Source organism: Dermacentor albipictus, chromosome 5 (genome assembly GCF_038994185.2).
Source record: "Dermacentor albipictus isolate Rhodes 1998 colony chromosome 5, USDA_Dalb.pri_finalv2, whole genome shotgun sequence".
Taxonomy (NCBI): Eukaryota; Metazoa; Arthropoda; class Arachnida; order Ixodida; family Ixodidae; genus Dermacentor; species Dermacentor albipictus.
Genome location: NC_091825.1, coordinates 94,061,965 through 94,201,636, shown reverse-complemented (window position 1 = coordinate 94,201,636; position 139,672 = coordinate 94,061,965). Strand labels below are relative to the sequence as shown.

Below are 139,672 nucleotides of genomic sequence, written 5' to 3'. Positions count from 1 at the left end.
CAGGATATTATATCAGCGAAGACTTTTCACGTCCTCTCAGGGAAATTAGAAAGAAACTATGGGACACAACTAAAATAAACCGTGACAGAAAAGAGAAGGTCTTCTTAATGCACGACAAAGTAAGCATCAATGGCCAGCTTTTCAAATGGGATGAGGAAATAAACGACTTGGTCGAAATAAAAAAAAAGTGAGAAGAAAATAGAAAAAAACGGAAATGCGAGCAATCCATCAAAAAGAACACTCAGCTGCCGATAAATCTATTAAATATAAACGCGCGCAGCCTTCTAAATAAGATTGACCACTTGGAAGCTGCCCTTCTCGCCTTTAATCCAGATATTGTTGTGATCACTGAGACTTGGCTGCACTCTGGCGTTCAAGATCATGAAATCGTTCCCCCGGGCTATGACATCATTCGCAAAGACAGGGAATCTAGGGGTAGGGGAGTGGCCTTGGTCTTAAAACGTGATCTACGCTTTACGCAAATGCCTGACATTCCTCTGATCATGATGGGCTGCCGGGAAATGACAGAGCTAATCAGCTCGCCTGCGAGACTTTGAACCAGGCACCCTGCATTCCGCGACCAGCCCAGACGAAAAGGTGGCCTCCCCTGCTTCTGCGGCCATATCAAGAGGCAAGACGCAAGTTCCCCAAGCTCAGCAAAGTGCTCACCCGTGAACAGGGTGTACTGATTCGTCAGGCCCAGACTGAAACACTCCCTACACCAGCGCGAACTGCACCTCCTCCGAGGCCTCTTACCTGAAGATCCCCCACCCTGCCGATACTGTGGCGAACACCCGAACACATCCCATATCCTGTGGTCCTGTGGACCACCCCCACCTCCCCTTCCTGCCCCCACAAATCTTTCCCCTAAACCCCATGCCGGGTGGCTGACAGAAGCAGCCAGCGCCGACGACCAACGGTACCTTGCGGCGTTTATCAGTGCTGCACTGAAGAATGCCGCAAGCGAGGCTCTGGACTGAGGGCCTTTCCACGTTACCACCGAACATGAAAATAAAGTTTTCTCTCTCTCTCTTTCTCTCTGACATTCCTGGTGTAGAAGCCGTTTGGTGCAAAGTTCACTTGAAATGTAAATCTGTTAATGTGGGCGCGGTCTACAGGCCACCAAATGCTGAAACTGTGTATTTGGATTTTCTGTTTGATTACATGTATAAATATGTCTATGGCTCTATGATCATATTAGCTGGTGACTTTAATTGTCCGCTGGTTAACTGAAATACTTTAAGCTCAACTGATGCAACAAGTAATGCCATGTATCGTATCCTATTCACTTTAGAACTTGTACAAATTGTTAGAGAGCCTACACGTGCGCAAGGATCATCCAATTCTATACTAGACTTGGTGTTTGTTAGTAACTACTTCAGAATAGATGGGTGTAAAGTTGAAGTGTCAAAAGGAATTTCTGAACATGAAACGGTACTGTGTACGCTGTTCTTGCCAAACTTGGGTCGCCAGCGCGGTCCGACGAAATGTGTGCGCGCATTTAACAGAGCGAACGACGCGGCTGTTATGACGTATCTTATTCATGATATTTAATGCTGTTTATGATTTGTATGTTCAGAGTATCATAACTGCTGACGCCTTGTGGGTACAATTTAAAGAGCACGTGATGCATTGCATCACAAGCTTTATCCCTTTGAAAAAGAAGGCAACATGCAAGCACAATCCATGGATTACTCGAGAAATAATCCACATGAAACGAAAAATTGATAGGTTAAGGCAACGAAATAGGCAACGACCAAACTTAGAACTAAAGGTAAACATAATTTCGCTAACAAAACAATTAAAGAATAAAGTACTCGAAGCTAGGAAACGATTTTGTGGCACTACACTTAACAACTTCATTAAAAATTCGCCGGCCAAGTTCTGGAGGTATTTAAACAGAAAGAATGTTACTGCTAGTTCGCCTACACGTGGAAAGCAGCAAGCTGACTCATTTAACAATTACTTCCAGTCGATATTCACCGCCGATAACGGTGTTTTAGGAACATTAGCGTGCTATAGTAATGAGTCTACACAACTTTCTGGCGCTCCGGTCATAAGTGTACCTGGGATTCTTTCTCTGTTGTTGAACCTTGATGAAAGAAGGAGTTGTGGTCCTGACGGAATTCCAAACTGCTTTCTTAGGCGCTATGCCGAACTAATCAGTGAATATCTGTGCCTCATATTTTCTAAGTCACTTCAGAACAGCTGTCTGCCCGCTGAATGGAAGGTAGCAAAAATTGTGCCCATTCACAAATCAGGCGACGTAACGTCCCCGTCCAATTACCGGCCTATATCCCTCACATGTACCTGTTGTAAAATTCTTGAGCACATCTTATTAAAATTTCTTAAAGAACATACTGAGACTAAAAACATCATTCACCAAAACCAGCATTGCTTCAGAGCAGGGTTGTCCACTGTTACCCAACTGGCAGAAATCTTTCATGACCTCGCAGAGGGAATCAATCATCAAAGTCAAACTGATATAATTTTCCTTGATTAGTCAAAGGCTTTTGATCGCGTGGCACATGCTAAACTGAATTTCAAACCAAACAAAATACTTGGCGATGGTCCCGTTACGAGGTGGATAGCCAGCTACTTATCGGAACGCCGACAATATGTGCAATACAATGACCATGCTTCTGATATCGTTCCGGTCATTTCTGGCGTGCCGCAGGGCTCTGTGCTAGGGCCATTTTTGTTCATTTTATACATAAACGACATAACATGCCACGTTGATGTGAAGGTGCGTCTGTTTGCGGATGACTTCGTGCTATACCAAAAAATAAACACTCATGCAGACCAAATAAGGTTAAACACAGCTTTGGGCAACGTCATAAAGTGGTGCAATACATGGCAAATGGCAATCAATATGGAAAAAACTGTAGTGATGTCTGTCACAAATAAGAAAACAAAACTTAATTTCCCTTACGCTACTGGCAACGGCGCTCTCAGAGCAGTAACTGAAAAGAAATACCTTGGTGTGATTATCTCTGATAATCTCAGCTCTAAATCTCAAGTACAAAACATTATCAAAAAAGCAATGAACAGTTTATACTTCCTTAAGCGCACCTTGCGCTTTGCGACTTCAGATACCAAGTTACTCGCATATAAAGTCCTTATCCGTCCAATCTTAGAATATGCAAACGTCGTCTGGTTTCCATATATGCAAAAAGATGTACACATGCTCGAATCAGTTCAACGAAAAGCTGTTCGTTTTATCTGCCATAGATACCGGCGCACTGATTCTCCCACAGAGCTGCTTTCCTACGCAAGCCTAGCCACCTTATCAAGCAGCGTCACGCTCCATAGACTCAAGTGTCTTTATCAATTAATTCATAACGCATTTAACATGGATCCTGCTACCTACATTAGTTTTAATCGTTCTAGAGAAACACGTCACAAGCATGACTTTACGATTAATGAATACTCTTGTGCTAACAACACATATTACTTTTCCTTCATCCCTCGAGCCATAAGAGAATGGAACGGCCTAGATAAATCTATAACTGCGCAGGATTCCTTGAAAAAGTTCGCTGAGCTCGCAGCCTCGTCAGTCTTGTCAACAATCCAGACCTGATGATCATGTTCAGACTGTATTGATTTTGTGTTGTTGCCCACTCGGTGTGTAACTGGCGTATTACTGTACTGTACTGTGTACTGTTTGTATTGTTGCCCGCTTGATGTGTGACTGGCGTATTACTGTATTGTACTGTATACTGTATTCCTGTATCTTGTTGATAAATCCACTCCTGTAACAGTCCCAGTGGGACTAACAGTATGTTAAATAAAAAAAAATGCTATAATATTACCCCAATACCACACCAATTTCGACAATATGGATGTAGTCGAGGAGTATAAGACCTGACTGTATTTAGTTCATTCCAGTCGTTTAGAATACGGGAAACGAAAAAAAAAGATATTAATGCAGTTTGCTGTACGAAAAATAATTATTCTGAGGTCATGTCTTTGTGTCGTGGCGTAACCAGATAAAAATTTGTGTTTTGTTGTAATGTATGCTTTGCACTTCCCTTTGACAAGTCGACAGAGAAATTTTATTCGGGACATGTGATTTCTTTGAGTTTAAGGTGGCAGTTTAGATCTGTGAAGGAGATATGTTATTGATGCACGTCCGATGCGTTTATAGGTAAATCGAATGGCTTTTTGATGTGGGTTCCTTCAAGTTTTCAATGTTTGCATTATTGTATGGGTCACATATGGATGATTCGTAGTCCACCATTGGTAAGGTAACATATGGCTGCTGCTGCCACTGCTGCTTCTTCTTCGCCTTCTTCTCTGTGTTTTCGCGGCTTAGTTCACGTTTATGCGAGAGGCAGCGCGAAGGTCAATTCGCTCGCTGCTGTTGCCGCACTTCCTCACTCCAGCGTTTTGACAGTGAGTTTCCGCGGTAATCGAGTGAGATATGTTCATGTTGCTTGTGCGCGCGTGACACGCTAGTTAATTTAGTTAGTATGCCTATGTTTACAAGTTTATACGGCCGATGAAACTACTACCCTTACTTGGTATTGCTGTCCACTAATTTGCTACCACAATGGATGCTTCGCCTTCCGGGTAAAACTGCGAATTTTTTAAAAATCACTGGTATGCCTAAGGAATATAGCAGCAAGAACGAGAGAAGTGTTTCCCTTCAATGCCTACAGCGCTAACACTGTCAACATTTCCTTCGATTTCAATGTCGTTTATATTGGCTGTAAATTATAATAAAAGGTACCTGACCGCAGTCTCGCTGTTTCTTCTCCAGCTGCAACGCGGATAGATAATACTTTCCCATTAATATCACCGTCCAAGTAAAGACGGAATTGTTCATTGCGAACTTTTTACGCTGATCTGCGGCAGTGCTGCGATAGGGACACTGAAAAGGTTTTTCGTAGTTGACGAGCGAAGAACGTATATTCACAAGACAAAATTTGTCACAGGGCCGAACGGGATAAGTTTAATATTGTGAATATGGGTCGTGTTCCTTACAGTATAAGAGATGATAGCTCAGGGGAGGACATGTACGGTTTGTTTTGGTTTGGCTTGGTGCCTACGGACGTGACTCAACCCACTACGGGGGATCAGCCATGAATCGGCGGCAGTAGGTAAAAAGGGAGTGAGTGAGTCAATGTAACTTTATTGAAAATAAATATAATATGGCCCGATAGTTGGTGCCCCACGCGAGGTAAAAAGGGAAGAGCACTTAAATATAATTTTGTAATTTAAGATATCATTGAATACTACTCGTTAATATCAATTTTCAGGCTATAATTATTTAACATTTGAAGTTAATATTTTTGTGTTCGTATTGAGGACAGTAAAACGATAACATTAACATGGCAGACTCTTTGTTTTACTCACAAAGTTAAACATGGCACCACATACGTTCCCATTTCAGTGCCCTAGTGCCGACGCACCACCAAGAGACAATACCACAGGAAGCGTAATGACCGATCCAAGCTGGCGAAGGAGACCTTCTAGAAGTAGTTTTCTGTGCACGTCGAACCTACGACACTCAATAAAGAAATGTTCCATAGTTTCAAGTTCGCTGCAATAAAAAACATTGAGGGGAATGTGCCAAACCAGACCTGTGGGAATAAAAATTAAGCATTGATTTTCGGCAACGAATTCTCGTGAATGAAACTTCAAATTTTCTAGTTGAACACCATCTACATTCTAGGAGAATGGTAGATGAATTTGGCACTGATAGAGTAGAACAAACGGATAAGGAGTCGGTTATGATTGCGGCTGAGTAAATAGATCAGGGAAGTTTTCGTAGAGCTAAAATGATACCCAGTAACTCTGCCTGAAATATTGATGTAAAGTAGGGCAGTTGAAGAGAGAATGACCAACTTAATGATGGCGAAAAATGCCCACTACTGCCTTCTCTTGACTGACAGAAGCATCTGAGGCTATTACTGTACTTATATGGAGGTGCTCAAGGTGGTCAGCCAAAAAAATTTACGTATCTGATAGGCAGAAACTTGGCGTTATTAGGAAATATATCATCGAATGGAACGCTTACTGTCGCGGAAGGTAAATTTGGGAAAAGCACATCACGGATTGCTACTTGTAATGGTTCTAATAGCTTCTGCACAAAAATTACCTGGGGTCTACGCAGTCGAGACCATTGATTCGCAAAGAATGCAGTCGAATGGACACATACGAGGAGTGTCTCAAGGGAGAAGCATATATATTCAGTAATGTTTGGGCTGTCAGTATCCGAAATCGAGTTTGAATAGAAGGCAGGTGAGTTTCATGATAACAGGTATTATGCGCTCCAAATTTTGGAAGGTCAAGGCATAGACGTAATAATTCGAGTTCTAAAAGAACGAGATGGCGTAATTTATAAGCAGCACCTCCAGAAAATAGCATGCAACCAAACACTAAAATGGGGCTGACATACATACAATAAATCATCAGCAGAGTCTCCCTGCGTATTCCAAAACGACTGCTGTTGACTCTTCGTAATAAACCAATGGTACGTGTTCGTTTAGATGCGATGTATTCTATGTGTGTCCGCCAATTAAGCTTTTCTGTATAAAGCATTCCCAGATACTTTAATGATTGTACCTGTGGAATTATCTACTGATCATATGTCATTGTTATTCGGATAGAATAAGTTAAGGAGAAAACAATGATTGCTCTTTTGCTGACATTTAGCGACACCTCCATTCCTTTAAGCCACATTTCAATCTGATTCAAATACGACTGCAATGCTTTATAAAGGGTATGTATATAATTCGACACCGAAATAAATACAATATTGCCAGCGTATACGTATACCTGTACATCATGGTGGGTGGGAATCGTCATCATCATCGACCTATTTTAAGTCCACTGCAGGGCGAAGGCCTCTACCTCCGATCGCTAATTACCCCTGTGCAGCACCAACCGATTCCTACTTGAGCCTGCGAATTTCTTAATTTCATCAACCCACCTCTTTTGCCGTCCTCGATTGCGTTTCCCTTCTCTTGGCACCCACTCTGTAACACTAACGGTCCACCGGTTATCTAACCTACGCATTACATGCTGCCCAGCTCCATTTCATTCCCTTAATGTCAATTACAATATCGGCTATCCCTGTTTGCTCTCTGATCCACACAGCTCTCTTACTGTCTCTTAACGTTATGCTTAACATTCTTCGTTCCATCGCTCTTTTTGCGGTCCCTAACTTGTTTTCGAGCTTTGTCAGTCGCAAAGTTTCTACCCCATACGTGAGCACCGGTAGAACGCATTGATTGTACACCTTTCTTTCCAACAATGATGGTAAGCTTCCCCTAAGGATCCGAGTATGTCTACCGTATGCGCTCCAACCCAATCTTAGTCTTCTGTAAATTTTTTCTCATTATCAGGGTCCCCTGTGAGCACACCTGCCAGCCTGAAGATTTGGAAATTCGTAATATTATCGCAGCGGGGGGAGGGGGGTGTGCGGCAGCACTTTCTTAAGGGCCACCTTAAGCGACAAGCTTACTGACGTTTTCAACCGCAAGTGAAATCCGTGTCTTGGAGAGTAAAGAGTGAAAACTCCACTGGGGTACAATTTATTTCTGCAATGATTTTGCTGTTGTCGACTTTGCCTGCTTCAGAAACTTCTCCGTGTAGGTTTGTTCAAAGCAAGTACCTCTCTGGTGCTCCTTGACCATCAGCAGACTTTCGAGTGTTTTCTCACACACAGATCAGCGAAACTCCGTTCGAGTTTTGTTCACAGTGCTGAATATTCTCTCACATTCAGCGTTGCTGTGGGGAATGGTGAGAATACCCAGAATAACCATTGAAATTTTGTGTAATCTGAGCAATCTGTCGACACTTCGAATACTTCCTATATAATTGCGGCCACTGCATGTCGCACCTTGGCTCATTCAATATGTCGGCTGTAACATGATATGCTTGCAAGTTGGCAAACTCGACTTCAAGTGCGTCGATTGCTTCTTCTTTTGATTCTCCACTCTGCTGGGATAGGACCGCAGGGAACTCTATAATAAGATGACGTACGCTGTTGAATGAAGCAGTTTCCAGAGCTTGTATTTGAGCAACTTCAGCCATCTTGAGGTTGACGTCTCCTAGCGGGATTTTGTGGCGAATGTCGCATGCTGCCGTCAAGTAGAGACGCACAGCAGAGAGGAACTGCTCTCTCTCTCAATGCAGCTCAGTGTCTCAACCACAGAGTAGGTTGTGCTGCCAATGATTATGTCTTCATCACCTTTCTGGTTCTCTGCAGCTTCATAGTCAACTTCCAGCAATTAATGACATGTCTTGGCAACACCTGGGCGCACAAATTTATTCAGGAGATCCCCGAAAAAGCGATTCGTGAGGCCCCTCAGTACACGAATCAGAGGAGCCTGTGCCTGAAGAAGGCACTTTGCCTTCTCAAAGAGCGGTATAACATTCTGAAGAAAAAGACAGCATGTTCTGTTTGGCTCCGATGACAAAAAATAAAACAGGCGCTCCTCACGGGTCACGTAACTGACTTCCTCAGAATCCTACGTTTTCAGTTTTTTTTTGCCTGAGGTACAGAATGGGCTCCTTCCCTCTTTAGCGAGAGCTCATCACCGTCGGTGCTTTTTTTTTTCCGAGGCCTGCAGAAGTTTTGTGAAGATGTGTAGCAGACTTAGGGGTCAGTGCAGGGTGCTTGGGGGTTTCTGAGGAAGTCTTCGGAATTTGGTATGGCTCGAAAAACAAGCTCTGCTTATTGCCCTGCTTTGTTTCAGACAAAAAAAAAGCTGAGTAGTGGTTTACACCGGTCAAGCAGCTTGTTCAAACACTTTCCCAATGACAGCCAACGTGTCGGCGAATGCTTCAACATCTTTCTGACCTCGGCGTCATTCATATTTTGGAACTCTTTAAGTCGATCTTTCCGTTTCGAGCTTTTCTCTAGGTAAAAAAAAATGTCAACTAAACCCTCATCAACTTTTACAGGAAAACATGAAGCTCCTTTTTGGGCGGCCAAGTTGATGAGATGGCACGGGCAACCAACCCCTGTCAAACTTGTTTGAGCCTCTCTCAACAGAGTAGAAACATTGTTTTTCTTGCCGATCATGACATTGGCATTGTCCCATCACATAGCCAACATGTTTCCAACAGGCAAATTCAGAGACTTCATCTCGTCCAGAACCATATTTGCGATATTGTGACCCGTCGCTTCCCCTTGGATTGTCCCGAGGCAAAGGAGGCTGCGTTCGTCTCCACTCGTTTCTTTAACAAAATATGTCGCAACAATAGGGTAAAGCTGCGTATCCCCATTGTTACTGCCATACACAGCGATCGAAAATACTTGCTGTTTTAGGGCATCCAGCAAAGGAGTGCCCGCGCTGGCGGCCATTTCCCGAAAAATTGACATCGTCTTTGTTCGTCCACAGGCTTAGCGTTTCGCTTCTTCGCACTTGGGGAACATCTTCCGGAAAAGCGGTCTGGCATGATCGCTGACGCTCAGCGGGATGTTGTGTTTAACTAAAAACGCCATGAAGAGGCATTCTGCACGACACAGAGGTCGTTGTCGCTGCGTGCAAAACGTGCTAGGCTTGGCTAGCTGTCCGCGGCTCGCACGTATCCCTGATGCTTTTTCGAAGCGATGTGGACCTTGATGTCAGATTTGCCGCCATGCGAGATGTTGATATCACAGGCACACGTGGTGCAGAATCCGAACTTCTCCCCTTTCTTCGGCGGCACGAAGCACGGAAATTCTGCCGTGTGGGAGTTCAAGAACAATTGAAAGTACTGTCGGGGCTTCGAGCCTGTCATTGCACTGCGAAGCCACTACAGGCCGGAGTCGCACTGCGTCCGACGCAGCAGCTAGTCACACAAAAGGCGAGGCCTACACTGCAGTGACTGAAGCTGACTGAAGTCCAAGCCGGCGCGCGCGCGCGAACGAAGTCAGGGGAAAGTATAGCAACAGGTCTGCGGAGGCGCTAGAGGCGCTATCGGCACTATCGAGCCCTGGATATGGATTCGTGACCTCCCTAGTAGACGACAGAAGTCACTACAACCTTGCAGCTGATGATGATGATACCACGCATTAGGTTAGTTTTACTACATTTTCATGTTTTTTTCGTAAATAAAACGTTTTCCGTAAAATTGTAAGCAAGATTCGTAAAATCGTTAGACTATTTGAAATTCGTACATTTTACGGAAAATTCGGAAGAATTGGCAGATATGCCTTTGAGTAGTTGTCCTAGGTAAACGTATTCCTTCGCATACTCTAGAGGCTGACTGGCGATCCTGAACTCTTGTTACTTTGCCAGGATTTTGATCATCACCTTTGTTTTCTGCATATTAATCTTGAACACCACTCTTACACTCTCTCTGTCAAAGTACTCAATCATTTGCTGTAACTCGTCCTCAGTGTTACTGAATTGGACAATGTCATCTGCAAACCAAAGGTTGCTGAGATAATCGTCGTTGATCCTTACCCCTAAGCCTTCCCAATTCAATGGCTTGAATACTTCTTCCAAGCACGCAGTGAATAACATTGGAGAGATTGTGTCTCCTTGTCTGACCTCTTTCTTTATAGGTATCTTCCTACTTGTGGAGAATTAGGCTAGCTGTGGAATCTTTGTAGATATTTTCCAAGATATTTACGTAAGCCTCCTCTACTCCTTGATTACGTAGTTTCTCTATGACTGCTGGTATCTCTGCTGAATCAAATGCATTTTCGTAATCCATGAAAGCCATGTACAGAGGTTGATTGTACTCTGCAGGTTTCTCGATTACTTGATTGATTACATTGATGTGGTCCATTCTAGAGCATCCCTTCCTGAAGCCAGCCTGTTCCATTGGTTGACTGAAGTCAAGTGTTGCCCTCATTTTATTGGAAATTATCTTCGTGACTATTTCATACAACACTGGAAGTGAGCTAATGGGCCTATAATTTTTCAATTTTTTAACGTCTCCCTTTTTGTGGATTATTATAATGTTGGCATTCTTCCAGTTCTCTGGGACCCTTGAAGTCGTGAGACATTTCGTGTAAAATGCCGCAAGTTTTTCAAGCATGGTGTCTTCGTAAAACGTTAAATAAAACGGCGGAGTGTTCTGCGCCTTAAGGAACGCCCCTTGTCTGTTTGTAAAAATGACAAGAAACACCATTTTGATAGCAATATAATGTACGTCCACTTAGGAAATTATGAATCCATGCAGGTATATACTGTGGTAAATTGACATTTTCTGGTCTGTTGTTCAAGATGGTGTGCTCGACGCTTTCATACACCTTCGCCATAGCTAACGTCACTAACGCCGCGTACTGGTTGTTACGGCGAGCGAGTTGAATTCAACTCTCCAAGTCAACATGAGCGCACCAAATTGAGCACCCAAGCCTGAATCCTATTTGAGCGTCACTTAATATTTGGTTGTCGCCTATCCACCTTTCGATATGACCGTACAATACTCTCTCGATAAACTTTACAACATTTGAAGTCAGAGAGATAGGTCCGATATTCTCTATTGTTTATCCGTCGCCCTGCTTTTTAAGCAGCGGAATTACTTCAGAAACTTTCCAATCTGCACGAATCCATGCATTCTTAATGGAAAAATTTACAGATTTAAGCACACCCTGGGGAGACAACGGTCGCAACGCAGTCCAACTTTGTCGTCCTTTTCTTCCTCCCGTTTGCACGTTTCACTTTCCCATTCGCAAACGATGCCCGCTAGGTGAATCGTCTGAGGATTGATCGTGGTAAGACTTGCGGCGCGCTGCGTGAGTCAACTGTCTTGCTTGACTGGCGACCAGTAATTGCGAAACGAGACATTACATATGCAACGTTGCTGAGGCAGTCAAGGACGAACGGATTGGAGCAGCGGGGCAAGAATTTCTAGTACAAACCGCGCTTGCGTAGCAGTGCGTGCAGCCACACAAGTTCACCTTTAGCGTGAAAAACGTGTTGATGGAGGGTGCCGTAGCATGTCTTTGAATGCTATTGGCACGCCAGAGTACGTTGGAAGGCGATACGACGGGCATCTTCTACGCGGCATAGTGATTCAGCAATCGAAGTCTTCATATCCAGCGTAAGAGCTGAATAATAGTGCCGAGATAGCTGCGAGCGGTGCTAGCGTATTGAAGATAGAATGTGGGGTAGTCGGTGGTTTCGTGCTTTGCTGTGTTCTACGCGTAAGTGATGTGAGGGAGCACTTCGTTCCATTTTTTGTGTTTAGAATCAACATAGATGGACAGCATGTTCGTGTGACTTATTCGTGCGTTCGACGAGGCCATTGGTCTGTGGGTGATATGTAGTGGCCTGGCGAAACTGGCTGGCGGACAGAGGGATGATCTCCTCGGCGACGTTAGTGACGTATTGACGTCCTCGATCGCTGATGATGACACGTGTAGGACCATGACGCAGAATTACAAAGCAAAGCATGAACTGTGATACGTGCAAGGCCGTTGCAGGAGGTATTGTCGCAGTTTCTGCGGAGTGCGTCAGATGGTCTACGCATACGACTACATTCTCAGACAAAGGTACACCCTTCTGCGTGTATATCTGCCACACAACAATAATCGTCATCTGCCTTGCTTTCGTTTCCTTTCTTGAAACGCCGCGCCCGCTACTTCCCTGTCGGGAATGCCATGTCATGCTGATAACGCGCATGCCGTTCCTTACTGGGAAGTACCGGGCTCGCAGCTTTAAAGAAAGGAAGCGCGGACAAGACAGATGATGTTTATCGTTGTGTGGCAAGATACAACCCGAAGGGTGTAATTTTGTTTTAGAGTGTACCCATAGGTTGGCGTGTGATTGTGGAAATGGGCCTAGAAGGTCGACACCAACATCCCAAAGGGTGAATGAAGGGGCGACAGAGAGTCAATAATTCCTGACAGCATAGTCGTAGGCACTTATGACGTTGGCATTGCTCGCAACCTGCAAAATATGTCTGTGCCTCGTCGAATCTTGAGCGAGTAGAACCCTTGCTGTATGTAGTTAGACGTTTTGGCGAAGCCCATGTGGCCACAGGTTGCATCATCGTGCACGACGCGAAAGGCGCGAGAGCGTAAGGTCTGTGGAACGACGAGAAGCAGGCGGGCTCCTTGGCCGGAATAATTTTTCATGTAAAGGAGATCATCGTGAACCATAAAACAGCTTTGGCTTCCACTTTCATTAGCGGAAGCAAAAAAAGGATCTCATCTACGGTCGTGCTGTGCTGTCCGGAATGTAGGAAGATCTGAAAACGGAGAGTCAATACTGGCAAGATACTGATCGAAGCTGTCAGCACCACACTCAGTCGTGGGAAGAGGAGGGCGCGATAGGCCGTCAGCACCAGCGTAGCGCTTACCGCTCTTGTAGCACACCGCAGTCAAACTCTTGTAAACGCAAGGCCCAACGCGTTAGGCGGCTAGATGTGTCTCACAGGATAACGAACCAGCAAAGACAGTGGTGGTGGTCGGTGCCGATCGAGAAGCGGTGGCCCCAGACGTGTGGACGAAACTTGTGAACAGCGAAAATGACTGCGAGACACTCTTGTTCGGTTACTCTATAGTTGCGCATTGCCTTGCTCAACGAACGGCTTGCATATGCGGCTACATGTTCTGCATTGTCGTGTCCTTCAATGAGCACTGCGCCGAGACCGATTCCATTAGCATCGTTATGGATTTACGTGGGAGAAGAGAGATCATAGTGGCGTACCATCGGTCCTGAAGTCCGCACAACCTTCAGCTGCGAAAATTCTGATTCACAATGCGGTGTCCATTAGAAATGTACGTCCTTTCGCAGCAAGTCAGTCAGTGGATATGCCTTATCAGCGAAATTAGGAACAAAGCGGCGGAAGTACGACCCAGGATACTTCGCAGCTACCGGAGAGACTGCGGCTGCTTGAAGTTGCTGACAGCGGATACTTTGTGCGAGCAAACGGACTTGCTGATCATGCTTGAAAACTCAAATTTTGTAGCGCAAACATCAGTAGAGCCTGGCGTAGTCGCATTGTTTAAGGCTTCAATGTATCCGCTGCAGTCTTTTTCAAACAGGGCAATATGCATACCTTCCGGGAGTACAGCTGACTCGCATGAACAGTTCAACACCCATAATTGAGCTCTTGCGTCGGTAAGAGAAACCACTCAGCGCGATACGAGCATATTTTTGTTCAGACAAGGCAAAGGCTCAATCACAACGTCGAATGAAATCGCGCCGCCGTTTGAAGCATTAAGTGGCACGCTGACTGCGGACCAAGCGGTAGAAGGGCATTGTGAACTACAACGAGGTTGTCTCAATAACAACTGGGTTGCCGAACAATAGCAGACAAGTGAACCTCGTTTGTACAGCAGTATACAGTCGTGCGACACTCTTGCAAAAAGTCAATCACAAGGATTGCATCGTGCGCTGAATGAGAAAGGACTGCGAATTCTGCCTTGCGCGCCTTGCCAGAAAAACAGAGACACAGTGCACACACCAACTGGGCGCAAAGACTCGCCGATCACAGCCCCAATGGTGCGCAGGGTTGTTCCAACAAAAGATCACATTGTGACCAAGTGGTTCTTTAAAAATTGCCACAGAAACCATCTCACGATGACAGTCTTTAATGCGTTAGCATTTAATCAATATAGCGACACAACGTATTGCCACCGCCGAAACGTGTTATGTATTAGGCGTGTACTGCAGCAGGACTCCTGTTTGGCGCTTCCCTAAGAACACCCGGCGTCATCTAGTGTCGCCGCAGTGAACACTGCGCGTGGCCTCCAAAATGCATGGCGCGCAGGTGCGCGCGAACGCTGAGAAACACGTCATGCGGCAACCGGACTTGTATCTCGCTTCTTTCTGGGCACGCTGCGCCATCTAGTGGTATTGCCAATAAGTCCGTGCGCGGCCTCCGAGACGGGAAGCGTGGAGTGCCGGTGCCTGCGAACGCTGAGGATTGTTCCTTCGCTTGCCGCACACTCAGTGCCACATACTCAGTGACTCAAGTTGGCGAGAAGTTCATTGAAGAGCGGCACGTACCCATTGAATTCATGGCGCAGCTCGCTGAAGCACTGGCGTGAAAGGCGTTCATTGAAAAGCGGCACATACCTAGTGCATTTGTGGCGCAACCTGCCAATGAGCCCATGGGTCGAGTTGCTGTACCACGTACGTCACAAAGGTTCGTGACATGGGTTCGATTTCACCGAACATCGAATAAATTTAAAGGATATTTGCGTCACCATCACACTTGAGCTCCTCAGGGACCAGCTTTTTTGTCTTATTTGTCTTGGCCTCAGCACTCAGTTGCCATAACTTAGTCGACGGTATCCCGCCTCGTGAGGCGGGAAAACTTTTTGGCCTCCAAGCCGTACCAGCAGCTCGCATGGCAACCGAAGGAGTTGGCAAAAAAAAAGAACCCCGTTCCTCGCAGCACTTGCTTGAGGAAGGTGGAGCGATGAATTCTTCTTGAGAACAGACGCCCGCTGCACAGTCGGCCTACAGTGACCAATTCAATCCGTGTGCGACAACGGATGCCAACCTCGAGACGAACTCTCCAAAGAGGGCAAGTATTGTCAGGATTGGGGGCTCAATCCCATCGCTCGTGGTACTTTGCCAAGATTGGAGTACGACATGAATTCGAAGGTAGCTGGCCCATGCCGTCGTCCAACTTATTTACACTGAGGACGTCGATGCAGTGAAGAACTGCTTCTCATCGAGAACGAGGTATATGGGTTTATTTACAGAAATTAAATCAGTCTAACATGACTGCTCAAGAGAAGTGTGTCGAGCATTCGCACAACAACAGTTTTTATACACTCGGTCCGCCGGCCATACGAGGCGGCGACTGTTCGTTTACTCATCGCCAACTTGCTGCCGCTCCGCAGAACAGTTTACGTACACAAAGGCACACACATTCCGATGCCCAAACGACGGCGTTGGAGGGGTGCCGTTCCGGGAAGTATCGGTGCCAATCGTGGGTAGCTCGTTGTCTTGCGTCACGCCGAGGCATGGGAAGCACCAAAATACGGCTTTCCCGCGGCCATGCGTATCAGATCAGGTCCGCGCTGGAGAACTCCGGAACCATTGTTCACACACCGAACTCGTTCCGTCACAATGTCGATGGGGCTGGTGGAAGGAGGCGGTTTTCTGCACAAAGGCCGCTTCTTCGAACGCCTCCTAGCTGCAGCGACGGTGAGGGGGAGATGCGCGTCGTGTCGCCCAGTCGTAACTTGGTGGCAATCTTGCCTTGCAGCTCGCCATTCTTAACAGTGGGGGATGCGCGTCGTGTCGCCCAGTCGTAACTGGGTGGCAATCTTGCCTTGCAGCTCGCCATTCTTAACAGCGCCTCCATGGCCCGAAAAATCTCGACTGTCTAGCGCTGACAACCGCTAGGCAGGAAGAGAACGGCTGGTGGTCAGGGGGGGGATTGATGTCTTGGCTCACAGTGACCACTTGTGTAATGATGTCACCGCTCCAAAACATGCAACAAGGACAGGCAACTGCAAAATGAACCCCACAACACAGCTCTGCGCCGAGATGATGCGCATTGGCTCTCACTTTAGACTCGCTAGGCTTCAAAAAAAAAAACAACATAAGTGCAGAAACAAAAAAATGCTACATTTCGCTATGCCAATTTCTGAAGCAAATCCCTGCTGACAAATTCAGCAATCATGGAGGGAATTCTGATAAATGAGAGGGGATCTTCTTCGCTTAAAGAAAAGTTAACACTAGTAACCCTAAAATTTAGGCGGGACCCTCAAACGCAGAATTCAAATTAGCCTGCTCAAACCATCCGCATTGCTATGCAACTTTCCCTTCTTATACCTAACGGAGAAGTTGTACTCTTGGAGAGTGAGGCTCCATCGGAGCAAGCGGCCGTTTTTGTGTGACATTTGATTGAGCCACGTCAGAGGACAGTGGTCGGTCTCGAAGATGAACTTCGCTCCGTACAAGTAACACGACAACTTCTGGGCGGCCCAAACCAAACAAGCGCATTCCTTCTCTGAAGCGCTGTAGGCTTCGTCCCTTACATTTAGTTTACGGCTGGCATACAGGATAGGATGCTCCTCGTTATCGTCGCCGACCTGACTAAATACCACGCCCATACATCTGTCGCTTGCGCCGCATTGAACTATGAATTCCTTTGTGTAGTCTGGCGCGCGAAGCACAGGGCGAGAAACCAATAGCGTTTTCAAACTTTGGAAAGCGTTCTCTTTGTCCTTATCCCAGTGTACGTTACTCGGTGCTCCCTTTCGGAGGGCGTCTGTTAATGGACTTGCCAATTGCAAGTAATTCGGAATGTACCGGTGATAGTACCCCACAAGTCCCAAAAATGAACGAAGGTCCGTTTTCGTGCGCGGCTGAGAAAAATCTCCAATCGTCGCTATTTTCAGCTCAGCCGGCCGTCTCATGCCCTGACCGACAACATGGCCCAGATAAGTAACCTGCGAACAACCAAACCTACACTTTTCCGCTTTCATCGTTAAGCCGGCTTCCCTCAACCGTGAGAACACCTGTTTGAGGTGCGATACGTGTTGTTCCCAGCTGTCCGAAAAAATGGCCACATCATCAAGATAAGGTAAGGCGAACTCCTGCAAGTCTTTTAGGACAATATCCATTAACTTAGAGAAGCTAAACGGCGCGTTCTTCAGCCCGAAGCTGAGTGCGAGAGGGCGAAAAGTACCTACAGGCGAGATGAAGGCGGCATAGCGGCTGGCACTTTCTGAAAGGGGAACTTGCCAGTACCCCCGCACGAGATCTATAGTTGAAATGTATTTAGCAGCGCTAACTCTTTCAATTCGTTCCTCAATGTTGGGTATCGGGTACAGCTGATCCCTAGTGATGGCATTTACTCTCTGTAGTCAACACACAGACAAGGGTCCTTGTTAGGGGTTTCTACGAGTATTAGCGGTGACGTGTAGTCACTCTCAGCGGGCTCAATAACTCCCAACTCTAGCATGCGCTGTATCTCTGCCTCCATAATCTCTCTCTGTCTTGGAGACACCCTGTAAGGTTTTGATCTTACTGGTTCGGTTGATGTCAGTTCAATTTCATGCGTTATCAGTTCGGTTCTACCCGGCCGATCGCTGAATCTGTCGAGATATTCCCCTAACACCCCTTTTAGCTCATCTAGCTGCTCGGGTCTTAGAGCGTGCGAGCTTACCGAGTGTTCTACTACTTCTTCTAGGCCGATTTCAGAGTTGGAGGTCGCCCTATACTCCTTAAACTTGGTACTAGTGCCATCCGGCTCTTTGACGGTATAGTTAACGACTCCGCTCCGCTCTATATACGGCTTCATCAAATTACAGTGATATATCCTCACTTACTTCCTGCGACCGGGCATCCTCAAAGCATAGTTAGTATCCGAAAGTTTGTGCAACACTTTAACCGGCCCGTCCCAGTGAACTTCAAGCTTGTTCTTTCTTGAAGGTTTGAGGATCATTACCTGGTCTCCGGCGTTAAACGTACGAAGCCTCGCATTCTTGTCGTAATAGAATTTGGCGTTCTTTTGAGCTACTGCCATGTTCTTTCCGACTAGTTCTTGCGTTACGCTTAGCCGTTCCAGTAAATTTAGCACGTATTCAACCACTGTTGGACTCTCCCCTCTTTCCTCCCACATCTCTCTTAACATTCTCAGTGGAGAACGGAGTGTCCTCCCATACACTAGTTCTGCTGGTGAGAACCCTGTCGCTTCATGTGGAACCGTTCGCAAAGCAAACAAAGTTGCCGGCAGACAGTTCTCCCAGTCCTCCTTGTGCTCGTAACAAAGCGCACGCAAAACTCGCTTAAGCACCGAATGCCACCTCTCTACACTGTTTGACTGAGGGTGATAGACAGAACTGTGTATTAACTTTACCCCGCACTTTTGCAAGAATGTGGAAGTCAGTGCGCTCGTGAATACTGACCCTTGATCTTCCTGAATTTCGGCTGGAAACCCAACTCATGCAAACACTGTCAAAAGCGCGTCTACTACTTCGGTGGAGCTGAGCTCTTTCAAAGGGATTGCTTCTGGAAACTTGGTAGCCGGACACAGCATGGTAAACAAGTACCTGTAGCCTGATTTTGTTTTTGGAAGAGGCCCTACCGTGTCTATTACAAGTCGTCTGAAAGGCTCTGTTATTAAGGGCACTACCTTAGTGAAGCTTTCCATGTTTCTCCTGGTTTACCAGAACGCTGGCAGGCGTCGCATGATCTTACGAAGTTTTCTACATCTTTGAAACAGCCAGGCCAGTAGTATTCCATAAGCAATCTTTCCTTTGATTTGTTTATGCCTAGGTGGCCGGACCACCCATTTCCATGACAAAGACTCAAAAGGTCCTCCCTATACTTAGTAGGCATGACTAACTGATCTAAAATCCTACCCTTTCGATCTCTGTAATGCCGATACAACAATCCTCCTCTCTCATGTATCGTTACGTTGCGCCTAGCAATGCCTTCTTTAGCTGTGTCATGTAATTTAGCTAAGCTCTCATCATTCTTTTGCTCAGCTGCCAGTGACTCTCTATCCACGCGTAAGAGTTGATCAACGTTCTTTGAGGCCGGTGATAATAACGACCCTGTCTCGCTTGTGAGCGCGTCTACTTGCTCTTCCTGCAGGCTAGAACTCTGACACTCTAGTGCTACGCTCTCATTGAGCTGGTTAGCTGGCAAGCTCTCCTCAACTGTTCTTTTGTCCCTCGGGCCTAGCTCGGATTCGGGTATTGAAGTTATCCCCTTTTCTGCTTCCGCTGCAGGAGCTTGAGCATTTTCAGCCGAAAGCGCCGCGATCTTACGAGCTTGGCCTCGGGTCAATGCCTGTACTATGCCCTCTCCCAGTTTGAGCCCTCTGTCACGCAGTAACTGATTCGAACGATTCGAAAAGATGTAGGGATACTGCAGTGACAAAAATTTGGAAACTGCAGCCTGTCTCTAGCTCCCCGAATGGTCCACTGATTTTGACCTTGGCCATGGGCAGACACACGCTGTTTTTTTCTGCAACCTGTTTTATCCATGCTACTTCTCCGGTGAAGTCATCTACCGTCACGTAAGACGGATGGACAATGTCCAGCGTGGCGGCACTGTCTCTTAGCACTCGGCATGGTTTTCCATTAACTTGCAGGTCGTGGAGATATGGACTTAAAAGTTCCATATTCTCATCTTTTTCCTCCACGTAGGAAAAAACTACGCTAGACTTCTCGCAGTTTACAGCTACATGTCCCAGTTTGTGGCATTTGTAACAGCGAATTGGTCTAACAGATTCGAATTTTCCTTTCTGTTCTTTTTGTGCGGTTTCTCCGTTAAGTTTCTCCTCGCTCTTTTATGCGGGCTTTTCCGCCATGTCTACAGGCTCTGATCGTCTAGTTTGCGCACCCTTTTTGAACGGAAATGGTTTCCGCGGTCCATTTCGACCGTCCCAGTTTCCCTCCTCGGCGTTGAACTTTCTTCGGGTTGCGTACTCTTCGGCTAATTCAGCCGCCCTTTCCACAGTGTTTACATTACCTCTGTCTTGCACCCACAGTTTCACAGCTTGGGGGATGGTTTTGTAAAACTGCTCTAGACACATGCATTCAATGATCATGTCTCTGCTGTCGTACGCTTTCGCGCTTTTAAGCCACTCGACTAGGTTGGCCTTTAAGCTATATGCAAACTCCGGATAGCCCTCGCTATCTTTCTTGCCTGTGCTCCTAAACCTTTGCCGAAAAGCTTCGGCTGAAAGGCGGTATTTCTTCAGGAGACTAGCCTTAACTTTTGCATAATCATATGCATCCTGCGCACTCAATCTGGCGATTACTTCCGCCGCCTCACACGGCAACATAGACAGCAACCGCTGTGGCCGTGTACTCCGACCGAAGTTCATCTTCTCGCAAGTCCTTTCAAAATTGCTTAGGAACAAGCCTATGTCGGTCCCGACCTCAAATGGCTTTAATAGCCTGTCCATGCGGTACGATTCTGCCTCACTTGATCGTCCCAGAGCGCCTTCACTTCCTTGAGACTACTCCAAACGTTTGCTTTCGAGTTCCAGTTGCATTTTTCTTAACTCGCGATCTTTATCCCGTTCCTCTCTCTCTCATTTTTCTCTGTCCAGTTCTTCCCTTTCTCTTTCCCGTTTCTCTCTCTTTTTGAGAAGTTCCATTCCCATTTCAATATCTTCCTCAATGGCCTAATTGGAAATTAGCTCCAATAATTCCGATTTGAGCATTTCCTTGCGTACATCTAGGCCCAGTTCCTCACCAACAATCAACAACTCCTCTCTCAGCAGTGTCCTTAACTCCATGACTGCTGCTTTACTGCCTTGATTCTGCTCTCTAAATCTAGCTAGGAAAACACAACCTAGCTAACACACAACAATCTAGCTTCCCTACTGTTCTGAACAGAACAACCCCAAAATGAAGCCTAGAGAGTCAAAGCAAAAACCAAGCACTCACCGCAGATACAGCACCATGTCGCAAAGTCCATCTCACCGCTGTCAGCCAGTTGTCAGGATTGGGGGCTCAATCCCATCGCTCGTGGTCCTTTGCCAAGATTGGAGTACGACATGAATTCGAAGGTAGCTGGCCCATGCCGTCGTCCAACTTATTTACGCTGAGGACGTCGATGAAGTGAAGAACTGCTTCTCATCGAGAACGAGGAATATGGGTTTATTTACAGAAATAAATCAGTCTAACATGACTGCTTGAAAAAGAAGAGTGTCAGTCCAACATGACTGCATGAGAGAAGTGTATCAGTCTAACATGACTGCTCAAGAGAAGTGTGTCGAGCATTCGCACAACAACAGTTCTTATACACTCGGTCCGCCGGCCATACGAGGCGGCGACTGTTCGTTTACTCATCGCCAACTTGCTGCCGCTCCGCAGAACAGTTTACGTACACAAAGGCACACACATTCCGATGCCCAAACGACGGCGTTGGAGGGGTGCCGTTCCGGTAAGTATCGGTGCCAATCGTGGGTAGCTCGTTGTCTTGCGTCACGCCGAGGCATGGGAAGCACCAAAATACGGCTTTCCCGCGGCAACTTGTCCATGCGTATCAGATCAGGTCCGCGCTGGAGAACTCCGGAACCATTGTTCACACACCGAACTCGTTCCGTCACAATGTCGATGGGGCTGGTGGAAGGAGGCGGTTTTCTGCACAAAGGCCGCTTCTTCGAACGCCTCCTAGCTGCAGCTACGGTGAGGGGGAGATGCGCGTCGTGTCGCCCAGTCGTAACTGGGTGGCAATCTTGCCTTGCAGCTCGCCATTCTTAACAGTGGGGGATGCACGTCGTGTCGCCCAGTCGTAACTGGGTGGCAATCTGGCCTTGCAGCTCGCCATTCTTAACAGTGGGGGATGCGCGTCGTGTAGCCCAGTCGTAACTGGGTGGCAATCTTGCCTTGCAGCTCGCCATTCTTAACAGTATATAGTGATGATCATGAGCCGTACAGCGATGCCACAGTAGTTGAAACCACCGACATGGGAACAGAAGACAGATCGTTTACCACTGTCACATACAAAAAAATTACGCCAAGCGGGAATGACAGTGTTTTTCAAGCTCATTGACCGGGAAGCGTCGTTGTGGAAAGTGTATACAAACAAGCTGGCCAACAAGATTGTCACTAGGGCAAGAAAAAAGGTACAATCACTTCATGTAACGAGGCAAGGTAACTTTGCCGTGAATGTGTTGTCCCTCCCTGCCTCTACGAGGCTGCTTAAGTTGACTCATGTTGCAGGTTCTGCAGTGGAACCGTATGTACCACCATCGTACACGAATAATCTAGGCAAAATAAGAAATGTTTCAGTTCAATACACTGAACACCAACTACTTGAGTATTTACAAGACAGCGGCATAATTTACGTCAAGAGGCAGACCAAATGGTTTCGGCGAAAAGATGGAACAGTGGAACCACATTCACTTGGGAGCGTCAAACTTCAATTCTTGCCTGATAAACGACTGCCAGCACACATTCTGCTTGGAATCATGAGCCATCCAGTAGGGGAATCTTTAGAGCTTGCAACTCGCTGCTATGATTGCCAGTGATTCGGCCACGTTGCTAAGTCCTGCCATCACTAATTACGATGCGACATCTTCGCCGGAGTGCATGGTTATAAAGCGTCAACTGCAACGGAGACTATACAGCTTCATATGCCGGATGTCTCACGCGCCAAACGGCTTCAATACTCAGGCGACAAGCAATATTACATGGTCGGACCCCGAAGCAAGGCTCGCCTCCTTCGAACTTAGATGCTGTCAATCCAGTGAAAGCAGCTCATCCATGACAATCTGAAGAGCGCAAGACAACGTATGCGATTGTGTCTAATGATTTACAGGATAAGAAAAAGCAAGCCAAGCCGAAAATACAGCCAAGGAAAAACTCCACGGAGTGTTGCTGACCACTATAGCATGAGTCCCAGCAGGCATTCATCCTTTGGAGAGCACAAGCAGCTGCTCATGTCTCACGTGAACCGGAATCATCTAAACAGCATATGGTGATGTCCATGCTCGTTGTTTCGTTAAAAACAATGCTGTGGGCTTTTCCTTTGGCGAACAACCTTCCAGAGGTGAGCGCTGTTGTTTCGCTGGAACTGCTGGTACTGAAAAAATAGCTTACAACATAACATAATGGCTTGCCACATGGATTACGATTTTCGAAACAAAACAGCATTTCAATGGAACGCAAATGACATTCGATCTAAATGTGCAGTCTTCAGGAAGCTTGAAGTTGCTACGTTTGGGTGGATGTCTTATTTTACCTTTATTAATTACTCTTCTCCACCTTGCTGGTTTCTGCAGAACTACTACGTCTTGCGCGCAATATTGGATGGTGTACAGATTATGAGACACGAGGTAGTGACCAGTACCCAATTCTCATAGCACATCTCCATATGCATCCAGCAAGGTCTCCTAAAGTCACTAAACTTACTAATTGGCAACTATTTCGAAAATATAATTCTGCGGAACTGAACCAAGTAGGCGTCTGGGGCACCTTCATATCATCAGTACTCAGCAATTACTCCAGGGCTACGCGATACACAGCTGTACGGGAAGGCCATTACAGTGTCGACATGGACTGTGAACGACTACAAGCAGTTAGACGGAGAGCAGAACGTCTGTTTCGTCGTTTCGGGTGTCTTGAAGGTTATCAAGAGAGTCAAGCTGCATACGGGCAGTCAATCCGGGATGTGCAAAAACTGGGACAGCCAAGGTGGTGTGAGCTCTGCGCGTCACTAACCCCCTTTGTTCCCTTACCCAAAATCGATAGGTTAGTAATCCCCCTTGGTCGTAAAGTATCGCGATGTAGCCCTTTCAAAAACCTTGCTACAGCGCTTGGCTCACCTGAAGGAAAAATTGCAAACGCGTTCTGTCCAGCAGCAATATATTTCGTACAGCCTGTCTCAGTTCAAGATCACTGTCTCTCTTGCCGGTGTAGGAATAGATTGAAGATGCTTGCAATTTACCTCATGCCAAGTTGGATATTCTGTACTTCTTAAAGAACTGCTTCATGTTCTTTGCAAGACGCGCCAAAGAAAAGCGACTGCTCCTGACAACCTCTCGTATTGCACAGCGAAAAACCTTAGCCCAATAGGCACGTCCACTCCTACATGTCTACAATTCATCCCTAGTGCTGGTGAACAGGACACTGTCATGTGAAAACCGAAGATTGTTGAGATATTCGCCGATGATCCTCACTCCTAAGCTTTCCAGTCTAATAGCTTGAATACTCTTTTAAGCATGTATTGAGTAGCATTGGAGAGGTTGTGTCTCCTTGCCTGGCCCTTTCTTGATAGGTAATTTTTCTACTTGTGGAGAACCAAGGTAGCTGTGGAATCTTTGTAGATAGTGCCTGACTCTTCCTTGATAGGCAATCTTCTACTTTTCTTGTGGAGAAGCAAGGTAGCTGCTGAATATTTGTAGCTATATTCCGAGACATTCACGTACGCCTCCTGCACTCTGTAATTACGCAATGCCTCCATGACTGCTGGTGTCTTACCTGAATCAAATACGTACATTTTCATTTTCTATGAAAGCCATATAGAGAGGTCGATTGTAGTCTGCAGGTTTCTGAATTACCTCATTGATGACATGGATGCGATCCATTGTAGATTATCCCTTCTTGACACCTGCCTGTTCCCTCAGTTGACTGAAGCCAAGCGTTGCCCTGATTCTATTGGAAACTGTCATGGTGAATATTTTATACTATGCTGAAAGCAAGCTAATGGGCCTATAATTCTTGAATTCTCAGTCTCCCTTCTTATGGATTAGTATAATTTTAACATTCTTCCAGCTCTCTGGCAGACTTGAAGTCGCGAGGTATTGTGTATAAAGGGCCGCAAGCTTTTCAATCATATTTCCTCCATTTTTGATTAAATCGACTGTTATTCCATTTTATCCTGCCGCTTTTTCCCGGCACATGTCTTGCAAGGCCAATATAACCTCATCGCTAGTTATAGGAGCCTCTGTATCATGTTCGTCACTACTTCGAATGAAGGTTGCATAGCTGCTTTGGGTACTGTGCAGGTCAGTATAGAACTCTGGCGCTGCTTTTACTATATCATCGAAATTGCTGATGACATTACCCTGCTTATCTTTCACTGTATACATCTTGCTCTGTCCAATACGAAGTTTTCTGCTAAATCATTTCATGCTGCGGCCATTTTTTTACTGCTTCCTCAATTTTTTCGACGTTATAATTTTGGATATCGCTAGCTTTCTTTTTGTTTATCAGCTTTGACATTCAGAGAATTCTATTTGATCTTCTGAGTTAGACATTTGCATGCTTTGTCGTTTCTTTATTAGATCGTCTGTTAGTTGGGAGAGCTTACGTATTGGTTGCCTTAATGCCCTTAACTTCCACTTCAATCGATGTTTCTGAAATAAGCGTAGTTACGGTTTCATTGATTACCTCTATGTTGTCTTCATGTTCCCTTTCTAAAGCACATAATTGTTGGCGAGCATCAGCTTGAATTAGTCTGCTTTTAGCCTTACTCCGTCTAGGTTGGCCTGCTTCTTCGTGACAAACTTTGCTCTTTCTCTCTTCAAGTTGAGAGCAAGCCTAGACCTCACTAACCTATGGTCAGTGCCTCTTACCCTACCTAACAATCTTAAATTGCACTATGCTGGGGATCGGCAGAGACTATCAAACCTGTTTCATTTCTTGTTTCTTCATAAGGGTTTTTCCAGGTTCATTTCCTGTTATAATGAATACTTCCTGAAGGAAGTATTCATTATTCGGAGTCTATTCCGTTCCGCGAATTCTGCCATCTTTCCTTGATTGTTGCTTGTTCGCCAGCCTGCCTACCCCCCACTTCTACGTTGAAGTAGCCCATGACTACAGTATATTAAGTTTGCGCCTATCTCACTGCTAATTCAAAATCTTCATAAAACTGTTCTAATTCTCCATTATCATGACTGGGGGTTGGGGCATAGGCTTATACTACCTTTACTTTATATCTCTTATTTAGATTTAATACGACTGCTAGCCTCTTATTAATACTGTGGAATTCATCGATGTTTCCAGCTATGTCCTTATGAATTACAGATCACACACCATATTCTCTCTTATCTGGAAGACATCTGTAGCAGAGGATGTGGCCGTTAGTCAGCACTGTATAAGGTTCACCAGTCCTTGTAAACTCACTAAGGCCCATAATATTCCAAGTATATTGCTTGATAATTATTCAAAGAGCCTACTACGCTAGCCTCACTCAAGAGAGTCCGCATGTTAAACGTTGTTAGGATGGGAGACATAAAAAAATTGGGCAATTTGTGCAGGCTCCTTGTCGGCTTTGGCATGTCTTGAATATATTGCAGACAACCAACCACACGCACGAATAACAAACGCAGTACTGACTAGTTTACCTTAGGCTGCTGAAAGAAAACATGAAGTGACATTACAGTGGGTACCGGGACATGCTGGCGTTGCAGGCAACGAATATTAGAGGACTAATAGGTAAAAGCGGCCCAGGAAGATGCAGGAATTCAACTCATCCATTTATCATATCAGCAACGCATGTTAAGCGTACTAAAGAAGCAATTATGTATGCCAACCTGGTTTAATGAAAATACTAAGGAATCGATTACTTACGAAGTGAATCACCAACTCAAATACCAGCTGGATGTAGCACTTTCGAAGAGTACCCAGACACTAAACACATACACAAAACATTTTCTATATCACATAAAACGGGCTCCATCCCCGGCTTGCTCCTGTGGCAACAACGATGATGATTTTCATCATCTACTCCTCGAATGCCCCAGACAAAGACGCAAGGACCGAAGCTAGAATGAGAGCTACACTCCACTGCTCCTCACCGACTTTCTTCACTCGCAAAATTACTGGGCCCATGGCTATCGCAAATAGCACAGCAGAAAGCATTGAAAGCACTCTAACATTTTAATGTGAAGCATTCTTTGCGAACTTCAGGCGTTTTCTATCTATGTCTATCTGTCTGTCTGTCTGTCCTTCCTTTTTCTTTCAATGCCTGCGGCGCTGGCGGTGACTACAAACTTGTACTGCTGGGTATATTCTCATGTTCACGCTGCTGGCATGATCGCGGCAACGTCGTCATCCGAGCCCTGTCATCCGACTCTCACCCCTAATTCTAGTTCCGAATGCAGTATCTTGCAGAGGCGATGACTGTCTTCCCTGGACCAAAGAGGGCACTCACTTCAGACGGCGTCAGTCCGTTCTTCGCACAGAATCCGATGTATCTTGCATGGCATGTCGTTGCGACGATATGACTGGCGATTGTGTCGATTAATTAAAAATATAGTTAGCGCGATTTTTTTCAATTGAATGCTTCTGCACTTGCGACTTATCCAGAATGTAATGTCCACCACTTGAGGTAACCTTTTGAAGAAGCGGTACACGCAGGTATTAGCGGCAAAATGCCTTAGAAAATGGACATAAAAATAAGCAGCCAGTATAATTTACTCAAAAAGGAAAAAAATAAGGATGCAAAAAAAAGAATACCGGCAAAAGAACGCTGTCCGCGGACAAGCCATGCTGTTGCCGTCGTGGGGAAGACGCCAGCCCCTGTGTCGGCCGAACGCGGTCGCGATGATTTAACCGGCGGTCATGACGCCGGCGCGGTGTATTCTGCCGACCGCCTGCAGGTGGTCGGCAAACGGGCTGGCCACGTGCAGAAAACCAAGCTCCGCCCGACCCAGATGGCCCGGCCTACTATTTAACTGGCCATGGGCGTCGGCCCGATCTTCTGCCGAGCTTTTATTTTTTTTGCTTGGGTAGTTCATGACATTCCACTGGACACCCCCATGGAACATTTAGTAGCCAACATGCGACTACGGACATAGTTCAAACAGAGCGAGTTCGGATGCTTGGCAAGTCATCCATGACACTCATCACCTTCCCCGGTGGTTCCCTTCCCAAATGTATTTATTCATGAGGGGCGATGCGACTTCGTCCTAACAAGCCGTGCTCAAATATGCGCCAAACTTTTTTCAAGTGGGACACGGCCCAGACGTGTGCCCCCACCTGGTCAACATCCGCAAGGAGTGCGACCTGAATGACCCTCCCACTCAAGGACAAAATAGTGTGATCATAAGTGCCGAGTGCAGAGCGGCAGACATGACCAGCAGCAACCAATGCCGCCGAAATCTAGAACATTTGTTTCAAGAACACCAATTGCCGGTCCCTCTCGCGAAAGCGAGTGGGGTAGTAGAAACCGCGATGGTTGAGCTCAGAATTAAGACAAGCATCGCCGCAAACCTGTCCCCTTATGGCAATAGTCGGACCCCATCCAGTAAGCCGCCCAGGGCCACACAAGCGCCAATGCCCCCGCAGCAGCAGCAGCCACAAATGCCTCTGGCCCGCAGCGTGTCCAAGAAGTTGACATTTCCCAATTCCCCGAGTTTTCCAGGTTTCCCCCGAGTGGCATTGCAAAATTCCCTGGGTGACGGGCTGACACCATGTCGCCAAATGCTGTCACTCTCTAATAAGCGTGTTAAAAAATAAAAAAACGACTTAATCCAGTTTGAATGATGAGCAGTTTATTTTATTCAAAAAACGAAACAGAAGGGGTTAGTAAAATGCACAGCGAATAATATATCTTCGAAAAAAAAATGGTAAAACCCATTGCAAATCGAGCCGAACTTTCTTAAATACGAATAAAGGGTAGATGCATACAGAAGCAAACATTTTAGAATACGAGCTATTTCTATCAACTGATAGCAAGCTTTAGTTGGGTATGGTATGGTACGAGGCCCGAACTTTGTCACAAGTGAGATTCTCTCTCAACAGCTGGTAAGGTAACCTTAACTAAAGCCCCTCCATACACGTTTCCGCCGACCAAGAAAGCAGCGGTGGCGCGCGGATGGAGTGGCTTTAACCTTAACTATCCCGACATATTCTCAGCCCGCGCACGCCTCAGTGTTGCGTATGCCACGACCTGCGGCCTGAGCTGCGCTCAACAGAAATCGGAGCTGCTAATGGTAGAGCCCGGAAAACCAAAGAAAGAGCCGCCGCCGAACATAATCATCACCGTCGACGGCACAGATATCAAGCCAACGCAGCAGATCCGGATACTGGGCCTGCTGTTTCGCAGCGACGGCAAGGCGCACGCAGCCGTCAACAAAATCAAGACATCCGAGCAAGTCCTGAGCATGATCCGGAGAGTCACCAACCGGAACAGAGGAATCAAGGAAGACACACTGCGCCTGGATCAGGCATTCGTCGTGTCACGCGTAACGTACTCCGCCCCGTACCTTCAGCTTGCGAAGGTGAACCGCGAGACGCTGAACACGACGATAAGGAAAGCAGTCGAACTCGCCATGGGCATGCCAGTCTACTCGTCAACGCAGAAGCTGCTGGAAATGGGTGCCCACAACACGGTGGAAGAGCTGGTGGAAGCACACCTATCCCACCAGAGAGTAAGGCTGAGCCGGACAGAGCACAGTCGGGCCGTCCTACGCAAGATAGGATGGCAAATTGAACAGCAACCGACAACGGAGCCGCTCCCCACAACATGGAGAGATTATTAAGACCAAGCCCCTTCCCCGGGACATGCAGCCGGGGAGGAACGATGAGAGACGCTCTGCGCGGGCCAACGCACTGGCTCGACAGCTGGAAGAGGACCCCGAGGTTCTCTACGCCGACGCCTCGCTTCCCAAGCACGGAACCAGAGCAACGGCGGTCGTCACCACCATCGATAAACTGGTCACAGGCGCGTCGATACGGACGACAAATACAGCCGAAGCAGAAGTGGCCGTGGTCCTCGCACTCGCACAACCGGGAGTGAGGACCATGGTCACAGACTCCCAGACCGCCTATGCAAGCTACCGCAAGGGGAACATCTCTCCCGCGGCACTAGCGATCCTCACCAAATGCAAATCACCGGGACGGGCCGTTGAGCTCGTGTGGGTTCCGGCTCACTCGCAAGTGGAAGGCAACGCACTCGCCTACCACTATGCCCGAGAACTGTCAATCCGGGCCGAGGACGAGCCAGAGCTACCGCACCCCATGACAAGTCACAAAGAAATCACGCAAATGTCCAAAAGCGGCAGATGTAGGCTTCCCCGTCCGTATCCACAACTCAGCCGAATGCAGAAAACGATCGTGCGACGCATGCAAGCGGGGTCGCTAGCGCATCCCGTGCTCTTGCACACGATGTTCCCAACAAAGCATGACACCTCATGCCCGTTTTGCAGACGGTCAAAGGGCACTCTAGCATACATCCTTGCAGAGTGCACTAAGCTCAAGAACCCCCACCATCCATACCCCCCCCTACCCCCCCCCCCCCCGAGCGATGGGGGACCTTGTCCAGCCCCGACCTACCGACCCAGCTCGCGCTGGCGGCTAGGGGCCAGGAACTGCTGGACGCATATGGGACCTGAGAAGAAGGTTCCACCCCATCTGGTGCCAGGGCGCACCAACCGTTACTAAGAGCTCAGTACAAAAGTTGATTCTCTCTCTTGCGTTTCACTGCTTTAAAGAGTTTATCTTCGTTTGGATGAGGGACACCTGGATCTCGGCGTCAGCCAACGTTGTGTTTAGAGCTCAAGTTTTTTCGAAGCGGCGGAATGCTTCCTATTTTGGTCATTCCGCAATGCGTAGGTCCTTTCCTGTTCTCGCAGGGTGTCTACCAAGTTGACATTTCCAAGTTCCCCGAGTTTTCCAGGTTTTCCCTGAGTGCCTTTGCAATATTCCCTAACTTTGTTTTATGTCAAATCGGGCTCCCTACATCATGTCGCCCAATGGTGTCACTCTCCAGTAAGCATGTTAAAAATAAACTTAATCCAGCTTGAATAGTAAGGCGTAGTGTTTCTTTTATTCAAAAAGAAAACAGAAGGAAGGGGTTAGCAAAATGCACAGCGAATAAAATAGCTTCGAAAGAAATAGTAAAGCCTATTGCAAATTGAGTCGAACATTTTCAAATACGAATAAAAAAGAGATGTATACAGAATATTTTCGAATATGAGCTATTTCTATCTACTGATAGCAAGCTAATTGGTATGAGGTAAACTTTATGGTAAACTTTATCACAACTGAGATTCTCTCGCGACTGGTAAGCCAACCTCAACTGTCCCGACATACTCTGAGCCCGCGCTCAACGCCTCAATGTTGCGCTTCACTGTTTTAAAGAGCTTTTTGCTTGGATGAGGGACACCTGCATCTCGGTGTCAGCCTATACTTCGCTTTCAGAGTGCAAACTCATTCAAAAAAGCGGCGGCATGCTTCCTTTCCCGTTCATTTCTCAATGCGTAGGTCCTTTGTCTTCTTGTTCTCCTTCGGCTGCGCGTTCGCCACATGGACTATTTGAAGGATCCTCTTGTACAGTCAGCGTCGGATTTTTCAGACTCCCTAGGGGCCGCGAAAACGTCCGAAAAAATAAATGCCCGTCTTTTACAGCCCTTAAGGGCTCAAATCGCCACAGGCACGTCCGAAAAAGCTGTGAAAGCCTGCCAGTACACTTATTAGGCACATGGGTGCTCGTACTGTGATAGAAGATGGTGGGTGCGCGCGTGTATAATTAAAGAATACATACTGTGTCCCGTGATAGTTGCCCCTTCGCACTTGTGCTTCACAGCGTAACATCTCTGTAATGAGGCAAAGCTGACTTTCAGGAACGGGAATTGTGCAACACGTCGTGCTTTCCTAACTTTAGAAGCCAATCGCGGTGATTACATAGGCGGTATCGGTGCCATTGCTGATAGCGGCGAATTCTTTCAATGAAAAATACGGTACATAACGGCAAGAAGCTTAATGCCGAACCTCGAAGCAGCTAGGCCTAGGCCTAGCAGCTAGGGTATTGCCTAGGCCTAGCCTAGTGGCGGGACAAGAAGCCTTCGTCCAGCAAGTACGTCGAGCAGGCATGGCCGGTAGAGTCCTGGAATGAGGACACCACTCACTCTACCTCAAAAGCAACCACCTCGATGGTCCGAATAAATGTTTTCTCTCTCTCTTAGCCTAGCATTGCCGCGTTGGTGGCTACACTCTGGAACAAAATTACACCTTTTTGGTTGTTACTTGCCACACAACAATAAACGTCATCTGTCTTGTCCGCATTTCCTTTCTTTAACGCTGCCAGCCCGGTACTTCCCAGTACCAAACGGAATGCGCGTTATCAGCATGACATAGCATTTCCGACAGGAAAGTAGCGGGCGCGCCGTTCTTAAGAAAGGAAACGCAAGCAAGGCAGATTATTGTTGTGTGGCAGATATACACCCCAGATAATGTAGCTTTGTCTATAGAGTGTACGGCTACCAGCGGATCTGCGTGCGAGTGCCGGTTCGAGGCGGCGAGGGTACCAAAATAGCGGCGGTTATGGCTTCTATTAACGCCGTTTCGGAACTGCGGTCACGACAAAAAGTCCGGAAACTCGGACGGCGAAGGGTTCTTGCGTCCGAAATTTCAGAAGTTCTTATACATTGACCCTATGGGGTACCTAGTGGTGCCGCGAAGCCGTCCGAATTATCTGGTGTCCGTAAAGTCACTCGTTGATTGTACTGTGGCAACTCCTGCAGCCTACGACGCGGCGCCAAAGACCATTCGTTACGATTTCCTTGTTACTCAGGCCAGCATTACCGTGAATTTCGTTCTCTTTCAATAGAATTACAGGCAATTTTCCCAGATAGAAGCACAAGTTGCCCGAGTTTTTCCAGACTACTCAGAATCTCTGAGAATTCCCGGCTGGTAGACACCCTGTCTCGTCTTTCCGCCGCGCGTTCGCCCTACGGACCATTTGATGCATCCTTTTGGCCAGTTGTAGCCAAAGTCAGATTTTTTGGACTCCCTATCGGCCGCGAGAACGTCCGAAAAATCGGGCAGTTTTAAAAAAATGAATGCATGTTGTAGGAGTTGGGGACGGACGTCGGGATGAAAAAACTTGGGAGGACTTATTTTACATTATATACAGTGAGACGTCAATGAACAGTCGTACAGTCATTACGGGCCGGCAGCAACTCGGACGCTGCGGCCCGCGGCAAGAAGTTCGAGAGAGGAGAATCCGGAAATGCTCCAGGAATCTCTGGAATGCTCTCGGTCTGCGTCTTTTAAACTCTTCGAGGTCTGGAAGACGCGTCATGTTCGGCCAATGGGAGAGTCCACTCAGATGACGCCATTTTCGGCCAATGGTAGGCGCCCGAGCGGTGGTGTCACACCCGGCGGCTCCCTGCGGTCTTGCCTTGCTGACTTACGATGCTGACTTACGCACCGTCACAAAGGCGGACGGGGGGGGGGGGGGGGCGATGCTTGGGCCCCAAGTGTCCGAGGGCCCCCTACTCCCGGCGGTATGGCCTCGCTGGCTTGCAAATGCCCTCTTCAAGGGCGGCCGGTGCGACGCTGCCAGGCCTTCCCGGTACATCACAGCCGTCTGGCTTCGGGGCTCACGTTACCTGGAACAATGCCGGGCTTTCCCCTCGCTTTCTGGAAGAGTCAAGCATTGAATAGCTCCACCGGCGGCGTACGAGGTAGGGGCCTTCAACTTGTTTGCACGTGCGCTCCTCTGGAATGTGCTTTCCGTGTTTCTGCGCTCCTTACTTAGCAGTGGCGCGATTCGATGTGGTCTCCAGACCTCGAAGTAAGCTCAGGAAACAGCCCCATATCTAACAGCTCGTCCTCGCCCCGGATATTCTGAATGGCCGGTGAACTCAATTCGCTGGCCATGAGGAACGCTGAAAGAACCTGCAGGGTATTGGTGTCGAACCTCGTTTGACGAACTTCGGGATCCTGGGCCCTGGAGAACATACGTCAAACAAACAAAACAACACAGCGCTGCACCACGCGTAAGCGCAGGCTCTTCACCCCTGACTCGCCAGGCTATTACCGAGTCAAAATCAACCCTGATCTTTGATTTCCCCAATTTTGACAAAGCAGTTCCAACCACCCTTACAAACCGCTATCCATTTCCCCCCGAATGCCGACAAGACCAGAGTACTATTGTTGTAGCAAAACAAAGGGTCGTTGACGTTGCAAACAACAAATGAAAACAGCCGAACATTACTTAAGTGGCCTAACTACACGAACAGCATGTTTCCAATCTATCGCAGTGGCGTACTTATCGCCCGTATTGGTGCCACTGAACAATCTGGTCAACCTCACAAGTACGTAATCACAAGCGCACTAGCCTTGTGGTCACTAAACAGAACGCGTACTTGCGTTGTAGGCAAACTTTTCATTTACGCTTACTCACGTTTCTTCCCTGAAAGTCCTACAGGACACGTGACTTAAACGAACAATTAAACTTACGGGACTTACACACTCCGCAGAACCCTTAAAATAATGCGTCTTTTAATATCTCGTTCCACGCATACTTATCAGAGAAGTCAGAATACGGCTGCCCTCAACACACGAGCAACCCAGTCATAAATCTGCTTCCTTCCGTCTACACAGGACACGCGCTAAAGGAACTAAGGACGCTTCTCAATGCAAATGATGCCCTTACTGAAAACCTATGCGGTTAACCTTAGAAAATAAAAAACGCTTATAAAAAAAGAAGGTTAACAAAAACACACGCGCGTTACGATAGGACTCTCAACGATAACCTTGTCCTTCAGGTTACTCACTCACACACAAAAAAGCCTATTTACTCATTAACACTCGCGAGACTACATGTTTACACAAACCTCATCTTTCAAATCTCGGAGCTTCTCAAACGAAAACACAAACAAAGCTCGAACCTTACACATTGGAAGAAATCCTAGTCTCAATTCGCGAAAACTTTCCGATGCTGAAGATAAAAAACAAAACACTTCATTTCTACGGAAGCGCTCTTGGCCTCCCTTTCCAAACGCTTATGTCTGACTCATACTATGAGCCGTACCCGAGGTGGTCGCGGTTTGAAAGCTACTCTGGCTGCCGAGGAACAACAAAAGGGCTGACTCACTATCAGCTCCCCCAAGACGTTACGGTCTCCTGTCAATTTGCGTCCTGGCGCCCTGCTTTCCTCACAAACTCGATTTACCGCGTCGCTACTCCCCACCTGGTCTCGTCCTGCCACCTTGCGCTTCTTTGAACTGCACGCTGAGCTTTGAAAAGAACTACGGAACGACGAGGAGTTTAACTGCCCCGTGCCCTTTGTCCGCGTCCGTGCAGAACATGCTTCGCGGCCCCCCTTTGACCGGTGGCTCGAACGTTTTGGATGCGTCAACATGGTCCGTGACGACCGGACCTTTTTCCTCGCGCCCTGCCCTTTTGGTTTTCTCGCCATCTTTGGCGGCGCTACATTAGTTACCGTCTTTCGGTCTTTACCGCGCTTCTTCTTACGGCGCTTTCTCTTTGCACTCGCTTTCATGTCGCCTTCTCGTGCCTCGTGCTGGCCGGTACACATTTCGTCGGCCCGGATCGGTCTCTTACCCGCACAGTTTGAGTGATTTACATTTAAATCTACTCTCACTTGGCCTCGAGTGGCGGACAGCCCAACCGACTCTGGAAGAATGCAGCAGGCTTTACTCGAGTTATGCAACTCGCACTCATGCGAACTGCCCTGTACTGCATTGCCCAGCTCACGCTGTGCATCGGCACACAGCCCGTCGGTATCGATCGCTGTCTCACGCACACAGTCCGAATGATTAACAACGGAACCATCCCTATCTCGACTGGCGGAGAGCCGCACCGATCCCTGAACAATGCAGTTGTTCTCTCGTGAACTACGGAGCTCGCCATCCCGAGTACTCTCAACTGCATCGTCCAGTTCGCACTTCACTTCCGCACGCAGATCTGGCTCTACATGGGTGCTCGCGTCTGTCGGGACAGCACTACCCTTTTCTTCGCTAGCAACCTCGCTAACATTACAAGCGACGCACACGCGCGGTAACTGTGCCAATTTGTTCGCAGCTGGCCTAGCTGTCTCTACAGTCATCTGTTGGCACAGCACATCGTCGCTCTCCTTGCGGCCTTTAACGGCCTCTGTTGCCACTAAGGCATCGTTAGCAGCTAGCCTTTTCCCTTCACTTATGAATCTGCAGCCTGTCTCACAGGCACTACTCTTCTCGTCGGCTTTTGGCGAAAATCCGCTCGATGCTGCCTCATTCTTTCGCTCTGTACTACCTACAGAATTATCAGACAGCCGTTGTCTCTGTGCCATTAACTGATCACAATACTGTATCTCTTTGATCAGTGCTGCTTTCTCTCTCTCATACTTTTGCTCACGCTTACGTTCCTGATACTCACGTTCGCGTTCATTCTCACGTTCGTGACGCTCACAGCTAAGAGTAAGTTCTTGAAGCTCACGCTTCCATTCATTCTCGCGTTCTTCACGCTTACGCTCACTCTTACAGGAACCACGGGAGCGTGAGCGTCGTGAACGTATCACCTCCCAAGCAAGCTCAATGCTTTTGCCATCATTGCCACTATCGTTAATCGCCTTTATGATAGCTGGCGTTTTCATCCGTTCGTCCGCCTCAACTCCCAAATCGTCGCACACCAACAAGTCTAACCTCGTCAACCATCTAAGATCCATGGCAGCTGCTCCGACAGGTGGCTAGAACTGTTTTCCTTAATTTGTGCAAACACACAATGCAACAAACTCCCGATTCCCAGAACTATCAAAATGAACACACAACATTTGAGTCTGGCGAATCAAAAGGAAAAAAACCACGCGCTCACTTACGGTTGCAGCACCCTGCCATCCGGTTCATTTGTCCGCTGTTCCCGGTTCCTCCGGACTCCCTGGGTCGAATGCTCGCTCTTCTTCGCCACTCCCAGTTTCTTCGGACCTCTTTCGACGAAGGCTCTCTCTTCGCTCTTCTCGGTTCCTTAGGATCTCCCTCGACGAAGGTTGATCCGTAGCGCTGCCACCAGCTGTTGCATTCGGAGGCGATCCCACCGCTGCCACCAGTTGTAGGAGTTGGGGACGGACGTCGGGATGAAAAAACTTGGGAGGATTTATTTTACATTATATATAGTGAGACGTCAATGAACAGTCGTACAGTCATTACGGGCCGGCAGCAACTCGGACGCTGCGGCCCGCGGCAAGAAGTTCGAGAGAGGAGAATCCGGGAATGCTCCAGGAATCTCTGGAATGCTCTCGGTCTGCGTCTTTTAAACCCTTCGAGGTCTGGAAGACGCGTAATGTTCGGCCAATGGTGGGCGCCCGAGCGGTGGTGTCACACCCGGCGGCTCCCTGCGGTCTTGCCTTGCTGACTTACGCACCGTCACAAAGGCGGGCGGGGGGGGGGGGCACGCTTGGGCCCCAAGTGTCCGAGGGACCCCTACTCCCGGCGGTATGGCCTCGCTGGCTTGCAAATGTCCTCTTCAAAGGCGGCCGGTGCGACGCTGCCAGGCCTTCCCGGTACATCACAGCCGTCTGGCTTCGGGACTCACGTTACCTGGAACAGTGCCGGGCTATCCCCTCGCTTTCTGGAAGAGTCAAGCATTGAATAGCTCCGGCGGCGTACGAAGTAGGGGCCTTCAACTTGTTTGCACGTGCGCTCCTCTGGAATGTGCTTTCCGTGTTTCTGCGCTCCTTACTTAGCAGTGGCGCGATTCGATGTGGTCTCCAGACCTCGAAGTAAGCTCAGGAAACAGTCCCATATCTAACAATGTCTTTTCCTGACCTTAAGGTCTCAAATCGCCACAAGCACATCCCAAAAAGCTATCGGTGCTCGTACTGCGACACGAGATGGCGGGTGCATGCGTGTATAATTAAGGAGTACATACGAGTATGTACTGTATCCTGCGACAATTGCCCCTTCCCACGCTTATGCTTCGTCGCAACACTTTCGCGTGTTTCACCATGTAACATTGTTGTATTCAGGCGAAGTGGACTTTCGGAAACCAGCCTTATATGCAACGCGCTATGCTTTCCGAGCTTCGAAGCCGATCGCGAGGATTACAAAGGCGGAGTCTGTGCCATTGGTGGCAGCAGCCAATTCAATGAAAAGCACGGCACAGAACGGCAAGAAGCTTAACAGCGAACGTCGAAGCAGCTAGACCTAGCGTTGCCGCAGTGGTGGTTACAGCTGCCAGCAGATTTGCGTGCAAGAGCGCCGGCTCGAGGCGGCGAGGCAATCCAAATGGCGGCGGTGGCGGCTTTGATTAATGCCGTTCTGGACCTAAGGCCGGACGGTGTTCTTGCGTCCGAAATTTCAGACGTTCTTGAATATATGGGGTACGTGGTGGTACCGCGAAGCTGTAGGAATTATCGGGTGTCCAGAAAGTCGGCCGTTCATTGTACACTGGCAACTCCTCCAGCAGACAACACGGTATCAAAGACGCTTTGTTACGATTCCTCTCCGTTACTCAAGCCAGCGTTACCGCGACTTTCCGCTTCAGTAAAGTTACAGCTAATTTTCCCTGATAGAAGTACAAATTCCCTGAGTATTTCGAGACTTCAAATTCCCCGAAAATTTCCCGTTTGCCCTGCGTAGGAGCTGGGCAAAGGTTGTCTTGCATTGCTCCGCAATAGACCCCAAACACACAGCGAGATCCCGGTTATGAAATAAACAGAATGCACAGCTACTCGCAGAACTCCGAGACGAGGAATGCAAACGACAGCGATCCGGCGAGAAAATCAAGAGCTAGAGGGACACCTCACAGAAAAAAATTCAACAGCTCGAATCAGATCACAAACAATCGGTCGCAGAACGGACACAAACCACATCTAATACTAACTCGCACGTAGAAAGCCAAGACTACCAACACGGCAACGCAACAAAAAATAACGAGCAGTACACAGTGGCGCTCAACACGAAAGGCCTAGAATTCGCGGCATCCATCGGGGCAGACTATGGTGGCTGCCGAAACATTCGCCGTGACGACCCTCGCTTATGCAGAACGCATGCAAAAGAGCGCCACCAAAATCAGACCAGCAAGAATAGTGTCGCATGCTTAGGGGCCGCGTTACCAAAACAAGTCACTCAATAGCACCGCCAAAATTCGCCACCAACAGGTCGTATGGTGCCATGGCCAATTTGTTAGCCCAAGGGATTATTAACAGGGCAGACTCGATTGGAACGGTCCTGGGAATTCACCGTAATGGCATCAATAAAACGAATGCCCGAATTACTCATCAGTGCACAACCAGAAAAAAAAAAGAATCAAACAAGAATCAAACCGAGGTATTACCCCCACCTTAAGTTACAAACTACCATGTTCCCCACACACTACAGTGTCTTCACACTACAACACATCATCTGTTTGATAAAACAACTTACACAATCGAGCAATGGGATGCAGAACTAACCAGCTCGGACCTGGGGGGCAAGTCCTTCATACACCGGGTAAAGCGGGCTGTCGAGGCCAGTGGCGCCCTGGGTTAAAGGGGGCTCCGACCATTCCTCCAAAATCATTTTGAATGCTTTTCTTTCCATCTCATGCTTCAAGAACCACCATGCAACTTACCTTTATATATACATGGCACAAGGCACTTACCTTGCCTATGACTTAAAGAATAATGTAGCAGGCAACACATGCTTATATTCGCATACATATGAACATTCATTACCGGATTCACATATTATATACAACATAATCATTCAAAAGAGCATATCCAGCCTTCGTCAAGCTTTTCAACTTGTGATAGAAGTTCCAATGGTACATCTATATGTTCCACACAACCACCGAATTTCGGATCCACTTTCATTTCAATAGAAGTAAATAATCGCTCAATCGCTGGTCCTGATGTATAGACACCTGTCAACTTTCCTCCTACAACCACATCACTGGTACAAAGTTTATCAATGCATGTACTTGAACAAACGTCACTAACATGAACATCTACGCTTGCTTGACTAACTTCTTGCCCACAGTTCAAGAGCTCATCTGGAGGCATTTGATGAGATGAGATGTCGGAGAAGGAGCACTGGTTTGTTGGGCTGTGTTCAGTTCTATTGTCGGTGCATTTCTGAGCCCTATGGGCAAGATGAGACACTTCAGAATTTGCTACCTTTTGCATGCAGCTGGTGCTTGCTGACAATACTGCATCAGTAGACACTAAAGCTGCAGACCGGAGGAATAAGCAGTCTTTACTGGCATTCATGTCTTCTCCAAGGTCACATGGTGATACACCAGCCAATACTGGAGGTACACATTTCAATAAGTACTGATTCTTCATATCCCCTTTTTGCCTCCCACGCCGTCTCCAACAATGAGTTCTTGCATTCTTGTGCTCCGAAACAGGTTCTGTGGATGTATGCAGTGAAGTGTTACATTCTGAGATGGCCTGATTTGGACATACATTTTCAATACAGTTTCCTTCCGTCTCAAGTACAGACTTCAAAGGATCATCCGTGCTACTACTCCACTGCTGCAGACAAGGTTCTGTAACGGCGAGAGCGTCGCAATACACTCCTTTGTTGCTTCTGGTGGTGAATGGACTCTCTTGTAGCTGCACTGTTTCTCTTGTTTGGATGTTTTCAGACTTTTGCAGCAAGGGCATTTCATCAGAGACAGCAAAAAGCCTTGCCACACCATCTACTCGTTGAATTACCACACGCTTCGGGGGTTCCTCAGCCATTCTAGTTACGGTGACCTCTTTAGGCCTATGCTTCATAAGTGAATCATTGACAAAAGCCTGAGTCTTCGGTGGTTCATATACTGTTGTACTTTCAGGCTTACTTTGGAAGTCTGGAGCTACTTCCTGCTTTGTGTGACATGTACATGGTTCAGCTGTAACTTCAGTGCCTTTGGCTTGTGCCAACAATGTCTTCATGCAAGCATTGCACTTTGTCAATAACGACAATACAGACGATGATGTCTCTGATAAATCAATGGAAGGAAATTTCACCGTTTTCAACACACATGATGTCTTTGGACTGGCACGTAAGGTATCCTTTTTCAGCATGGGATCAGTTCTGGAAATTGGAGATTTTATTGGCGATATGTTGGAGAGGTTAGTGCTAGAAATGTTTGTCACACATGTTGTCGGAGAGGTTAGTGTAGGACTTGCACATGGTGAAATATCCATAGGCAGAGGGTCATGACTGTCAGGGCCAAGGGGGCAAGTTTCTTTCTCTAATTTCTCTCCTTTGATAGGCACAGGTGGTGCTACTTCCTTTATAGTTCCATTAGAAGGGTCTGGCCAGGCACAATTCTGGTAGTTCCCATTCCAATATGATTGATGTAAGCCGTAGCCTTGTGGCACTACAAAGCCATAGGAACGATGCTGAAATCCTGGCTGGAGAAATGATGCAGGTGGAGGATAGTGGTACCAAGGGACAGGTGGTCCACCTCCCATATAGTAGTGGCCCCAGTTCACAGCTCCATACTGGTTTTCCATTGTACCAAAACCTGCAAAAAATGGTAGTCCATATAGTGCAGCAAAGCAAGTCCTACAATAAGAAATTAAAGGCACTGTTTCAAGCATTTTCTACAAGAACAATATGCTATAGACCGTTTTATTGGTGAGGAGGAACGTAGCCACGAACCAGCGCACTGCACCGCTCTCCTCCTCGCCCTGAGATGTGCGGATCGCCGTTTCTCCCATGGGCAGCATGGAACAGTAGTGGTTTAAATGCGACTTAGTGTGATTCTAATGTACTCTGTCTTTGCTTGCAGTGATGTCAGACGACTCAACGTCAACGGGCTGCCACTGCACTGTATTCGGTTGCGAAAATAACTTTCGGTAGCGAACGTGATGTGTTTCTTTAGCCGCGGCGACTTTGTGGACTACGCCGCTGCAGTTACAGACAAGCGCTCACTAGAAAGGACTTGACGCCATCACCTTCGTTATGTGTACGTTCAAAACATTTTGTCTTCAGTGAGCGCACGCCGACAAACTCGGTACCTATGATCAAACTGGGGTATGGACGAAAGGTGCGTATTCGAGTCGGTCAACGATTGCGAATGGCCGAAGTCAACTATTTCTTCGTGCAAGCAATTGAAGTTATGCTGTTCGAATGTTTTCCAAGATTATCATGCTTGGTAACTAACATTCTGGTGGAAGTTGACCTAGTATGTGTCACGAAAACAGTATGTGCCGACTAAAAAAATGAAGGTGTCTTCTTTTCCATCTCTAACTTATGCGAGCTACCCCTAATTTACATGGCTTCTCCCGTTGATCCAATTCTCGCCGGCAACTTGTCTGGCTGGCGCCGTGCATCGTGCATTGTATTACTCCAAATAATAAAGTTGCTGTTGCAAAAAGTAGTTGTTCGTTTTCCAGCACTCTTTTTTGGTGCCTTCGGACAGGCACCACTAAGAGCGCGCATATTCTTCCAACGCATCGCATGCGTCTGGTGGATTCAAGTATTTTAGCGACCACTATCATAATGCTGCTTTATCCATGTTGATGACCTTTCTGGTCGTTATTTTGCAGTTCTTTATTTTGTAAAGCCCCTCCAGGGTGTCAGGTAAACAATGATAAGAAAATCGCATCGCAAAAATTTTAGGAGCACGAAGGGCATTTCCTGGGAGCTTCCCATGTACGCTGCTGCTGTGGCACACCGCTGGACACTTCTGATTGTTGTCACGTGAGTGATACCTTAATAGAGATCAAGGCTGCATATACAATAATAACATGTTGCAAGTATGTTACGTATCGACAATGTTCAGACTTGACTCGCCTCCTGTTTAGATTGTGGGCAGGGCTGTGGCAGCAGCTCTAGGCCTGTCGCTGTTTGATAACGTGGCTATTTCTAAGCTCAAAGCTTACTAACGACCAAGCTAAGAAGTTGCCCAATCCCAACAACTTGTTGGAACCTCTCAGGAAAACGCGAAAACTTGCCACTCGTCAGCAGCACGTTCGAGGTGCACACTCTAGCACGATCCCACATGCCAGCATTGCGCCGGACAGTAGATGGCACTGTGATCTCAAAATGGCCCTTAATAAATCTATACTATACTATACTACTGAACCACAGACACAAGTTGAAGTCATATGTAGTCCAGCAGCAGCTTTTCTGTAAATTCTAGGATCTTGGGTTAACCAAAATGTGGTGTGGTTTGGGTCAAACCTACTCAAGACAAGAGGCTGGCTCAATTACATGATGACGGGAATGCGCTCGGAGTGTCTACTAATAAAATAAGAAATGCCAAATGTCTCCTCACTTAATTTTCTGCTGCCCTGTCTTGTGCCATATGAGCCTTCACTTCACTGTCATGTTCGTGTTAAAGCAGCTAATAATTGAGAAAGACAAACACAAAAACCACTAATCACATCAACCTTTTCACACGTGAGATCACTGTAAAGCTTAGTCACCTGATAATCTTGGTATGCTTTCAGATAAAATACAGGTACTGGCCAGTGGTTTATGTTATGCTATGCTTTTCATTTTTTTAAAGGGACAGACAACTGATTTTTAAGGACCTAGTTTTTGATGGCGCAATGCAAAGCTCACCCTCGGTAGTGTTTACATCTGCAGCAGTTACTTCCAAAAGTACATGGATATTTAGTAAGAATTTTTCGATCTGAGCAGCCTCTAAAAAAGTAAGAGTCCCTCTTCCAGCAACGCTGAGAAGTGAGAGTGTTGTCGATAGCCCGCCTTACAAATTGTGGAATCCACCGATCGTTCTGCTTTCACAGGCGTAACTATGGTTAACCACCTACATCTTGACCTTTTCAACTACTTTTGAAAATAAAAACCTGGTGCATTAGGTTCGCATTGTTGTACAGATATTTCTAATATATGTACCGAGTTTTTACCCAAGTGCACACCTACATCATGGCTGGCTGAACCTCCTCACCTCATCTCTCCTCAGCTCTGTCGATAGATGAGCCAAGCCAACTCATCGAAAATGAAGGCGAAAGCAGCGCCACTTTTCCGCTCACTACAAACGAAGGATTATCTGCATATTTTAAGTCAGGAACTTATAACAATCAAAAGTATACTGCATCTCAATACTAACAAAAAGGTCAGTAACTGTGACACTAGTAGAAGGTCACTTATGCAGCTTCACATTTCTGCCGCGTGGGTCACAGGCCATTTTCTGCGACTTTTAACGAAGAATAAAAAATATAAATCAACGTTCAATGAGAAAAACATGGCTCGTTTGAGCCACTACGATATGCAATCATTCCATCAGTGGGGTTATCGATTTATATTCTGAGCAGTTGTCTGTCCCTTTACATTAAGGCTCTGCATTAATTAGCTAACTAGGTTACTATATAAACAACATGTAACGAATGCCCAACTCACTCAAATAACATGAGTAGAGCGTACAATAGTTCACTGATCATGTGCATCCTGCATGAGCCGATTTTTTTTATTTGGGGAAAAAGAATGTATGATGCTGACGGCATCAAACGGTCTCAAGGTGATCATCCATGTTTGCTGACATGGCTGAGAGGGACAGCATGCCTGTCATAGTACTGCTAAATTTTTGTGCACTTTGGTAATGTGTTGTACAGTGGTTAAGTGCCCAACCAGGTATGACTTAGTAGTAAAGGGGCAACAGATTGGCCACCCAGGCCAGCAAGATGGAATTAGTTGATTTCACTCGAAATAAGTTGTCTTACTAGCAATATAAATTATTATCTTTCATACAAAAAACTTAGGAGACGCTAAAGCGTTGCCTTTAAAGGGCCCCACACCAGGTCTAGCCATTTTGAGCTGACAAGCGCAGGGCATACAATGCGCGATAACGATCATGTTTGCAAAGAATTACATCGCTATGCGCAGCGCCAAGGTCTAAAATTTCAATCCAAACGCCATTTTCCTTTTCCCTTGCGGTGACCACGCTCTAAGCCGGACGAATTGTTTCAACAATTCCCTAATGTGCTTTCAAGACCATTTGTTGACGTTGACTGATCACATTTCAATAACCTTTCGATAATTTTTGTGTAAGGGTCATGTCCCTGCGCCTATGTGCTCGTGTCCGCAGTGTGCTTCGCTCATAGTGACACTTGACTTCGATCATTATTCAAGGCAACATCTGTTATTTGTGTGATCTGTTGCTGGAATTGACGAATATGAGTTTAGAGAAATAATATACAAATGGAACGTCTGTGTTTTTTTTGTTTTACTTCACACCGAAGAAAGATAGATGTACTTCAGCTTCGTCTGCTTGTTCTCATGGTCATGCAGTCATGTGCGCAAGTACCGAAACTATGCCATTTTCTACTGTGTTTCAATGCATGATCATGCTCTGCAACCCACTTGTTCTGCTTTAGTATTCGTGTAGCACTGAACTATACCGCTAGACGTGTCCTTGTGCACAGCGTGCAAAATAGTGGGCTGCGCTAACGAGACAACAGCTCGCGCGTGACGCCGTCGGAGGAAGTGCCTAGCGCCGAAAAAAAAAGCTAGGAGAAAAAAAAAATGAAGGCGGGGCCTTCGATGTATGCGTCAAGTGATCCTCGAGGTCCTGTACGGGAGAACGCAGGGAAGGAATTTCGCTTGCATAGGCTACACAGGGCGAGTGGAGAGAGCGTCTTGCTTGGCAGTGGAGCCCACCTGCTGAAATCTCGACTATTAATGAGCTGATTTCAAAAATTTTTGCGGCAGAACACTCCCCAAAGGACACGTAACAACTTTCAGCACAATTTGCTATGGGGCCTGGTGAGGGGCCTTTTGAAAGCAGAACGCAGTAGCATTTAAGGGTTGAGAAGCGCTTCTCACGCTTCTTGGTAACTCCAGCTTATGTAACCGTAATCTTTTCAAGGAAACTCTTGCGGTGAACGCTATGCACGAAGGCGAGCTTTCTGGCTCTTTCCTTTTTCTTTCTCTCGCATGGCCAGCGTGGTTGCTGCCGCAAATGCCTGCGCCATCTACTGGTGCTGCAAAGGAACGAGCGGCGCGCGCCGTTTTGCGATTGCTAGAAAATTTTCACTCACGATCAACACGGTGAACGCCGGATTTTCTGCGCAACGGAGCCCTTAATTCTACTGCTTTCATATTGTCTTTCCAAACAACTGATGGGTATATTATCTGCATAACGTGACCTTTTACATACATATTGCTTTTAGGCCAGTCATACTGAATTGTACACGCACACTGCTCAATATTCACTTCCATGCTGCCTCAAGTTAACCACTTATACACAACATTTTTACACACGATAAGAACTTCATCCATGGCTGAGCACATCTTTTGTTTTTCTGCTTCAGTTAAGGTTTTATTTTGTTTGGAAAGTTTGCCAACAGCAAGCAATACATTTCTAAAAGGCGTATTTTTGCCGCACTTCGTATTTGGTGGTACTATATATGTCTCCCGAAGTATTTTAAGCATACTCTTGAAATTGGCAGGGTAAAAGAAAAGCATGAAGAAGGAAATGCAAACAATCAGCAATCGAAGCCTCACACCCATGCTCAGTGATAAAAAGGGGTGACTTGTCGGCATAGGTAGCTGCATTTTGCGGCAGTTGTGTATGTGCTGCATGTTGTAAGCCGTCAGTAGCACAACTACAGAAACAGCGTCATCACACCAAACAGAACCACGCATAGATAGCGATATAAAGGATTCTGTCACGAATCTCTTTCAGTGATATTACTTTCACGTGACGTGTGTTGGATGATTCGAGAGGTTTTGCTGAACCAGCCAATGCAGCGCGCACTGAAAGCGTGTTGTCGGAGAGTACGCCCCATGTTGTGACATGATGCAACTGCAATATATCTTTAAGAGATGGCGCAGATAAGATGAATGAGCAGTGTTCCGAACAAGGATGACTGCGCCGATGCAACACATGCGGCTGCAGAACAGAATGTGACAGCCAACATTGCGACCTACCTACAACAATATGCCAGTGTCGTCTGCTGTTAAAGATAGCTGCCAACCGCGAACACCTTTGCTTCACTTAATGATTGCAAGCTATCAATGAACTGCCTTGTCCATTCGGAGGGTGCGTATGACACGCTCATGCGGATTCCGTGTACACAGAATTTTGCTACACAATCCGCTGTGCGGGCATCCGCACCGGTCTGCATGCAGGCGGACGCGGGTGAAACGGACGGGTGGATTGGGCGAGTTTTAGCCATTAAGGTGCATTTCTGAAGAGTAAGAGCAAGCGTAAGAGCAAGCATCACATCGTGGGTTTCTCACCCGTGCTCTTGGGACAAAGGAATGACAACACAGTAGTGCAAAAAATAACAAGGGCACTTATTGCGCCTTTCAGACTAACGCCTGCTAACCGAGTTGCTATCCACAAAATATGTCGATGGGCGCGCGATAAATCGCGGAAGATTGACTCACCGCGACCAGACAACGAGCGAATATGTTCGCCCCATGCTGTACACCAACGCCTGGTCGTTCGCGCGTACGGTCACGCAAACGGTGGCGCGTTCGAACCATCGTGTTCGTCCATTCCACGGTGGCCTCGCGAGACGGTCTCGCAGAAACATGGACCGGCGCACGCGCCGAACATCCGCACCGCTTGCCGATCCCGGGCCAAAGAGGAAGAGCCTTCTCCTTTTTGCGCCCAAGTAACCCCGCCGTTAGGTGGCATTAGCAGAGCAACACTCGCGCCATCTCTCGTACTACCCTGCAAGCATACCGACCGTTGCAGTAAAGCCACGCGGCGAAGCCGGATTACAGGAGACGGGAGCTATGCGAGAAAACAACAGGGGACGCGTGAGAGTAGCGCATCCCCACATCCCCCCAACCTTAAATCACTACATATTCTAGCGAAACATGTCACACGGTCTAACATCAACGCCTGCTTCGCGAACAAGGTACTGCATGCAACAGTGGCCACGCCGAGGAAATGTCCACACGCTGTCCATAACATGCGAGCCGACATTGTTTTTGGGTACACCGCTAGCGTCCGCTGGTCACAGCAGCAGCTCTGCAGACTCGACGGCACGATTCCAGGCCAGGAAACCGGAACCGGCGACGCAGTAGTCGGTACGAGCAAGCGTCGCTCGCGCCGACGCGCCGTTTGCGAGAGCCGCAGTAGCTGTTGGTGACCGCCGGCTCTTTTCTCTGCCGCCGAGGGGTGCGAGCCGGATACAGGCAGCCGCCGAAATCGCTGCGCCGAACTGGCCACAGCATCACCATTGCCCGGGGTGGCTCGATCGTAGTCCGGGGCAGCAGCGCAGACGATGTGCAGGTGACAGCAAACGAGGGGTGACTCCACTCAGGCTGCGTACACTCGACGCACTCGGCATACACTAAAGTAGTGCAAGGGAGAGGAATTCTGCATGCCCATCGCTCACGTGGTACGATGTTCAATTCGGCTAGCAAAACATCGGGCGGCTACTCAGATGTTAAGTTCACGTGAACAAAGCTCGCTTCCTTGAGTCGAACAAGTAATTACAATTCGTGCGAGGCTAAGTAGAATAAGGGAAGCAAAGTGCAACACCTCAACGCCACAGTCCACAGGTTGTGCGCCTCAATGTGCGACAGGCAGCTTCGTAAAGCATTACGCCTAAAGCGTCGCTACCCTGACAACAATTAAACGGCATCCAAAAAAAAAAACACCCAAAATGGGCGCAAAACAGGCAGCCGCGAGAAGACGTCAGCTCTGTTAGGTCGTCCTACCCCGTTCGGCGCACAGCATCCGAGTTGACGCCCACCGTCCCAGACGGTGCCGGAGCGGCCGGTGCCAGGCCGCAATACCAGTCAGCCCGTAGCGGCACCCGTGGCCCGCGGCAACCCGGAGCCGCGACTTCATCAGAGTCAGAGATAGAAGATATTTACAAAACCAATTCGGACCACCCGCGATGCTTCTGTACTCACTCGCCTCAGGCTTGCCAATGCTCTGCGGGCGCTAAGCCTCACTCTCCCAGGATGTAGACCACGTGGCTGTTGTACCGACGAATGTCATTTTGAAAAATCATTTGCGAAAAGGCTTAGAATGCTGAAGAGTTCAAACACACTACAGCCGCCGTCGCCTCGCTCAAGAAAGCACGCCACCGACGCTAGCGATCATAATCCACGCTAGTCCTACGCTTCGGTTCAAAAGGTCTCGAACGAAGCAAAACTATCGTCCGATGCCCCAAGAGGTCCACGTTGGGCAGCCATATGTGGGGTTCTCACCCGTGCTCTTGGGACAAAGGAACGATAACACAGTAGTGCAAACAATCACAAGGGCATGTATTGCCCCTTTCATAGATTAATGCCTGCTAGCCGAGTTGCTATCCACAAAATATGCCGATGGACGCGCAACAAATCGCGGAAGTCCGACTCACCGCGACCGGATAACGAGCGAATATGTTCGCCCCAAGCTGGACACCAACGCCTGGTCGTTCGCGCGTACGGTCACGCGAACGGTGGCGCGTTCGAAAGATCGTGTTCGCCTATTCTGTGGTAGGCCTCGCGAGACGGTGTCGCAGAAGCATGGATCGGCACATGCGCAGAACGTCCGTACCGCTTGCAGAGCCCGAGCCAAAGAGGAAGAGCCTTCTCCTTTTTGCGCCCGAGTAACCCCGCCGTAAACGGCGTTAGCAGAGCAACACTCGCGCCATCTCTCGTACTACCTTGCAAGCATACCGACCACCGCAGTAAAGCCACGCGGGGAAGCCGGCTTACAGGAGACGGGAGCTATGAGAGAAAACATATCAGGGGACGCATGAGAGTCGCGCATCCCCACAACATATACCATGTTTCAAAATTAGTTATGCATATTTATGACTATTGGCTGGGAGAGAGAGGACAATTGCCATTTTGAGCTGCATTGTTATAATAGGCGGAGAATACTTGCTTAAAAATGACAAAAGCCTAATTGACCATCAACAAGATTTCACTATACAACTTTCTGGTTACTTCAGCAACATCTTGTAATTTATGAAATGAAGCCGCAATGGGGGTTATAGCGCAGGAGGATACGGACAAGAGCGATACGACAAGGACTAGGGCTAACTTTCAACTGGGTGTTTACTTCCCTATATTTGTAGGCCCGCGTACTCAAAAGGCCTTCCAGCGCTATGACCCCATCGCCCCCAACTAGCCCAAACAAGCACACTTCGAAACGAAGCCACTGAGCTATCAAGGACTATCTACTTGGAATAACTTTGAGACACCTGTTTATAGAAAAGTGCCGTCAAACTTGATTTAAAATGCACTGTTCTACTTTTAAACACGACACAGTTTTATGTACTGCAGGGCCAAAGTAACTAGAATAAAAATGAATTTCGTTGCATACTTTGGGAACGCACATTCGAAATTGGTGTCATCCTCAGAATTTGTTCCAAGTGGATTTGTCTTATATAACTTACTGGCTAAAATGTATAAATTTATGTGATGTAATTACACGATCAATAAAAAGCTGTTCGTCTATTATGAATGTCGATTTCTTCTACATGTCTGCTGCTTCAAGCAATGCAGCCAATGGACAAGAGCAGTGCTAACTGCCACAGGCAATATCATAATTTCTGAAAAGGTGCTTTGAAATACACTATAGATATGCAATGACTAAAATAGTATGATCTGCATTGCTTGTTATACTTTCATGCTCTGAATGGTGCCTACTATTTATTTATAAAGGTATGCCATGTTCTTTTTTATTTTATTTTTTATTAGGCCTTGATATAGGCCCGAATGCCGGAAACTCTAATCCTCTCAATAAAATTGATTTTAATAAGAACAGCTTTATGCGCTTTATTTCATATGCTTGATTTCATGTTTTAAAAAATGATAACGCAGCAAAGATCAGACGTTGATAGCGCTGCGAGCGCAAGCGACCTCACTGCGGCTTGCGTTTGGGGCCGCTAACCTATAACGTGTTTCTGCTTGCGTACGCAAACGCACCCAAGCGCTAGGGGCCCCAACGCCTTGCGTCCCCTAAACTAAAACTTTCTATTACCTCTAAAGCATGGTGCACCGCTGTGTATGCGCTCAGCCGTGCTTACAGCCATGCGCAAGCCCGACCCCTCGCACGCGCGATTTATCTCGCTGATCAAGCACGCGTGCGAAAGAGGGGGAGTGAAGCTTAATCGCGTTACCGCGGTCTTGCTTCACTGCCACTCTTTCCCTATGCTCGCACGGGAAGGCGACACTCATGAAGCCACCATCTTTACTGCCTCATCGTCGCAATTTCATTCGCACCTAAAAAGCACACACTGCGCGGGCGGCGACAGGATCTTATCGCATTTGGTATTTGCAGGAACATGATGCGGCTCCACTTCGGCGGTCGCTCCTGTCGCGCGGCGCGCTATTTGAGAGGCGCGTTTGCAAGCAGCCGCTTGTAATTTAATCATTTGACCATCTATATCCGCGGAAGTTTCCGTTGTTTCGGCATTCCATTGCGGCGGCAGTGAAATTTTGTTGTATTGAAATCGCATGCAAGTACACATCATTATAGAGGTTTTAAATATGTGGTGTTCTATGGACAAGATTCTATGAAACGTTAAATACTTCGTTATATCGACAATTTCGTTATAGGAAGTTCGTTATATCGAGCTTTACCTGTCATCATCATCATCAGCCTGGTTACGCCCACTGCAGGGCAAAGGCCTCTCCCATATTTCTCCAACAACCCCGGTCATGTACTAATTGTGGCCATGTCGTCCCTGCAAACTTCTTAATCTCATCCGCCCACCTAACTTTCTGCCGTCCCCTGCTACGCTTCCCTTCCCTTGGAATCCAGTCCGTAACCCTTAAAGGGACACTAAAGTGAAACGTGATTTCTTCTGCATCAGTAAACCACCGTTCTACAACACCAAAAACACCACTCTTACAACGATAAGACGTTTGGTAAGCCAGAAAAAGCGCAAGAACGAAATGCGGGTGGCGACGCCTACTTGAGTTCCCGCACCTGGGGACTGTGACGTCTTGGATTTTGATGGCATCTTCTAGGGCCTACTAATTATATATAGCGGTACAGATTGACTACATTGTGTTCTAAAGGAACCAAATATTAAACATGCCAAGTTTCAGGAACCTTTATTCAGCCAACGCGGCCCAAATGCGAAAACAAACTTTGGAATCCCTGACGTCACGCTGACGTACCGGCGCTGGCATTTCGGCGCGAAATTCAAATACTGATACTTTGACCTTCATTTTCTCATCTAATATTTAAACTATTTTCTTGAAATGACTGCCTGCAGGTTTCTCGAACAATGCTTTATTAGTCTAAACTCATTTATTGTTTCCCTTTAGTGTCCCTTTAATGACCATCGGTTATCTTCCCTCCTCATTACATGTCCTGCCCATGCCCATTTCTTTTTCTTGATTTCAACTAAGATGTCATTAACTCGCGTTTGTTCCCTCACCCAATCTGCTCTTTTCTTATCCCTTAACGTTACACCTATCATTCTTCTTTCCATAGCTCGTTGCGTCGTCCTCAATTTGAGTAGAACCCTTTTCGTAAGCCTCCAGGTTTCTGCCCCGTAGGTGAGTACTGGTAAGACACAGCTATTATACACTTTTCTCTTGAGGGATAATGGCAACCTGCTGTTCATGATCTGAGAATGCCTGCCAAACGCACCCCAGCCCATTCTTATTCTTCTGATTATTTCTGTCTCATGATCCGGATCCGCAGTCACTACCTGCCCTAAGTAGATGTATTCCCTTACGACTTCCAGTGCCTCGCTGCCTATTGTAAATTGCTGTTCTCTACCGAGACTGTTAAGCATTACTTTAGTTTTCTGCAGATTAATTTTTAGACCCACTCTTCTGCTTTGCCTCTCCAGGTCAGTGAGCATGCATTGCAATTGGTCCCCTGAGTTACTAAGCAAGGCAATATCATCCGCGAATCGCAAGTTACTAAGGTATTCTCCATTAACTTTTATCCCCATTTCTTCCCAATCCAGGTCTCTGAATACCTCCTGTAAACACGCTGTGAATAGCATTGGAGAGATCGTATCTCCCTGCCTGACGCCTTTCTTTATTGGGAGTTTGTTGCTTTCTTTATGGAGGACTATGGTGGCTGTGGAGCCGCTATAGATATTTTTCAGTATTTTTACATATGGCTCGTCTACACCCTGATTCCGTAATGCCTCTATGACTGCTGAGGTTTCGACAGAATCAAATGCTTTCTCGTAAACAATGAAAGCTATATATAAGGGTTGGTTATATTCCGCACATTTCTCTATCACCTGATTGATAGTGTGAATATGATCTATTGTTGAGTAGCCTTTACGGAATCCTGCCTGGTCCTTTGCTTGACAGAAGTCTAAGGTGTTCCTGATTCTATTTGCGATTACCTTAGTAAATAGTTTGTAGGCAACGGACAGTAAGCTGATTGGTCTATAATTTTTCAAGTCTTTGGCGTCCCCTTTCTTATGGATTAGGATTATGTTAGCATTTTTCCAAGATTCCGGTACGCTCGACGTTATGAGGCATTGCGTATACAGGGTGGCCAGTTTCTCTAGAACAATCTGCCCACCATCCTTCAACAAATCTGCTGTTACCTGATCCTCCCCAGCTGCCTTCCCCCTTTGCATATCTCCCAAGGCTTTCTTTACTTCTTCCGGCGTTACCTGTGGGATTTCGAATTCCTCTAGATTATTTCCTCTTCCATTATCGTCGTGGGTGGCACTGGTACTGTACAAATCTCTATAGAACTCCTCAGCCACTTGTACTATCTCATCCATATTAGTAATGATATTGCCGGCTTTGTCTCTTAACGCATACATCTGATTCTTGCCAATTCCTAGTTTCTTCTTCACTGTTTTTAGGCTTCCTCCGTTCCTGAGAGCATGTTCAATTCTATCCATATTATACTTCCTTATGTCAGCTGTCTTACGCTTGTTGATTAACTTCGAAAGTTCTGCCAGTTCTATTCTAGCTGTAGGGTTAGAGGCTTTCATACATTGGCGTTTCTTGATCAGATCTTTCGTCTCCTGCGATAGTTTACTGGTATCCTGCCTAACGCAGTTACCACCGACTTCCATTAAAAAAAATTAAATTTTGGGGTTTTACGTGCCAAAACCACTTTCTGATTATGAGGCACACCGTAGTGGAGGACTCCGGAAATTTCGACCACCTGGGGTTCTTTAACGTGCACCTAAATCTAAGCACACGGGTGTTTTCGCATTGCGCCTCCATCGGAATGCGGCCGCCGTGGCCGGGATTCGATCCCGCGACCTCGTGCTCAGCAGCCCAACACCATAGCCACTGAGCAACCACGGCGGGTCCACCGACTTCCATTGCACACTCCTTAATGATGTCCACAAGATTGTCGTTCATTGCTTCAACACTAAGGTCCTCTTCCTGAGTTAAAGCCGAATACCTGTTCTGTAGCTTGATCTGGAATTGCTCTATTTTCCCTCTTACCGCTAACTCATTGATCGGCTTCTTATGTACCAGTTTCTTCCGTTCCCTTCTCAGGTCTAGGCTAATTCGAGTTCTTACCATCCTGTGGTCACTGCAGCGCACCTTGCCGAGCACGTCCACATTTTTTATGATGCCAGGGTTAGCGCAGAGTATGAAGTCTATTTCATTTCTAGTCTCGCCGTTCGGGCCCCTCCACGTCCACTTTCGGCTATCCCGTTTGCGGAAGAAGGTATTCATTATCCTCATATTATTCTGTTCCGCAAACTCTACCAATAACTCCCCCCTGATATTCCTAGTGCCTATGCCATATTCCCCCACTGCCTTGTCTCCAGCCTGCTTTTTGCCTACCTTGGCATTAAAGTCACCCATTAGTATAGTGTATTTAGTTTTCACTCTACCCATCGCCGATTCCACGTCTTCATAGAAGCTTTCGACTTCCTGGTCATCATGACTGGATGTAGGGGCGTAGATCTGTACAATCTTCATTTTGTACCTCTTATTAAGTTTCACAACAAGACCTGCCACCCTCTCGTTAATGCTATAGAATTCCTGTATGTTACCAGCTATATTCTTATTAATCAGGAATCCGACGCCTAGTTCCCTTCTCTCTTCTAAGCCCCGGTAGCACAGGACGTGCCCGCTTTTTAGCACTGTATATGCTTCTTTTGGCCTCCTAACTTCGCTGAGCCCTATTATATCCCATTTACTGCCCTCTAATTCCTCCAATAGCACTGCTAGACTCGCCTCACTAGATAACGTTCTAGCGTTAAACGTTGCCAGGTTCATATTCCAATGGCGGCCTGTCCGGAGCCAGTGATTCTTAGCACCCTCTGCAGCGTCGCAGGTCTGACCGCCGCCGTGGTCAGTTGCTTCGCAGCTGCTGGGGACTGAGGGCCGGGGTTTGATTGTGTTGTTCATATAGGAGGTTGTGGCCAAGTACTGCACCAGGGTGGCCAATCCTGCTCTGGTGATAGAGTGCGTTACTGGTTCTGGTCACCGGGATCAGGCCGCACTCCAGGCCTGTTTATGCAATTTATCAACACGCGGATTTTTTTTAATCCGGTGGAAAATTGCCGGCACCGGGATTCGAACCACGGACCTCTTGCACGCGAGGCGGGTGTTCTACCTCTACGCCACCGCTGCAACTACGTGGCTGCGGACTACCGAACGAACTCGTGGCTGAGTGGTAGCGTCTCCGTCTCACACTCCGGAGACCCTGGTTCGATTCCCACCAGCCGATCTTGCAAGATGTTTTTTATTTATGAAGTGCCTTCTGGGATTTATCGCTCACTGCCAACGCCGCGGACGCCGACGCCGACGACACCGGATTTTATGCGACACGAGCTCCTTAACGCTGTCACGTTAAAACAGCGCAGGGCGCGAGCCAATCACAGGCGTCCCTCCCTCCGGAGGAGAAAAAGGGTGTGATCGCGCGTTCGCTCGCCTTCGCACCGCCGTTTCCCGCGAGTTGGGGACGGGGCAGTCAGATGGGGAGGCCGCATTCGGTTCGTTCTGCCTACGAGCAGGCTGCGTTGAAGGAACGGCAGCAAGAGCGGACCGCGCGTCGTGCATTTGGCAGAACAGGCGGCGTTTGATGAACACCGTCGGCAAGTCAAGGCCTTACGACAACGAAGAGCCGTGGATCCCGAGCTTCGCTTGCACCCTTCTGCACAGCAGTGGAAGGGCGGTCAATTTTTTATCTTTACCTGTATTAACACTTTATTCGCTAGCAATTAACGCTGTCAATAAGTGATGTTAACATTCTACTGCTTCTTCCTATATTCCCGTAATTTGGCCCTCATGCTTGGGCCCTGACCTGAGCCTGCAGTACTGCGTAAATAAAGAAGTGCCACCGCATTAATCATGCACAAGACACAAATAGCATGCGGGCTTCACTTAGGGCATTTAAGTTGTCACATCACACTGTCTCCTGGACTTATAAAATACTAGCGAACAGGCAGCCTTAACCGGGGCACACGAGTGACATCTTCTGGGTTGTAAAGACAGCATTTACTTTTGCGGCAGACTAATGCTATGAATGCGTCAGTTTCAAACAGTGCAGAAGAAAATGGACTTGGAGAGACTGAACCAGCGCCACCTAAAATCTGAAAAATTTTCAATGGACCGATAAAAGCGGTGCAAGCTTGGTCAATCCTTTTTTTTCTGTGTATGTGCTCTTCAAAATGGCAGCATTGCAACTCGCCCGCTTCACTGTACTTTTACGAAACTGTCACTCATGAGCACACTGCAAGCAGACATGCATGGCTGTACATCACATGTCCCGACAATGTCTAACTATACAACTGCTGACCTGTTTTTTTGGTACAGAGGCTGAAAAAGTTCACCGATTATGATACTCCCTAAGCAGAATTTCAGCGCAGCTCTTTGTTTTAATTTTGCGATATATTGGCTGGTGCGGACAATCTGTCTCGTGCGGCACGTTGCAAACCAAGATCTGGGGCGACTGCCTCGCTAATCGCGAAAGGCAGCGCGTGAGCGACCCGCGGGCGCAATTCACAGCAGCAGCCACCGACATGCCTACCAGACGACGCACGCTACTGTGGCGCCATCTCGTAGCCATCGTCACCGCACTACGCTTCTCACGCTTCGCCATACCCTCCTCTACGTTCCTCCTCACGTCTTCGCTGCGCTCCACGTTTGCTTCCTCGTTTCGCTGTGCTCCTTCGCTCGGTTACGCCGCCGCCGAGGCTGGCCGTGAAACTTGCGCCTAGGAGCTGTGCTCTAAAATTGCTTTGCTAGTCAGACCAAATTTTGATAAAATAGATTACGTTTTTACGCCACCATGGAGAAATTCATTTACAGGGCATTAACATGTTGACCTTCATTTAAATATCTACTAAAAATTTCGTCATGGTCGAGGCTAAGGGGGGCGCTTCACATTCGCCAGTGGGGCAGCCAAGCACGTACCTTATGAAGTACATGCCAGTAAACCACAAATGTTTTTGCGATGTACAAGTTAGTTCCTATGTTTAAGTCTAGAAACGCCATCTGCTAGACATCACAGGTAGGCACATTTTTTTGCATAAATGCAGGACATCTATAGTATGTCGCTTTAACTTAAATAGACGGCCTATAGATATAATTACGATTTCTAATGTATGCTGTAAACAACTTGGTATGTAGATGTTTTTCAGTCCGCACATAAAATAACCGACCACCCAGAGGCTTTATTTTTAATTTTTCTATGACAGAATTTGTTCACTAGCTCAAATTAAAATTAACGAGACCCAAGAATTCTCACAACTTGCGAAGTGTTGTCAGCTGTACAAAATCCTTCACTGCTTGAATGTGAGATGAGTGAGCACGGACTTCCAACGAAGACATGTGATGGCCTAACAACTCCAGCTCCAAAGCCCTGAACGTACACTTTTGCGCACTAACGATGAGACCACATTGCTGCAGGCGCTGGAATAATGCATATAGGTGGCACTCGTGGTCTCCTGGAGTTGCACTTGCGACAAGAATGTGATGGATGCAGGGGTACAACTGGGAGACGCGCGTCACCTCTGCACTTAATCAATGGAAAGTATGAGCCGCATTGCGGAGTCCAAAAGGCATCCGCACGCACTGAAACAGACCAAAATGAGTTGTGATGACCTTCTCAGGGATGTGTCCCACACCAGCTAGCAGTGACGTCATGGATATTGATAGCGGCTGCTTAAGCCTGTTTAACTTCGTGGCTGTAAAGATTGTCTACATTTAATTTTAAACGAGGCAAACACTTGGAGAGTTCCAAGGCAATCTCGGCAGATACCAGTTAATTACAAGCAGACCCAAACCCTCCTATGCGCGTTAGCCTAGCGCGTGCGCGGAATCACTCCCGATCACAGATGTCTATTGGTATGGCTATATTAACGGCGAGCTACCCTCTCCCACCCGCTCGACAGCGAACTTGTGCCCAGAATGCCTAGGCTTAACCAGCCCTGCTTTGTTAGAAATCCGCGACAAATTTCGTTTTGGTGTGAACATTATGCAAAAACCATAGATGACTGTCAAAGTAGGCAGATAGTTTTCTCAATGCGGTGAATTATCTTTGAAAGGCGTTGGCGCAATGTTTCTTCTCCTAATAGTGTAGCGGATCGGGCTAGCTAAGTCAGCACGTCTTGATTACTGGGGACAGCGGTAGCGCGAAGCAAATGAACTGGACGACGAGACGAGCACTCTTCGTTCGTCTCGTCGTCCAGTCCTTTTGCTTCGCGCTTCTTCTCTCCCCAGTTTCCTCCCATTCCTCTGCGGACATGGCGTCGTCACGTTGTTGCCGAGCTTCGCGTCGTCGGCAGGTTTCTTTTTTTTTGTTCCTCGGCCGTCATGGCATCCTCTTCTTGACGCCGAGCCTTGCATCACTTATCTAACTTCTGATCCTTTTCTGCTAGTCAATGCAGAAGGAGCCTGGGCTGCCGCTTCACCGACCCACAAATTTCACCAACCTTCGGCCCGATGCCACCTTTTCAACCCGGCGAGGTCCGGAGACACCTGCGGCATTTCCCTCGCTCCAGTGACCTACTTTCTCTCCGCTGGGTTGGCTGGCTCCACCTCCGTAGCAGCCCCTTCCTTACGGACGCTGAGCTCTTTTGAAGTAAATAGCTTTATTTGCCTGTTTCCATGATTAGTATGTGGACGGACTCGGTAAGGAAAACGTTCATTCGAGCTATTCGCTCACATTGACAATCACCGCCAATGATTCCAGCTAAATTTTTTATCAGAGGACAAAAGTCGCAGTTTCACCCGAAAGACGGAACATCCATTGCGACAGCAAATAAGTGGACATCTATACGAAAGATAGCAGTTTGATCGGCCGTATAAGCATAGGCACTGTGAACGCATATAAGCATAGGCACTTATATAAGCATAGGCACTCATGAACGCATATCACTCGATGACCGCGGAAACTCGTTGTCAAAACGCTGGAGTGAGGAAGCGCGGCAGCAGCAGCGAGCGATTGACATTCGTGCTGCGTCTCGCACCTACGCGAACTAAGCCGCGAAACACAGCGCGCGGTGGACTCCGTCCGTGTCGCAGATGCCTTTAAAAATACAACGGCCCCAGCGGGCGCACACGGCCTCCAGGAGTAGCATGCGCCCCGACCCCTTCCCTGCACTTCCCCGAAGCCTTGAACGTTTTCTCCCCGCTTTCCTCTCTTACGTGCGCGAGATTGAGCCGAGATTGCCTGCTCACCCTCGCACGCTTTCGCTCGCACACGCAGCATATACGGCGCGCGGCGACGATGTTATCGCCCTTGGACTTTATACGCAACCTCACGGCGATGGCAGAAATGCGCCTGGAGTGTCCATATAATTGCATTCGGAAAAAAATGTTGGCCGCCAACCACGAAGACGGCGTGAAGAAGCCAAGGAAAAGCAACGCGTTTTAAACATATTTTAGCACTGGCAAATCGCCTTGCCAACGAAGGCGACAGTACGGGCAACAGCCTGTATGGCAACAACTCTTTTATGGTCGCCCCGTTCAACATAGCGCGGATTATGCCATAAGATATGCGCCATCCTCAGGGGAAAAGTCCGATCGCTTTTACAAGGCTGATTCTATTACGTATGCTGTACTGATGCGGGGTAGTCCAAATATCGAGCATGACCAAAAATCGAACAGCCTAAACATCGGTCAACGGCTGTACTTGCGAAGTCATCGTGCTTTCAAGAAAAGTGGATGGTACAGCATCGTGCGAAATTCCGCGATTTTAGGAACCACCTGCAAACATGCCCGTGAACTTCACAGCGAAATATATTTCTCAGTGAGCAGGTGTACAGAGTGTACTCCTATGTTCTCAAGCTAGGCTTGCGCTAGCCTCGGTGGCAGCTCAAAAGCCAGGACGCGTCATCGCATGCAGTTTTTGGCCATCTAACAGCCAGGTGTTCGCAGAAGTACGCAGGCTAAGCGATTGCTACGGTTCAACAAACCCCTATCAATCCGCGATGCCTCGTCCGATCATCTGGCTAACATCTTTGCTGACGCCATCAGGCCACATGGAAAAGGTGCAAGCAGCATTTCGACTAGACTCTCCCTTTGGCACGTCAGCGACACCGACAGCATCGCGGGAACCACTTAAAAGCCGAGAGCAGCAGCACAGGCACATCAGGGGGCTCGGTGGCACCATTCGGCGAACGATGCTAAAGTTTGTGCGCTTCTTTGTTCAGGTTGGTGAGAAAGTGCCATCTGCCAAGTGCGTAAAAACTAGTGTATGCCTTATAGTCCTGACGAGCCTGTGTCTGCTACCTTGTTGCGAGTCGTTTCGTGCCCCCCACTTACTACTGCAACTTAGCGGTGATGTCGAGGAAAATCTCGGTTTACATAAGGTAGACCTAATCCTCGAAATGACCACTGCAATTAAAGCTTCTCAGACATCTTTAGAAGATGGACTACACGAGGGTGCAGCGTAAGCTATCAGAAGCGGAAACAGCACTGTCTACACTAAGGCAGTATCATGAAAAAGTTGACGAGTGCGTAGCATCAGTCAGCGCAGTAGTACAGACTTCAACCAATTTAACAAAAAGATTACTGATTTATAGAACTGCAGTTGCAGAAATATCATCTATGATTTGAAGGAAACTGCTCGTGAAGATAACGCATGAATCGAACAAGGAATTATAAATAACGTCGTCAAAGGCATTCTGGGCATCGAAGCACGTTCTATAGCGCATGTCCACCTAAAGAAAGAAAACCGAGAGCGTCCAGTTAACTTACGCTTTTACAGAAAAGTTGTCAAATTGAAATTTAAATTGAATATCGAAATCGGAAGATTACTCTGCGGATGCTCGCTAAAACCGCAGAAAGTTATAGCGATCTGCCAAAGATAATCGTGCCAACGGCAAAAAAGTAACCTTGTTATTTGACAAACTGAAGATGAACATTGAACTGTATGGGATGATCAAGAAATTAAGCGAATTCCGGTAAGACGTGCACAGGGAGACACTATTACGCGTAGTAATGTTACACCCGCCTGATGTACAGAAAATGTTTCACTGCTCAAGTCACTGTTTTAATGCCCGCAGCATTGTTAATAAAGCTGATAAACTAGAAATTTACTGCTGTGCTCTCCGGATGCTGTTATAGCTACTGAAACTTTACTCCACCAAGAAATTCACGATTCAGAAATAGTGCCGCCCTCGTATACAAATGCGCACTGATCGAAACGGGCGCTGAGGAGTAGCTAGCGCGATAAACAATCGCCTACATTTCCAGGAGAAACTGGCATAGCAAACTACGACAGTACCTGGTGTTGAGTTAAACTTCATTACTATTCACTTTTATTAGCGGCTTTAGACAGGTGCCCAGTAATGATCTGTTTATTGTACATATTGCTTGTTGATGCAAATATATGTACATGTGATTCTGTGGGCACTTTATAACCCACTTTCTGTAACTGCCTGTGCAAGGCTGAAAGTATTTCACAGCCAAGCTGTCTATGGCTAGGATCTGGGGAAAAATGTGTCAGAGATGTTAACAAAAACAAGCCATCATGTGGGCACATCCTGTGGATAGTGCAGAAGGGGTCCAAGCTCAATGGCACATACCCCTGTAGGCTCATGGATTTGTAAAGCGCCTTGAAGTACCACTGTCACAAGTGTGACACAAAGAGGTCCCAGGCACAAGGGCCAGATGTTTAACAAAAGTGTTTTGTACAATTTTTTCAAAAAGGTCTGTCAAAGAAACGATGGTCCCTCCCCTGCCTGGAACAGTGATGCAAGCGAAGCTCGACATCCGCGACTCTTCGTTGTCGTAACGCCTCGGCTTCGCGCTCCTCACGGTGAAGTCAACACGTCGACGACGAGCCCTTTCTCGAGCGAGTCCCGGCGGCGTTCATGAAACGCCGCCTGCTCTTCGCTCGAGGATTCGTCGACCGAGCGGTGGGCCCCTCCGCGTTGGACGCCCCGGTGCCGGAGCCCCTGGTCACCTACCACGACATTACCCAGCACTATCGCCTCGAACGGTACGCCTACCCACCTCCACATGGCAGTCTTCCCAAGCGGTCCGAGATCGCCTGGCGTCGCCTCCAGACCCGCACCTTTCCGTGCCCCCTAGTGTATTCGCACATCCACCCTGGTGTCATTGATCCACGCTGCTGCCTGTGCGGCGACGTTGCCTCCTTGAACCACATCCTCTGGGGCTGAGCGGAAGATCCCCCGCCCGCCGACCTCGTCTCGCCAGCCCCCACCGACGAACAATGGGAGGCTCTTCTCTCCAGCACCGACCGAGACATCCAAACACGGGTCCTGGCACGAGCTGAAGACTCCATCGTGAAGCACAACCTGGAAGCCTACGTAGCTTAGCCTCCCTTATCCCTTACCCCTTCAAATAATAAAGTTGACACTCACTCACTCGGCCGAACACACGAAGCGCGGCTCGCTCCCGCTGCCGTTCCTCCAACGTAGTCTGCTCTTTCGCAGAACGAACCAAACAAGGCCTCCCCATCTGACTGCCGGGACTGAACAGGCGGGCAACGCCGGGCACGAGGGGAGCGAACGCACCCTTTCTCTCTTCCGGAGGGAGGGGACGCCTGTGACTGGCTCGCGCCTTGCGCTGCGTCTACTTCTTCATGCATATAAAACCCTGCTATAAAGGGCTCGTATCATGAACCGACAATGGCGAAGCCATCCCCCTGCCAGGCTGATTATGTCAACACCACGTGGTAATTGTATCCTGTAATTTTATGCGAAGCATATTACGAGAGCTCAACCCAGCTCCTCAGGCGCGGCGGTGTCGCCTTGAAACCACGTGACACCGTGACGTCACGACAGAGGAGAAGTGGCTTTGGCTCAACTCTTGCAAGACGGGCTGGGTGGGAATCGAACCAGGGTCTCCGGAGTGTGGGACGGAGACGCTACCACTGAGCCACGAGTACGATGCTTCAAAGCGGTACAAAAGCGCCTCTAGTGAATGCGGTGTTGCCTTAGAAACGAGCTGTTTCTAAGGCGTGCGTCTCTTGCTCAGGCGCACATTTCGTTGCCGCGCCGAACGCTGCTTTGCTCGACGCTCACCGCGTCCAATGCGGGGCGCGTAGTCGCTGCCCTGTAGCCCATTGTCTTACACCCCTTGGCGGGTCGACGGGAACGCTGTCGCGTTCCACTCTTGAAGGCGAAGCAGTAATGCATGAGTTGTTTCTTCGTCTAGCCGAACCAAGTATAGCCAAGCAACAGCAGTTCACCAGGCTAAACAGTGGTTCAACAACTAAAATAAAGGCTAGTATGCTTCGCATCCTGGGCTTAACCTTACCTAAGCCACAGCCATTTTTTTGTTTTGTGTATTGCTATGCTTTGCCAAAGCCAGGCAATAAAGAAAAAAAATTGGAGGACGCTTAAGCTTCGCCTTCAAGAGTGGAACGCGATTAGCGTTATCGCACCACCTTCGCACTGCCCACTCATTCGCTCGGCATGATCTTGACGAGACAGAGGGGAGAAGCGGGCGAGTGGCGCGCCACCTGTCGGGGCAGCGCCGTACATTGCAAGGAGAGGGTCTTCTATGTTTGCCGTAAGAGCCGTGTTTGCCGGCTCTGCGTGTGCGCCAAGCCCAGAAGAAATGTAGCGGAAACGTACTTCGCTACTCGTTTTACTGCGACTTCTGTAATTTACATGCTCATAATTACCGATATACACCACAGTATAACTTTCTACGGCACGTTTCTAAGGCAACACCGCATTCACTAGAGGCGCTTTTGCACCACTTTGAACCATCGAACTCATAGCCGAGTGGCAGCGTCTCCGTCTTACACTCCGGAGACCCTGGTTCGATTCCCACGCAGCCCATATTGCAAGTTGTTAATTATGAATTGTCATCCGGGATTTTTCGCTCACGGTCAACGCTGCCGACGCCGACTTTCCTGCGACACGAGCTCCTTAACGCTGTTGCGTTAAAGATCGACAATGGCTGAATCGATTGGCGTGGTGGTTTCGCAACGCGGAGGTCAGTGGTTCGAGCCCAAAGCCCTTCAAGCAACTTTTTTCGAGCAAGCGCGCTAGTGCCACTGCTCGCGCGTTCGTCGTCGTCGTCTTCCACAGCTGGCTACGTTTGCACTCATCATCCCAGTGTAGAGCTTCACCTCTCCACTGTCGCCGTAATGGGGAGGCCGCGTCTGCGAGGGTATGAGCCATTCATTGTCTTACGTGACGGACACATTTAACAGAGATGATACGCGAATGTGTATGCGTATCTATATCGCCAAGATGACCAGAGCTTAGGACATGTTCGTACCTTTGTTCAATATTCTGTGTCACCTATATGCCGTGCGCTAAACCTCGTTCACACCTTCACAGAATGGCACCGAATTTTTTCAAATAAAATTTTAAAAATTGGCACAAAAGTGTAGAACCAGCTTTCCATCTTGTTGGGACTAAGGATAGCGTATTCGATCGCTGCCATACAGTTGTTGCGACTCTGCGTCCGAGTGGCCATTATGGCTCCGTGGCTGATGTGTTAGGTGCCGGGCAAGGAGGATATATAAAAATTGTTATATATCCTCCTTGGTGCCGGGTGATCGAGAAGTCTGGAGCGACGTCCATGAGATAAAAACGAAAGGGGCTTTTTACATGACGAGTTCACATGTACTAGCACGAGTACGTGTACTAGTACGAGCATCAGTAGGACCACTAGTACTAGTCGAAGCACACGCCCTGTTAGATATGGAGCTGTTTCCTGCGATTACTTCGAGTTCCCCTCGGACCACATCGAATCGCAGCACATTCCAGAAGCGCGCTCGAGCAAACAAGTTCACGTGCAAACAAGTTCGTAAGCCGCCGGTAGCTGTTCTCTGCTTGACTCTTCCAGAAAGCGAGGGGATAGCACGGCACTGTTGGAAGTAAAGTGGGTGCCAAACCATGACGGCGGTAATGCGCCGTGACAGCCGGACGTGCCGGGAAGGCCCAAGCCTACCCCTCTTCGCCTTTGAAGAAGGCATTTGCCACCACTGCGGAGCCGTACCACCGGCAGCAGGTGGGCCCTCGTACAATGGAGCATGAGCGCCGCCCCCCTTCTCCACCTTAGAAGTGCATTGCAAGTCAGCGAGGCAAGACCGCAGAGAGCCGCCGGGTGTGACACCGCGACACGGGCGCCAACGATTGGCCGAAAATGGCTCCATCTGAGCGGACTCTCCCATTGGTCAAACATGACGCGACTTCCAGTGCTCGAAGGGTTTATAAGAAGCATTCCAGAGAGACCAGAGCATTCCCTGATTCACTTCTCTCGAACTTCTTGCCGCGGGCCGCAGCGTCCGAGTTGCTGCCGGCCCGTAATGACTGTACGACTGTTACTTGACTCTCACCTCTCTGTATATAATGTAAAATAAATACTCCCAAGTTTGTTTTCATCCCGAAGTCCGTCCTCAACCCCTACATCTGGTAGCCAGCGGTGGGATCGCCTCCGAATGCATCAGCTGGTGGCAGCGCTGCGGATGAACCTTCGTCGAGAGAGATCCTAAGGAACCGGGAAGAGCGAAGAAGAGAGAGCCTTCGTCGGAAGAGGTCCGAAGAAACTGGGAGTAGCGAAGAGCGAGCCTTCGACCCAGGGAGTCCGGAGGAACCGGGAACAGCGGACAGATGAACCGGATGGCAGAGTGCTGCAACCGTAAGTGAGCGCGTCGTTTTTTCCTTTTGATTCGCCAGACTCAAATGTTGTGTGTTCATTTTGATAGTTCTTGGAATCGGGAGTTAGTTGCATTGTGTGTTTGCACAAATTAAGGAAAACAGTTCTAACCACCTGTCGGGGCAGCTGCCATGGATCTTAGAAGGTTGACGAGGTTGGACTTGTTGGTGTGCGACGATTTGGGAGTTGAGGCGGACGAACGGATGAAAACGCCAGCTATCATAAAGGCGATTAACGATAGTGGCAATGATGGCAAAAGCATTGAGCTTGCTTGGGAGGTGATACAGGAGCCACGGGAGCGTGAGCGTCGTGAACGTGAGCGAGAGCGTCGTGAACACAAGAGTGAGCGTAAGCGTGAAGAACGCGAGAATGAACGGAAGCATGAGCTTCAAGAACTTACTCTTAGGTGTGAGCGTCGCGAACGTGAGTATCAGGAACATAAGCGAGAGCGTGAGCAAAAGTATGAGAGAAAGAAGGCAGCACTGATCAAAGAGATACAGTATTGTGATCAGTTATTGGCACAGAGACAACGGCTGTCTTGAGAATTCTGCAGGTAGTACAGAGCGAAAGAATGAGGAAGCATCTAGCAGATTTTCGCCAAAAGCCGACGAAAAGAGTAGTGCCTGTGAGATTGGCTGCAGATTCATAAGTGAAGGGAAAAGGCTAGCTGCTAACGATGCCTTAGTGGCAACAGAGGCCGTTAAACGCCGCTAGGAGAGAGATGAGGTGCTGTGCCAACAGATGACTGTAGAGACAGCTAGACCAGCTGCGAACAAATTGGCACAGTTACCGAGCGTGTGCGTCGCTGGTAATGTTAGCGAGGTTGCTAGCGAAGAAAAGGGTACTGTTGACGCGACAGACGCGAGCACCCATGTCAGGTCAGATCTGCGTGCAGAAGTGAAGTGCGAACTGAGCGATGCAGTTGAGAGTAGTTCTCGGGATGGCGAGCTCCGTAGTCCACGAGAGAACAACTGCATTGTTCAGGGATCGGTGCGGCTCTCCGCCAGTCTAGATAGCCTAGATAGGGATGATTCCGTTGTTAATCATTCGGACTGTGCGCGTGAGAGCGATCGATACCGACGGGCTGTGTGTCGATGCACAGCGTGCGCTGGGCAATGTAGTAGAGGGCAGTTCGCAAGAGTGCGAGTTGTCTAACTCGAGTAAAGCCCGCTGCATTGTTCCAGAGTCGGTTGGGCTGTCCGCCAGTCGAGGCAAAGTGAGAGTAGATTTAAATGTAAATCACTCAGACTGTGCGGGTAAGAGACCGATCCGGGCCGACGAAATGTGTACCGGCCAGCACGAGGCACGAGAAGGCGACATGAAAGCGAGTGCAAAGAGAAAGCGCCGTAAAAAGAAGCGCGGTAAAGACCGAAAGACGGTAACTAATGTAGCGCCGCCAAAGATGGCGAGAAACCCAAAAGGGCAGGGCGCGAGGAAAAAGGTGCGGTCATCAAGGACGATGTTGACGCATCCAGAACGTTCGAGCCACCGGTCAAAGGGGGACCGCGAAGCATATTCTGCACGGACGCGGACAAAGGGCACGAGGCTGTTAAACTCCTCGTCGTTCCGTAGTTCTTTTCATAGCTCAGCGTGCAGTTCGAAGAAGCGCAAGGTGGCAGGACGAGACCAGGTGGGGAGTAGCGACGCGGTCAATCGAGTTTGTGAGGAAAGCAGGGCGCCAGGACGCAAATTGGCCGGAGACCGTAACGTCTTGGGGGAGCTGATAGTGAGTCAGCCCTTTTGTAGTTCCTCGGCAGCCAGAGTAGCTTTGAAACCGCGACCACCTCGGGTTCGACTCAAAGTATGAGTCAGACGTAAGCGTTTGGAAAGGGAGGCCAAGAGCCCTTCCGTAGAAATGAAGTGTGTTGTTTTTTTATTTTTGAGCATCGGAAAGTTTTCGCGATTTGAGACTAGGATTTCTTTCAAGGTGTAAGGTATGAGCTTCGTTTATGTTTTGGTTTGAGAAAGCTCCGAGATTTGAAAGACGCGTTTGTGTAAACATGTAGTCTCGCGAGATGGTCATTAATAAGTAGACAGGCTTTTGTGTGTGTGTGTGAGTAACCTGAAGGTCAAGGTTATCGTCGAAAGGCCTATGGTAAAGCGCGCGTTATTTAACCTTCTTTCTTTTTAAGTGTTTTTGAATTTTCTGAGGTTAAGCGCGTAGATTTTCAGTGAGTGCATGATTTGCACTGAGAAGCGTTCTTAGTTCCATTAGCGCATGTCCTGTGTGGACGGAAGGAAGCAGATTTATGACTGGGTTGCTCGTGTGTGTTGAGGGCAGCCGTATTCTGACTTCTCTGATAAGTATGCGTGGAACGAGTTATTAAAAGACTCATTATTTTAAGGGTTCTGCGGAGTGTGTAAGTCCCGCAAGTTTAATTGTTCGTTTATGTCACGTGTCCTGTAGGACTTTCAGGGAAGAAACGTGAGTAAGCGTAAATGAAAAGTTTGCCTACAACGCAAGTACGCATTTTGTTTAGTGACCACAATGCTAGTGCGCTTGTGATTACGTGCTTGTGAGGTTGACCAGATTGTTCAGTGGCACCATTACGTGCGATAAGTACGCCACTGCGATAGATTGGAAACATGCTGTTCGTGTAGTTAGGCCACTTAAGTAATGTTCGGCTGTTTTCATTTGTTGTTTGCATCGTCCACGACCCTTTGTTTTGCAACAACAATAGTACTCTGGTCTTGTCGGCATTCGAGGAGAAATGGATGGCTGTTTGGAAGGGTGGTTGGAACTGTTTTGTCAAAATTGGGGAAAGAAAAGATCAGGGTTCATTTTGACTCAGTAATAGCCTGGCGAGTCAGGGGTGAAGAGCCTGCGCTTACAGGTGGTGCAGCGCTGTGTTGTTTTGTTTGTTTGACTTATGTTCTCCAGGGCCTAGGATCCCGAAGTTCTTCAAACGAGGCTCGAGCCCAGTACCCTGCAGCTTCTTTCAGCGTTCCTCATGGCCGGCGAATTGAGTTCACCGGCCATTCAGAACAACCGGGGCGAGGACGAGCTGTTAGATATGGAGCTGTTTCCTGCGATTACTTCGAGTTCCCGCCGGACCACATCGAATTGCAGCACATTCCAGAGGGGCGCTCGAGCAAACAAGTTCACGTGCAAACAAGTTCGTAAGCCGCCGGTAGCTGTTCTCTGCTTGACTCTTCCAGAAAGCGAGGGGATAGCACGGCACTGTTGGAAGTAAAGTGGGTGCCAAACCAAGACGGCGGTAATGCGCCGTGACAGCCGGACGTGCCGGGAAGGCCCAAGCCTACCCCTCTTCGCCTTTGAAGAAGGCATTTGCCACCACTGCGGAGCCGTACCACCGGCAGCAGGCGGGCCCTCGTACAATGGAGCATGAGCGCCGCCCCCCTTCTCCACCTTAGAAGTGCATTGCAAGTCAGCGAGGCAAGACCGCAGAGAGCCGCCGGGTGTGACACCGCGACAGGGGCGCCAACGATTGGCCGAAAATGGCGTCATCTGTGCGGACTCTCCCATGGGTCAAACATGACGCGACTTCCAGTGCTCGAAGGGTTTATAAGAAGCATTCCAGAGAGACCAGAGCATTCCCTGATTCACCTCTCTCGAACTTCTAGCCGCGGGCCGCAGCGTCCGAGTTGCTGCCGGCCCGTAATGACTGTGAAGCTGCACTTGCTAACCGGTCTCGCAACCTTCTCGTCGCCGGTTTGATAAGCAGTGACTCCAGAACAGTGCCAGACGCACAACCACAAAGCAGGCGAGCACAAGGCCATCCTCCACAGAGACAGCAGGTTGTAAAAACAAACTCGCTGCTGCTTTCCTATCCCTTTCGCGCATCCTCCGCCTAAAACACTAAAAACAGCCATTTCCTAAAAGCTCCAAGAAATTTCTAACAAAATCAGTTAATCAACTACAACGACGCGATAATAAAATAAACGCACGAAAGAAAAAATTATGCAGATACCCCGTACAGTGGGAATCGATGTATGCGAAGGTTTCTGTGCTGGTTGCTTTGATCGACGATAATTAGCAGTGACGTTGACGGCAAAAGCTTAATTCAATGTTTAGTATAACACGAAAGTGGCGAGTTGATGTTGAACGTTACTTTGCGTGCACCACTGCTGTGTGTGTAGTACACAGAACGCACAGGGAGAGGTGTTTGAGGCGTTGTTGTGCGCCATATTTCATAACACCTTAGAGGGTTGAGCATTGTCATTGCCTCACATGGCACATCGCATCGTGGCACAATTATTAAACTTGGATTATGAGGCGGTACGTGCCAAAACCCCAATCAGATTATGAGACGCGTCGTAGTGGCGGACTCCAAACTAAGTTTGACGCCATGATGTCCTTTAACGTGTCCCAAAATCTAAGTGCCCGCGGTCGGGATCAAATGTGCGACCTCTAGCAATGCCAAAGCCTCAAAGCTACCACGGCAGGCACAGAAGTGTTAATTTGACGGTCGACCACTTCCGTAGAGTCGCCTGGACATTGCTGAGCACTTTAGCGGCTCTGCTTCTGCACGCCCTGCGCAATTTGCCCGCTTGACATATTTGCATGGTGTACAGTACGCAGGAACGTACTGTAGCGTACCTTGAACTTAAAGGGACCCTGAAGCGATTTTGTACAAATGTACTGAGTCGTTAGAGCAGGTACCTCTGATCATTAATTGACGCATCTAAGTGCTCCGCATAAAGCGCGTAAGTTATTATAAGGTTTTAAAAATGTACATCGCAGCACACTCTGCATCTTTGCGGAGGAGGGGGGGGGGGGGCTGGGGGGCTCCTCAGCGCCGCGGAAGCCAGGCGCCAGCGCATCATCACAATCGTCCATTGCGGCGGCGCCCTGGGCACATGGTGCAACGGGATGCAAGCCCGGACACTCAACGACGACGTGCTAATGGTCTCGTCCCTGTCCTGGCATCGAGGGCAAGCCGCGTCGAGATCCGCATTGAACTTGGTCCGCAACACGCGTGTTCGGAGCACACTACTTCAAGCCTCGCAAAGCAACCTACTGTGCCTAGAATTGTCGTCCCCGACGTAGAGCCTCCACCCCGCACCGCTCGGTCCGCCAACGGGTTCGGGCAACTAATTTCATTCCCACTGAGTGGATGTGAACGTATTTGTATGCCTCCCGAGCCTATCGCCCCTCCGGTATGCCAATGAGACGTTTCTGTATGCCACTTAGCAACCGCCTTCCTCGCCTCGAAAGACGACCACTAGAGGTCTCCCTGCGCCGCCTCATTTGGAGTGAAGCCGTGCACTCCCAGTGCCGTACGGCCAGCTTCCCTTTAGTGAACCTCGAGAGCCTGCCTGGGCGCCGACGAGAGGCACAAAACCGTGTTTCCAAAAGCCGGGACTGCTACACCTTTCCAGCACTCCCTGGTGACCTCATCGGTTGAAGGCCCACAAAGCTCTCGATCCCAGGAAGCACGACTCGCCAAGGCGTTTGCGCGCAACTGCACTTCGTATTCGCGTACAGTTATTCGCTGCCGCCACTGTCACTCCGAGGTACCTGTAGCTTTCCACCCACACGAGCGGCTTACTCGGCAGCAGCAGATGCGAGTCATGCTCCTATATCCGGGGCAAGAAGCGCATGCTGCCTCATCTCCTCCCTCATATCTACAGTTCTATCTACGTCCCCTCTGGCACACTGTAGCTCTGGACTCGCGCGTTAGTAAAATGGAAGCGTTACAGTTTCTGCAATGCTTTTGAGGGGTGTGACGGATAATTACAGCTGTCAAGAGGCTAGTGTGGCGACGCCCACGGAGCTCCAGGGGGCATTGTGCACAATCGACGCGATGGGGTCCAAACGAGTTTCTCGCGTCGTCTTTCCTCTCCGACTCACTCCTGCCATGAACACACGCTCGAAACCCCCCTCCCCCGACGCGGTGTGCCAGATGGCAGCAGCAGTGAGAAAGTTGAAGGAAGGGGCAAAGAAAGCTTCGCTTTCAAATACCAATATAAAAATGACAACGAAACCAGAACGGGCAAAAGGCTTTCGCTACTCTAGGGGCTGGTTATGGTGTTGGGCTAAGCACGGCGGCCGCATTTCGATGGGGGCGAAATTTCCACTCTGGCGTGTCTCATAATCGGATCATGGTTTTGGCATGTAAAACCCCATAATTTAATAAAAACTATTGGGGCAACGACTCCGACCGTCGGCATTACCATTAAGTTTGCCCTTATAGCGAAACGGCTCCAAGACCACCGTAAATCGTGTCACACGGTACGGATAGGCCGAAATATTTAGAAAGAATCGGGATCCTCTCCCGCTAACGTGACGTTCGGCGCGAAGAAAACGACGTTCGGTGCGGAGGACAAAAGCGAAGGGGCAATTATGTTCCTCCTCATTGAGTTCCTTTTCAGGTGTAGCCTGTATGACGCGGGAGAACGCGGTGGTAACGCGACGCGAAGTGGTCATACCAGGCGGTGCATTCCTAGTGCAATGCCAAAAAGGCTGGTGGACAGTACGCAAGGTATCGGGGGTATGCAGCGAGGGGAATTATCTATGTGCCCTTTGTATTCCCCCTGTTTGACAAGAGCTTTCAGACCACGCCCGCCTCGAGTACGGCTTAAATAGATGACGCAGCCGTAGGCTATTAGGAATTAATAACGGCGATATATGTTTCGTGGAAGGAACAGTTTCTTTTTAGAGTTTGGTTAAACGTTCCGAGATCTCTGAGACTAGAGAACATTTTAGTAAGCAAGTCGTAAGCTACGTCTAAATTGTTCGTTTTGAAAACTCACCGATATTCTGAAAGGTTCGTGAAATTTTCTTTTGAAAGTAAATACGCGTTATTTAGAGAAGCCGTTGTTAAACCGCACAAATTTGGAAAATCTTTGTGCCATACCTTTAAACTGTGTTTCGCTCGGACGCAGAGAAGCAACGCGTTAATGCATCTATCGCGCGTGCATAAGACAGCAGCGTTTTGACCATAGCTTACGGCATGCGTGGTATTTAGAAATGAGTTCGAATTTGCGTGTAATTTCAAGTGCATAATATACGCAACATTTTTTTATTAGTTCGGGTCCTTTGTGGACAGAACATGTTAGTGCGTGAGTCGCACGAAAGTGGAAGATTTGCTGAACATTATTCGGAATAGGTGGATTGCTTTGAGAGGAAAGCCTTGACTTCACTGCCTATGCCAGTCTCGCTAGACTTTTGCAGAGAATGCTTTCTCTAGTGTGACGCCAGCAACCGTGATCTAGGTGTAGTCCTTGCCCAAATTAACGAAAGCGGTGAAGAGCACCCTGTGTTACACATCAGTCGAAAACTGACACCGCGAGATGAGGTGCTTAGCACCTCCGAGAAATAGTGTTTTTGCATGGTATGGGCAATTCAAAAGCTAGGATGCTTTACTGAAGGCACGAAATTCAAGGTCGAGAGCGACCACTGCTTTCTTGCATGGCTGAAGCAAATGTCGGAAAGAAACGGCAGACTGCTAAGATAGCCACATTTGGCCCGAATACAACTTCGGAGTCAAGGGAGCCGGAATAAGAATGCAGACGGGCTTAGCCGGAGATTTTGGGCAACGGGTTCAGCGTACTTTTTTTAGAAACGTGTTTTGCACGAATCGCTATCGATGTTATTGAGATAGGCAACCTATTTATGTCTTGCCGAGAGCTGACCACGACAAGAAACGAGAGACAGAGGGTTAGAGCATTGTAAGGCGTTGCGGGGATCATAGCGTCCGGTAGGCGTGTCATTCGGGCACGCCGACTAGTGAGTGTGCCTGTGTATTTCCAGGGAAATGGACACAAGAGGCGAGGGCTGGGCCTTCGAGCTGCAGTGCAGTGCCATCACTTCTAGAACAATCCCCGAGGCTGCGACCGAACATCGACGCTTCGGGCAAGCTGACAGCTGGTCACCCTCAGGTCGAATCTCATGGCGGCGGAGGTGTTCGTTACGCCTGAACATGGCCAAAGGCGTTAATAGACGTTTGCCACGAAGCAACCCCACCGATCCATCAGCGCCTACCAAGACGTCAACGCAGCATTGGCACCAACTGCTGACAGGTCCACAAAGGGCACTCCCCACCCACCACCACTACCTGACAGCCTGAACAAATGATGATAAGGGACAACGTCAAATGCTACCGAAGAACGGCGCCGACCTTGGATTCCCAGGTTGCTATCCTGTCCCCTATTCTATACCATCGGATGTGCGGGACGATGCGATATCATGGGCGTGGTATCGCAATCGATTCGACGACTGTGAGGCATCAGATTCCCTAGTCGAGTCACCTGTGGAAGACGGCGGTTTTAGAAGCGGATATTTTCGTGCAGTGGAGCCGACGTGTCCTGATGTGAACTCGGCCGTTTAACCTGCTCCTGCATGGAGTACGCTTCCGTAACTGGAGCCGTGTAACTAATGTCAAACAAACCCTTTTTCCTTCATTCCTACTGCCGGACGTACTCGTATATGGGATTGCTGGATCCCTTGCCCTAACTCCACCTCGAGCCACAACAGCACGTTTGCCGCAATAGCAGTACTGTTCACAGCATTCTTCGTGGGAAGAGCGACTTGCCACTTTCGCAAAATTTGTCACCGGTCTATTATATTACGTGGAATTTCAACAGTCCATATTTTGTCTCTACAATCCGCGCTTGCGCCATGTGAGCGCATGTATGTCACATGCGTCTCCGCGCAAGGCATTTTGACTGATGTATCAGGCGAACATGCTACAAGTCCCGTGTGCATTGCTTGCTCGACTCATACGATCCCCATATTATTAACGCGAAGGCCCTGTTATACCCCATTACGCGAACAACCGGCGTTACCGAAAGATGGTACCAAAGATGGCTGATGGCGCGACGAGTAAAAACACATAAAAAATGCTCGGACTGAAGTCAAATTTGCCAGGCAGGTTTCTGAAAACAAAGCCAATTAATGGAATTGAAAAGAAAATTTGGTACATTTCGTTCTGGGTGGAAATCGAACACGGGCCTCCGGGGTGCGAGACAAGCACGTTTCCCAAACGCCACGGTGGCTCCACGGTTATGGTTTACTGAAGTTGTGCCTAGTGCGTGCGTCATAGCACGTCACGTCACTGCCTCCCACGCGTCACTTGCTCTACGGATTTCATCGGTGCTGTCTCTACTGCGATGCACTGGACGCCAAACCATGTGTATAAAATGAGGCATGCCTAGTGCGTGCGTCATTACGCATGTCGCGTCGCTGCCTCCCGCGTGTCACTTTCTCTTCGGATTCTATCGGTGCTGTGTCTACTGGGATGCATTCAGAAGCGTCTGCCTCAGCGGCATCTGTGAAACGTGGTCGCCCACGGAAGCATGCCTCAGAAGACGAAGCAAGGGGACACAAAAAGGAGTGCCGTGCAAGTTTACAACGTGCACGACATAGGGATGAATACCTAAGAGAAAACATTTCCCCAAAGCGACGACAATGCCTTCGCATTCCCACACGCAAGTCATCTTAAAAGTGCCCCTCACCAGGCCTGGCCGTTTGAGCTGACAAGCGCATAGCATGAATTTCGCGCTAACTATCGTGCCTGCTATTCTCTACGCGCAGCGGAAAGGTCTGAAATTTCAAACCAAACGCCGTTTGCCGTTCTCGTGGCCTCCGTGCTCCAAGGCGGAGGGTGGTGTACACGTGCTAGTGCGCCTACTAGCATGTTTGTGCTGTGACGTCGCTCGTAGTGACACGTAGTGTCATGGCTTGCCCAAATTCCAAACCTCACTCCCCCTCTCTGTGTCATTGGAGGTGATGTCAATGCCCCACATCGCGCGTGAAGCTATGGACACGATAGTGCCCACGGTTCATCGACTTTACAAGCTGCAGAGCGAGTTCACCTTTCATTGCTCAATTCGTCAGACAGGCCCACCCGTTATCCTCCACATGCTGCTCAATCAGCTACTACACCGGCCCTATCAGGAACCTTCGGGTACCTGGAATGTCCTTGCAGACGCCAGGGGCAGCAACGATTTCCCTATCCGAGTACAACTCACGTCCCTGAGCCGCGCAAAGGCCCGCTCACCTGTTCCCATTAAGTGGGACGCATTCAGAGCTGCACTCAGAGACCTCTCCCTAGAACGGACATTGTTTGACCGCTTGCAAGAAGCCAGACTAACCGCCACACGTACTTTGCAGCTTACCGACTCCACGCCAGACCCCGACCATCACCTCCTCAACCTTCGGGCGGCCAGGCGAGAAGCCAGACATCTACCTAGCCCGCAGAAAAACCATGTCCGACAGAATTCGCCTTAATCGCGCAACTGCACTCAACCGAATACGCCAACCAACTCGCTCGTGAAAATTGGCAACGGTATTGTGAATCGCTTGACAGCCACACAGGAGCCGGCCGCGTCTGGCGCACCTTCAGAGGACTATCCCAACGCACCCACCTACGCACAGCAGAAGACCTAGCTCTTTCCCTCCGAATCATCGCACAAGTGGCAGACATTGCCGGAACCGCTTTTTTTTTTCGCCGGTGAACCCCCCTCCTCCCCTACCCAATACTATCCTTCGAATATTCGAGCTTAAGCGCACCTACGATGAACGATGACATGAGCTCCCCTTTCACCAAGGCGGAACTTCGTGTTGCACTGCTTTCCACTAAGACGTCCCGCACACCAGGCCCGGACGGCGTTACATGCGCTGTGCTCCGCAATCTTCCCGACAATACCCTGGAGGAACTTCTTGATCTACTTAATCAGGTTTGGGACAGTGGGAAGCTGCCCACTTTGTGGCAGCTATCAACGGTCATACCCATTCCCAAGCACGGAAAATCGCCCTCTGTTCTAAGCAACCTTCGGCCTATATCATCGACTTCCCAGGCTGGAAAGCTTATGAAAAAAATGGCGTTGCGTCGCCTTGACTGGCACGTCGAAAGCAACAGCGCCCTCCATGCCTGCCAAACCGGCACAGCCCGCAAGACAGTTTGTCACTGCTCTCGCAGGACTTCATTCACCCTCGCCATCGTTTGGATGTGAAGCTTTTGGTTACGGTCGACGCATGCAAGGCGTTTGACTCCGTACCTTAACCCTCGATTCTCGCTTCCGCAGCTGGAGCCGATATCACAAGCAAACCATGGGACATACGCGGCTTTCTCTTATGACTGAGAATTTCAAGTTGCCGTAGGCCAGACACTCTCCTCACCGAAGGAATCACGAGTGGGAGTGCCACAAGGCGCAGTCCTCTCACCATTATTATTCAACTTGGCGACGGCACCACTCTGTTATCGCCTTGCCGAGATACCTGGATTTCACTTAGTGTGTGTGTGTATACGGAAGACGTCACAATATGAACCAACGGGGGCTCTGACGGCGACCAGTCCGATGCGATTCAAACCGGACTCATGCCTTCTACTGACAAAACTAACTTCGTAGTACTGGGCTCGAAGGCAGCCAGCTCTGCCTCGCAATTTTCGTTCACCTTTGATGGCGAGCAAATATCTCAGCAAGACAGTGTTCGAGCTTTAGGCATCTACATCAATGCAGATGGTGGCGCAACAACATGGCTTCACATTACTCGGACCTGGCATCAGGTACTCCACCTAATCCACCGCATCGCGTCCAAAAATTGGGGAAGTGAGGAGCAAACTCTCCGTCGCCTCGTCACTGCTCTACTAATTTCACGTGCTGTACATGGCTTTAACTTCTACAGTATTACCCAAAAGCAACGACAAAAACTCGAATCGCTCAACCACGAAGCCATGAAGGTTGTCACCGGCCTGCCGCGTTTCACCCCCTTACACCGCCTTGCCCAAATGAATCGGATCAAGGCAATAGCCGAGGCTGCCAAGCATTCACATCTGTCCCGACTAATATCCACGATATCCGGTCTCGGCAACCTGTCGCTTCTTTATCTACCAGTCTCCTCGACGCATCTGCCCTCCTTCCCTGCTCCGTGGGATTGTCCCCTGACCGGGGACTTTGCACCGATTCCCCAAAACGTGAATGACGATCACGCAGAGGCGCAGATGTCTTACGCATGGTGGCATTAAGCAGAAGTTCGCGACGCTCCTCCCCGTCATCACACTGTCTACACCGACGCCGCCCTCAGTGACGAAGCTTCAGTCATGGCTCGTATTGCCCACGTACCACCACGGACTACTCCTCCTGCCGCCCTGCCTGCAACGACCAATTAACGGCGGAACTAACTCCGATATCCGTTGCATGTGACGCCGTCCTTAAGCCTCCTTTTGCTGCCTTCACGCATCACTGTTTACACAGACTCGCAGGCCTCCATAAAGGCCTGCGCCCGGCTGGACTCGCGCAATAGTGCTGTCTACTCGATACACCGGGCAATGCGAAGCGCCGACGAGACTGGCCACACTGTCCGTCTCGCGTGGATACCAGGTCACGCAGGGGTCGCTGGCAATCGAATGGCCGACTTGCTGGAAGGAAGCTTCGGCAACAAGTGCCTGACGACTCATACCTCATCAACCCGGACAGTCTTGGCAGTGGCTAAGGCGGCTCGAAGGGCCGCGCTCCGGAACATCCTCCCAGAAAATCCTACGCATCCGCCAAGGAAATTTACCTGTGCTGAAGACTAACGCCTGCGACGCATCGTCACGGAGACAACAGTGATACCAGCGCGCTGCGCCAGGACGTGCCTCCAGACCTGGCAATCAGCCACTTGCCATTCCTGTCCAGGGAACCAAGCGCTGGACCAGCGACATATACTCTGGGGCTGCTCGCGAAGAGCGATAGCCACCCTCCCGCCTGTGTTGTGTTTCACTGCTTTAAAGAGTTTATTTTGGTTTGGATAAGAGACACTTGCACTTCGGCATCAGCCAACACTGTTTTTTAGCTCAAGCTCTTTCAAAACGGCGGCAACACGCTTCCTTTCCCGTTCATTCCTCAATGCGTAGGTTCTTTCTGTGCTTGTCCTCCTTCCACCCCTCGTTCGCCCCACGGACAATTTGAAGCATCTTCTTGATCAGTTGCACAGCCCACGTCCGATTTTACGAACTCCCTAGGGGCCGCGAAAACGTCAAAAAAATCGGCCAGTTGGAAAAAAATAAATGCATGTCATTTATTGCCCTTAAGAGTTCAAAACGCCACAGGCACAGTCGAAAGCGCTCTGGAGGCCTGTCGGTACACGTATTACGCATATCGGTGCTCGTACTGTGACAGGAGATACCATGTGCGCACGTGTATAATTAAGGAATACATACTGTGTTCCGTGGCAATAGCCGCTTTCCAGGCTTGTTATGCTTCACTGCAATACTTTTTTGTATGCTTCACCAAGTAACATTTCTGTAAAGAGGCGAAGCTGACTTTCAGGAACTGACATAATGCAACGCACCGTGCTTTCTAAGCTTCTAAGCCAATCGCGAGGACCCCAAAGGCAGAGTCGGTGTCATTGCTGACAACCGCGAATTTTTTCAATGAAAAACACGGCACCCAAAGGCAAGAAGCTTAATAGCGAACGTCGAAGCAGCTAAGTCTAGCGTTGCCGCAATGGTGGATCGGCTGCCAGCGGATCTGCGCGCAAGAGCGCCGGTTCGAGGCGGCGAGGTAATCAAAAAGGCAGCGGTGCTGGCTTTAATGCCGTTTCGGACCTGCGGTCACGGTAAAAAATCCGGAAAATCGGACGGCGAAGGGTTCTTGCGTTCGAAATTTAAGACTTTCTGATACATTAACTCTATGGGGTACGTGATGATGCCGCGAAGCCGTCCAAATTATCGGGCATCCCGGAAAGTCGGTCGTTGGCTGTACACTGGCAACTCCTCCAGCCGATGACAGGGCGTCAAAGGCGATTCATTACAATTTCTGTCTGTTAGTCGAGCCAGCATTACTGCAACTTTCGACCCTTTCAATAAAATTACAGCTAATTTTCCCTGATAGAGGTACAAATTCCCCGAGTTTTCCCTGAGTTTTTCCAGACTATTCAATATCCCTGAGAATTCCCGCTTTTCCTGGGTGGTAGACACCCTGGTTTCTACACCGTCGACGCCCCATTTCTCGCAGCCGCCTGCTCGGAATCCTCGACTTCTCAATTCCAACCCACCGCATGACTCCGCAAGCAGCCTTTCATCCTGGTCCACCGAAGCCTACGATATGGCACGCTTCCTACAAGTCCGTTGTGCTACCACGGAGGGAGGCAGGATACATGTGTCGCGACTGCCAGTACCGACGGATCGGTCTGCGGGGATACCACCCGGACGCCCGTTGCCCGCGCTGTGGCAAGCGCCCGCACAAAATCGCGGAATACTTGGAAAGCAACCGTCTTCCTCCTGCCCCGCAGCCAAGACCGTCGCGGTCGCCATCACCTCGTCGGCACGCGTCACCAAACCGCGCTCAACCTGCCTTCGCACTGGAGTCAACGGCCGAAGTCCGTGCCAGGGAAACTGAAAATGGCGACCTCCGGGTGTGAGGCCGCTGTCATATGAACAGCCAATATCCTCCACCGACGACACCCCCTCGCGACGTACCGCTGACACCTTCCTTCGAAACCGCCAAAATTCCGCTGCTAGTTTCAGTCGACTGTCACACGATAACTGCACTTGTCGATACGGGAGCTGATTACTCGATTAGCACCTCACTGGCCACTCGGCTACGCAATGTGCTCACCAACGTTAGAGATCTAAAAACGCTGGTGCTGACAGCGTGAGACGGCCCATATCTATAAATGGTTAAGTTTTTGCAAAAGCAGCATCTCATCCTTGTTTGCGCTGCCGACGCCCATGGCTAAATCCACGGTCACCTACCTACCATATCGTAATGACGTGTCTAGCACAATGAACGAGGATCAGACGTCGTAACGATCCTTCCACGAAAATGTAGGTAGCCATTACTACGCCATAGCAACCATTCTTCCCTTCTGCAACTCGCGCTGACCTGATCGTCGGTCAGTGTAACGGATTGGGGTCGATTTCGCGAGCATGGAACTGCCGCTCCCGACGCGAGCAGCTACCAAGACCGACTCGCGGCCCTCATGGCAGTCCTCGAGGCCACCACGCGCGTTCACCACTACGTCTGCTAATCCCGACGTCGACCTGCGCCTGCTCCATCTGGGGGATGCTAGGAGGAGGCTGATGGAGCGATGCAAGATGCACAGCGTGAATCCCCGACTGCAACTACGGATTGCCCGCATTAGGCAAGAAGGGCGGGTGTACGCTCTCATACCAGTAGCTGGAGAGGATTCTGTGACCGCCTCTCCGGTACAATAGGTACGGCTAAGACGTGGGCTATTCTCTAAGCACTCATCCCTCGGATACCACGATGCAGACACACAAACGGCTGCGCTTCCTTACCCAGTCGTACTAGGAGGATCCCATGTGCTTCCAGGAGCTCGAGACACACTTTTGCGTCGGGTTCGAGCCTCCAATACAGCCCGTACCCCTACGGCAGTGCCGGCCACCCCACTAGACGCAGACATCGCGATTCAGGAGCCGCGCCATGTTGCCGGATATCTGTAAGAGCTCGGCACATGCGTTATTTTCCTCCACTACACGATGCTCCGCTACCTCAATGACGCGAAGCTAGAGCGGTTGGTGGACCCTTAACGGACGTCAGCGGAACGGCGTACTTCCCCAGGCATGGCGCCATGCAGATATCTCTCATACCAAAGCCGGAAAAACCCACTTCTATCACGAATCTCAGACCCGTGTCACTCACGTCATGTATAGGGAAGCTCATGGTCCTGTGCTGCCTGCAGCCATTCCAAGAGGAGCAGTCTTTTTTCTCGCGTAATGTTTGGATATCGTCTGCACCTGTAGACACAGGACGTGCAACTACACGCTTCATAAGGCGCATTCACACCGAAGGCGGGGCGGGCAGGCGGAAAGCGGCGAAAACCTCGCCGAGCGGACAAAGCAAGCGGAAAACGAGGCGGGCAGTCCGATCGCTCTCGGACCGATTTTTTCCACCCCGCCGCAGCTTCCCGCAGCCTGTCAGGGCTCGCGGAGACAAGCCGACTCGAACTGGCATCCACCGAGACAGCTGGATTTTGCGCTGCACTTTTGATCGGCACAATCAAATGTTGCCCGATGCTGTATGACAAGAGACACGACGTATACAAGGTCAGTAAATACAAGAATCAAAGCACAGACATGACCCATTCTCTCTCGTTCCTGCAAAGCGGGGCGAACCCACAAGCGGTGTTGGCGGGCTGTCTTCCTTCGAGCTTTCTGCTGCTCGTCTTGAAAAGCTGCTAAAGAAGCGGCGAGTAGAATGCCAACTATTTCGTCTTCGACCGGGCTTATCATTCTTCACAAGTGGTTAGCAAGCGAGAGCGACTGGCCAGACGACGCTGGCGCGGTGACGACGCTCACGCGCACGCGTTGAGGACGGACGACCGGTGCCAAGAGATGGCGACACGTGCGCCACGAATACGCTAGATGTTCCGCCTTCTCTGCGGAGCGGGCCGCCAGGCAAGCCGTCCCGTCTGAACAGGCGCGCGCGCTCACCGCCTCGCCGCGTTGAAAATCCGCTTGGCCGCTTAGACGCTCCACTTTCGGTTTGAATGCGCCTTAAAGGGACCCCGAAACGATTTTGACGATATTCTACAAACGCACTGAGTCGTTAGAGTAGCTCCTTCTGATCATTAATTGACACATCTAAGTGCTCCACATAAAGCGTGTAATTTATTATAAAGAAAATGCACATCGCTGCCGATCGCAGCGCACTGCTCAGCTGAATTTTCAGCCGCCCCTACCCATATGACGGAAATCACCCATATGACGTCAGTGGGGCGAGCTATCCGATTCGCTGACCAGGGCGCGTGATCGATAATTTTTCCAACTTTATGGTAAACAAATGATGTTTGTAATAGTTGGAATGTTAGTTTTGTTTTTATAAAAAGAAAGTAACAAATAGAATGCAGAAGAACAATTTTTCAGTACACTTAAGCACTTCCGGCACACAGCAAGTATCGTGTACTTGTGTTACGTGTTCCGTCTTCGACGGGAGCTCCGCCGTCAATGTCGGTCTGTCTTTTCGCGAGCGCTATGATTCGACTTTGTTACGTTGTGGACTGCAAACGTAGCGACTGGCAATATGTCAAACTGCGACATCGTGTCCCTCTGCAAGTTAGTAGACGAGCGGACTGGCTGCAGCGCATCGGACTGCCGCTATCCGATCGGCGCCAGGATTTGCGCGATTGCGGCCGACACTTTACACCGGAAGATTATTAACGCAATAGCGTTTCGCGAGTCCGGTATTAGGGTAAACGCAAGCGCAAGGGGACAGGGCCTGACCGTGTCCCCTTGCGTGTCGTTTCAGGGGATGAACAGAAGCAAATAATGGTCTGCACGGTGCAGCTACCTGGTGGCATGGAGCTCAACCACAAACGGTAGCAGTAACGAAATGTATTCCTTGCTGCTGGTGTAAATTTTTCGCAGGTGTGTAATTGTTAACACGTTTTTGTACATGTTTAAAATGTTTTACACTTGGTTAGAGCAATATTAGCTCTTTCTGGTGGCTGGACCGTGGAGACCGATCAGGCAACTCACGTACGTCTACGCCAAAGTTCCTTCATCAGCGGGAGTTTATGCCTCCACCGTTCCGTCGAAACGTTCAGCTAGTGTGTGATTACTGGTATACCAGACACGTTCGGCGCTACGACAGAAGGCTCGCAACTGACGCTGCTTCGATAGCGGTCGCTTGGGGTCGACGTCCAAGTGGCTAGCGGAGAGGTATCGCGCGGGCGGGGGGGCGCGCTCCGACAACCGGAACTGGACGATGTGACGTCGCATCGTGACGCAGAACCAGTGAAGGCAGAGCTTAGCCCCGATCGCTCGGCGAACGAGTTGGAGAAGCATGGCTAAGGAGGAGGGTAACTTGTAATCGCTTGTAGCTCCATAATACGTAACACCTCACTTAAATTGTGGTGCGAATGTTCCACTTAAGCTGTACCCTACGCGTCTACAAAATTTGTCCAAACCGTTTCAGGGGCCCTTTAACTGGTGCATTTCTGTGGCTGCAACATAATGCCAATAGCGTTATGATACCAATCGCAGGAACACGAAGATTCATCACGAGATGGGTTCTGCCAGTTTTAATGCATTAGAATTCGTACGCTACTTAACGCATTTTCCAGGGGCTAATTATCCGTGTATTTTTGCATATAATAGCTTTCCCGCCAATCTGGGTTATTGTGTAGTTCATTGTCGAAGTATTTGAGCATGAGGTTGCTGTGCCGATGATGTATGGTGTTTAATGGTGCAAGGGCCAACTATGGCCAAAGAGCACCATGATATATGGTATGAATTTCCTATGTACTGAACTAAATTGAAAATGTAGATGTGATGTGGCTGTAAAGAGGCCTAAGAACAGGCCTATGTAAACTGTGTAATATATGTAAGCTTCAAAATAATGATCACGGCTGATAAAACAACATAAAGGTTTTGCTACGGAGAAGTCCACAGGGCTCTTGAAGGGTTGAGAGGCACATTGTGTAAAAACTGATGTCACAGCAGCTACAGCCTCAAAGGTGAGGCTGTGTTACACATCATGACCTGGCCAAATTATTTCTAAGATGCGAACCTCATCTAAAAAGCTAAGAACTGTTTTCAGGTTAAAAAGCTGTTCGCAACTAAGAAAGAATGCTGGGTGAAGTGGAATATGGAAGTGTTTTCAGGTAAAAAAGCTGTTCGCAACTAAGAAAGAATGCTGGGTGAAGTGTAATATGGTGACAATACTTAGGACGAAAGTAATGGACGAGGGCATGGAGAACTGTAAGGCTGTTGCCACACCTTCGAAATGTAGGGGGATCACTTCCAGTCAGTAGATAAGAGCGGGTGCCATAGGTATGACCCATTCTAAATAGACAAAGGAGCACGTCGTATCACGATGTTTTCTCCGAAACCCAGTACTCTAACTTGGTTTTGATTAAATGCAGTTTGTTGGATACCTTGGAATCCCGTTTCTACCAATGATTCTTCAGCCTGTGATGTAAGTATGGTTTAAGGTCTGTGGCTGGGATGGGTATGTTTGTGTCCATGTCGCTAAAAGCTACTGAGGTAGCATTCTCATCAGCAGCTTCATTGTCTTTTATGCCACTGTGGCCAGGTAGCCAGCATAGGATCACGACTTGTTCACCACTATAAGCTGAGCATAGGAATGTATATAGTTCATTAAAGAGTGTCTTTATGCTTTCGTAGACTCACTAGGGCTCGGACTACACTCAATGAATTCGTGAACACAATAGCCCTAGTGAGATTCGTTTGCTTGAGGTGCTTGACAGCAGAGTATACCACATATGCTTCTGCCATAAAAATACATGTATACGGATTCAATACAATGGATATTAAAAACAATGCTCCTAGTCCTGCGTAAGCAACACCAGGAGACTTAGAAGCATCTGTATAAAATTCAGCACGGGAATACTTCTGAAGTTCAAGAAAATGTGAATGCATATGTGCCTCAGGTGCTTGGTTTGATATTTCTATGAAAGATGTCATACTGGATAGCCTGCTACTCACAAGGCGGTGGAAGCCACGTAGGAGCTATTAGGACATTCTCAAGAAGAGAGACACCTATTTCTTCAGACTGGTTCTAACAGGAGGGCCAGAGAAGGCCTAGTGGCTGGGTGGTTACGGAACAGCCTGGCCATGCACTGGTCATGAATAACTGAATGGCATGGATGATCTGATTTCACCTTCAGGGTGTAGGAGAAACTTAAATATGTCCTTTGGAGGAGAGACCATTCATTGGATTCAACGTACAGGCTTTCCACGGGACTAGTCCTGGACGCAACTCTAGCAACAGATATCCAAGTGGTGTACAGAATTTAGCATCTTCAAAGCACTAGGCGTGGCAGTTATAAACAATGGCTCCGGAGTCAAGGCATGACCATATGAGACTTTTGTACAAGTTCAACAGGCACCTTCTGTCACTTCCCCAAGATATGCGGGACAAGAGGTTCAGTAGATCGATTGTCTTCAGGCACTTTGTTTTCAGACATTTCAAGTGTAGGATAAAAGTTAATTTAGAACCTAAAATGAGGCCTAAAAATTTATGTTCATGGCTCACAGATAGCTGTTCTCCATTAAGATCAGTAACAGGGTCCTGTTTACACCTTTTGTTCGAGAAGAGAATGCACATACTTTTTGAGGGTTCAGTTTAAAACCGTTTTTGTCCACGTACACTTTATTCAAGCCAAGCTGCACTTGTTGCTCGCAGATTAAAACAAAGCAAGTTGCCTCAGACACCCATTCCAGCCAGATCACGATGGAGAGTAAACGGAGGAGACAGAATGCTATGAATTCGAACACGAAATGTGTGGTTGGAGAGAACTTTGAATCACGTTTAGCAAGTTGCCTCAGACACTCCTTCCAGCCAGATCACGATGGATTCTGAAACACCAAGCGGTGTAATGTGCATTCTCCATGTCTAAAAATACCGATAAGAAAACTGTGTGCACAAAGGCATTACGGATATTTGTCTCAATGCAGAAAAGATGCTCTCTTGTGGATCTACATTCCCTGAAGCTGCACTGCAAGGGATATAGTGTTTTGTTGCTTTCAAGATAGATTAGGCGCCGGTTTGTAATTTTCTCAAAAAGCTTGCATAGGCAACTTGTTAGAGCTATAGGCCTATAGCGTCTGGCCAAAGGCAGGTCCTTGCCTTCTTTTAGAATAGTGTTACGGGGATATCGTACATACAATCTATACTCCCAACATCCCCGTAACATATTGGTGAGAGGTGCGGGGTACCACGGCTGGAAACAGAGCTCTCCAGTGGACGTTGCATCACCATCCGCACCATGAATGACGGTAAGCACTCGGGATCGTCACTGCCGTCTCCTACATCGCATGCTACATTGCTGTGACTTTCAGCTGTCTTTGTGCAACCCAAGGATCCTGGAACTTTCTGCGGGACCGATGGCATCGACATTGAAGACTGGGTGGCCATGTGTGAAAGGGTGAACGGACTCAACAGATAGGACCTTACGCTTATGCTAGCTAACCTGTTTTACCTAAGAGGCACGGCAAAGGTGTGGTATGAAAACCACGAATAGGAGCTAACCAGCTGGGACCAATGCAAAGAGGAATTGACAGATTTGTTTGGAAAATCAGCTGGCCGTGAAGTTGCCGCAAAGCAGGAACTGGCCTCCCAAGCCCAATCCCCCATGGAGTCCTGTCTTGTACATCCAGGACATGCTGGCACTTTGTCGTAAGGCCTATCACGACATGACAGAAGCGATTAGATGGCTTACCTGTCCAAGGACTCGTCGACACTGGAGCCCACGTATCTGTGATGAGTGCTAGCCTACGTAGACGTTTAAAGTCCTCATCCCAGCAGCTGTCAGAGTGCTTCGTGTGGCCGACGGCGGCGTGCTGGTTGTACTTGGAATATGCACTGCATGCATAAGTATAGCCGGCCACTCTACTTGTTCTCGTTGCTGTAAACGACAACTGCCCTCACGACGTTATCCTTGGATTGGACTTTTTATCCATTAATTTTGCTCTCATCGACTGCATGACCGGCATTCTCCAGTGAGAACTGCCTCAACTCGCCGATGCTCTGAGGACTGCTCCACCGCACTTGTGCTCGCTTCACGATGTGCGACTGTCACCCGAGGCAGTTATGTCACTTTGACCGCCCAGCCACAGGTTCCTGACAGTGAATATGTGCTTCGCCCCAACATCGACGTGCTTTGAACTGGAACGTTGCTGTCCTGCACATGCTGGTCATGGTTACTAATAACGATGATGTTATACCGCTTCTGAATTTCAGCCTGTGCCCTCAAGTGATTCTGGACGGCATGTTATTGGCCAGTGTTTCCAGTGGTTCCGAATTTGACATTGAGGATCTGAATGCCGAGAGTAGTTCATTAGCGCCAATTACAGCTCACAGCTCTGGTTCCTTAACAGATGACTTCGCGAAAATGATTGCACCTGACCTCACCTCTGCACAGGCCACGGACATACACCACCTGCTTGAATAGTAGTGACATCTTTGATTTCGGCAACAGGCCTTTAGGCCAAACATCTGTTCTTCAGCACCATATAAACAATGGAGACACGAATCCTATTCGTCAGCGTCCCTATCGGGTATTGCATGCTGAACGTCGAGTGATCCAATCAGAAGTGGATAAAATGCTCCGCAAAGGGGTCAACGAGCCATCAGCCAGTCCTTGGGCTTTGGCTGTCATCCTTGTGAAAAAGAGATGGCACTGGGCATTTTTGTGTCGATTATTGCCACTTAACAAGATCGCCACTTAACAAGATCACGCGATAAGACGTTTACCCAACACCTCCACCAATATGTTACGGGGATGTTGGGAGTATAGAAGATTACATTTGCGATATATATAGAAAATGAGTCAAGGTAGTTAAGGTGGCCTACCACCAACAACCCCCAGCTGCCAGTATCTCGCAATCTTCTCTTTGTTCATCCTACCATAATAGGAATTATGACTGCTTACCTCCAGGCAGACGGAATATAGCTGGCAGAGAATATGGTGTTGAGATGACTGTTTTGTCTGCTTCAGGGTTAGGTGTGTAAAACTATTCAATAATTTCCCGGGGCTGATTTATTACACTTTAGTGCAGCCTGAAATTCCACCATGTTAAATAGATGGTTGTAAGAATCATTTCCCTTTTCAATTCAAAGGCAGTCACTCCACTTGGTGGTACCACAAGGAGAGGAAGTAAAGAGAAGACAGGTATGTTAAGTACCTCAGCAATGTGTCTTCAGTAATCGGATGAACTAGAAATGTACTCAAAATGTGCCCCAAGAGAATCCGCTTGATCCTAGAGTATTTCCCTGCGTGTTTACTAGTGGTAGAGGACGAGTCTGCCAACCTGCGATTTTGTTCACTCTTTCGTCAGAATAAGAATTCATGCTGGAATATATTTTTGTCAGCTTTTTCTTTTGGCACGGCGGCACATTCGTCTACCCTCAGATTTAATTTTCTTGAATATGTTCAGGTTCTCCGTAGTTGGAGTCTCCATGGTGGCTCCAAGCATAATTTTGAGTTCTACATGCTTCCTTACACTCGTTCCACCAGGGAACACGTTACTTACAAGGCAATCCATTTGTTTCGAGACTACATATTGACACCACATCAACTAAAACCATGAATTATGTCACTGCATTATCAATAGAAAGTGTAGATTTTCTTCCAGGTCAAATGTGTCAGCTCCCTGTATCGTGTCCAATCAGCACAATAGACTTTCCACCAGCAGACATGTGGAGAGCACACATAACCTTTTGTTTTACGAAAATGGGGAAATGGTCACTCCCATACGGATTCTTAATCACATTCCACTCCAGATGCAGCACTAGTGTACTCAATGCAATGCTTAAATCAATGAATGAGAATGTTGTTTGTTACACTAGAATGTGGGCTTTCCCATTTAGCAAGCATGCACCTGTAGGAAGAGGAAATCTAGTGCCCTCTGGCATCACGACAACCTCCCCAAAGGGTATTGTATGCATTAAAATCTATGACAATATAAGATTCGGGCTGTTCATAGACAAAGCTGTGAAATTCTGTTTTTGAAAGAGGGTAGTTCAGGAGCATGTATAGAGAGTTAATTGTGACCAGCTTATTAAAGAGCACCGCAGGGTCCGCAACTGCCTCTAGGGTCATGTTAAGCTGCAATTGCTGGCAACACCCTTATCTACTGCTATGCATACACCACCCAACAAGGCAAGGGCGTCGTTGCGGGCTTTTTAATAAATGACATACTGCTGGAGAAAGTTCATGTGAAGGATTAAGATGTTTCTTGGTCACAGCAACTTCGGACTAGTTAAGTAAGAGTTCCTCAGTGTCATCTAGACTGTGGAGTAAATCCCCGACATTCCACTCCATTATTTGTGTATCCATGTTATATGTGTTTTGCGCTATGTGTCTAAAAGATTTGGTTGGCTCAAGAGACCTTTCCAGGCCCTGTGATACAGGATTTTTCTTTCTGGTGGGCTCGAGGGAGGAGCGCCGTTCCTCGAATGTCTGAGACGCCGCAGTTCTGCTCGTATCCATCATCTCATCTGAAGTGGTAGATAGCGCCCGTTCGAAGGGCATGTTCGCTTTGCAGGGGTTTTGGACCAAGTTAGGCCCCTCAGTAGAACTTGGTCTAATGGGTGGAGCATCAGGTTGCTCTGTTGAGGGAACCGCCTTCAACACCAACTGTTGAAGGACCAACTTGGGTCACAGAGTATGAGCCGCTCTTCAATGAACATATTTCACGCCGAGTATGTGCTTCTCTTTAATGGCAAAAAAAGAAGCCTTTGAAATTTTCTGGTGCAGAGTGGAATCCAACTCGCCATATACATTCAGAAATCTTGTCTGAATACAAATTCATATGCGCGGACTTTGCACCACCAACGCTAGATTGCACAGCTTGTCCAGGGGTATCCACAATAGGAGCCTCGCTGTATACATGCCCCATACACATTTTGTTGGTAGCAATACAGTGTGTTGCTACTTTGTTTTATTACGATAATGTTGAAAGTCACTGTGAGATGGGTACTGCAAGATTAGTTTGGTGAATAGTCCCCCTCAGGTCATTCGGTATATTGCAAAGCACTGCCCTGCTGCATAAAAAGATGCGTCTACCAATATGAAATTTCATTACACCCTGCTGTACCATAAACTTTGTTGAAGATGAATTTTTCAAATAGCCAGTGGCCTTCAGAAGTGTGGTATCATGACACAACTGTCCTTGAACTATTATAACTCTAACTCACTTGTACATTTGCTGTGTGGAACAGAGGCATTATGTATTGCACCAATATTGACTTGTTTTTTGCACACTTCGATAGGAAAGTCGAGGCTGGTCATCCAGAACATGAGTGTTTACACCTTCCTAGTTTGTGGACAGCCCAATTTGAATAGACTGTGATGCTACATGTGACTCATTCTTTCTGCAGATCAATGCTTATGATTGCTAAAACCAGCGCACAAAGTCAGCTGCTTTAATTTCAGGCTGTCATTTTCATGTAGCCATGTGTGCTGGAGGTATGAACCATGTGCAAAAAAGCCCCTTTTGCCGTTTGGGTCAGCCCACAGCCAGCTTGATAAAGGGCCACAGCACATGCCTTTTTGAAATGCTCTGAGCAAATGTCATTATTCCATTCAGGACAGCTCCACTGTGCAAACTGCTCATTTGGAAAAAACAGGCTACCCTCTGAGGCCTGTTTATATGTCTGAAGAAAATGGCAACACCATTTGTGATACGCTGCCAGCAACACAGAAGGATGTAGCAGCCATTCCCTACAGACATCACGCATCAGGTTGAAGGACAGCATGCAAGAATTTCCATTTTTTCAGCTCTGCATAAACTTTCAGTTATGTGCCACAACTTGACCCACAAAAAAAAGCAGGGCAAGTGCAACAAATAATTTTCGTGAATGTATACTGCCGTATGCATATGTTATATATGGAAGCATTCCTCTCATGTCATCTGAAATACATAGGACAAACGGCAGATGCCTAAACGTCACACTACGAAAACTTAAAGGTGCAGAAGAGTCGGGAGGCTTTCTCGCATTGCAACCAGTGTGGCTGTGCTCTGCAGCTCGACTGGACTGAAGTTTTCGCAGAATGTGCAACTAATCATACAATAATGATAATGGAGGTCAGACGTAGCCAAGGGTGATATTGCGGGCAAATCCCCAGTCCTTGCTTCTGACTTATTTTGTATGTGCACTGTGGTGCCCTCTCTTTATCTACCTTGGTTTTTCTAAAGGATTGAGTAGTGTGCTTGTGGTTTGTTTTGCTACTTGGACACGTGGCAATTTCATTGGAGATCACATGTGCAAGTGCGTATATATGTGCCTTTGAAAATGACGTTACGTGAAAGTCTGTGCATATTCTCATCACTTGTTTTATCGCAAATAACATTTTTAGGGTTCTTCATGCACTTTTCGGGGGTTTCCACCTGTCTGTCAGTCTCTTAGTTTTCCCACTAACTTGGGTTACACGGTCTGATGATCAGATCATCAGGTGCATGTGATGGGGGAACCAAGTTTGACGCCAATCATCGGGTTAAGTTAGTTCACGAGCATGTGACATTGAGTATCTGCCGCTTACCAGATCACTCGTTACATGCCAACTTCCGTTACTGGGCATGTGCCATATGTGCAGTTTTCTAATGAAAATAAAAAGAAAATCCTTCAAGTTTCCTTGTGTTGGCTGGACTCGAGCCCGCGGCATCTGTTCAGGCGCACAGCGTGCGGACCTGGCGGCGACGCCACTAGGTGGCGCAGTGCGTCTAAAGGGACTCACGAGGGAGGTGCCCGGCTGCTGTACAGACCTCAACCATGACGCGTTCCGGCGGTGGCAATACGGTGTATCGCTGCATTGGTTAAGTACCAATCACATTAACATGGACAATCATCGGATCGCTTCTGCCAGAATTTTGTTGTGTATGATATTTAGTAGGCTGGATTCGTGGAGCAACCTAGGAGCGTGAGCTTACACCAAAAATCTGGTGCGAGAAATGAGGACATATCTGCACGGTACATGATAACGTTGTCAAGAATGCACATTAATACTGGTGGTAGCTGCAGTGACAGCGCGCCCTTCTCGGATGACGTGAACTTTCAATCTTAGTAAAATGAGAGTCAGGCACGTGTGTTGCTGCATATGTATGACAGCGAAGAAAGCGCCAGCTCACCAAACCTTTAAACAGACGCATGAGCCGCTAACAGTCACGTTGCAGACAAGTATGTTGCATACATAGCCCGGCATGCACTGCAGCACGCTACTACGGAAGTGACAGCCGATGTGCGCAGAGAAAAACCACAGCGTCTAGCGTATATCAAAGGGCCCGAAGAAATGAAACAAGAGGACGCAAAGGGTAGCGTGTCACGATGTCGAATCGCGTCGCTCACCGTTCGTTTGGACACACCGGTTCCTGAACCATTGTCTCCACTGCGTTCGCGCCATGAGGCGCGCCGCGTTACGTCAAGACGTCCGGCCGAAGCGCCACTACCAGCCGCCGCTCCCACAACCGCATTGTTCTACCCAACCTAGCACGGCCCCATGTGACAATTTTGGAACGTGTATCCACAAAGCTACTCAGTGCTTTGAAAACAACGCCGCAGTACGATACACTTACCAGGTGCAACGGGTGACAAAGAAAACGTGGTGTTTATGAAGGGTGTTCTGCGCGCCAAAGTCACGCCACACGCGAGATGGACGAATTGTGGCAAGCAGCGGAATAAGTGAATTCGACACAAGTCCCAAAGCGAAAGTGCTGCTTTTCTTTAGCGTGCTTCGACGATGACACTACAAGAAAGGCAGGCGCATGCTTCTCGGCACTTACCTGTGCTCCCGCGGAGTACTAACCACCGCTACTTCGAAAACTAAAAGGCATGAGAGCTGCCGATCGGCTCCAACGACATTCACGAACCCGCGTGCGTCTGGAGGATGACGGGAATGGTCAGGACGGCACGTGATTGGTGCAATTTCTTGGATCCGATTGGTCCATAACGCTGAACCTCGATAACTTCAGTGCCTGCCGGATAACCGCAAAACGGCCGTCGTCTATGGCGGCGCCACTTACGTAGGGTTAAAATCACCATGCATAGGGAAGCGACAACTCTTACCAAGCGCTGGGCGATCGTTCACGCATAGTGGCATATTTTCTATATGCATACTAGTGGCAGCAGACGACCAAGGTTGTTTGCGCTCTTCACATAATAATGGTTTTGAGTGGCCGTAGCTCCCGTAGCTTCTTACAAGAAAAGGTTAAGCGAATGCTTGTCCCTCCTTTACTTGAAATAGAGCCTTGTCGGGTGACCTCCGCTTACAGTGTAGGTGATTTGAGTGTGTTATTGTAATGCTAGGCTAATTAAAAAAAATAAAAGCTAGTTGCTGCCAACAGAAACAATAACTTCTTCTGAATATTGATGACGTTCTTCCAACACATTATGCCAGGATATTCAGATTTCGCTCTACAACCAGTAACACAGAGATACACGTATATAAGTATTTGTCCGTAAAATAAGACATGATTAACCAAGAAGGCTGGTTAACTCGTGGGAAGTATGCGAGAAGAGTTTCTTCGTCATTTTTTATTGTTCATTTATGGTTTTATTGTGCCCTTCCCGTGCGGCTTCACCTTCGGGAAATTCAGAGTATTTTAACCTCCTTGGGAGACCCCAGGTAAGTGGTGCTTCCAAGCAGAAGCCCCAACCGCAGCTGCTTTTTATTGTTTTTTTTTATAACTTCGCTAATAATTAGGAAAGCAGAAGTATGCTACTGCATTTTATTGATGCACATGCTTTTTTTTTTTTGTCAGCAGCGAGCACAAAAACGTAAGATTGTGTTCGAAATCACCCTACGTAAGTGGCGCCACCGCTATAGTGGTTGTAGTTCAAACGTCGTTTAGGTCATCCGGCAGGCACAGAAGTTATGTAGGAGACTATAAAAGAAACCACATATTTAAAAAAAGAACGCGCGCGCGCGCGCACACACACACACACACACACACACACACACACACACGCACATCTTGAGATCCACAAAACGTTGACAGAAATGTCACATTGGTAGGATTCTAGGCATTCATAGGTAGAAAAAAATTAAATAGCCAAAGATGGTATTACTTTTACGTTTCAAGATGCGCTGCTTTCATTTGACTACGCTTTCTCCCGTTTGGTTGATTCTAACGAGTGCACCGGACTGTCACTTGGCCTTCCTCATTGCCTCTGTTCAGTCGCGCCAGTCTTGCACTTCAATATTTCGGCCAATATTGACACGGAGGATAACTTCCCTCCAAGATCACAAAAAGAGCACGCGCAACAGCCGATCACGATCAAGCCGAAGCCGTATGCGTGAGCAGCTGCCTTCTCAAAAAGCGCGGGAAAGGTGCAACACCTCCAGGCGCAGCTATAACTACCACCGGTAACATGAGCGGTGACAAGATTGCCGCAGAAACGAATGATGTCGAAGTCAAGGCGCAGGCGTAAGTGCACTGTACTTTCGTCGTAACTTGTCGTCGGAGCGTTTTCTTTTTTTTTTTCTCTGCATTGTTTTCAGCGCGCTTGCGCTGCGCCAAAAACATTGTTCGTGCTTGCACGATATTCGGTAGGGATGATGAAAGCAAAAACGGAGCGCAAGAAAAATGAAAGCGTGCGACGACGTGTCTTGCTGTTTTTGGTCGTGCTGATGGATAATACTGCATGCATCATCTGAGCTGCGGGTCCGACGGACTATGCAAACGTAGTTTCCGACTAAAGTTATTTTTGTAGGAAGCTCCATGTGAGCAAAATCGACACTCTATATCAAGATCTCGCATCCGCGCCATTCTAAAGCGAACTGAACGAGTAATCGCTGAAATTTTTATAAGCAATAATTCCCAGGATTTCCTGGATCTACTGAAGCGCATCTGTAGATTTTTTGCATGTAACGCGCAGGCTGTGGTGAAATTGAACGTTTTCTCGGCGCTTATGGTACACAAACTATTATTATTATTATTATTATAAATGACATCGTTGTGTTAATCGAATTTGTCCATTTTACAGCCATGGTGAATACCAGTATCTCAACCTCTTGAGGGATATCTTGCAAAATGGAAAGCGCAAAAGCGACAGGACCGGAACGGGGACACTGTCGGTGTTTGGCCGACAGTGCAGGTATTCCCTCGCAAATGGTATGTCCTTCAGAATAGAAGCTTCTGGTGCACATTCAGAAAAAATGCTGGTTTCATTGCTCTGCATATTATTGTGTCATTGTGCAAGTGACATGCTCTAGAGGAGGCCTTTCTTTTTTCTTTCACATTTTAGTTACATTCATTTTCACATGCACATTTTGCAGTAAATACAGCTTTTTGTAGTGCTTACAGTATGTTTAAAATACAAGATTAATTCTGGAAACATTGTATGGCAAAGAAGAATCATTTATTTGCTATTATGTATGGCCCACTTAACTCCGGGAACTACATGAAAGAGAAAAGATTGGTTTGAACAGCACTGAACAGTGTATATAATCCACTGTTACACAACTGATGCCATCTGTACTGGAGGCTACCAGTGTTGTGGTGGTACTCAAAACACAGACCTCGGCACAGGGCTTGGTGACCGTCTCATCCGTACTTTCATTGTATTTGGAGTTAGTGTTGCCTAGAGTGTTGTCACTGACTTCGCTTGAAGAATTTAAGTCGACATCCTCATTATTCCCACTATCATCATCTGGCAGGTGGCGATTTACTGCAGTAGTGCGCTGGACAGATGATGTCAAGTTCGTTTGAAAGCATGGTAAAATCTCATGCAGAGTGACTTCAGCGCTCAAGGAACACCAGCTGTGATCTTGTGTGAAAAAATTGTATTCAGTAATGGCACGGAATTCAAAACGGCTACTTCCATTTATGTTGTAAATGGCAAAATACATTTTGACGAAGTCGTTTAGTCAAAAGTCATTTGGAAAGTGGCGGTCATCACTTTTCGGCCCATGCCGAAAAGTGATGACCGCTCATGACGAGCTGGGGTCGTTAAGGTCCCTTACGGTGTTAACCATATTTCAGACAGTTTTGTAGCATCTTGTAATATCTTCCTGGTGCTTAGAGTGTTCTTAGCTTTTTCCAAGTCCCTTAGGGCCTTGCCGGTGCTCAGGTGACACATTAAAGCAACTTGCAGAAACTTGCACCATTGCTTGAGCAATGTTTAATGCTCCTTAGAGGAAAACATGTCAGCAATCAAGACAAAAGGTGAGTGGCACACAATTTGCCATGACTGGCAGTAAGAATGGCATGTAGTGCAGTGGAAAGAACAAAGGAGCTACTGCCATCAGTACTGAAGCCTGACTGTAATCTACAGTTGAAGAATCCCCAGAGTTGTGGCAGGTTCTTGTCTACAAAGCCACTGAAGAGACACTGTGGGAAAGTTAGACTTGTGCATGCTTTAAGCCTTGTGCCTTCATGAGGGCTTCTTTTGTTCAATTATGGGTACAGGGAATTGCTGCTTTCATTGCAGGCAAGCAGTATTAACTCCATTTTATGTGGTGTAATATTGCTTGTGATCTTGCAAGTCAAACATTACAGGTGCAGCAAATAGGCTGTCAGCCTATTTGCTGTGTGTGAGTTTGTGAGTTTGTGAGTGTGTGTGAGTTTTGAATGTTTAGAAGTGCTGATCTTTCCTGCAAGACAGTTTGTACAGTGTAAGCTGCGAAACGATAACATATTGGTGGGTCAAGCACGTCACAACCACCTGGTTGTTGATTTTCTTGTTCTGATTGTGTGACATTTTGAAATATTCAAAAGCTTACATAATGAAAACAGTTTTAAACTTCTTTTATTTTGTTTTCGTTCAAGCAAACCGAATAGGCCTTCACCAACAAGAATTTATGTTCTACTTGATATCTCACAAGTACAAAAGTCATAGCAGCTGCGATCTTCATGTGTGAACAGGGGATGGAGAGACTGATCATAGCTCCAAAAAGGCACAGCAGAAGATACTTTCGTGTGAAACATGCTTTATGTAGATTCTGCATCAGTGAAATGAGGCATACAGCAGAGCGCTTAGAGCATTACTGGACACAGTTCATGGAATCATTGGAGGCTGCATAGTTTTCTTTCCACTGTGTTCTAAGCATCTAAACTCTCTATCCTTTTCCCAAGGCACGATGCCACTTCTCACCACCAAACGGGTATTCTGGCGTGGGGTGGTTGAGGAGTTGCTTTGGTTTCTAAGGGGGTCTACTGATGCCAACGAGCTCTCAAAGAATGGCGTGCATATTTGGGATGGCAATGGCTCCAGGCAGTTCTTGGACAGCCTTGGCTTCACTGAGCGAGAGGAAGGTATGTTCTGCAACATTTTTTGTGTTTCAGTTTGCTCCAGGCCTTCTGGGCCAGATCAATATTGTGCTTACAACAGTTACTATCCTGAACTCCTCTGTTACATGCAACAAATTTCATTCGAATTGGATCTGCAGTTGCCTAACAAGAGTGTTCCCGCATTAGACATCCATTTGAGTAGGGAAGAATAACAGGTAAAGCTACTGTATTTATTTGTCTATAAGTCAACTGAGTGTAGGTCAAACCTGTAAGTTCAGAGCCTCATTCCAGTAAAAGAATCTTAATTAGGTCAAGTCCTATATGTATTCCATATTTTTAAGATCATATGTTACTGAACAAGGCCTTAGTTGCCTGAACTTAACAATTAGAGATAGCACAACCATCTGAACTCAATATGCTATCATAGGATGCTTTGTTGACAAGAAGAAGAGGAGTTAAGTTCCGAACAATTTGTGCCCTCTTGTCCCTTCCTCCTTTCTGCCTCCATTTTGTGCTAAGGAGCCATAAATTTTGTTGTGTGGAATTCTTCAGTGGGAGCTGACTAGCCCAGCAACACGTACTACTGAGTTAAAGGGACCCTGAAACAATTTCGATTATTTTGTACAAACGTACTGAGTCATTATGGTAGGCCCTTCTGATCATTAAGTGAAACATTTAAGCACTCTGCATAAAGCGTGTAATTTATTGTAAGGTTTTAAAAATGTGCATTGCTACCCCTGTGTTCTTTAGTCACCCAACCCAACTGATGTCAGTTGACCGAGCTATCCCACTGGCTACCCAGGTCGCATCATCAATAATTTTTCAACTTTATGATGAACAAGTGTTCGTAATAGTTGGAATGTTAGTTAATTTGTTTCTATAAAAATAAAGTAAAAAAAAAGAATACACAATGACAATTTATCGCTACACTGAAGCACTTCCGGCACACAGCAAGTATGGTCTGCTTGTGTTATAATTATAATGTGCTTCGTCTTGGCGTGAGCTGCATGTTCAGTGTTTGTCTCGAGCTTTCTTTTGGCGAGCACCATGGTTCACCTTTGTTGCGTTGTGGGCTGCAAAGGTAGTGAGCAGCGATATGTCAAGCTGCAACATTGTGTGCCTCCGCAAGGCAGCAGACGAGCAGAGTGGCTGCAGCGCATCAAACCGTCAGTATCTGATTGGTGCCACAATCTACACATTTGCGGCTGTCACTTCACGCTGGAGGATTATTATCACAATAGAGAGCTTTAGCATGTTTGGTCTACGGGTAAACCCACAAGCAAGTGGACTGGGCATTTTACCGCTATGAGCGAAGGTACAAATGGGAGGTACAGAGTGGTCTGCACGGTGCAGCCACCTGGTGGCACAGAGCTCAGCCAGACAAACGCACAGACCTAATAGAGCAGTAACCAAGTGCATTCTACTTTGCTGCTGGCATAAATTTTCAGCAGGAACGTAATCATGAACACATCCTTTTTAATGTTTAAAATGTTCTACACTTGGTTACAGCAATAGTAGTTCCGTTTGGCTGGTTAAGTGCTGCGCCACCAGGTGGCTGCACCATGCAGGCCACTCACATTTACACTAAAACCCCTTCATCATAGCAGTAGTAGTATAAAGGGGCTTCAGTTTGTGCCTCTGCCCATTCGTTGAAATGACCAGCTTGCCTGCAGTTTGTGCATATTCGGTCACTGGACACGCTCGCCGCTGCGATGGAACGTCGCAATGCACGCTGCTTGGATAGGTCTCACGGGTCAACATCTGCCACGCAGCTGGCGGAGAGGTTGGAGAGGCTTCGCATGCTGGCTCCAAGACAGCCAGAAATAGACATGATGTCACACCATGACGCAGAGCCACTGAGGGCGGAGCTTAGCCCCGATCACTCAGCGAATGAGTTGAGGAGAAAAAGCATGGCTAGATGAGAGGGTAACTTTTAATTGTTGGCTTGCTTAATATAAGACACTTCATCTAAATTGTGGTGCTAATGTTTTACTGTAGCTGTACCCTACACGACTACACAATTTGTCCAAACTGTTTCAGGGACCCTTTAAGTTCTGTAGTGGTGACAGGGATGGTGTGCCTGGTTGCTTGTGAACTCTACCATCACAGCTTTTAAGTTGAAATCACTTGGTTTGATTTTACTTCTAGTTTCCAAAAATAAAATAAAAATATATTTTCTGTTGCGATGGCAATTATATGAACCCTCGAAGCGCATTTCCGCCGTCGGCATGGGCATCACTGTCGCCATGTGGTTCCGTATAAAGTCCAAGGGATATAACACCGTCGCTGCACACCCTACATTGTATGTGCTAGTGAAAGCGTGTGAGGGGCGTTGACAATCGTGGCTCAGTCTTGCCCACGCCAAAGAGATAAAAGTGGGCAGGAAGCGCGCAATTTCCCGTCGTGTGCGAGGCACCGATGGGGGGAGGGGGGCGGCGTTCTACTCCGGCTGCAACTGCCCATGTGGCGGTTGCACACGGTCGCCTGGCCATATCTTGAAAACCATCTGCGTTGAGGGCACAGTCTAGGTGCGGCAGCAGCTCGTAGCTTTGTGTGTGTCGTGTGCCCTCGGCGCTTACTTTTTGTTGAAGCGATAGACAGCACGAATCTCACTTCATTGGCTGCTGTTGCCACATTTCCTCACGCCAGTGTTTTGACAGTGAGTTTGCTTGTGCGTGTGTGACAGCACGGTTGGTAATTTGGTTAGTGTGCCTATGTTTACAAGTTTATATGGCCGATAAAACTACTATCCTTACTTCGTATAGCTGTCCACTAATTTGCTATCGCGAGAGAGAGAGAGAGAAGGGAAGACGGAAAGGCAGGGAGGTTAACTAGACTGAGTCCAGTTTGCTACCCTACGCGTGGGGAGGGGAATGGGGAGTGAAAGAGGAAGAGAGAGAACTTAAGTGTAGGTTGTCTATAGTCGGGCACTCAAGTCCGTTGCCTTCAGGTAGCGAAAAAGCGCTCTAACTGCTTTTTGGGCCAATGAGCTGTGAGGCCAGGCTCCCAAGATTTTCGCTTCCGTGAATGGCCTGTCATCCAGTCTATTTAATGCACACTGGAGAGTCTCACGTTGATTATCGAAGCGAGAACAGTGGCACAGAAGGTGACTGATGGTCTCTTCACACTTGCACTTAGCGCACATTGGTGAATCCGCCATTCCAATGCGGTAGCTGTAGGAGTTGGTGAAAGCTACTCCTACCCACAGCCGACACAGCAGTGTTGCGTCACGTCGTGGAAGGTTCGCTGGTAATGTAAGTTTTGTTGATGGGTCGAGACTGTGTAAACGACACTTAGAGTTCTGTGGTGTATGCCAGCAACCTAACGTGATTGCACGAGCAAGACTGCGAAGCTCTCTTGCAGCGTCGACTCTGGATAAAGGAATAAGGACTGTCGGTGAGCCAGCCTGGGCACGTCGGGCAGCGTCATCGGCGAGGTGATTACCAACGATGCCACAGTGTCCCGGCAGCCACTGAAATATGATGTCATGTCCTCGTTCAGATGCGCAATGGCAGGTTTCGTTGATTTGTGACACCAGCTGTTCATAATTACCACGTCGTACGCTTCGCAAGCTCTGGAGGGCTGCTTTCGAGTCACAAAATATTGCCCATTTGTTGGGCGGTTCTTTTTCAATGTATTCGACAGCAGCGCGAAGAGCGGCCAGTTCAGAACCTGTAGATGTCGTTACGTGAGAAGTTTTGAACTTGATGACGACCGATTGAGATGGTAGAACAACGGTGCCCGTAGAATTTTCGGACACGGAACCATCCGTGTAAACATGAATTCGGTTAGCATATGAAAAATGTAGAAGTTCCAATGTGGTCTGCTTGAGAGCCGCGGTGGTCAGGCTAGCTTTCTTCACTATTCCTGGAACAGCAAGGTACACAGGAGGCTTCTTCAAGCACCACATAGGGGATGGCGTTCTTGTTGCGGGTGAGTGCCTCAAAGACAAAGAGTGCCGGTTAGCCGCAATCGATCTGGAGAACGCTGCCTTGGGTCTTTTCTCAGGCAAGTGAGCGAGATGGTGGTCAGGGACTCTGGATATATGGCGAACATGCGCCCGTAGTGTGTCGATATCTATATAGGTCCTTATTAGGTTGTCTCTCGCGAGGGCAATTGTTGCCACGGTTGAAGCATTTCGAGGTAGCCCCAGACATGTTCGAAGGGCTTGGCCTTGAATGCTCTGTAGGACATGGATGCTAGTTTTGTTAGCATTGGACAGCACTGGTGTGCTGTATCGCAAGTATCCTAGGAAGAGCGTCCTGTATAGTTGAAGCATAGATGCCACGGATGTGCCCCACGTTTTACCGGCAAGAAACCTTAGTATATGGGAGATAGAAGTAAGCCTCTTCTTCAAGTATGAGATGTGGGGGCTCCATGAAAGGTCTCTGTCTATAATAACGCCTAGGAATCGGTGAGTTTTTGCGTACGAAATTGGTTGGTGGTCAATAGAAATGGGGTACCAGGTCATGGGCTTGTGGGTAAAGGCGACTAAGGCGCACTTCTCGGTCGAAATGCTTAGGCCTTGCGCACGCAGGTACGATGATGTTAGAGTCACTGCTTTTTGGAGCCGTGCACGCACCTGGAGACGTGTAACTGCCGAGGCCCATATGCATACGTCGTCAGCATATATTGAGAGGTTTACTGTATGCGGTAGAACGTCGGCAAGGCCAAGGATTGCAAGGTTGAACAAAGTGGGGCTAAGAACCCCACCCTGAGGGACGCCACGATAAGTGTAATGGTCAGTAGTTCGGCCATCTGCACAGTGCACAAAGAAGGATCTTTTGAATAGATAGCTCCGAATCCACCGAAACATGCGTCCACCAATTCCATTATTTTCCAGGGCATCAAGGATGGCTTCATGCGTTACATTGTCGTAGGCGCTTTTCACGTCGAGGAATAGTGCAACCAGTATACGCTTGTGGTGTTTTTCTTGTTGTACAGAGGTGACTAGATCGATGACGTTGTCAATAGAGGAACGGCCTCTTCTAAAACCAGCCATGGCATCGGGGTATACGTTGTGGCGCTCAAGATACCATTCTAGGCGGGTGAGAATCATTCTTTCCATGACCTTCCCAACACAGCTGGACAGCGCAATGGGTCGGTAGGACGCTAGGTCAAGTGGCGACTTTCCAGGCTTCAGGAGTGGTATCAAGCGGCTGGACTTCCACCGCTCAGGAACGACGCCATCAGTCCATGACTGGTTATAACATTTGTGGGGAGCACTCGCCTCCATTTCCTCCCGCGTACCCGCGGCGACCCGTTCGCACGTGGCGACGAGGCGCCGTCACGGACGCGGTCCGCCATCACGGACGCTGTCCACGCGGTTCGCACGTGGCGACGAGGCGCCGTCACGGACAACCCGCTCGCACGCGGCGACGGGTCGCGCGGCAGTTGACAAGGGGAGAGAGGCACTACGCGCCCTCTCTCTCTTCGTCGCCCTGAGGACGCGCGTACTCCCCTTCTCCTACGCGGCTCACGGAAAAGGGAAACGTTTCCGGCGGGCGAGGAGGACTTCCCCTCGCAAAAAGGTAAAAGGGTATAAAAGCGCGCTACCGGGGGAGACTCGCTCTCTTGGGACGCCGACGCCTTGGACTACCTGGACTGCACCTGCCGGATCCCGTGAGTGACCTCGTTTGTCTGACCCACCCAGACAACGAGGCAAGCCTTTTCCTACTTTTACTGAGAGGACGTCCCTCTGCGAGTGTTTGATATTGCTTTTAGCAATAAACGTTGTTACCGTTGACACCGCTGTTTGCCTTATTCGTCCGAACCCGGCGTAGCCGCGATTCCCGCGCTACGGGTTGGGAGTACCACGGAGCGACTGCGTGGGGCTAGATCCGGAGCTCGCCTTCAGCCCTAGCCGCACGCAGAGTGGAACCCCCACACATTCCAGAAGTCTGCTTCGGCCATCTTCACCTAGGTGGCATAAAGCAGCGTAGGTGATGCCGTCTGGTCCTGGCGACGATGAGCGCCTGCATGAGGCCAGAGCAGCGTCCAATTCCTCAAGTGAGAAGGACACATTCAATTCCGGGAAGCGTGTCGCAGGAACCTCACCCAGAATTTCGCCACTGATGGTGACCACACTGCCCGCAGTCTTCACACAGAAGTCTTCGGCTATGTCGACCTGTGAGCGGCCTTGATAGAGGGCTAGGGATGAGAATGGGTGTCGAATTTGCTATCGCAATCAATGCTTCGCCTTTGGGGTGAAACTGCGACTTTTTGACTTTGCCTACAACTGAAAGAATGCAGTGCCGTGTAAGGTTAAGATGTGTTTTTGATTGTACAAGTCTGCAATGACTGACGTCTAATTAAACATGACATCTCATGTTGTAGGTGACCTTGGTCCAGTATATGGATTTCAGTGGAGACATTTTGGTGCTCTATACAGAGATATGAGAACTGACTATGGAAGAGAAGGTGTGGACCAAATTACAAACCTCATCAGCACCATCAAGAACAATCCAGATGATCGCAGAATGATTCTTTGTTCTTGGAACCCAGCAGGTACGTTCCTCCTGCAAAGCAGTGAAGCAACATCTGAGCCAGCTCCACTCTACAATATAAACTCCAATTTTTGCTTTAGAATTTGGGGTGTGCTCACAGAGTGTGAGACTGACATTCTGTCTATTTGTCAAAGTAGAAGCTGCCGTTTTAGGTTGAGAGAAGGCCTTTAATTGAAAAGCACTGTTACGTTAGCATCAGCAGCACCAGCTTATTTTATGCTGACAGCAGGGTGAATACCTCACCACTTCATGCCATAGCTTTGCACTACTTCTGAAGTACAGCCGCAAAGTCTTAACTTTGTCTTTATCCTTCCGCTAGTAATGTCACATAAATTGAGCCAGTCCTTGGCAGTCCCTATGGATGACCCATCGTAGAAGTCTGGCCTGACAGTTTGCATAGGGGTCTCACTGGATTAACAGAAGTCTGCTTCCATGAAAAGTTCCAATAGTTCCTGCTGATATTGACTATTCTATTGTTACAACTTCATTATGTTGTCTATCGGCACACTTCTACTTTGGTTCTAGGAATCTTGGTTACGAGAGCTTCTGCTTCCGTGGAGTATTGCATCAGCTGACTACATTTTGTGTTTTAAAGGTTTCTAATCTCATCACATCACCTAATACTCGGCTGCGTCTCCCGTGCCATGGTTACCAATAGACCTTTTCAGAAATGCGCGCGCAGTGGCAGCCACAAGGCACTATGGGAAGCCAGAGCGCTAGCCGCCAGAGACTCGCCTGTTTGCCTGCTCCCTCTGCAGGTGGTTAGGCACAAGGCAGTGTGGAATAACGGAGTGCCGCGCTGCACACGGCTCGCGTGCTGCAGGCAAAGTGAATAGGCGAGGCTCCGGGGGCCGCGGTGACTGGCGCTCCGGCTTCCCATACTACCTTGCGGCCGCCATTGACGGTGCATGCGCATTCCTGAAAAGTTCCATTCTGTCACTGTTTTAGACCACCGGTTAGCTATGCTGTACATTACACAACTTGTCTAGTTCCACTTCTTAATCTCAACTAAAATATCAGCTACAGGCTAGGGACTCAACACTTCAATGTCAAGAAGTCTTGGCGGAGCTACTCTGTACTCATGTCGCATCAAGTTCGGTTGCTGTTTTTTTCTGCATAAAGTGTGTAAGCATCATTATTCAAAAGACTAGCGCAAAATAGCACGGACACAGACAGAGAAGACGACACGACGAGCGCAACAGGACGAAGCATGTTGCAGGCACTGCAAATGCAGACATCCAATATGGATGCTGCACGCCCATGTAGCATCCACAAGGTGGCACTTGCCAGCATTGACAGCGGGAAGTAATGCAAATTTTGTTGAAAGCATGAATACTCCTATATTTGGGGGCGGACATTTGTGGAAAAGGTACTCTGGGCGAAACATATTTTCGAATGTCTAGTGCAGCAATAATTACAAAGAAAATGAGGTATGCAACTACTGTAATGCATTTTAATGCTTACCTTTTGTATCCTAACGCTATGTTGTTTACAACATCCAGCCTATTAGCTTGTGTTTTGGTAAGCTGTGTGACAAACTTTCTTTTGCAAACAGATCTGAGCAAGATGGCACTGCCTCCGTGCCATTGCCTAGCGCAGTTCTACGTCAGTGAGGACGAGCTGTCTTGTCAACTCTATCAGCGCTCGGCTGATGTGGTATGTTCTCTATTTATGTGCCCTCTTTTCATTCCTTCCTTCACAAAACATCACAAGCTAAACAGCATGACAGCCTCTGATCTAACCACGTGGTCAAATTGTAACCAGAAACCATATCCAAGACTAATTCGAAAAAATAAAAAATAATAATAGAACGATCACACAGGAGTCAGCAGAGGTTGCTTCTCTCTGGCAGTAAGCTGGACTAAATGTACCTTCTTCCTCTATCGGCGTGCCTCTCTAGGACAAATGCAGGGCACAGGCTGAAAAGTATGGGAAGTTATATAGCCAACAGACCTGCAGCTCTGAGTTGGGTCATACCAGCTGGGTTTTGCAACTGTGACTCTCTTCGAAGCAAAGAATCATTCGTACTTTTAGTGTACCACCTCCCCCCCCCCTCAAATATGTGCTCTTTTTCTGGGGGAAAAAAAAAACATTGCTGCAGACCCACTGCCTTTGTTCAAATTTACGTCATGCGGCACTTTATTAAAATGCTCAATTAGATTCTATGCGTTAAAGCACACGATAGTTGCAATTTCAATTTATTTCCAACTGCTCCCAAGGAACTATTCATGTTCCTCTCCCATCGCATAAATTTTGTTTTTGGCTTTGCGGTAAGTGTTCATGTTCTGCACTCTATTTTGCACCATAGTGAATACGTGCCAACCTTGTGAGTAGCTTATTTGCTGCTTGACTGTTTTAAAAGAATGCACTTTGGTCCTATGACAGAGGTGCAGATGGCACACATTCCCACAATGTGGGTTTTTTATATGTATGTTTAGCCTTATCCACACTCTCCCCACCCATGTGGCCACATGACTCTGGATTACGCAGTCTCTGGGATAGGCTAAGTTTTCCTTGCACCCAGCTTGCTCAGGATTGACCCAGCTTGCTCAATGAGATTAGGAAACCCTGGGGAAGCATACAAAGAAAGCTCCCTTTAATGAAAAAAATTGTGCACTTGAAGCTGATATTTGTTGCAGTGAGGATATTTTGTTGCCATTCTTGTTTCATTGCTTAATTCCATAGAGAACAGAGCTGGTCACCAAATTCTATATAATGCCAGTACATGTAAGCCAGTCTGCCTGTCTCGAGACTGCTCCGTCATCTACTTGGCGCGAAACACTCCCATGCCAAACTTGGGGAGAGATAGGCAATAAAAGCTTTGCTTTAAAAGAGGTGTCCTCAATTTAAAAGTAAAATTAATTATATGCTGGTGTTTTACATGCCAAAACCAGGACATGCATATGAGGTGTGCCATAGTGAGGGAGTCCGGGTTGATTTTGACCTCCTGGGGTTCTTTAATGTGCACCCATTGCACGGTACACGGACATTTTTGCATTTCACCCCATCGAAATGCCGCTGCCATGGCCGGGATTGAATCCTGCATCCTCGGTATTAGCAGCACAACACCGAAGCTACCACGGCGGGTGTCTCCTTGATTTGGATGTACGTAGCTTCTGCCCTAGCAGTTACAGTGCACTGCACATTTGTCCTCAGTTTAACAACACAGCCTGTTGCTTACGCAGTAGTCCTTGATTTGACATAACACGGGCCAGTTCTCAATAAGTTTTTGGCACTGTGGCCATTCGCTACTTTCAATCTATGTTCTGTGGAAGCATTGTTCAAGCTCATAGTAGGAGACAACATTGTACTTCACTTGTTCATTTGATTCATGATTTGATTCATGATTTGATTCAATTGATTCATGGTGCAAGGGCAGAATCAGTTTTTTTTTTCTTGCACAGAATAGTCAGCTTGGCTGGCAGAGAAAGGTGGATCACATTTGAATCATCAGAGTGACTCTTAGGACATGTTTGTAGACTTAAAACATGTCAAATGTGAATTTCAGGCAAATAAATATTTATGCCTACACTTTCATTGCCAATGCATACCGACAAGACCGGGTAGCGATGCCAAAAAGAAAATGTAACTTCCAACACAACTTGTTCTTTTATTTGCAGAACACTGACTGACTTTGTATAGTGCAGTTAGTGATCTCATCCGTGAAATCCTTTCAGGGATTGGGCGTGCCATTTAACATTGCCAGTTATGCTCTGCTAACGCACATGATGGCCAAGGTGACTGGGAAGCGGGCCAGTGAGTTTGTGCACACACTTGGTGATGCACACATCTATCTCAACCATGTTGACGCCCTCAAGAAACAGGTAACACTCCTACAGTTTCGATATTTGCAATACTGCTCCCGCGTGGTGCCACTGTACCGATCACACACACACATACATATCATCATCATCAGCCTGGTTACGCCCACTGCAGGGCAAAGGCCTCTCCCATATTTCTCCAACAACCCCGGTCATGTACTAATTGTGGCCATGCCGTCCCTGCAAATTTCTTAATCTCATCCGCCCACCTAACTTTCTGCCGTCCCCTGCTACGCTTCCCTTCCCTTGGAATCCACATACATATCATAAGAAGCCAACAAACAAAGACACCAAGAACACGGGAAATTACTTATACTGTCTAATTGAATTAGAAGAATGATAAATGAATGGTATTGAAAATGGATTAAAAAAACAACTTGCTGCAGGTGGAGAACAATCTCACGTCTCGTGCGATGCGCTAGCAATTGAGTTACCACGGCAGTGTTTTTCCGTCCACTTTCTGGGGTATTTGTTTTACTACTAGGACTAACCTGGGGAATGTTAGCCAGCACCACCACTCGCAAACCTTAGCGGCGCATGCGGAACATCTTTTCTGTCGCAGGTGTCATGTGATCTTTTTGGGTGAAGGCAACTGGTCAATAAAACCACACATGCTACCTGAAGGCATCAATGTTGCCAGATTCGAGACCCTTGTTATGTAATGAATGAGAAGAAAGGGGGTTAACCGACAGGCCCGATTTTATTAATCATATCATACGAAGCCAACAAAGAGACCAAGGAGAACACAGGGGAAATTACTTGTACTGGCTAATTGAATTAAAGAAATGTTAAAAAAATGGAATTTAAAGTGGATGAAAAAACTTGCCGCAGGTGAGGAACGATCCCACATCCTCGCATTACGCATGTGATGCTCTACCAATTGAGCTATTGCGGCGCCATTTTCAGGCCCATCGGTTAACCCCTTTTCTTCTCGTTCATATATATATATATATATATATATATATATATATATATATATTGTGAGCAAAGTATTCACATCTCATCTGTACATATCATCATCGATTCATGTCATTATCATATCTGCACATATCATCATCCCAGCTGCGACTTCATTGTCATTGTGTCATTGTAGCCCGAAATCTTCAAGAATAAAGAAGTTTCTCAGCATATATATATATATATATATATATATTGCATCTTGTGCTTTCATCATGACTGCTTTGTGTGGCAGTGTCGCCGACTGGCATCTTAGATGTCAATTTTAAAGAAAAAAGATTGAGTAATTGCAACTGAATTTCAGACCATAAGTCAAATGGACTGGCCTTGAATGTTTAATCAGGTCATGACTGCCAAATTTTACTGGTGTTTGTAGTTGAGCCAACTGAACCACAAATAGGGTTTAAAGCGCTTGGTTAATTACATTAATGATCAGGTTTAGCACATAAAATGCACATTTTGACTGCTCAGGTTAATTCTGACCACCTAGGATTCTTCAGCATGCACATAAATCTAAGTACACAGATGCTTTCACATTTAACATCCACCTGAATTTGTGCAACTGCTGCTGATGACCTCCTAAGGCCAATATCGGTGATCTTTCAATATCTACAGACCTTATTGAAATTTGTATCGTATATTCTCCTGAGCCCGTGGCATGCTGTTTGGCTTTACATATCAGCACTACTGAGATTTTGTACTACTTATTTCACAAAGTTATTTTAATGGTTACTGCGCCCTTGAACAGACGACTTCTGCCGACATATTGTGCTGCGACATCAGCATGCAAGCTACAGTGCTAGTGATGTGATCTTGCAATTCTGCCTTTTAACACAATGGCAGGCTCTTAATGCCATGTGCACCTGTGTTTACTTTATCTCATGGTGTAACAATGTCGGTGGCAATGTACTCTTCATAACACACTTTCTTGAACATTTTTGCTGACAACTATCGTGCAACAGAAGGATACTTGAAGTCCATTGTTGTGGAACACTTTGCCTCCATTGCTTTTGTTTTTGGTGTATATGTACATACATGCCTGAACACCATTGGCATCAGAAGTAGCAGCCCTCCGGGCTGCCTAGTCTAATTTTAAGTAGTAGTGTTTTCTGGTTATCTGAAGTTTTTTTCTGTGTTTTTATGCAACTTGATCTATATTGTGTGAGACTCAGTGTAATTGATTTTGGTCCGAAATTTACAGCTTGAACGAGAACCACGACCTTTCCCAAAGCTTCTGATCAAGCGTGACGTAACCGACATCTTTGATTTCAAGTCTTCAGATTTTGAGCTTTGCGACTACAACCCCCATCCAGCAATCAAGATGGAAATGTCGGTGTAGAGTTTGCTGTGGTGGTCATAATTTTTGGGCTTACAGTCAACGGCAGATTTTTTGTACTCCCTAGAGGCCGCGAAAACATCCGGAAAGTCGGGCCGTATGAAAAATTGAATGTGGGCCGTTTACTGCTCAGAAGGGCACCAAATGCCACAGGCACGTCCGAAATAGCTCAAAAGGCCTGCCAGTAGACTTTAGGGGTATATAGGGGTAAATTCCGTATTTAGTACGGTGCTCGTACTGTAATAGAAGACGGCGAGTACACGCGTATATAATTAAGGAATACATAGTCTTCCCTGACAATTGCCCCTTCCCACTCATGGTATGCTTCACCGCAATACTTCGCACATGCTACACTGCGTAACATTGCTGTATTGGGGCGAAGCAGACTTTTGAAAACCAGCCTTGTGCAACGCTTTGAGCTTCGAAGCCATTGGCGAGGATTAAAAAGGCGGAGTCGGCCCTTTTGCTAACAGCGGCGAATCGTTTCTATGAAAAACACGGCACTGAACAGCAAGAAGCTTGGTAGCAAACGTCGAAGTAGCTGCAAAATTGCGCCAGTGGTGGCTTTAATTAGTGCCGTTTCTGACCTGCAGTCATGACAAAAGGGCCGAAAAATCGGACGGCGAAGGTTTCTTGGGTCTGCGAAGGTGTCCGAAAAATCAGGTGTTGACTGTACAAAACTTTTGCTGTCTTTTTCTTTGTCTTTGAGAAAAACAGCTTTTATTTAAGGTTGTCAATGTTTTTGTGATATTTAGTCACAATTTGTGACCACCATTTACCACTTCCATGGTGTACATATGCACTTCTACGTGTCCACGTCTCGATAAATAGCTGTACTTCAACATGGTATGTTTGGTGCCCATTTTGTTTTAGTGTTATTGGGACATTGTGATTACAGCATTTATTTTTTGAACAATGGCGGTATCATCTAACATAGGGACGTAGAAACAGTGGACTTTAATGTCACAGGTTCTTTTTTGTGCGATATCTGTAGACTCCTCTGTGTATCTCTTTCATCACCTATGTATTGGCTAGTCTTTCCTAAAACAGCTGAATTATTATTTTCACTATTATAATAATGGAGCACTGCAGTTGTCATGACTGAATCACTGGAGGTCAGGTTTACCATTCTGTGTTAACCACGTGTTTTAATACCACTGTGCATATTTTTCCTTGCCCCCCCCCCCATATGTTCATGCTACGTTCAACTTCCCTTCGTTCTCCTGGACTTTTGGACTCGATGTAATTATTCTTTCGGTCAAATTAAAAGCGGCAGAAAAGAAGTCTATGAACGCAGTTTCAGTTTCATACCTGGGTGTAGCTTGCCGGCAACTTTTGCACCTATTTTCTTGGAAGGTATATGCTACAGTTAGGTAAATACAGCAATTTATTGTGAGCTGTTCTCACCTGAAACTTGGCCAAGGACAAGCTGGGAATAGGCGATTTTGGGAGGAGATGGTGTGTCAACACATTACTGTTTCCTCTTGCCTTCAAAGCTGATGTTATTGGGGTCAGGTGTATGCATGCTTAGCAAGTCAAGTTGCCTGCCAAAGGTCAAAGCAGCAAATCTTGGCCCAGCCAGGACCTTTGGTCAGGATGGAATTCGAGACCAATGACAATGATATTTGACTTTGGCTAAATGAGTTAAAAGTGAGTAGTATGTACTATTGAAACAACTTTGGCAAAGCTGCAGGGCTGGTAATTGTCTTTCTTATTAACAGCCCTAAATAGCACTCATTTTCTATGAGTGGCAAAGGCAGAGCCTTTGGCCAGTTTTGGTGTTGGGTGCGCCTGTTTCTACAAGCTTACACTTCTAAAATGTAGGGCTTTGCACAAGCGCTGCTCTATATCCATTTTAAAGCGATGCATTTTACGCCATGCAATATTTCATTGTATAGTTGCCCTTTCATCGACAAATTTTATTAACTGCAATCAAATTAGCAGAAATCTACTGTTTCTCTTTTGTGCATTACATGCATTTATGTATGCTTGCATTTATTTTGCTGAATGAATCATTTAACTGTTTATTCCAGTCTGTCATGATTTGTCACATCGTGGCCATGTATGTAAAGGCATAAATTGACTCGGCTAGCTGTTTGGGCGAGATGGTTGTACCTCTTGCAAGTATGCTAGCAACAGCATGCACCCATTCTGTTGTTCAATGTTGAAAACCAAAGAAAAATAAAGCAACTCAAGTTGGAACTTGTATATGTGAGTGACTCAGTGTACAAGTGTTAAATATTTGCCTTGTGCCTAAATGCAGCTGTAGCTAACAGCACAGCAATGCTGTACCTCGTTTCAAGCTGGGAGATCCTGGTGAACACACGGACACGTAACACTTGCCAGCCTGTGCCATTGCCTGCTAGAGAAATAGACATAATTGCTGCGCTTGTCATTTGGGCTATGTATAGACGTTTACTTGCTTACTTAAAGCAACGCTTATTAATAACGAATTGAGCTGTCATAAAACATAGGTACCTCTAACATGGTCCATAGACCTCTTTGGGCGTTTCATAAGCAGCACTGTGCTTGAGACCCCAGTAAATTGTCAAGGCATTTTGTGCTTTGCAGGAGGAAATGTCTTCAAAACTTGCCGGGCTGCCTAATTTTACTTTAGAATGCTATGTTGTCCTTTACGAAGTAAATTTACTTCAAATTATGCTCATACATAAATGATTAATTAGGCCCAAACAGACTAAAAACCCACACGATCACAGAGAGTTGGAAACTTTAGGAAAGTGTTGCAGCCCATTTTGGACTTCTTTTTGCAGCGAAGCTATAGCTACCCACCGGCAGTGGTTGATATCTGTCCATCTACATGTCACATTAACATGAAAAGATTTTCAGCTCCATCACTTAACAAGCAGCAGGCAGTGGCCTGGCACCTCCTTCAGACCAATACGTATCCAAATCCGGTGACTTATCGCTATCATCCAGAACAATATTCGGCCAAATGTAAATTTTGTCAAGGACGGACCTAGACCACGTTATCTGGGCCTGTCCTCTGGTACAGACAGGGCCGAAAAATTAAGGATGGGAAGCAGTGGGAGACCATGCTGTTCAGCTTGGCCTCTGAAAAAAAAAACTCAACCATCCAACAGGCCGAGGCTGCCACCAAAGCTCAAAAGCTTCTGGCCGCTTGTAGGTGGGGTTGCCCCCCCCACCAATTTGCCGGCTACCTAAACAAAAGTTTCTTCTCTTTCCCTCCAGTTTCTTGCAAATGCTCTGTAGCTCTCAATCTAATGTAGGTGTCGTGGGAAAAATTTTAAAATTGGCCACTAAGACAACCCCATCATTACGATGAGTTTCTTGTCATAAATAAATTACTGTGTACAGAGACAGTATGGTTACAGAAAATGGCTGTAACTCTTTATTGAAACTATCTCGAAACAAATCATGTTGAAATATGCCACTAAGACGACTCTATCACTTCGCCAAGTTTCATTTACTTGTAAGTTATTTCACAGTAAAGTTGTAAACGTTAGACTTTTCGTCTGCTGCAAATACATGGCTGTCTATGGCTTAACTCGTTTTATCGAAACTATCCCTATACAAATTATTTGACAATTGGCTGCTAAGACGACTCTAACATTACGCCGAGTTTCTACTTTTTGTAATTACGTAGTTCATAGTGAAGTTGTAAATATTGTGAAATTCCTGTCTGCCATGCGGCAGCACTTGCACACATCACTACTTCATAAAAGAATAAATCGCTCCGCAATCAAAAGATGTATTCGTTGTCTGTCCTTCAATAATCATAATAATAATACCTGTATATACATAGATTTGCCGATTGAGGTCAAACACCACAGCTTTGCTGCTCGTGCTTCACAGAGTGGAAGGGCTGGATTTTTTTTCTTTTCCGACTAGCCAAGCCTTCTCGTGCAGTAAGTGTGGCTTTAATTTATCAGCACTGCAACTTATAGTAATGTTTATACTGCCAGCAGCAAAAACTCGAAAGCATTAGTGCTCTTTGGACATGATCAAGCCGACGGTACCTTTCATTTTGTTAAGCAGCATGATGCAATTCACATCTGCAAGCAAGTTTATGTGTAAATATTCAACATGATATGAACCGTAGCTGCCATTCCTGTTTTATGCTGCAGTAGGTGGACATGTTCCAGCTTCAGTGAGGCAGCTACCCCAAATTTGTCCACCTGATAGCTCCACCTGGTCAGTGTGTTTATATTGAAACACAATGTACTTAGAGTCGCTATAAAATGACCAGTTCTTTTTTTTTTTAAACACTGCGTTGAAAAGGGAAAAAAATATGAAAAGATGGGTGTTGCTGTAATGTTACTGGTAATGGCCAGAGTCAGCGGCATGCATAGGTTGGCATACTCGTGAGTGCGCAGACTTGTACTCGTACCAGAGAAGGGGCACCGGAACCGAGGCGGCATGGGGCAGCGATTACCACAGTCCTGACAGTCAGCTCCCCTCTAATATGGTAATTTAAGCCTTGGTTTCAAAATAAATTTTTTAAAAAAGCTTCTGTAGGTACGTGAAATAAGCTCCGCCTCCTGCTACCACTCAAAATACACTTCTGGAGCCCCTGCTCCAGATTCATTTCACAGGCTTTCATAGGGCACTAGTGAGTGACGAAGGGTGTGAGATGTGAGTGAATGCTGGTTAATGTTACTGCACATGAAAGTTGACGATTTTGAATGGACGTGAGTGACTGTCAACGAGTGTGAGTGGACATAGGTGTATGTGTTGGCGAGTGGTGGCAAGTAGGCAAGCTTATTACGAGCGCGAGTGGGTGCCGATAAGTGTGAATGGAAGCGAATATGAACCAGAGTGTGTACCAATGAGTGCAAGTACATAGCCTGTTAAAATATTGGTGCGCGAGTATGAGTGAACATCTGCTTGTCCTGCCGACCTATGGTGGCGCATTACATTCATGATATGTGTCCCAGTAGGTGTTATTGTCAATGCATTTATTATTCGGTCTTTGCGGTGCATAATGAAATGACTCCCGCTACCTCCCCATGAAAAACACTATCGTCGCTATTTTTGTTTCTTGCGTTGAGAAATGTCGCCACTGATTTTCCTTTTCGAATTCTTACTATCTACAGTGAGTCTTTGTGCGCACTCCGTGCTTTTGTGGCCGGGCTGCTTGCAAGCGAAGCAAGTGACGCCTTTCGAGTGGCAGTCGTGACCGGGCGGGAGGCACTTTTTGCACACTGGGCAGTGCTCGTTTGCCTGCTTTACGCACACGCCACACCGTTCGCAGTGCCTGTACGGACCGCCGTCTTTAGAAGGGCAGTCGTTGCACACGGCACAGTGTTTGTTGTGACGAGCTACCCAACGGTCGCACTGCGCGCAGAACGCGTACCCGCTTTCCGGAAGCGGTATCTGTCCCAAGGGTGCGTCGGTGAATATTCGCACGGGCGAACCCTTGGCCCGCTTGCCGTGGGCTCCGTTAAATGTCGCGTGGTTCTCGTAGTCGACGGCGTAGTCGAGCATGCGCAGTCGAGGCAGGGCCGTCACGATGCGCTTCTCGTTGAAATACGGGAAGAACCAGAACACGTTCAGCTCGCAGCCCAGAGCAGCCGCCTGCTCGGTGATCCGGTCCAGCGTGCTCGCGACGGCGTCGACGAGGCCGCCGAACGGAGGATCGACGACGAGGGCGCACCGGTTACCGGTAGCCAGTCTCTGCCTGACCACCGTCTCCGACTGCTCACCGCGAAAGTGAAAGTTGTTGAACATGTTGAACCAGCAGAACTCGTCGGGACCGTAGAACTGCTCGTACGCTTGCTCGATGTCCAGAAGCAGGCTTTTCATGTCGGGACGGCGCTCCCTGAGGTGTTCGTGTAGAGTTGGCGTCCCAATGCACAGGACGCGATCGAAGTTCAATCGCGCTAGCGTGTCGACGACGAAACGGGTGCTGGAGTCGGAGAAGAAGTACTGAGCTTTGGTTGCGTTGTTCACGTCGGCGTGCAGGAGCCGGCTGGGCCGCCGCAAGTCGTCGTCCGAAACCGGGTTGGTGAAGGAGTGCTCGAAGTGGTGTTTTCTCGCGTCCTTCTTCGACAGCAGCTTGCGGCAGCAGAAGTGTCGCTCGCACGGCTTGCATTTCAGCAGCTCCAGAAACCTGTCGTGCAGCTGACGGTGCGTCAAATCGGGCAAGACGCGCCGTTTCACAACGTTCCAATTGGAGTTGCACCGCGAAGCTTGCTCCTTCCAAACGAAAAATGGGCAGTCCTTACGCCGCCGACACGCGGAGCAGGCGTAGAAAACGCGCCCGTCATTTTTGCAGGAAATTCCTAGTCGTCTAAAAAGCAGCCCAGGTCCGTGCTCGCAGCAGGGAACGTTGTCGGAATCGTCGTGCAGCAGTTCAACACAACTTGTGAAGTTCATTGTAAGGTACTGCGTCGCGACTGCGAGTGTGGGGCTTTGTACTTGTTAGACAAAGCGTGTCTCAATTGTCTTCACAACATACACACATACACTCCTTTAAATACATCAATTCACGCACAGAACTCGCTAAAAACGTATCAAAACTCCGAAATTGCTGAACGAACCGAACGAACCACATACCGAACCACGCAATCAATGCTGTTTCACGTTGCTAGTTTCGAAGTCAAAAGCGGGACAGATTTCCGCATTTAGATGTCACTTTACTTTATATATTACAGTCTGAAATATTACAACAACGATTTATGTTACTTTTTTAATGACTGTACTGCAAAATAATAGTGGCTAGTTAGTGCGCTTATGAGGCTATCGAAGTTCACAGCATAGCCGAGTTCGCCGCTTATGGCTGCTTGTTTGGCTGTCGGGCCGAAGTAGTTGCGTTGACGATTGACTGCACCGACGATGGCTTCATTTTTCGGTTTTGACAAGATTCAGCGGCTCATGGTTATGATTAAGCATAACGGTGGTTATATGAAATCCGCATTCAAGCTTTGGAGGTAAGACGCGATTGCTAGACATGTTTGAATATGCTCTCTTCCGACTTGGTACGCACGAAGGTCAAGAACACGAGTTTCGTTTGTTGCCGGCTGCTGATGCGACCATTGGCGTTCGCTTAGAAAAGCATAAAGTAGTAATATTGCACTTTGGTGACTGACGATTGTGGAAATAATGTTTCATAAATCATGGTTGGAAAACCCGTCTGCTTTCGATCGCAGCACACGCTCGTACTGTTTGCAGGCAGATTCGCGTGGTGATTTATATCACTGAAGCACTAAGAATCGATAATGCAGTCTCAAGCCCCATTTGATTTTTGACCGAGGGTGTAGAAGCCTCAGGTGTCGTAAGAGTTGCAAATGCAAGTCACCGGCGTTGCGGCAAAGCCCTAATCGTCTCATGCTTGAACACAATCGCTTACGTTACTCCGTTATACATACCTAGTTGTTTCTTTGTGAAACGCGTACATGATTATATTATGGCAGCGTCATGAATGTTTTTCATTCCTACGTCTTCATGGCAACCTCGTCCATGTTTCTATTTTTTTCTTCCCTTTTCTTTTTTTGCTCTACCAGGATGGACGACTTACGAATGGGGACGCTGATTGGCGTTGACAAGTATGGGAATAAGTACTACGAGGACAACAGATATTTCTTTGGTGGGATTCGCTTACTGAAGATTTTCGCTGGCAAAGTTCTCTTGAAGTAACTCTGTTCACTTCTGCTCTACAGGGCGCAACCGCTATGTGGAGTACGCTGACCATTACTTCTTTGACTACGATGGCAGCCAAGTGCCGGCCGAGTGGTAAGAACAGCACAACGTTTTAGGCATGCCCACTGGTGCGGTTAAAGCACGGTAACATTGTTGGCACATGTCATTTGCGACGCGAGTTCTCTGTCAACAGTGTTAGTGCTGAGTCAGGGGTGTATATCGATTGAGCTACCTTTGCTGCCTCTACACTTCGACTAAACTTTACTCTGTATTTACACATCAAATGAATCCCTCCTCGGGCCTCATCAAAAAATTATATTACAGAAGTTGTGAAGTGCCGTCGAGGTAATGATTTAATGCATTATATAAATTCAGGTTTATCTTTACTGTCTTTGTCATCGTCTGAGTGTCAGCTGCTCAGCAAGCACCTTAACCCAACTTCTTGTTCTATTTGAAATGAAAGTGGAGAGATTAACCCCTGTGTTCTCAAATAATTCTCAACTCGAAGCACTTCCTATGCTCCACTGAGTAGAGCACAGTGCTGCCCATCTACTCATGAAGACGCTATGCTTGAGAACTGCTGTGGAGTGTCAATGAAGCACACAGTGACCACTTCTGTGTAGGGCTGGCACTGTCATCAGCATTCTTGAGTCGAGGTGGAGTGCTGAGTGGAGGAACATTGTGGATCAGCTTACAGGGGTGATGGCGACACGTTTTCAGGTAGTCATATTAAAAATAAGAAACATCGCAGGTTAAAGGGGCTATCTACCGTGTTTCGTATACCTCCTATCTTGTAGCGAAATAGAAAGCCTACCATTTGAAATGTTAAACGTGCAGTAATTTCTCTGGGAAGCGAGTATAAATTTGTAAAGGATATTTTTTTGGTATGCGCATTCTCTTCTTAAAACTGTGTATGGATGCCCTCAGTGCTGCACTGCTGCCACAAAACATTGCCAGAGCGGAGCAAGATCTAGACTTAGATAAAACTGCCATGCTCTACGGGGAGCTTATTTCTGTTAATGAGCTGTCTGGCTAAGTCCTTCTCTGGAAACAAAAATGGAAGAACAGCTATGTTCAGCCCACCTCCGCGGTACAGGCGGCTTCCCTTTGCCCGCAGGCTTTGCATCTTAACATGCACCATTTGCTGCAGATTCTGGCCACTTTGCCCATCATTTAGGAGTTGTGAGGAGTTCTCCATGTTCTTGTTTTCATAGAGCTTTTCATTTTCACCATGGTGATGTACCCAATGCACAACCCAATGCTACCTATGGTTGACTCAGTTCTAACTCTCTGTTTGTCCTCTGTACCCAAGAGTGGCTGACACAGTGCAGCTGAGTGGCCAAAATATATAAGTCTCCAATTCTAAGATGCTATATTATTGACACACGGACTTGTTTATCTTTTTCGGATGAGCGCTCTGGCATGCTGGCAGGACAGTGGTATCTGTCCATTTAAACTCGGAAAGTGCTTGCCAGTATCATCGTTTGCTCCCTGCAGGCATGGCTGGCTGCACTACATGACCGACTTACCGCCTACCAAGGCTCCTCCTCCGCAGTACAAGTGGCTTGCCCCACACACTGAGAACATGACCGGAACCAAGGACGCCTACATGCCGTACAGCACCGTTCGGCCCAAAATTCAGTCATGGGTACCACCTAAGACGGCAAGGAAGTGAACAGCTCTTTGAGCACCCTTGAAAACACATTGTAGACCTGCGCTGTAGGTGTGTCGAGTGCTGCTTTCACTCACTCTTGGCTGTACATACGAAACTTAGGTCAATAAATGAATTAATGCTGTTGGACATCATTGCTCTGTTCTGCAGAGTGCAGTGACTGGGGAATACACAGAAAAAGATTAACCTTGCTTTAAAAATGTCTCTTTGTCCAAGCATTTGGCACTAGTAACACGTTATGTGATGCTTTGGGGATGAGAAATTGCCCAAATGTGCTGAACTTCCTGCATGAGGAGACACAGCAGGCAAACACACTGACAGTTTATTTGCTCGGTTGCATTGTCATTCCGGTTGTTGTCGTTCTGGGAAAACTGGATGTTACAGAATGACAACAGGGCTTCTCAAAGGTTTTTAACTAGTCTCGTTAACTAAATGATGTAGGCTTGTATGAAGCAAGGTACGAAAGAAGCAACTTAAAGCAGTTAATGTGACAGAAACTCAGAGTTACCAAGGAATGGTAATTCCGTGGTTTATCATTGTTGTAGTTAGAAACTTACATTTAGCGATGCATTCCTGGTTGAAATAACTGTTATGCAGATGGAATTGTCGTCTGTATAAGATGAAAGAAAGAAGCCACATTAGAAGTACTGAAGGAGAAAAGAAAATTGAGTTTCAGATTGGGAAAACAAGAAAAACTGCACAGAATGCAACAGTACAGCGCAAGTCAACCATAATTTGATGAACCTCAAATATCCTCTAGGAGCTTAAGGGGGCCCACAGAGATGGTTTTAAACTTGCAATTCACGCACATTTTTTCTAGACAGGCAATGGAACCATTTGCATCAAAGTGTGTATAAAACTGCTGTTTCCACATTGATCCCCAACGTGGGAGCCTATTCGGAGCCTATTCTACCAACAACTCTCTTCTACTGTTCCTAGAATCAATGCTGTGGTTGCCAATTGCTTGTTCCCCAGCATGCTTTTTCCCACTTTGGCATTGAAGTTGCCAATGACTACAGTATACCTAGCTTGAAGCTTTCTCATTGATAATTCAACATCTTCACAAAACTTCTTTCTTCATCGTCACGACTGGAGGTTGGAGTGTAAGCTTGTACTACCTTTAATCTATATCTCCTGTTCAACTTTATTACGATGACTGCTATCCTCTCTCTAATGCAATAGAATTAATCAATGTTGCCCCCTATGTCCTTATGAACTAGAAATCCTACCCTGTAATCTCTCTTACCTGGGAGACCCCTGTAGCAGAGGACGTGGCTGTTGGTCAGAACTGTATAAGCCTCACCAGTTCTAACTTCACTAAAGCCCAGAATATCCCAGGCAATGCCTGATAATTTCTCAAAATGCCCTGCGAAGCTAGCCTCGAGAGGGTTTGCATGTTAAACGTTGCCAGGTTCAGTTTCCAGTGGTGGCCTGTCCGAATACAGAGATTCTTAGCACCCTCTGCTGTGTCGCAGGTCTGACCGTCGCCTTGGTCAGGTTCTCCACAGCTGCTGGGGAGCGAGGGCCACACGTTAATTGTCAGTGAAGTGTTAGGTACATAAAGGGCAGTGATCATAGGTTAGTGAGGTTTAGGATCGCTCACATTTTGACAAGAGAAAACGCAAAATTAGTCGAGAAGAAACAGGCCAACCGAGATGCAGCAAGGGTAAAAGCAGACGAATTTAGGCTGGTGCTTGCAAACAAATATGCAGCTTTAGAATAGGAAGATGCAGCATGAAATTGGTGAGAAGAAAACATGGCATAGGACAGGACCAAATGTATGCAGCGAAATATAAGCAGGGCAATATCGGCAATTTCAGTGATATAGTAAAAGCAGCAGAATAATTCTGTACTGGCCTGTACATTACCCAGAGTGGCCACGCAAGCTTCTTTAGAAGTAGTGATGACTGCAATACAGAGGCTCGAGGGGAAAGTGACAAAAAGATTGAATAACAGTTGATTTAATCAAAGATGGCAGAGATACTATGTATCCTTGAAAAGCTTGCGACCCTTTATATGCTATGCCTCACAACTTCAAGTGTGCCAAAGAGCTGGACGAATGGCAACATTATACTAGTCCATAAGAAGGGAGACGTTAAAGAATTTAAGAAATATAGGCCCTTTAGCTTGCTTTCAGTATTGTATAAAATATTCACCAAGATAATTTCCAATAGAATCAGGAGAACTCTTCAATCACCCAAGAGAACAGGCTGGAGGGATATTCTACAATGGATAACGTTCATGTCCTCAGTCAGGTAATTGAGAAATCTGCGGAGTGCAATCAACCTCTCTATGGCCGTCGTAGATTATCATAAGGCATTTGATTCTGTAGAGATAGCAGCAGTCATGGAGGTATTGGGTAATCGAGGAGTACAGGAGGCATATGTTATTATCTTGGGAAATACAGTTAAACCTCAATATAACGAAGTTGGTAAAATCTGCAATCTTGTTGTATTGAAATTCGACCTTATGTGCAATAAGTACAGTCGCTGATCGATTTTTCTTATGCTGAAAGGGGCTGCAGAATTTTCTGAATTATCGGACAGTAAAAAAAAGCTAATTTGAATGAGAAAGCAATTCATGTTGATGAATGTGGTAGTTAGCAACGAATGATATGGTTTCGTGCAACGTTGACGATATCATCCCATCGGCGGTACAAATTGAGCGAAGCCAGCCACGCTTTCACGTGCACTCCGCCCCCGTGGCTGATAGCGTCGCCCCAATCGTGAAAGGTGCCCGCAGCCGGGAGCATTGCTTCATCTGCCTCTCGCCCCAACGGGCCACCGAAACTCAAGATTACGCAACTTCCAATACAAGCTTACATGATGCCACGCCATCTCGGCACGCCCACTCTTACACACGCAGCAGACCACCTCTAAAGCAGGGCGCGCAGCTGCATATGCACTCAGCCGTGCCTACAGCCATGAGCAGCCACGGCCTAGACGCGCACCAACTTGCCCCCCACTCCCCACCGCTCGCTCCCCTCCCCCTCTTTCTCTTTGCTTGCATGGGAAAGCAGCACTCATAAAGCCGCCATCTTTCGTGCCTCACCCTTGCACACTTTCCCTCGCACCTAAAGCACAGTGCGTAGGGCGTGATAGGATCCTATCGCACTTGGACTTTGTACGCAACATGATGCGGCTGCACTTCGAGGGCCACTCCTTTCGTGCGATTTGAGAGATGCGTTTGCAAGCAGCTGCTTGTAATTCAATCATTTGACCATCCGCATTTGTGAAAGTTCCCATTTCTTGTCTTGAAATTCCTTTGCGGCGGCAGTAAAATTTCGTTTTATTGAAGTCGCATACGGACATACTTCGTTATACTGGGGTTCTAAATACATGATGTTCTGTGAATAAGAGGTTATGAAAAGTTAAATACTTCCTTACATCAAGAAATTCGTTATGCTGAAGTTTGTTACAGCGAGGCTTAAGTGCATCTACAAAGATTCCACAGCTGCCTTGCTTCTCCAAAAGAAAAGCAGAAAATAGCCTATCAAGAAAGTGGTCAGGCAAGGAAACAATCTCTCCAATGCTATTCACTGCATGCTGTTACGTCTCAACGCCACCAAGGGTGTTAATTGAACATTTGCCACATGTCAAACCATCACACCTTCTATCCAGACGTCAATGCGGCGTGGATGACCAAAGGTGCCCACCCCACCATTACCTGGAAACCGGAAAAAAGGATGAACGGGAGGGAACCACGACAACGAATTGATAGGTGCAGTTAATTAGACGAGTCTAATCACCACCCATCCCTCAGAACTTGTCCAGCTGTCAAGACAGCGTGTAAACCGGCTGTTGCAGGGTTCTATGAAAGGCCCTCAGCACCTGGCAGGCTGAGTGAAGAATAGGGGGGCAACGATGAATGAAGTAGGTGTCGCCGGATGATTTCTTTTCACAGATTCCAAACCAGTTTCTTCAAGGCGGAGCTACTACGGGTTATAGTGAGCATGGGTGTGGTATCACAACGGAGTCGACGATGGTGATTTTCTGCTGGACAGCCTTCAGATTCCCTAGTTGACTCGCCTACGGAAGGCGACGGCATTAAAAGCAGAGACTTTCTGAGAGCGAGGACAGAGGGTCCCGATATGAACTGAGACATTTAACTTGCTCCTGCGTGACTGGAGCTGTGTAATTAAGCAAAATGCACTCTTTTTCCTTCATTTTCTACAACCTGACAGTTGATGCGCTTGGTGGATTCCATGCCCTGAATGCCACCCGAGCCACAACACTGATTACAAGGGGAGTACGGTAGCGCGATTAAAAGACGGGGCAAAAGAAGACACATAGGGACGCACACAGCGCTGTGTGTTAGCGCTGTGTGTGTCCCTATGTGTCTTCTTTTGTCCCTATGTCCCTTCTTGTGTCCCTATGTGTCTTCTTTTGTGCTACCGTACTCCCCTTGAAGATGCATTACCAACAAGCCCACATTGCCACCCTCGTGAACTGATTACAAGATTAGACTGGGAAGGCTTAGGAGTGAAGATAAGTGGCAAATATCTTGGCATCCTTAGGTTTGTAGATGACAATGTCCTGTGCAGCAACACTGGAGATGTGTTGCAACAAATGGTTGGAGACTTTAACCAAGAAGTTGTAAGAGTACAGTTGAAGATTAATATGCAGAAGACGAAGATAAAAGACAAGAACTTATGTTATAACTAAAACTGCTACAGATGCAGGACGGAGGGAGATGACAACACAGGGTGGTTGTCCTGTCCCTCCGTCCTGTGTCTGTAGCAGTTTTATTCACAATGTCTCGCCAGCCGGCCTGCAACTTTACCTTTCTAAAGGATTTGCGATTTCCAGTGAGTCTGTAGCACCCACCGATGCTGCTATGCGTGGACACTAATGGTCGGCACCCTCGGTCGGCATGGCAAAACATGACGAAAATAAAGTTGGGCGGCGCATGCTCGCAGTACAAACACTGTACACGCTAGTCCATTGTAATAGCCTGCTATGCTGGTCCTCTGGTCCTGGCACTCTGGTGCAACCTCTCAGTTTGCGACAAGTCTCTAGAGTTTGTGCAGGAGTATGCTTATCTAGGTCAATTACTTGCAGGGAACCCTTACCATGAGTAGGAAATTTACATAAGAATAAAAAATTGTGTGGATCCCACACACTGTGGGAATAAATCTAAGTGAAGCTTTCTGTGATGTTTGCTTTGATTGACAATCAGCAGTACGCAATGCTGATGGCAAATGTTTAATTTCTTCAGCATTTAGTTCAATATGAGAGTAGTGAGTTGATGAGGTTACCTTGCGTGCACCACTGCTGTATTTCTGCGTACTACACAGAACACACAGCGAGACGTGTTTGCTTGAGGCGTTATTGTGTGCCATTGTCAACCTCCGAGAGGGTTAACATTGTCGATGCCTCACACGGCACATGACATCTTTGTAGAAGTGGTAAACTTTTTGTTGAATTATGGGGACGTACAAGCCAAACCCACAATCAGATTATGGGGCACGCCGTAATGGCAGACTCCGGATTAATTTTGATTTCCTGGGGTTCTTTAATGTGCACTTGAGTGTAAGTACACGGGTGTTCTTGTATTTTGGCCCCGTCGAAACGCGGCTGCTGCAGTTGGGATCAAACCCACGACCTTGAGCAATGTCATAAGCACAAAGCTACTGTGGCGGGCACAGAAGTGTTGGTTTGACGTGCGACTGCTTTTGTAGTGTCGCTTAGGCGATACAGTGCTTTAATGCGGTTTTGCGTCTGCACATCGTGCGTAAGTTGTCTGCTTCACAAATTTACATGGTGTTTATTGTTCAGAAATAGCAGAAGTGCACTGTACCAAACCTTGAACCTAAATTTATCCAGTTTGTCCGCATCCGCTGTCATGTCTAGCACTAGTAGTGTCTCCTTGCCTTCTCACATCACATTTGCCCTCTCCCGCCCTCCCCCCATGTATGGGAACTGCGAGCAATGAGTGAAGGGCTGTCATTCACTTATTTCGTGATTAACAGCATCATTTCTACCCATTTCCAGCCCCCTCTCCCTACCTCGATCCTCTCTACCATTATATCTACCTCCCCCCGACACATTAATAGAAAAGTAAGCGCTGCTGTTTCTGCAATGCTTTTGCTGGGAATCACGAATAATTACAGCTGTCATGAGGGTATTGTGGGGACACCCAGGGAGCCGCAGAGGGCATTGTGCTCATGTGACGTGATGGAAATGTCTAAACAAGCTTCTCGCGTTTGCTTTCCTCTCTGCCATACTCCTGCTCTGAACCACCTCCCGATGCAGCGTGCAGTAGAAAAGTCAAAGGACGAGGCAAAGAAAGCTTTGTTTTAAAATGGGTTGGAGTGCATACAGCAAGCATTACCAAATCCTGACGGGGTGCTTGCCACTGTTGTTGAAAAGAGACGTATACAATCATTGCATTCTACCAGTGCTAAAATATGGGGCAGAAACTTGGAGGTAAAGAAAGAAGCTCAAGAACAAGTTAAGGACCACGCAAAGGGCGATGAGGCACAAAGGCCGTGAGGCGTAACATTAAGAGACGGGAAGAGGGCGGTGTGGATCAGAGGCCAAGTAGGGCTAGCAGATATTCTAGTTGACAATAAGAGAAAAGCAAGATGTCACTGGGCAGACCATGTAATGTGTAAGGCAGAGAACCAGTGGACCATTAGAGTTACGAAATGGGTGCCAAGGGAAGGGAAGCGGAGTCAAGGACGGCAGAATATTACGTGGAGTGATAAAATTAGGAATTTACTGGCACAAGTTGTAATCAGCTAGTGCAAGAAATAAAGATGCTGGGAGAGGCTTTCGTCTTGCAGTGTACATAAATAGAGGCTGCTGGTGGTGATGATGATGATGATGATGATGATGATGGGAAACAATAGCATTGATGGCTAACCACAGTAGTTGCTTTGACTGTGAACAAGTCATGATATCAGAGCAATTATTTCCAGCATGCAACATCATAAACACATCGATGGCGGACTGGCAGTGACACAAAGATCCTAAGACAGCCTTGGCAGCGGAAAGTATGCTTTTAATTTTGACCCTTCTGCATTTGTTTATACCTGAATATTTTTTTTGTAAGGAAGATAAACATCTGTCCAAGAATGAGTGCAGGCTGCACTGTATTAGTTTATGTTCTTTTTACATTGTCCCACTATAGTGTGTTGCCCAAGAATGAACGTTTAGCATGAATTGTCCTTGGACAAGAATGATTATGCGCATGTGTCTGCCCATTGCCGGCATTGTAAGTGTAAGCCTCTGCTCGAGGAGACAACACTTTTGTTTAAGCATACTGATGCATCCACCAGATTAGTCGTGAAAGCAGCCCACATTGAGCGAAAGGGCACATGGTGCATTCACCAGCCTTCGATCACACTTTCTCAGCAGGAATTAACGTACCTAGATAGCTTGATACGGTAACAGATGCCCTGTATACATGTGGCCTGGTTGTGCGTTCCTCAATTGACCATGTGATCGCTTGTGTCGCTTATATACCTGATGTGTGTTTCAGTAAACGTAGTTGTGAGTTAGCAGTCGTCCTGTGTCCTTTCACTCCGTCGTCGTCTTGTTCACGCTGTTTCCATTATGAATGTATACTAACTCACCCAGTGAGAGAAGCGTTCCGGGCAAGTTGGTAATCCATTGCTTAAATGATATTGCGCGACAAAAAAACGACACGGACTTGAGTGTGTCTTCTCTCACATCCGTGTCGTTTTTTTGTCGCACAATATCAGTTAAGTAACTCACCCAACTTTCCAGTGTAATAATGAACTCTACTTTGTTGGCGCACTCAACTCATTATTAATGGCCCTGGTTTGACTGTGCCAACTAGTCGAGTTACCTGGCAGATAAAATCATAGTATAAAAGAAATATTCAAAATTTTCATAATTTAAATTTGCCAGAATAACCACCAGAAGTAATCTCAGTTTGTCTATTCTTATCAAATGCTAGATATAGCCCACCGTGCAGGGCCTTGATGTGCTTGAAATTGCCATTGCAACTGTGCAACATCTGTGCCCTTGACTGATGCTGCTCAAACATACCTATCACACCTGCTTGGAAGTGCCCATCAAGTAATCCTTGTAGTTACAGTTGTTGAGATCTGCCACTCGCTTGAGTCGTCGCTTTCTCACTGGGCTGCAGGCTTCCACTTTCTTACCAATGCTGACTGGACATCCCAAGATTACAAGTGGAAGTCCAAAAGATACAGTTGCATTTCATATCCTATGTTGATACTTCTACTTAAGGGAAAAACCACAAAAAGACTACAACTATGATTATTTACTTCTGGTGCTTATATAGAATACTATAGATATACATTATTCACTGATTCAAAGCAGTCACGTGTATCGCAAGCACTTACTCGGACAGAAGCGATACACCCTATTTTGCTTTGGTCACACTTGCATTCCACTGACATTTTACATATACAGTTAAACCTCGATATAACAATGTTGGTAATATCAGCAGTTTATTCCATTATATCGAAATTTCATTATAGTATTGAAATTCGACCTTTTATGCGAGTAACTACAGTCACAAATAGATTTTTTTTTTACATGGAAGGAGCTGTAAAATTTTCTGAATTATCAGGCAACCAGAAAACAAACGAATTTCAATGAGAAAAAAAATCATTTTGTTGAATTTGAGAGTCGGCAACCACACATACGGTTTCATGCCGTGTTGATGGTATCTTCACATTGGTGGTACAAAGTAAAGCCTGGGACACTTTTGCGTCCACTCTGCCTCTGCGGTGAATAATGTCGCCTGAAGTGGGACGATCGATGCTATCATGAAAAGCATAGGCAGAGGAAGCGAATGGTTCTAGCTCTGCCTGTTGCTTCAACACGTCTCCAAAACTTGGGATTACACTGCCTCAAGAACCAAACGCGCATCAAGACAGTGCACATGAAAGCATGGCCATCTTGGCTCGCCATGTCTTTAACTCACCACAGAGAACCTACACGATATTGTGCGCGGGCCACCTATGCGCTTCAGCCGTGCTGACAGCTATATGCAGTTGACTGGGTTAATGGAGGGTATACGCACGCTCATCTAACCCCCCACTCCCCATTCTTGATCGTGTGGAAAGACAGTGCCCATCAAGCCACCATACTTCTTGGCTTAATCACCCTTGGACTTTCTATGGAATATGATGGCAAGAGAGTATTGTTACTATGCTTCGGTGGCTGTTCTCCGTCACGTAATTTCAGAGGTGTATTCGCAAACAGCCGCAGAATTTCCCATCTATCGCCTCAGTATTCCTTAGCGGCGGCAGTGAAATTGCGTACAAACAGACTTTGTTATATTGAGGTTCAAAATACATGGTGTTCTAGGAATAGTTATAAAAAATCAAATACTTCGTTATATAGAGGTCTAACTTTACATTTAAAGGGCTCCTGAACCACTCCTCAGGCTTGGTTAAAAAACACAGTCTGCAGATAGCATACACTGCTATCGCATACACTGCGACCGTATACACGGTCGTTTACGATCGTGATCCTGCGGGATCCGGATCTAGGCGATCGCGATCCAAGAATTGCAATCAGCCCCTTAATTGCGATCACAGACTGACGTCTGCACCCTCTAGCGTAGGATTCTGAAAATGCTAAAAACAAGAAGTTAAGCCAGCTCAATAAAAAAAGTTTAAAAATCTTTTACCAGCAATTTAATAAGCTGTAAAACTGAACTATTGTCCAAATTTTGCAAATCTGAATTTGTAGCTAAAAATTATGCTGTTCTGAGAGTTTTCTGACGATCTGCAGACGATAATAACTCAATCCAGATCATTGGACCATGTAGCAGCAACAATTGTTGATCGCGATTGAGAAATCTGATCCGGATCAGCCCCGATCGCGATCAGAAGGGTACGTGTGACACCAGTATAACATCCTTCGGTCAAGCTAGTGCAGGACAAAGCCGGTCTGCACCATGTAGCATGGCCAAACTGGAGCATATAAGCGCAAGCATGCACTAAAGTACTGTCACGCACAAAGCAAATGCTACCCAGACGCGGCACCGCGTCGCGGCACCTCGCGGTGCCGCGACGAGTTCGCTGGCTGAAAGCACTGTGGTTTGCCGAGGACAACTGCATTTGGCTGAAGCATAAAGGGGCTTTATGTTTGGCAAGTCGTAGGCACCAAAATCGGAAGTAATGGCGTCTACAGGGACATCCAAAATCAAGTTTCAATAGCGCACCACGGCAAAAAGTGTTCTGGGAATTCCCCGCTCTGCCATAGCCTTCGCAGTACAAGTCATTGAAGAATGAGCGGAAGTACCACGCAGGGGATGTTCGATTGCCAATAACTGCAGTTCTACTGAACGCATCGAATTACTTTTTGTGACAAAATATTTCTGAAATAGCCTATTTTAACTTCAAATGCATTTCTCGACTTCGACAAAAAGTGGTTCAGTTCAGGGCCTCTTTAAACTGTTGCACCAAAACAAAGGATCGACATCTTTACAATGGATTCTACCAGTAAGAATGATTAATAAAAAAAAATGCACACATTGCATGAAATTTACCACCTTGAACTACAAGCACCTTCTGGAAATTTTTTTATCTTATTTTGCCACAATTTTTACTACCTATCCAGCCTAAGACCATTTTGCTTCGAGATATCGATTCTCATGGTCGAGCATGCAAAATGTGTCAGAAATACGACACTGCAGTAGTGTGCTCTGTTTTATGTCTTATATATTTGCAAATGACAAAGCCAGAATGAGAAAGAGAAAAAAAATGCATTTATTAAAATTATAGCTAGCAGCTAGGGATGGGATATGGTGCCTTCCTCTTCCTTCCAGCACCTTAATGAGATCTGCAGACTTTTGCATTGATATACTAATGCCATTGAACAGCCATTGAAGCTTGCCCACTAGTGGATCCATCAGAAATCTGATGTGAGCATTCTTTGGAGGATAACCAAGGGATATTGCATCCTTGGATATTCTCTGGAAATCCAGCATTGGTCTCTCTGCAAGAAGGACGAACCTTAATCGTACATGCCTCAGTTATGTTGTCACATGAGGGTCTTTGGCAGTGTATTCCTTCAATGGCATTGGTGCCTTTGTTTCTGTCTCTTGCCCATTGTACTGCTTATTTTTTTTCCTTTTGTAATAGTACTTCTGCACATTTCTTGGACACATAGGTTTATCTATTATATGCCCAATCTTCAATGTATCCAGAAGCACATCATAATCACTCACGCTGTTGTCCAAGCCTGCAGTTTAAGAGTGCATTAATTCTCGAAACCAATGTTAAAAAAATTTGAGTTATAGCTACATTGCCTTTGTACATTTGAACAATTATTTGGCTCTTCTAGGCACACTAACTATAAGGCCAGTGGAGAGGAAGAGTCTTGCAGAGCAATCGGTGGCTGAAAAACTCAACCACAAGTTCACATGCTACAATGACTGACAGTGAAAAACAGACCAACCATTATGACAAGCTTCAGTGAGATTTTTAAAGTGGAGCCTTCTCAGACTTTCACAGGGTCTGGCTGTATATATGTGTGATATAAATGTGGGCAACAGGCTATGCACTGGCTGCTGTCTGGCCTAGTAGAAAACGTGGGTCACTGGGTATGTGCCCATTCTTGGCCAGTCCCCCAAAATAGATGCAGCACTATTAAAAAAAAAAAGTTGAGGTTTTACATTTTGAAACCACGATCTGTTTATGAGGCATGCCATAGTGGGCGACTCCGGCAATTTGGACCACCTGGGGTTCTTTAGCATGCACCTAAGGCCCAAGCAATGAAACCTTCCTTTCCTTTGATGGCTGCCTAACCTTACGCGAGGCCTCCTTACAGCGAAGAACCAACGGAGGAAGCAAGCTTGACTGTATTTATAGTAACTTTTTTTTTTCTTCCTGATATGGATTATCTGGAGTTTGCCCTTCCCCAGTGCGTTAGTTCACGTCACCAAACAAGTGACTCTATTCTACATATTAATACAAGATCACTTAAACACAAGAAGGATGATGTCGCAATTCTTCTGGAACAATTTCAGTTAACCTTTAGCGCTATCATGTTGACGGAAACTTGGGGAAGAAATGATGATCAGGCATTCAATTTGGACGGTTACAATTTATTTTCCCTAAATCGTCCAAACAAACGAGGTGGGGGTGTGGCCCTGCTCATTACAACAAAAAAGAATTGCCATATTGTCCCTCAATTTACTGTAGTAACTGATGATTATGAAATACTAACAATTAATTGTAAGCTTGAGCTGTTTTCGGTACTGTATCGACCCCCAGGCGGAAGTATTGCCAATTTCTTGCAGTTCTTTGAAACTTTTTTGGAATATGTTTGCAATAACAGCTTACACCTGGTTTCTGCAGGAGATTTCAATATTAATATTATGGAAGAAACCAATGTCACCCGCGAACTAAACACCCTGTTAAATTCCACTGGATTTACTAACTTAATTACGACGCCCACTCGTATTACATGCTCTATCGGCTATAGATCTTATTGTGACAAATATTGACACTATTGTCTACAGCGCAGGTACTGTTACATCTGATATTAGTGACCATTGTCCTGTCTTTCTAAATTACGATAACGAACCACTAAATAAAAGTTTACGACAGGAGCAGCTGATTATTCAACAAATAACAGCTGAGAGTATTGAATTATTCAAAGACGACGTAATGAATCAAAGCTGGTCCACTGTAAAGGATAAGAAAACTGCAAATGACGCTTATGATGATTTCATTAAAATTTTTACTCGTATTTACGCCAAACATTTTCCTTTCAAAACTTTCAAACCTGTAAAAAAGTCTAAAAAACCTTGGGTCACCCGTGAGCATCTGAAAATGATAAAAAGTAAAAATATCTGTTATCATTCATTCTTGCGCACACGCTCTATGGAAGTGTTAAAAGAATTTAAGAAACTTCGAAATCGACTAAATGCAGAACTTAGACGTGCTAAAGAAGCCTATTATCGTCGTATTTTTGAAAATGCTAGTCGACAACGAAGTAACGCCACTTGGAAGCTCATCAATAATATACTTGGCCGTGAAAATAAACATGCTCTGCCTCAATCCTTAACACTTGGCGGTCGTGATTTAACTGGCACAGCACTCGCAAATCACTTCAATGACCACTTCCTAAACGCAGTAACTCCATGTAATGAACATATGCAATTGGCTACAGGACGCGGTAATATGAAGCAGAGCATCTTTCTTGATCCAACAGATAAAAATGAAGTGTGTCAGACTTTTATGGGCTTAAATAATACTAAATCACTCGATGCCGATAATTTGCAGATCTCTCCCATAAAACACGTTATACATTTCATCACAGAAGTTCTTGCACATATCTTTAACTTAATTATTGAATCTGGAGTTTTTCCAGAAGCTATGAAAAGAGCCATGGTATCAGTCATTTTTAAGGGAGGCGATCGTAACGTAGAAAGTAATTACAGGCCTATTTCTGTCCTTCCTGTCTTCTCTAAGTGCCTAGAAAAAATTATCTTTGTTCGAATTACGCGGTTCTTCAATAAATTTAATGTCCTAACAGACGCACAATTTGGCTTTCGAAGCGGCAGGTCTACTGAAACTGCATTGCTGACACTGAAAGAAGCTATAGTTCATCGCATTGAAAAAAACGAATTCACACTCGGTATTTTTTTAGATTTCAGCAAAGCTTTTGATTCCCTTGACCACAGCATTCTTTTGCACAAACTAGAATCAAATGGCATTCGTGGTAGTTGCTTATCTTTACTAGAATCCTATCTTCAAAACAGATTACAGAGTGTACACATTAATAAATGTAGCTCGTCATTCTTACCTATCACTTGCGGTGTACCGCAAGGGAGTATTCTGGGCCCCCTGATGTTCAATGTTTATATCAACGATATCGTGAACACGGACACAACAGTTAAGTACGTAATATACGCAGATGATTCAACGATACTTATCTCTGACATTAACCTGCCTCATCTAATATCCAGAGCTAACGACGTACTTTCGGAGATTTCCTCGTGGTCAAAAATCAATAGACTAAAGATTAATCCAAATAAAACTAAAGCTGTAATATTTCATGCTAAAAATAAAATAGTGCCTACTCACCAGCCGTTAATTCTTGATTCACAGCAAATAGATATTGTTGATACGCATAAAATACTTGGGGTATACTTTTCATCGAACTTAAGTTGGGATGCTCACGTTAATTACCTATGTAGGAAAATCTCATCTGTAACAGGAGTCGTCTCTCGCTGCCGTAGTCTGCTGCCACTCAAGGCCAAACTTCAAATATATCACGCATTATTTAACTCACATCTAAATTATTGTACGTTGATTTGGGGCACAACAACAAAAAGAAACATAAATAAAATACTTGTTCTACAAAAAAGGATAATTCGCTACGTTGGAAACATTGAACGTCTGGGAAACACACGCAAATCATTTGAAAGGTTCAGTATCGTTCGGGTTGACAATATTTACTCATACCGCTTGTTGAACACACTCTACTTTTCAAATAGAGAACTCTCGGACTTTATTACAGCCTTATCATGTCTAGAGCGTCGTGTTATTACAGTACCTACAAGAAACACCCATATATGGTCTATACCGCGATTTCGTACAACTTATAAATATCGAACTTTGGCATACAACGTCCCAACAACACTAAACACGTATCAAAACACAACCAGTTGCAGTAAAAAACAGTTATGTTCTTTCTTTTGTTCTATTGTTTGCTAGTAAAAGACTCAGTATCTTAAAATATCTACTATATATAACATATATGCTGCCTGCAAATCGGTTATTAAAAACATTAATTTTTTGCAGCATATTTAGAGTGTTTGTGTGAGTGTAAATATGCGGTACTATGTGTCGAAATTTGCATATGCATTTTCATGTGCATCGTATTTCAAATGTATTTGTGTGATTTATGAATGTTGTATTATGCATTGTGATCTGCATCTTTTTCATTTTTTGTAACAGTGTATCTTAGTACTTTTCATCTGCACTTTGTATAGCCGCTGCCATGTAACGGTTACCTGGGCCCCGTCAAGCCGTTTTTACGGCTTTTAGCCCAGCGGACCTTCCAGCATATTGTCTGGTAAATAAAACTTGAATTTGAAGTGTACTCTGAAAGCTCCCTTCGGCTGTCCTCACGTAAGGAACGGTTGCCGTACACCTGTGTTCGAGAGCACCTTTTATAAGCTTTACGCGAACACCTTTATTCAATAAAAAGAAAGTTGGAGACAGAGACGCATGGACACTTTCTTCCAGTTTGTTTAGTCAACCTGAGAAACCACCAAATTAGAGCGCAAAACTTGATATGTTCCAGCAACACTAGCACGCCAGCGTTGCGAGATGCCACTCATGCTGAACAGGCGATTGAAATGAATGCCGACACCTGGCATAGTGCTCATGCTTCTTTGCAGGTGGGCAACAACATGCATGCACAAGCAAACATGTAGGCCAGCAGTGAGGTGAAGCGCTCGTTCAGGGCCAGGAGCAGCGTAAGGGCACATGAAGGTAGCTTCAAAGCAACCTTATGCTGAGGAAGCACCAAGGAAGCCTTCACCGAGGGCCCCTCAGTAAGGAAGCTTTCAGAGTGACATACCTCACAGCAAAAACCTCACAAACCTGACATACCTCACAGCAGTATGTAAAAATACTGAAAGATATCTATAGCGGCTCCACAGCCACCGTAGTCCTCCATAAAGAAAGCAACAAAATCCCAATAAAGAAAGGCGTCAGGCAGGGAGATACGATCTCTCCAATGCTATTCACAGCGTGTTTACAGGAGGTATTCAGAGACCTTGATTGGGGAGAAATGGGGATAAAGGTTAATGGAGAATACCTTAGCAACTTGTGATTCGCTGATAATATTGCCTTGCTTAGTAACTCAGGGGACCAATTGCAATGCATGCTCACTGACCTGGAGAGGCAAAGCAGAAGAGTGGGTCTAAAAATTAATCTGCAGAAAACTAAAGTAATGTTTAACAGTCTCGGAAGAGAACAGCGAGGCACTGGAAGTCGTAAGGGAACACATCTACTTAGGGCAGGTAGTGACTGCAGATCCGGATCATGAGACGGAAATAATCAGAAGAATAAGAATGGGCTGGGGTGCGTTTGGGAGGCATTCTCAGATCATGAACAGTAGGTTGCCATTATCCCTCAAGAGAAAAGTGTATAATAGCTGTGTCTTACCAGTACTCGCCTACGGGGCAGAAACCTGGACGCTTACGAAAAGGGTTCTACTCAAACTGAGGACAACGCAACAATCTATGGAAAGAAGAATGATAGGTGTAACGTTAAGGGATAAGAAAAGAGCAGATTGGGTGAGGGAACAAACGCGAGTTAATGACATCTTAGTTGAAATCAAGAAAAAGAAATGGGCATGGGCAGGACATGTAATGAGGAGGGAAGATAACCGATGGTCATTAAGGGTTACGGACTGGATTCCAAGGGAAGGGAAGCGTAACAGGGGGCGGCAGAAAGTTAGGTGGGCGGATGAGATTAAGAAGTTTGCAGGGACGGCATGGCCACAATTAGTACATGATCGGGGTTGTTGGAGAAATATGGGAGAGGCCTTTGCCCTGCAGTGGGCGTAACCATGCTGATGATGATGACCTCACAGCAATGAAGGCTTCCTTACTGAGGCAAGGAGGATGCAATTGTTTGGGCCTAAATTTAAGCACACGAGCGTTTTGGCATTTTGCCCTCATTGAAATGCAGCCGCCGTGGCTGGGATTTTACCCCGCGACCTCGTGCTTACCAGCCCAACACCATAACCATTAAGCAACCATGGCAGGTACTATTAAACAAGGTGAATCAAGCCTTAAATGTTAAGATTTGAGTCCTAATTCAATGTACAGTCGAACCTCGATATATCGAACAGCGCGGTGATCGCAAAATAGTTCGATATAGCCAGAATTCGATATATAAAATCACGTAGAAAACGCGTCAAAAACTAGCACAAATCAATCAATGAACCAATCGCGGCGCAATAGATACTCACATGAAGCTTCAAACAAAGTATTTATTTAGTTCGCTGAAAGTACTGAAGCAGCGTAGCCTGCTTCATATTGGCAACCGCGTGCTTGACCACGGCGTCCTCAACATAAGCCAAACGGTCCACAAGAAACAGTCCAGTGCCTTCTATTGCGCCGCATTAGCGGTGTAAGTACAACCGCCAAAGCAGCTACAGCATCAGTTGCAGTCGGGAGCGGGGCAACATCAGCGCTTGCTGGATCAGTCTCGGCAGCGTCTTCGTTTGGCCGCTCAGCAGTCGCTTCTGCCGCGATCTCCACGTCTGTCAACTCCGCCACTGTTCCGGTGCTGTCGTCACCGCCAACGAAGTCCTCAATATACATGCTGTGTGGCTCAGCACCGACAAAGCGCTCCAACTGGCTCCACGGCCGCCGCCTCGATCACGCGCGCACCTATGCGTGCACGGCGGGGCAAGCCGCCTCGATCACGCGCGCACGGCGAGGCTTGCCCCCGCTACAGTGTACCCCCGCCGTGCATCGAGGCGGCCGTGCTGGCTCCAAGCCGCCGCGTGTGTACGCCGCTACGTTTGAATGGCGCCCTCGGCGCAACCGATGTGGGCAGCTGTCGTACGCAGCAGTCAGGAACGCCCATCGCGCCGCCGCTATCTTCGAGAGTGTTGCGGGAAAGCTCGCCTCCTGTCAACAGAGCGCACTTGGTCTGGGGCGGCGGAGTTCGATATATCCATTTTACATCCGGCCCCGTTCGAAATAAAGAATGAAAAATGCATGCGATTTTCCATGTGATATAGAAAGTGTTCGATATACGCAATAATTCGATATATCCGTGTTCGATATATCGAGGTTTGACTGTACATGCACCTCTAATCAAGCATTCTTCCCCTGACAAGCCAAGCACCATTACATTGCCTTATTGCCGGCCGGCGTTGGGCGTACCCGGTGGTTCTAACGGGTACGTTGCGTTCACCCAAATAGCCAACTTATTACTGATTTGGCTTGGCTCCCGTTGGATTTTTAAAAGGCGGCGGTAGTGCGCTTTGGACATTTCTTGAATTTCTTGTGAGCGTCTGTGCAACAAGGTGTAACCTTTCTCTATGGTGAAACCTTTTAGAGGTGTTTCTGCGTTGTATGTTCGATTTAAGTGGTCTTCGCTGCCGTGGTTAGTTTGTTTGGCTGGTTAGTACATGTGCAAACGGTCTTTTGTGATGTTCTGGAGTTGTGGAAGGTCGTCGCCCCTATTGCAAGTACTTGCGTTGTCGCGACATCATTCGAACACTATACGATCAGAGCAGAAACAAGTGCTGTAACCTACCCCGGTTATTGTGTAGGCGTCAGCTCTCGAAGTATTGGTCAATGCACGGTGGGAGCCCGTTTTATCTGCGGATGCGTGCTTGCACAAACTCTGACGAAACTCTGATCATTCGGGACCTATGAAAGCAGTGCTGTGTTGTTTTTGTTCCGTGCTTAGTTCGCCTGTTTACATACTCGCCTGAATGTGTGCTATTGTGATTTGTAAGTTTTCCCCCGTCGGTCTGTACCAGATACCTCGCATTCAGCTGCTTGTCACCTGTGGTTGTTTATAACTTTGCTGCAGAATTTTGTCCTTAAGTCGAATAAACTTTGGAAGGAAATCGTGAAGCTTTACTCCCGGAAAGCGCTTGTACGTCCATAGAATTTACAGTTCAAATGCAACACCTACAAATTTTAGAAGAATTTATAGTTTCCGTAAATTGAAATTGCAGATAAACAGAATTCAATAAATTGAAGATTTCTATATGCACACCAAATAAGTTCTGCAAAGTAAAACGGTTTGTTACATTAAAGTTCAATATATGGAGGTCTAATTGTACAAAATTGATTGATATAGGGGTTGATTGGATACAGGGTGTGCATATTCACACGCCTGGTTCCGTAGTCAGTCGTTACGTGCCGCTCTACTTGGGCAATAAACAATAAACCAAGCAACAATGTTAATGTTTTCGAACTGTTCATATATCGGGAGCACACCAAGAAGGTGATCTAAAAACCTCCAGGCATATGGTGACTTTCTGTTCCAAAAGAAAAAAAAGTAATAGTAATAATGTGTACAGTGGCATAGCAGAGTAAACAAACAAAAAAGCTGTCTTTTTAAGACAATGCTACATTTTTTTTTTCCTAATTACAGCAGCTGTGCAAGGTGTTCTAGACCAGTTACGATATTTGAAAATTCAGTGTGATGGGCCAGTCTGTTTCCCTTAGTGTTATAATGGCCTCATATTCTTGCAAAGTTAATCATATGACTCCTGTATCCTTACTACATTGAACTCCTGAAATGTTTTATCCCGGCCACTGCTCATCCACCATGCTGCTTCTGCTTAATAGTTCTCAAGGCAATTATATTGCCCTCCTCTTCCTATTATTCAGGCAGAGAAACAGATCCACATGGCCATCACAAACTAATTTTCACTTGCACATGCCCTGACGTTCAAAACATTGCAGTTGAGCTGGAAGCTAGAGTCAAGCTAGAAGCTAAAGGGAAGCTAGAATTAGCACTAGTGAAATGTGAAGGTTGTTAGCAAAAGTGCCCACAGTGTGTGAGGCCACAGTTTATGCGAAGATAAAAGTTTTGAGAAAAATTGTATAAATTTTGCAGTTGATATTGTTGTTTTATTAATGCTGCTCTTGCTTTAGTTATCCTTTTTTTTTTAGTCACCATATGTGTTAAATGTCACAGCATTTGATATTATAGCATTGACATATATCAGTGGGTGGGGAGTCCTCATCTGGATAGTTCATTTCTAATGCATACACTTTGCATGGCTTGTTCGCGTTGCCAACACCTACTGTATTACTTTGCTATTAAAACCCTCACAATTGTTTTTCGCACATAAATAAAACAAGCAGTCTAAAAATGTTCCTTTGTCTCATGCAATATAGCGCTCCTCTCAACTAAAGCTGTATGTTCTCGAGACACAAGTTAACAGCTACATGTTAGCTGCAAAACCTCTTAAATTTGCAACAATATTGAATATATTGAGACAAAAAAGCTATCTTGGTGAACATAATGTTGCAGATGCTGACCAGCACATGAGTAGTGCTTCTTTTATTACAAACATTTAATCACATTGCAGAGAGTGTGTACCACTTAAATCACAATCATTTTATTGAGATGTTTTTGTGTCAGTTGCATGTGGCAGAAGCAGGAAATAGTAAGCTGACTCTGCCTTAAAGCAAACATATGCATGAGAGAGCGCTTAAAGCATTACTTGTTCAAACCGAGGCTTTGGTGTCTAGATTTCACGACGAAGAGAGTAAAA

The 139,672-nt window shown here is 47.1% G+C and overlaps 3 protein-coding genes and 1 long non-coding RNA gene across 5 annotated transcripts; 2 read left to right on the top strand and 2 right to left on the bottom strand.

Annotated features, from left to right (window-relative positions):
* Positions 1 to 39,694: 39,694 nt before the first annotated feature.
* Positions 39,695 to 93,234, bottom strand: LOC135897067 (uncharacterized). Its single transcript, XR_010562887.1, has 2 exons — positions 93,075 to 93,234; positions 39,695 to 41,509 (listed from the first exon to the last, which is right to left on the bottom strand). It is a non-coding gene; the product is annotated as an uncharacterized lncRNA (long non-coding RNA).
* A 1,015-nt stretch (positions 93,235 to 94,249) lies between these two features.
* Positions 94,250 to 112,351, top strand: Ts (Thymidylate synthase). Of its 2 annotated transcripts, XM_065425641.1 has the most exons (7): positions 94,254 to 94,718; positions 95,278 to 95,405; positions 97,368 to 97,547; positions 103,860 to 104,030; positions 105,585 to 105,685; positions 107,707 to 107,853; positions 110,009 to 112,351. In XM_065425641.1, exons 1-7 carry the CDS (start codon positions 94,663 to 94,665, stop codon positions 110,144 to 110,146), a joined length of 921 nt encoding a protein of 306 aa, XP_065281713.1. In that variant the 5' UTR covers positions 94,254 to 94,662; the 3' UTR covers positions 110,147 to 112,351. The 2 variants fall into 2 exon arrangements, with proteins under 2 accessions (XP_065281714.1, XP_065281713.1); XM_065425642.1 differs by lacking the exon at positions 97,368 to 97,547 and having other exon boundaries at positions 94,250 to 94,718.
* Positions 112,352 to 115,063: 2,712 nt separating this feature from the next.
* LOC135897052 (rRNA N(6)-adenosine-methyltransferase ZCCHC4) lies at positions 115,064 to 116,717 on the bottom strand. The gene has a single exon (XM_065425619.1). The coding sequence runs from the start codon at positions 116,498 to 116,500 to the stop codon at positions 115,151 to 115,153; it is 1,350 nt and encodes a 449-aa protein (XP_065281691.1). The 5' UTR covers positions 116,501 to 116,717; the 3' UTR covers positions 115,064 to 115,150.
* Positions 116,718 to 116,871: 154 nt separating this feature from the next.
* ND-B17.2 (NADH dehydrogenase (ubiquinone) B17.2 subunit) lies at positions 116,872 to 119,564 on the top strand. Its single transcript, XM_065425621.1, has 4 exons — positions 116,872 to 117,054; positions 117,628 to 117,710; positions 117,784 to 117,856; positions 119,261 to 119,564. The coding sequence occupies exons 1-4, from the start codon at positions 116,960 to 116,962 to the stop codon at positions 119,436 to 119,438; spliced, it is 429 nt and encodes a 142-aa protein (XP_065281693.1). The 5' UTR covers positions 116,872 to 116,959; the 3' UTR covers positions 119,439 to 119,564.
* The last annotated feature ends 20,108 nt before the right edge of the window (positions 119,565 to 139,672 follow it).

Bases quoted from the DNA above. Each gene is read 5' to 3' on its own strand.
- Ts (XM_065425641.1), top strand. From the start codon at position 94,663: ATGAGCGGTGACAAGATTGCCGCAGAAACGAATGATGTCGAAGTCAAG. The intron at 94,719-95,277 runs GTAAGTGCACTG...TCCATTTTACAG, and splicing joins GTCGAAGTCAAGGCGCAGGC to CCATGGTGAATACCAGTATC. The intron at 104,031-105,584 runs GTACGTTCCTCC...TTTTGCAAACAG, and splicing joins TTGTTCTTGGAACCCAGCAG to ATCTGAGCAAGATGGCACTG.
- LOC135897052 (XM_065425619.1), bottom strand. From the start codon at position 116,500: ATGAACTTCACAAGTTGTGTTGAACTGCTGCACGACGATTCCGACAAC.
- ND-B17.2 (XM_065425621.1), top strand. From the start codon at position 116,960: ATGGCTTCATTTTTCGGTTTTGACAAGATTCAGCGGCTCATGGTTATG. The intron at 117,711-117,783 runs GTGGGATTCGCT...TCTGCTCTACAG, and splicing joins GGACAACAGATATTTCTTTG to GGCGCAACCGCTATGTGGAG. The intron at 117,857-119,260 runs GTAAGAACAGCA...TGCTCCCTGCAG, and splicing joins AGCCAAGTGCCGGCCGAGTG to GCATGGCTGGCTGCACTACA.